Consider the following 121,896-nt stretch of genomic DNA (forward strand, 5'->3'; position numbering starts at 1 on the left):
TATTATAATATATATAACACACCCCATCCAATCAGAGCATAGTCAACCCCACCATCCAATCAGAGCACAGCCACAGCCAAGTTCCCAACCAATCAGTTCAAACCCCACTAGCAGTTAAAAGGAAGAAACAGCTGCAATTTGAAAAATTTGAAAAATAAATAAAAATAAAAATAAATCACACATTGCTCCTAGAAGCACGAAGCTGTAAACACCAGCCTGAAGATGACGAATGAGACTTCGTCGAAACGTCGCCAAGACACTTCCAATTTTACATGGGAGAAAACCTGAATAACCAAAGACCTATATACAAACACGCGGGAAAACCTCAGAAAACAAATATATATATATTTGTTTTTGTAGGTTTTCACGGGTATAGGTATGTAGGTCAGCATTTTTGGGTCTTTTCCCGTTTAAGGTTGAGAGCCAAGATACGCTCAACCTTACATGGGAAAAGACCCGAAAATGCCAAGACCTATATATATATATATATGTATATATGTATGTATGTATGTATATGTATATATATGTATATATATATATATACAAGAATATATATATATATATAATATTATAATATATATAACACACCCCCAGCCAATCAAAGCACAGCCAACCCCACCATCCAATCAGCTCACAGCCAAACCCCCAACCAATCAGAACACACCTCCACCTAATCAGAACACAGCCAAGCTCCCAACCAATAAGTTCAAACCCCCACTAGAAGTTAAATGGTAGAAACAGCTGCAATCACACATTGCTCCTAGAAGCACGAAGCTGTAAACACCAGCCTGAAGATGACGAATGAGACTTCGTAGGAAACGTCCCCAACACACTTCCAATTTTACGTGGGAGAAAACCCGAATAACCAAAGACCTATATACAAACACGCGGGAAAACCTCAGAAAACAAATATATATATATTTGTTTTTGTAGGTTTTCACGGGTATAGGTATGTAGGTCAGCATTTTTGGGTCTTTTCCCGTTTAAGGTTGAGAGCCAAGATACGCTCAACCTTACATGGGAAAAGACCCGAAAATGCCAAGACCTATATATATATATATATATACATATATATATATATATATATATATATATATATATATATATATATATATATATATATATATATATAGGTCTTTGGTTGTTCGGGTTTTCTCCGTAAAATTGGAAGTGTCTTGACGCTTCGACAAGTCTCATTCGTCATCTTCAGGCTTCAGCTTCGCTTCTGGGAGCAATGTGTGATCGCAGCTGTTTCTTCCTTTAACTGCTAGTGGGGTTTGAACTGATTGGGTGGGAGCTTGGCTGTGCTCTGATTGGATGGGGGTTTTTCTGTGCTCTGATTGGCTGGGGCTGTGTCATGTGTTGGTGGGGCTTGGTTGTGCTCAGTCTAGTCTGTGCTGCAGGGGGATTTGAGCTGGTGAGCTGCATAGCTGTTGTTTGGCTTTGTGGTCGTGCTACATCTTCATAGTGGGTGTCAGTCTGCTGCATGAATGGATTGGAGGGGTTTGAAATGGCTAATGTTGCAGCTGCGGTCTGGCTTCTGGTCCTTGGTCGTGCTTCATGATCAGTGTGGGTTTGGGTCTGCTTTCTGGGTGGATGTGCGGTGGTGACATCCTGTGTGGACCTTGTGAGTGTGGGTCTGGTGTCATTCCTCGTGTTAGGGACTCGTTTGTCAATAAGGGCGGGTTTCCAAATGGCTGGTAGGCGGGAGGTGTCATCTCGTTTGTTCATGCTGTGTGGGCATGAACAATCTTACACGGGAGAAAACCCGAACAACCAAAGACCTATATACAAACACCCGTGAAAACCTCAGAAAACATATATATATATATATATATATATATATATATATATATATATATATATATATGTATGTATGTATGTATGTATGTATGTATGTATGTATGTATGTATATATGTATGTATGTATGTATATAATCTTTTCCCCCTTTGTTGATCAGAAATATTGGTTAGTAAGAGAGTAAGCTGCTGCTCTTTTATACATTGAAAACAGTTCAATTATGCTGGCAGCAGGAAAGGGTGAGGCAAAAGAGAGAATGCCTATAGAAATCATTTTTTTTTCCTGCCACCCTTCTAGAGCAGAGAGGTTGAAAATTTCAAGAGAGTAGTGTAAGCTGTTTGTGCAACATGCCCAGGGTTCTCAGTCCTGGGCTACTGGCATGATCACATTGTTTTTGATGCATATAAAGCAATAAACACAAAGGGCAACAGAGTGGTTAGGTGGCAAAACTAAAGCTGAATCTGTGAAATTGAGCAGTCTTATCTCTTTCCAGCTAGGAAATTATTGCAGGTTCGAGCCCGGCCCAAGGTTGACTCAGCCTTCCATCCTTTATAAGGTAGGTAAAATGAGGACCCAGATTGTTGGGGGGGCAATAAGTTGACTTTGTAAAAGTATACAAATAGAATGAGACTATTGCCTTATACACTGTAAGCCGCCCTGAGTCTTCGGAGAAGGGCGGGGTATAAATGTAAACAAAAAAAAAAAAAAAAAGTACAGAGTACCATGATTTCCTACTTAGCAACCACCACTTTGCTTAGCAGAGTTGTGGGCCTTATTTAAGATTGGTAAGTGAGGGCTATTGTGCTCACGGGCCTCTGTGGCTCCGACTGGTAAGACAGTCTGTTATTAACAGCAGCTGTTTGCAATTACTGCAGGTTCAAGCCCCACTAGGCCCAAGGTCGACTCAGCCTTCCATCCTTTATAAGGTAGGTAAAATGAGGACCCAGATTGTTGGGGGCAATAAGTTGACTTTGTATATAATATACAAATGGATGAAGACTATTGCTTGACACAGTGTAAGCTGCCCTGAGTCTTCGGAGAAGGGCGGGATATAAATGCAACTAAAAATAAAAAATAAAATAAAATAAATATAGTCATAAGCATAAACAATCTGCATTTGGCAATGAATTTCAATTGGAGAGACTTCTTTGACAGTCAAAAATTCAATTACAAGGCATTGCTTAGAGTAGATTAATATTCATTAAAAGCTTCCATTGCACAATAGCAACATGATCTTTTTCAGAGCAACTTCCCACTAACTGAAGTGGAAGAACAGAAGCTAAAGAACACACCAGAGCACCTAATGCATCAACACTGCCACCTATTGGCAATTTATGACATTGGTGGCATTAATTTTCATTCATCCCTATTAGATTGGATGCTTGTGTTCTCAACAGTGTGAAAATCAGCAGATATTGAGAAATGAACTGGGATTGTAGCTGCCAACTAGGGCAACCATACATGGGTTGTACAACTCTAGACGACCACTAGGTGTGGCAAAGTGATATAGCAAACTCCCTCTCCTATATTTATCAGTGATCCGCATGTTTGAAGGCTGGATAAGGTAATCCTATTCTTTGGCAGGTGCCATTCATTCAGTTTCTGCCTATCTCAACATTTTCCTTATAGATAGAAACTGTGTATACAGAGCCAGTTCAGTCTAGTGGTTCAGATGCTGGCCTAGAAACTAGGAGAGGGTGAGTTTTAAACCTCCCTTAGATATGAAATCCAGCTAGGTAACTTTGGGCTAGTTGTTCTCTTTGCTAGTTGCTCAGCCCAACCCACCTCACAGGGTTGTTGTTATGGGGAAAATAGGAAGCAAGAATATTAGGTATGTTCACTAGCTTGAGTTGACTATTTTAAAAAGCAGAACAAAAATGTAATAATAAAAATGCCAAATTCCAATCTAAAAATCTGACTGTTATCTCTTCTTGATAAAAAGACCAAAAAAACACACCAACATCTGGAGTAATTAATGTGGCAGTCAGTACCTGGACACAGCAGAATAGAAGAGAAAAAAGTGGAGAAAAACCACAAAACACAAAGACCTGCAAATAGATATGGAATGACAGGGGCAAGAGAAAGCACAGCTAGTACCAATAGTAATAGACACCTTGGGTACAATCCCCATCTGGAGCACCAATTGAACACCATCAGTCTTGGCAAAATGACCATTAGTCAATTGCAAAAGGCAGCTTTATTTGGAACAGCTTACATCCTGTGACAATACCTTTAACACCACCGAACAACATCTGCCTATTCCAAGTCCTTGGGAAGGACTCAATGGGTGGATAAAAATGCCAAATCCAGTCCAAACATCTGGTTGACTGTGCCATGAACAATCATCATCATCATTATCATCTTCATACAGAACTTAAGCGTTTATAAATCAGGTTTACTGAAGACTGTAAGCCAGAGGCTGATAAAAGCATGGTTGAAGTGACAAGTGACTCACACATTATAGTCAGGGGTTTACAAATCAAATAGTTAGCTTAATACACTAAGCTTGTGATGGCTTATCCGTGGATTCTGCATAAATGATGATCAGGAACACTCCATCATGATCTCTCTACCTTCCCAACTCTTACTCAAAAGACAATCACTTGGAACATCTGCTTATTCTGGAGGCAACTGGACTTCTTGTTTTTCCCTTTGAAGTTTGGTGTGTCATTCAAGAAGCTTCTTCAGTTCTGACAGGACAGTGGGGAAGAAGCTTCAGTGTCCGAGCTGAAGCAGCTTCTTGGATGAGAAGCCAAACAGTTGCCTCCAGAATAAGCACACCTTTGGGACAACCATGATCTGGATCAGGGATCCCCAACCTTTCGGACCTCAGGGACCACTAAATTTTAAATCTTGTGGACCACTAATATGATCTGCCTAATGATCGGCTGGGTGGGCGTGGGTAGGTGGTCATGTGATTGGGTGGGCATGGCCAACTCGATGTCACGTCGAGGGGAGCCTCACCAGCCTGTACACACCCCTCCCCTCTCAGCTACTCCTTGCCTCCCCACCCGGCTCCTTAGGCCCCTACAGGAAGCAGTTGGAGCTAAGCAGCCACCATGAGAAAGAGTTGGCAAAACAGCTCAGTTCAAATTGGATCTGGTTGAGAAAGAGGCTCAGCAGAAGCACCTCACTGAGGACTATGAGCATAGGCTTTCCAAGCAGAGAGAAGACCTGCGGGAGTGCAAGGCCAGGTGCTGGCGCCTGGAGGCTCAGCGGGCTGAGATTCTCAGCCAATTTCAGGCCATGATGCAGTCCCACTGGAACAAGGTCCTCCGGTTCTTTGCCACTTCCTTCCAGCCTTCACCCAAAGCCCCACACCAGGAGGCTGAAGCAGACCCCAAGTCGGAATTTCTGGCCCCCTCCGACCCGCACAAAAAGACCTCGAAGGGGAGACTCTCTGCAGCAACACAAACATTCATTGTACGTATCTGTCCCAGGGGCCGGAGTTGAGGACCCCTGATTTAGTGCAATATAAAAATGCAAATAATTTTTTCTGCAGATCCCTGGTCCAGGGATCACCAGTGGGTGACCGCTGACCTGGATGACTGAGAATCTCTCCACAAAATCACTTGGGAGAGGCTGCCCCCGTGTTGGGAGCTATGCGAGGACTCCAGGAGGAATCGGGGCGACTGCGCTGAGGCATGGGACCCGTCTACAGCCGCTCTCGGCCTCCGCACAGCCCTTTCTTAAAGAGATAAAAGGAGCAGCCCGGGTCTCTTGATCGCACGCAAGCCCAATCAAGGCCTTTTGCATCCGTAACAAGCGGCCCAGCGGGGGAGCCCGGCCCTTAAAGGCGATCTAGCCAGGCCCCTCTTTGAAATCGCTCAATCTATTTTAATGATTGGTTCGCTCGGGCGACATCAAAGGCGCCTCCAATCGCCACTCCTGATAGGCTGACGGGGAGCCAAAATCAAAGTGTTGGGAAAGGGGAGGAGGGAGGGGAGTTTGAGCGCAGGAGGCGAAAGATGCAGGTTGGGGAGGCAGGGGGACTTTTCGCATAGAGAGGGGAAGCGAAGCAGGTGGCCACTTCGGGGCTTCCAGGCTCTCGGCTGAGTTTAGGAGTCCTATCCGGGGATAGAGCTGGAGGACCCCCGATCCCAATGGCAACTTTGGCGGTGCCCAACTCCGCGAACCACTTCGCCTCTTTTCTGCAGGTAGGAAGAAGCTCCCCGGGTTAGAAGTGGCGTGGGTGGACAAACCCCCCCCCCATCTAGATACGCCTGGAGGGCGAACTTTCCTTCGGGGGTCTTTAACCTGGGGTGGGGATGTGTGTGTGCAATTCAGTAAGTGAAGATTTTCCTGCTGCGGAGATTCAGCAGTTGGGGGAGAAACTTCACCTGTTGATTGTTCAGCCTGTTCGTTCGGCTGCTAAACTACCCGACCGGAGCGCCGGTTTTGCTGTGGAAGGAACGGGGGAAACGCGCGCCAACGTTTTCCTGGAAATCCTGCGACGTTTCTGTTGATATGGAAATCCCATTAACTCTCAAGGAGGCTTCCTCTTGCATTCGCATAAATGTGATAATCCCCAGAGGAACTCTGGAGTAAGGCAGCCTTGCCTTGAAGGGATGAGGGTGCAGACATATCATTATTCTTTATTAAGGTGAAATGAAACTTAAAAAAAAAAAGAAACGACAAAGTCATAATTGGCAACCAAGTAATTATAGCACTTTTGATGTGTGTCTCCCCCCTAATTTGACATTCTGTAAGAGATTGTGGAGTTACAGATGTGTAAATTCTGAGGATATGCAGCTGTTCTTGATTATAAGGCAAATTATCTTTTAGATTTACTAAAATAGAATAGAATAGAATTTTTTATTGGCCAAGTGTGATTGGACACACAAGGAATTTGTCTTGGTGCATATACTCTCAGTGTACATAAAAGAAAAGATACGTTCATCAAGGTACAACACTATCATTAAGTCATAAGGTACAAATTTAACACTTAATGATAGTTATAGAGTACAAATTTAACACTTAAATTTAAAGGACTGTTAGTCTCTGAATTTTCCATGTGTTTAACCACATCTGCTTTCCTTCTTCCTTATCTTCCACTAAGGTTTCAGTACTGAAACCTGCACTCTCATTTTAAGGAATAGCTAAGCAAGGACTCTGAGGGAGAGAAGTGGATTTCACCTGCTGTGTTCAAGCTCTGTTAAATTGCTCCTGAACTGTAAGGAACAAATGGGTGCAAAGGAATAGGAAATGTACTAGAAGGATGCTAACTTTGGACTGTAGTGAGTCGGCTGAGATGCTAAAGGAAAGGAAAGGATAATCAATCCTAACTGCAGGTGATTTTTTTTTTTAGCAGGTGAGCTCCGCTGAGATTTAGATAGCAAAAACATTTTGAAAAGTGAGGAAGGTCCTTTGTGTCTCTAAAGAAACAAAAGTTGACATCTGTGGTATTAATTTGGGGTACAGACATTTTAAGGGATTAAGTTGGGGGCAGAATTGTGTTTATTTTGAATGAAAACATTACTTTTTAATTATATATTGGTTGTACGACTCCTGGAATGTACATTTATAGTGTGCTATTTTTTTGTTTATGGGTATTATACTTATTTTAAATGTCTAATGAAAGTATTGCATTTTTTGATTTTATTCTGCGAAATGAGTATATTATATACATTGTAGAAGGTGGAAAATAGATCCTACTGTGCTTTGTTCAGTGCCAGGAAGACTATTCAGAAATAGACTACAACTTGGTAGTGTAGCTTTACTTGGAAATGGTTGCAAATTCAGTTCCCTCATGTCTCCTAATGAAAAGCTACAGTAGATACTGAATTATTGGAAAAAAATTGCCTAAGACCTGATAAGCCTTTGCAATTGAGCTAATTCTAGCTAGAAGGCAACACTTTGAGTAGGGAAATGTGACATTTTAATGCTTATTGAGGCAAATTTAAAAAGTCACAACAACCCTTTAAGCCATTCATTAGGAAAAAAATTGTCTAATTTCCTATATCCTAACCACAGGCCTAATACTGTAGATCATTACTGTCACCAATGTTTAGTTGTAGAGTGTCCCCATGTATCCAGTTGCACAATTCCCTGATTGACTCTGAATTTGCCTTTACCCATAATATTGGCTTATTTTGTGGGGGTAAGGCAACATTTCTTCTGGCTCCTCACCAATTTATTTAAAACCAGAACAAAGCCTGGGCTTCTCTCCTTCTTCTGTTGGCTTGACTCTTGCTTCACCAACCTTCCAGCTCTTAGATGTAAACAAGCTCTTATCTGCTGCAGTCTATTTATTGCAAGGAAGGGAACTTGAACAAAGAACCTTCTTAATCCTTCAGTTTCTAGTCAGTTTTACACTCTTCTGTTTACAAAACCAACCCTTCCCCCACAAACTGCTTGAGAATATTTTCCATGCTAATAGAAGTAGCAGGCACAGAATTCCTACCTCAGACTGCCTTTCGACATTCACTTTTTCTCCACATCTTTCCACGTGTATAAAGAGAGAGAGAAGGAGATTTTTATACATCCTCATTTGATCTCATTTGTGAAAAGTGGTCCGGCTGTAAGAATGCCGCTATGTTATTTTTCTGGGATCACAGCTAATAGAATAGAATAGAATAGAATTTTTTATTGGCCAAGTGTGATTGGACACACAAGGAATTTGTCTTTGGTGCAAATGCTCTCAGTGTACATAAAAGAAAAGATACCTTCATCAATAGTCATAGGGTACAAATAAGCAATCAGGAAACAATAATAAGGGCTTTTAAAGTAAGGAATGGCATGGCTCCTTCACGGCAGGGAATTCTCCCAGAAACTGCAAATGACCAGCTTAAAATATATTCTTTAAAAAGTGCTGGTCATTCTCCTAACTCTTTCTGCTATAGGATATTCATTGTTTCAAGAGCTGTGGCAATTCAGGTGATGGACACAGCTTAAGTTCCGTTCTCAAAACTCTCCTGTTGATCAGATGGATAAAACCTTTATTTATTAGTTGGAGCATTTCCTGCCTGTTTGCAACTTTTCAAGAGTGGCCTGTGGAACAGGTTCCACTGAATTCAAAATGACCTCCTTGCTAGGAGGAATGTATAGCAATGATGCTTTAATACAGGTTTGAAAAAGTTACAAAAGAGATATTTCCAACTTTTCATACACATACTCCTCCATTAAAAGGTGGCACCTAATTGAAGCATATTCAACTTTTAAATTCCTATCAGTGATTCTTGTTCTTTTTTTCTTTTTCTTTTGGTTCTCTCTCGCAATCTATGCCTTTACTATACGTTTTCATTAGGAAATAGTCCAGTGACTTTGGTTTTATTAAAGAGAATTAGCAAGCTTTTCTTTCTGGCCATGTACAGAGTTTCGCATGGGGTTTGAACTGGAAACTAAGGGAAACGTTTAAACAAAACAAGGGTTTGTGAGCAAGATGACTTTTAAAATTATTTTTCAATAAATATATTTCAAATAAATGTTATGACATGAAATCAAGTGACCAATGAAGTTCATAGTAAAGTAGCATCTTGATTTGGGGGGATGACAAAATGAAAAACGCGGTAACCAGTCCTGCGCACACACAATTGTCTTTGCAATTGCTCAAAAGTTCCAATGACTTTAAAATGTTTCACTCACTTCATAATTCCAAATATAATGCAATTAAAGCTACTCCAGGAAGGCCAATATAACAAGAATGGGACTAGAAGCCAGTAGATTCTGAATGAGATTGTATAACTGCCATCATCACTGGTCATGCTGCCTGACACTGGTGGGAGTTAGAATTCCTCATCCTGTTGTTCCTACTTGATGGTGATTAACTCTAAAGTTTCACCACTATTTTTCCAAATATTTTTGAAGGTAATACAAAATGATCCTAGGATCGACTTTGTTTTTAAACCCAGAGTGATGCAGCTACATCATCTCATGAAATGACAAATAGGTGTTCTCTTTTTTTATTCTAAAATAGCTGCAGGTGACATTCCTGTCTGGATTTCCATCTTTTTCCAGTTCAAATAGCTGTTGATTTACATCTGGTTGCTTAATGGCCATTTGAAATTACAACCTACTTGGGAAAGGGAGCTTATTACCCAGATCCAAAATGTTGACAATCACTTCTTGCTGTGGTGAAGTGACCTTATTTGAGTGCTCAGCAACATTTACAGCCATTTGTACCGTCCCAACCACATTTTACAACAGTTGTCAAAAATCAGCACTTCTAGTTTCTATTAAAACTGCACTATAGTGAACAATGGGTTCATTTTATGACTGCAGTGTTCACTGCAAAAGACACAATCATGTGTCCATTTCCGTTTTATGACTGTTACAACTTACAGCTGTAATGGGCAAGCTCCATTACAGTCCTAACTTGAGGACTATCTGTCAGGATTTACATTCAGTCAGGATTTATGAGTAGAGACTTCCTGCTTAATTGAAATGCTTCTAGGATTCTGTCTCCTCTGCTTTTTTTTTTTCTTCTTAAATATATTTCAACACTAAAAGATCAAAGCGGCATAATGGGAAGAGTTTAAAACAAAATTGGGACACAGAAACAAAAAACAGCAAAAACCATGCCAAAGAGAGACTATCAGTACCTACAATACTAGGCCTGGACAGGTCCTCACAGTAGGATAAAATGTGCCTTCTACACTTCTGAGAAGTGGCATCAGCTTAAAGCCTTTTCACCACATCAAATCAGCTGCTTTGCATTCGGATCTTTCCCCCAAGCACAACCTCAGGCAATGAAAAATGGCTTGCAGATCTTTTGACAGGCTTTTAACTTGAAGGCATAAAAGTATTGCTCTGAAGTGGATTTCCAGTGATTGGAACCAAAGCAGCTTCATAAATTGGCCCTGCCTCACCCAGCCCTCCTTATTATATTTGTCTTTTTAAAAAAAAGATACAAAGGTTTGAAAACCGATAGATAATATTCCTGTCCAAGAACATTTGTATAATGCTGTTGCTTAAGTTATAACAACAGCAAGTATTTATTGAAACATCTTTAAATATCAATATTTGTCAAAATTCTAAAATTTCCAGAGTCCATAATGACTCTGGGTAGCATATATTAATAATTTAAAAAAAAATATAACCAACAAAAAAAAGTGGTCAACATGTAGAGTTAAAATTCTAAGATGAATGGGATGACATCTATCTATACTTATTTAGTGTCATTCAAAAATATCTTTTTTTTTCCTCAATAGTTAGCCACACAGTTATATTATATTGAGGGATGGGGAACAGTTGGTTTGAATCTTATCTCAATAGGAGCCTAACAGAATTTGGCAACATACAGAAGATTGAGTCCCTTTGATCAGAAAGCAGAAATTGTGTGTAGAAAGTATCAGATACCAAATTAGGGCTTAGTGTAAACTAGACCTGGTCTTCCAACTCAAGTGGTTCTTGTTCTTCCTCTAAAGAGTGAGATGAAGTGATCTGCTGACCAACATACGTTGGTATGTTGGTCAGAACAAGCATTTTGAGAAAACTGCTTCTGTGTTTACAGACTATGAGAGATGTTTGGTCCAATTTCCATTGCAGATAATGGCAATTTAAGACTTCAATGAAACATCACTCACAGAGCCAAAGTAAAGATCTATGCATGACAGGGGAGGAGGATAAAATAGCCTCACATTTAGTAACCTTAGCATGGCAGGCAAAGTTAGTCAGAGGATGTATGCAAAGTGCAAGATTTAGCAAGGTGCTACAGAAGATGACTTGCTTGGACAGAGTTTGAGTAGGGGTTGGTTAAGGATTTGGGATGATTAACATCTACACTCTCACTCAGTCTTTTTTGCTCTGCTTCAGGACCGCTCTCCCAGCTCATCTCCAGAGGACATCACTGTCAACTATCCCACCTTGGCCTTCCGAGCAGCACCTCCACTTCCCTGTTCCTCAGCCAGCTCACCAGGGTCTTATGAATCCGTGGGGATGTTTCAACTCTGGAGCAATGAGGTGCCATCACGCTCTCACACAACCATGGCATTTGGACGACCCAAGATGCCATATCATGAGCAGATGATGGCCAACAATTGCGGTGTCTCAGCCCATGAACTGCCACTGACACCGCCAGCTGAGGCCATCTACTCCTTGGAGTGGTCACCTGTCAAGATGTTGGCACCCACAGTGCACCCGTCGTATACTTTCCCAGAAGCCCAGGACTCCTCCAGTTTTCTTCAAGGCCCATGGCCTTTGGGTCCAGCTATCCCTCCCGGCCCCTCCTCCACCGATGATGCCCCTTGGTGGACTCTGCAGCAGCCAAGCAATTTCTCTCTGGGACATCCACTAGTTCTCAGTCCCCAGCCTCCCCTTGCGCCCTTCCTGCAGAGCCCTCCCAAAGGGCTGTTGGGTACGGCTCGCCGCTGTCGTCGCTGTAAATGCCCCAATTGCCAGGGAGCCAGCAGGTCCCACGAGGAGCCAGGGAGGAAGAAGCAACATGTCTGCCATCTGCCAGGGTGTGGCAAGGTCTATGGCAAAACCTCTCACTTGAAGGCCCACCTCCGCTGGCATGCAGGAGAGCGCCCCTTCATTTGCTCCTGGCTGTACTGTGGGAAGAGCTTCACTCGCTCGGATGAGCTGCAAAGGCACCTTCGGACGCACACGGGGGAGAAGCGTTTTGGCTGCCAGCTGTGCCCCAAGAGATTTATGCGGAGTGACCACCTAGCAAAGCACGTCAAGACCCACCAGGGAAAGCGGGTGCGGAATGTGGCTGTTGTGACAGCAGCCGCAGTGGGCATCAAGCGAGAGTGATGTTAAACAAAGAGGCCTAAAAAGAGCAGAGATGAGGTCAAGGAAGCAAGGCTACAGCAGGGTTACGGTATCTGGGCTGCAAAAATCTGGACAGCCCCCGGATAGCAGCAAAGAAATGGGTTGTTTTATATACTTTTGCTACCGTCTTACTGATTTGGAGCCCTTGCTGTGGTGCAACTGAATTCATTTTACACCCAACACTAATTTTGCCGTGTCATCTTGTTTTTCCCAAGAGCCTGGCAACTATAGATCAATGGGATCCCATGAAATCTCAGTCAGAAAATCCTGCCAATGTTGCCTAGCAAGAATGAATTATTACTAGGTCCATTGAAGTCAATAGTGATGCCTGAGCCCCCTCAATTCCATTGGTATAAAAACAGGAGCAGGCAGATAATTATTTTGTGTCAAGAGGCCATATAAGTAGTACATCGTGGCCTCTATGGGACTAAATGGCTGACAGGTCACAAAACTTCTATTTCTGAAAGGCAAATTGGTGACTTGCTCCCCACCACTACTTCAAATCTCCCCTCCCTCACCTTATGTTCCTTACAGCTCTAGATTGCTTTTGGGAAGAGTGGTGATGTTCTTTTATCTAGGCTCAAGAGTACATTTCTTACAGAAAACTGGGTTGCAATGCAAAGTATTTTTATTTTCTAAATGTGGTTATTAGACCTGAAGGCAGTCTTGGGAAATAAAAAAGACTAGCGCTTTGCTTTGCGGCATGTCAATTTCCAACCAGCTATTTGAATTTTATTTTAAAACAGTGTCAAAATATTAATGACATATTGGATAAGGAGCTTAAATGGTAATCAGGGAAGTGTCCACAGAAACAATGAAATGCATGCATTGAATGGAAGTTAATAGGAAATTAATGCCCTGGGTTACCTTGAGAGTTGGAAGCAAGTACGAAACAAGAGTTGACCCACGTAGATGAATCTACATACGGGTACTATAAAAGCTCTTGTATCTGATTGTTTGTAACCTTCAACTGGATGAAACGGTGCATCACGGGGCAACCGTTTTTGAATCAATGCATCTCAAATGAGAGAATGCGGCCAAAATCTGGAATCCATGACTCCTGATTGAAATGTGGTAAAGTTGTGGCCCTTTCAGTGCTGCCGCACTGCCAAAGTTTGCTGCAGCCAACCATGATCATCATTTCCAATGCTCCTTCCAACTTTCTACAAGAAAAATCAGTGGGGAAGCTGTCAGGAAGTGGGAAATAGCTCTTACTCCCACTGCCTTTTTTTTTGCCTGCCAATAATCATCCGGTTTCTCCGTTAGGTAAGGAAGTATCTCTGAAACAATGAGCCAATGCAGCATGGGTTGTCTAGTACACTTTTAAATAAATTCTCATATAAAATAAAGTCCCCTTTGAGTCAAGTGTGATTTCTAGGGACTTGACAAACACATCGATTTGTAAGCGGGTCTCCTAACTACTTTCTGGGGTGTTTTTTGACTTTGCCGTTTCACTTACAGTCATGAGGTTCCAAGTGATCTCCCATCCAAATATTCACAGAAGACAATCCCACTTCTGAACCTAGATAAGGTCTGCTAAGAGCAGTCTCCATTCATTTACAGAAAGATATGAGAACACGGGCAAGTCCAAAGACTCCATAAGAGTATTTCCACAGTCAAAACTGGTATGGGGAAGCATAAATATACAATACTTGAGCAATTGCAAGTCCAGGGGTGAAATCCAGCAGGTTCTGGAGAACCGGTAGCAGAAATTTTGAGCAATTCAGAGAACCGGCAAATACCACCTCTGGCTGGCCCCAGAGTGGGGTGGGAATGGAGATTTTGCAATAGCCTTTTCCCAGGAGTGGGGAGGGAATGGGGATTTTGCAGTATCCTTCCCTGCCATGCCCACCAAGCCCTGCCCCACCCATAGAACCGGTAGTAAAAAAAATGGATTTCACCACTGGGCAAGTCACAAAGTAATATGTTGCTATTACCTCCATCACCACCTTGGCCCCTGCTCTCCATAGCACTGAAAGAAAACCTAGCATCTAAATCAGTTTTTTCCCCTATTCTCTATCCTACTGCTGCTCAATCTTGCCGGTTTGTGTAGACGTCAATTTCCAGAATTCCTCAGATTTAGAGAACTCTGGGACTTGTAAGTCCACAGGTCTTAAAAAGTTGCCCACCTTGAGAAATAACTGCTGTGTCCTATATCTTTGATGTTGGCATCACAGGTTTTGAATTATTTTTGCAGTTCATCAAACAACATAGTTTGAATTCCTTAAAACACGTTTTGTGCTAGAAGTTGTAAGAGGATTAAGAAATTAGAGGGTGCAGCCCTCCCTCGATATACAGACTGTTTTGCTTTTTTCTTGGGTCATTTCATAAAAAAAATAAGAATTTACAGATCAGTTTAAAATTACCCGATGAATAAATTTATGCTAACCCAGCGTTCCCCATTTTGCTGTGATTTAAGAAAGCAAACCAATATATGCAATGAAAAGGACTCCACAAGCTAGTGTGAAGCTGCGAATGCCAAAATTCATATGCTTGTGAACATGAATATACGCATCCTCATGCTAATGACTGAAAATTCAGACATGGCCTTCTCGTTGATATGCTAGTTTCATCTCTGCAGTATCTCCTTCCCCTCCTCCCCTGCCCTCAGGTAGAAGCACTCAAAACCTTTGATTCCAGTGTCTGCAATTAGTAACAAAAATGTCCAGGAACATTTTTAACCAATTCATTTGCTGCTTCTGCGATATTAAGTGATGAAAGGTTGAGGGTGTAGGAATTTAGCACACAAGGGCAAATCTATCTTTCAATGAAAACACAGAAATAAAGATGAAACACCCTAGTGGTGTATCCCCTTTTGTCATATTTCAGACTGTGGAATTTATAACTCTCTTGGGTTGGGGTTCCTCTGTGCATGAATCCACTACCACACGTACAGTCAAAAATGTCCATCTTTGACTGGTGGGAAAGCTAATGTGGCTTGGTGCCTTGTCTTCATGGGAATGTCTACAGCAAAATTGTGCTTAAGAGGAAGGAAAAAAACGCTAATCTATATGTAACCTTGGACTACACACACACTTTAATGAGGGGTCCTTGGTGCTGTCTGAGCTTGTTTTCTCACAGATGTTCCATTACCCAAACTAGGTAACATCATCAGTGCACAACCAAGCTCAGAGAGCACCAAGGACTCATTTCAACCCCAAGTTGCAAATATTCTCCTTTATTGATGCACATCTGAATTCCAGCTTAAAAAATGCACACCCAGCTCAGAACCATATGGAAACAGTGAACTGGTAGCTGATTCTTCCTTCCCCAAATGTCTTGAGACACTCACCTCTTCTTTTCGTGAGAAGAACAGTCTACTAGGGAATGAAACTGAGAAGATGCAAGTTTGTTCTCCAATGGAAAGGCAGATCCTTTCACGCTGCCTTCAGCTCTACTTGAGATAATCTTGCAAGCACACTACTGCTGTCAGTTCCTTTGTGACCGACCACTCCAAAGGGCTCTGTTCCTCCTCTTAATTGCCACGGAAACCCATCATCACCTTTGTGTCCATGGGGCTATTGCTGCTACATCACAATGGGGTCTTTAACACAATTAGCCCCACAGTGGAATCTTTGAGAGAAGAGTCAGCTGGTGTTTTAACCAAGATGGATGCGTGACTGCATACATTTATGAGTTGCTCTAGTCTTTGAGATACCTTGTGGGTAAATTATGAATATACATTGGTATTCTTTTGCCTGTAGCATGCCCCCCCCCCCAAAAAAAGGATACAGCAGTAATAACTCATCCAGATGTGGCATGTTGGGCGAAGCAAGTGTCAAGCCCCCACCTCCAGGGATTGGACTGAAGACCATAAAAGACCTGTTTTCAATACCAGCCAAGCTGTATGCCAGCAAAAGGGCATTACCCTCAGAGGTGAAACCTCCTGAAGCAAGTTTGGTAGACCCACATCATTTCTTTCTTGGACAACAATGGAATGTATCATCTAGGCATTGCTCAGATAACAAGTATTCGGGGGAGGGGGGTACAATTCTCTTATAGTTTGCCTAGTATTTTGCTTTTCTGCTTTTTTTAAAAAAATGTATTAATATTAGTATTTATTGTCCTTAAATGTTGGTGGAGCTATATATTTTTTTCTATGATTGCTTCCAGTTGTTTTTCATACTTTTTTTTAAAGGTAATTTTGGAAGGATCTACAGAAATAAAAATTTCTAGTTTTCATCTTCCTAGATAGAAATGTTGGGGTTTTTTTTAACAAGAGGCACTTTTTGAACTTAATACCTGATGAATGGGATGGCTGATACTCCTCTCACTTGCAAATTTTAGAGGAAACAAATGCAAAAACTGCTTAATTGAAAATAACCTTTTTCTTTGTTTCATAAAGAATGCTTCTGACCACTATCAGGATCAACTTGTAAGCAGAGCTGCCTCTGTCAAAATAGGCTGTGTGGCCTTTGAAGTGTAAAAGAACCAAGCTTCTTTCATTTATATCTCTGAGACTGTTGTTAAAAGGGGATTGACAGGAGAAATCCCCTTTCCCAACCCTTTGCTCTCAGGAATTAAGTTAAATCCTATTAATTCAGGATTTATAGATAGGAAGTTTTCCTTGATCCTTCCATACTGATGTTAATTGACAAATCTTGCACACTAATACAGTAGATAGCCCTTGAGCTGGGATGCAAGGATGTGCCAGTGACAGCAAAAATGGATTAATAGCTGATAAATCTGGAGAATCAAACCAAGATCTCATTTTTTTAAGAATGTAGTAGCTACATTCACACCTTCCTATTTCCTATGCAGTGATCGTTTTCTCTAATGACCAGGATGATGGATTCTGTAATCTAAATGACGAGGGACTTGGTATTGAGCTAAATAGATGCCTGAATAAAGTATAATTTAAAAGTGGGAAGAGAAGAAAATGTTCTCTTAGTACAGAGAGAATTCAAGACTGCCTTGAAGTTTCCTGCCTAACACTTTAGTGCTCAGTTATGAAGAATTGGAGAAAACAGAGAATTTGACATGTAACCCCACAAGCTCCTCATGAGGAAATGTTACGAAAATCAGCTGTGGAAATCAGCTTTTCGTGATGCCTGTGCAGATTTTGTGTGATGCAATTTACTTCCTTGTTAGTTTTAATTAAAATCTTTATTACAACGAACAAAATATTCTCATTTCACATAATCTAAACCCCTCATCCGAGAGCCCCCCCCACGTATAGTCCCTAGAGCCCCACAGCATGCATATACTGGGGTCTAGGGAAGGGCCTTCAGCAGTATGCTCTAGTCCCAATATGGGGTCCTGCACCCATACGAGGAAGGGGGTGAAGTCTGGGCATTTTGAGCAGGATCAGAGGACAGCAAAACCTCCCATCCTGCTGTTGCTGCACATTTCTCTATCCTCCACAGCAGCCACAGAGAGGGAGGAGGGATGTGGGAAACACGTTAGATATCCCCAGCTGAAGTGCCTGCCTGACAGAGGCTACCATCCTGCAGTCCAAGAGTCACAGCTCATCCTCGTCAAGTTTAGCAAGTTGGGCACTGCCTTGAGGGACATTAATTTCTGGGATCTCAGGATCGGGGAGCAGCGGTCTGGCATCATCTTCAATCAGGACCTAACGGGGACGACAAAGAGATGGTCAACTACAGAAATATATCTGATATAACTGCTATCTGCCAGGTTCATTTGTTGTATTTCAGTAGGTTTAGAAAAAATAATTCGTAAAGCAAAGCAATCCAAATTTCTCCTTAAGGAAAGCTGCACTCTAATCTGCATACATTACGCACAATTTCATTACATTAGAGCACGTGACATGTATTTTTATATCAAGAGCCATGGTGGCGCATTGCAAGCTGACTCTGCCCACTGCCAGGAGTTCGATCCTGACTGCCTCAAGATTGATCCAGCCTTCCAACCCTTCCGAGGTCAGTAAAATGAGGACCCAGATTGTTGGGGATAATAGGCTGCTATTGAAATCTGTCCAGAGAGGGCAGTAAAGCACTATGAAGCAGTATATAAATCTAATTGCCCCAGGTTCAGGACCATCCAATATTTTGTCGTCTCTAAACATATTTCTAGAACATGAAATACCATTTGTTTCCATTCTCACAAAATGGGATTTGATACTATTATTTTAAAATGAGAAATAATTTTTATAGCTATAGGCAAGCTTATTTCACTTATATAGGTGTTTAATTGGTTCACAATTTACCTTCCTTCAGCTAATTATAACATGGACAATAGTGATTCTACTTGCAATGACCTACTCTTTTCTACCAGCTGCTTTCCCAGAACAAGAAATGTATCAGCAGCAACGTCTTCAATATTTACTACACTGATTGTTCAAAAGACAAGGGGACAATTGTGGGCATCACTGCAAGTGCAACTGAAGTCTCTTGAATCTCTTAAACACACAATAAATCCTCTGCAAACTCGAAGGATGATATAGTGGTCAAGAATATCAAACTGAGAGAAGAGAACTCCACATTTAGCAATGTAATTCCTTAGTAAAAGTACTTTACTTTAACACCACTCATGGGATTGTTGTATGAATAATAATTAGATAGCAGCAATGTATGCAACCTCCAGTTCCTTAACAAAAAGGAATTGTAAATGTAAAATCAAGAAACAACTGGGTATCACTTCCCTGACAAAAAAATGTGCAAAACATATTTAAATAATAATATGTAGGGTATACATTTCATTTTACATTATACATATAATAGAGTGAAATGATGGGTATCAAAAGCCCAAGCTATAAACTACTTGCAAGCTGCTTCTTATGTTGCCTGCATCTGCATAACCAATCCATCTTCTACTCCCTTTTCTCCCTCACCTCTTCCCCCCAAACTCACTGCAATTTAATCCTACATCAGTCTGGTCACTCTATGGATCTGATGAAATGAGCTACAGCTCACAAAAACTTACTTTTTTAAATTACATTTGTTCGTCAGAATAGGTGTTAACAGATTCTGGTTCTTTTGTCCAGGAGAGATGACTATGTATGAAATGAGACAGTTGTGTCCAGGAAATTTTTACATAATTCTTAGAAAAGCCATGACATATAATGCCCTCCCATATTTATACACAGATACCCCAACTGAAGAAAATTACAGGTAAATGAGGGGAAAGAAACTGCATGAGAACCTAGTGTGGTTTTAATGGCCAGAAGTTGAGGATATGTTTTATAGAAGTTGCTTCTCTACCTGCCAATTCATAAAGTATGTGTATTGTACTAAGTGGACCTGTGTACAAATATTTCATTTGTTTGTACTCCCCATGCCTGGGCAGTAGAGAAGAAAAAGTTGGAAGAAAAGGGGACAGACTGCCAAAGTTTTTAGTCAAGTCCTTGCCATTCTACTGTGGCATGTGATACAGTAATGAAAAATATTATTTATCATAGTCTGACTTCATAGAAAAGAGAAATGGAATCAGGCAAATGAACTAAATTCTCTTGACAGAAGTGTGTAGCTGCACTTTACCTGGTGGAGACTCATGAGTAGACATATTCCTAAGAATAACATTCCTAGCAGATTGAGATGTCAGTGTTCCAGAAAACCCCAACTCCAATTAAAAACTCCGAGACAAGCATCTTCTCAAAGTTCCCATTTATTAGAGTAGGTATACTGGCACATCTGGGAAAACCCAAATCTGAGAGTTCCGAGTTTTCCCTCAGAAAATCAAAATCCCAAATCCAGCCCCTGAACCCCTTAGTCCATCACATGGCCCAATCACCATCCGTCCCAACCTGAGCCACCACTTCAACCACTCCTCTTCCAGATGCAGGAACACCATGACCTTGACCGAAAACAAGAATGCTATTATGTCTAACTACAATCCCTCTGCTAAATCCCCCCTCCTACTTTCCCAAGCGGAAGAAGGTGGCAGCGTGGAAGCTTCCGGTGTTAATATGGCTTCCAAAGCTAACATGAGATAGATTAATAGGAATAGCACTTATATACCACATAATACCTGAATGTCTTGATCTCTGAGGTAGTCTTTAGTGTCATTTTGACCAGGAAAATTATGGTTGGTTTGATATTTTAAAAATAGCAGACTAATCTCCTGGTGGTTTATACAGAAGCAATTCCTACATATTAAGTTGTCTTGAAACATTATTGTTGTTTAGAGAAGGGTTGGGAGAAGAATAGCAGAGAAAGAAATGGCCCAGGTACTGTCTATTGTTTTTGCATATCATCTAATCTTTTAATCCCCCTAGGTTAATCAGTATTCATAGAAAAATGATTCCATAAGAATAGTCATTCCCTCAATCAGATAATCAGAAATGGTGAATGCTATTTCAGTTCAGCAGGACGTGCAAGTTTCTGGGTTTATCTGCATTCTGGTGGCATAACAACAAACCAGCGAGCATCCATGTTTCATTAGAATGCAACTTTTTGTGGACAACAAAGAGCCTTTCCTGGTAATCATAAGATAATGAGCTTATTGAACTCTATTATGACTGACTATTATGCCTAGTCAGTCTAATTTAATATGTATAGTCTATTTGAATGCATGAAAGTGCAACATCACGCTCCAAGACAGAGTGGCTGTGGATGCCGGCATCCCGGTACAGTCAGCTAAATCCGCGGCTGACCATCGGTGGCGAGTCATTGGCCCCGATGGAGAGGGTGCGCAACTTAGGCGTCCTCCTGGATGAACGGCTGTCTCTAGAAGATCATTTGACGGCCGTCTCCAGGAGAGCGTTCTACCAGGTTCGCCTGGTGCGCCAGTTGCGCCCCTTTCTGGACCGGGAGGCCCTATGCACGGTCACTCACGCCCTCGTGACGTCTCGCCTGGATTACTGCAACGCTCTCTACATGGGGCTTCCCTTGAAGGGCATCCGGAGGCTACAGTTAGTCCAGAATGCGGCTGCGCGGGTGATAGATGGAGCCCCTCGTGGCTCCCGCATAACACCCATCCTGCGCAGGCTGCACTGGCTACCTGTGGCCTTCCGGGTGCGCTTCAAGGTTTTGGTGACCACCTTTAAAGCGCTCCATGGCATAGGGCCGGGTTATCTACGGGACCGCCTACTGCGACCAGATACCTCTCACCGACCCGTGCGCTCTCACAGGGAGGGACTCCTCAGGGTGCCGTCAGCTAGGCAGTGTCGTCTGGCGACGCCCAGGGGAAGGGCCTTCTCTGTGGGGGCTCCCGCCCTCTGGAACGAGCTCCCCCCAGGACTCCGTCAACTTCCGGACCTTCGAACCTTCCGTCGCGAGCTCAAGACACATTTATTCATCTGTGCAGGACTGGCTTAGATTTTAAATTTTACAGGGGTTTTAAATTGATTTTAATATTTATATTTCCATTTTTAATAATAGGGCATTGGAATAAGTTTTTTAAAGATTATTTTAATTTTGTATATTGATGTTTTATATGCCTGTGAACCGCCCTGAGTCCTTTGGGAGATAGGGCGGTATATAAATTTAAATAATAAAATAAAATAAAAATAAAAAATAAGGTGGACTATATAAAGATCAGAAGAAGGTCAAAACATAATTGATGGGTAAAAGCGCTGAGTGAGGACATGAGTTTCCATGATCGAGAACTACTCATGAACAGCTAGATAAATCTGTTTTGTTTTGTAAATGGAAGAATAGGACTACAAATAAGCTTAACATTTCTAAGGGAGACAATTGTTTTGCCCCATTTTACCTTTCTTTGCCAGCATGTTGGAGTGAATCCCTGCAGCTGTTAAGTCAGTCATATGGTTGTTAAGTGAATCTGGATTCCCCGTTGACTTTGCTTGTCAGAAGGTAGCAGAAGCTGATCACATGACCCAAGGACACTGCAACCGTCATAAATATGAGCAAGTTGCCAAGCATCTGAATTTTGATCATGTGATCATGGGGACACTACAATGGTTGTAAGTGTGAAAAACAGCATGTCACTTTTTTCCAGTAGTGTTCTAACTCCGAACAGTCACTAAATGAATGTTTGATAGTTGGTGATTACCAGTGTTCCATGACAAGATTGATAAAAACCAACTCTCCCAAGATCAATATTTTAGGTTATAAGATAGAAGACAAAGGGGGATCTGTGTGTGTAAACTGGGCAAAGTGAGCAAAGGGTGTGTATGTGTGCACACGCATGTGTGAGTGGACATAGCATGCAAGGGTTTTTCTATTCTATAGGTAAATGTAAAGGTTCCCTTTGCACATATGTGCTAGTCATTCACGACTCTAAGGGGCAGTGCTCATCTCCGTTTCAAAGCCGAAGAGCCAGCGCTGTCCGAAGACGTCTCCGTGGTCATGTGGCTGGCATGATTAAATGCCAAAGTCGCATGGAATGCTGTTACCTTCCCACCAAAGGTGGTCCCTATTTTTATTACTTGCATTTTTTACATGCTTTTGAACTACTACTAGCAAAAGCTGGGACAAGTAGCGGGAGCTCACCCTATTACACGCCCCTAGGGATTTGAACCGCTGAACTGCCGACCTTTCGATTGACAAGCTCAGCGTCTTAGCCATGGAGCCACCGCGTCCCTTTCATTTCTATTTCTTTCTATTCTATAGGCAATTATTTTATTTGTTCTTGTTTGCCTTTATCTTTTCCACATTGGGAACTCTTCCTACAGTTTTGGTAGTTATCCGATTACTTATTTATATAACCCCTCTGCTTATGTTAGTTGAGAAAATTGTACTAATCAACAACACGCTGAAACTGAGAAACATATTGAAGGGACAACTGCATTTAAGCTTTGCTTCAATTGTTTATCCTTGCTGTCTGCAGTGATTGTGCTTATCGAGATCCCAAAAGGGGAAGAGAAAGATTCTTTACAATGACCCTCTCCCAAGACAAAACCCTGGTTACATGCCAAAGGCCAGGACCAGTAGGTTCCTACACTCTCTCTCTCTCTCTCTCTCTCTCTCTGTGTGTGCATGCAATTAGAAATGTAAGCTCCAACAAAAGGAAATAATTTTAGAGGGAAAGTCAACAGAACCAGAATAATCTGATCGTTGTGATTATTCTGAACTCACCAAGAACTCACCAATTGCTGGGTTTCTTGCTGAGGGGCACTGGAGAGCTGCATATCAGGTTGCTCAGAAGGTATGTGAGAGGATTCAGGCCCTGGAGAGCTTTGGCTGTGAGATGGCTATAAGTGAAAGGTGGGATGAAGAGAGAAAATTTGGAGAAAAACATAATACCAGAAAAGCAAACCAGAAGCTGAGCATTTTGGCGATGAGCGCACCATTTAGCATTGGATGTAAGAAATGATCCTTAAAGGACATGATGGTTTTCTATGCTGAAGGCATGTTATAGCATTCATACCGTCACTGAAGCCATCATTAATTTAGCACATATTTCGATCTCTCTCAAAATGAGAAGAGTGGATTCCATTAATCTAATATAGCAAATGAATCAACTGATCTCCCAGATTAAAAAAAAAAACAAGCTCCCAAGACTCTCCTTTCTATTACGCCTATATACATATGCACATGAATTTAATATGCATACAAATTTAATAAATAAAAGAACCAAATAGATGTTGAAAAACATATTCCTCTAACAAGCAGCCTCATAATAAATGCACCTGGTTTTTCTACATTAATTAATCTCCTCTAAAATTACCTTTTCTCAGTCCCTCTTGTCTGGTGGGTAAATCAAAACTTTGCTAAATATATATCTTTGCGCGTGCACCAGTGATGAAATCCACTTACTTTCGCTACCGGTTCAGGAACGGGAGGGTACAGGAGCGGTGTGCGCTATGCGCACGCATCTCTTCTGCGCATGCGCAGAAGGTAAAAAACAGGACATAATGATGTCCTGGCAGGTGGGTGGAGCCTCCCGCAACCGGCGCTACTGGTTCGACGAGGCAGATAGAACCAGGTAGATTTCACTGCTGGCGTGCACACATACACCCATACAAACACGTGTGGGTGTGTAAAGATTTTTCCCTTGTGTGTTCAGTGAGTGATACTAAATAATAGTTGCCTAGTAGCAATAGCACTTACTATTTCCACCTGCCCTGTTCTAGTTCTTCTAATATCTCTGCCTCAAGGATGGGCCAAGCAAAAAAATTGGGTTGCTTGGGGCATGGGTTTAACTCACTCGCTCATTAACTCACTCGCTCATTCACTCAAGGATTTTTCCTATTTCTTAACTGCCCATCTTGGGAGACCATGGAAACCCATTCCTTTCATCTGAATAGCCTCTCCTTAAGAAAAGAAAGAAATCATCTCCTCTTAGATTAGCTGGAACAGAGTTAAGAAGTCCTACTCTAGGTCTTCCTCAACCCGATTTCCTTTTCATTTGATTGTGATTCTCCAACCTTCAGCATTTGGATAGAGCAGTTATGATCTATAGGCAGAATAACACATATGCTGTACATACACTTGGCATGGGCTCAGAGTCCTTTGACCAAACTAATGAGTTGTTCTAAATGAAATGATATATGGTAGCCAAATATATTGGTGTTTATTTTCAATATTTTACATAGTATCTTTCAATATGATTATTTCTAGGACAGGAAAGAGCAACGTATTAAGTAAATGGCCCCAGTTCCTCATTATTTGTTGAGCTGCTCTATTAAAAGATGGCCAATAACAACCTCTCCTACCTCTTTTTTTCCATATGATGTTTTTCCATGCATCAATAATGGAAATTTTACAAAACGGCATTGATTAGGAATGAAGCAAGAAACTGTTTTGTCTTTATGGGATATGTTCACAACATATTTCAAGCAACAGACAGGATAGAATTATCTTAATTATGAATTGCCATTTTCATATAATGGTTATTTCAGGCATTCAAATTCTAAGTAGGCTCAGAGCTACTGTTTAATTAAATCAAATGATTACATTGGATGTTAAGCTTTCTTCTCCAAAGTAGAAAATATGTGTCAGCCACACACTCCAGAGGTGGGTTTCAGCAGGTTCTGACTAGTTCTGGAGAACCAGTAGCAAAAATTCTGAGTAGTTTGGAGAACCGGTAGTAAAAATTCTGACTGGCCCCACCCCTATCTATTCTCTGCCTCCCAAGTCCCAGCTGATTGGGAGGAACTGGGGATTTTGCAGTATCCTTCCCCTGGATTGGGGAGGGAAAGGAGATTTTACAGTATCCTTCCCCTGCCACACCCACCTAGCCATGCCACTTCCATCAAGCCACACCCACAAAACTGGTGGTGAAAATTTTTGAAACCCACCACTGACACACACCAAACTGCTATTCTATCTGAGGTGGGAGCCTGACTCATGACCTTCTTGCCTTACCTCGATAGAGGGGAGGGGCTCAGGTGGGGCAGGACCAGGAAGATAAAGGGAAGGCAGAGAGGCATTGTGGGCCTGGAGGCTGGATCCTTTGTTCTGGTCCATGGAGGTTGAGGAGGAGGGCCGGCTAGAGCCCCCTGTCAGTGAGTGGTGCAGAGCCCCTGTTCGTCCAAGGCTGTGGGTTTTGCTCTCCCGACGCTGGTACTCTATGGGCGACTGCAGTGCTGGGAGGGGAGAAAAAAAACAAAACGAACAGACTTTCAACAATGAGGTCAACCAGGTAACATGAAATAATGTACATGCCAAAAAAGAAGTTGTATGGTATTCACCGAGAATAACAACAAACCCTTTCTGAACTAAGAGGTAACTGAGTAAAAGGACTACATGATGATTGGTCTGTCTGAATTAGCCATCACAGATTAGGCTTACCTGTGGCCTAACATCATCTACTGATTCCTCCTCTGGCTAACGTACTGAGGTGGCTACTGGAGAGGGTGGAGACCCTGATCTTAACATCATTTTTGAATAATCACTTTGTAAACTGCTCAGACTCACTTAGGTGAGATGGGTGATATAGAAATTTGATAAAATCTTCAAGAAAGATAGATTTCTAAGAGATTTTAAAAATAGATTTCTTGCTGCTGGCACATTAGGTGAGATCGGGTTTATGAGTGAATTTTGGGGATAAATACGGTATAGTTTAAAATGTCATTGCCCCCAACCCAAAATAACAGAATTCTTAAAAATCTACCCAGATTTATGTTGGTTTCCTCATCTCCTTTCTTCTTCTCCAGTTTCCCCTCTTCTCTGACAAGATGGAAGGTGTCTGTAGCTCTGTCAGCAGTTTGCCCAAATAGGACTGCTGAGTTCTACCATTTTCAATACCTTGGTGAACATTCTACAACAATCTACAAACCAGAGTTATTCTCAAAGCCAAGTTAGCAGCACCATTGCATTCTCCTGTGTCTCCTTCTAATCCTGTCATTCTTTCTTTTCTTTTCTACCTTAGCAGCAATTTCAGTTTTTATTTCTTATCATTGGTTGACGTCACCCAGAGAAACAATTTCCTTTGGAGCAAATGCAATGCTTGCTTTTTTTTCAACTCATGGATTTTCCAAATTCTTCCTTTTTCAAACCATTTTACCCCTTTCTGTAGAAATGGCTTTGATTTTTTTTTCAACTACAACTATAGCTGGCTGGTTTGCCTTTTCAGCATGGCGTTCTATTTTCTTAACAGCAGAAATTGTTGAGCATAATGTTTTTCTTCTCCTGCCTTAGCTAAAGCTTTTATTAATACCTCTGCTATTGAATTAGGTCTGCATGTTCTGCAGCAACCAAAATCACAAGTATTTCTTTTCCCCCCAAGTTTCCAGTTGACAGCTACTTTTTTCTTAACAACAGTTTTTTCCTCAGTTTCTGGTTTTTTGTTTTTTTTAAATGGATTCCTCTAGACAACCTACTTTTTCCTCAGCTTCTGCCCATGTTCTGAATCAGGGATACAATGATCAAGGATATAGCTATTCAACCTAATCCTGTTGTCACCTGATAAGGATTTGAATTGGGACCCAAGATATCCCTTCCTATAATAAATGGTACAAATTGATGCTGAACAGCAGGGATCTCCAACCTTGGCAACTTTAAGCCTGACAGACTTCAGCTCCCAGAATGCCCCAGCCAGCTTTGCTAGCTGTGCTTTCTGGGAGTTGAAGTCTGCCAGGCTTAAAGTTGTCAAGGTTGGAGACCCCTGCTGTACAGTATTATAGTTTTTTCAAACAACCCCCCTTTTCATCTTCATTCACTGAGACACTTGTTACTGCTGATACAAAAGGTTTTAGCTTCCTAATTTGTCTGTCAATACAGATACTTTTTCCATCCGCTGATTTGGTACATAACGCAGACAAGGAGGCAGTTATGGTTTATCATTTCCTCAAATTGGGATTCTTTTATTTGTCAATCTCATAAAATTTAAGAATTAAAATCCCATATTGGCATACTTCTTACATTTTACTATTTCTCCCCCTTTTTTGGCCAGTATGGGTTACCTAAAATAGTAGTTTTCAGATGATCCTTTTTTTTAACCACAGTTATAACCTGTCCTCTATGTAACTCTTCTGCAACTATTGTGTATTTAAAATAGTTGTTGAAAAAAATGCAAACCTCTTAGTATATAGTTGGTTTAAAGACATTAAAAGCAGCTAATTCTTCAGAAAAGTTGTTCTATATCTCTGCTAGCTCTCCTCAGATCAAACATAGTATGAATATCATGAAGTTTTTGTTTCTTAAGTTCCATTAAAAACCAAGAGAAAGATGCATAGATACATGATACAACCTAATGTTATCTTTCAGTTGAAGTTTAACCTGCAATATTTCTTTTTCATAATGGTGAGCCTCTATATCTCAACGGCATTTGAATTTTTTTCTTTTATTCTCTTTTCTTTCATCTTTTCTTTCCTCAACCTGTTCTGTTCCCTGAAAATATTTATAAATATTTCATTTCTTTAACTACTCCTTTTTAACTACTCCTTATGATTTATATTGATATATTGACCATCAATTGTGTTGTAAATGTTGTATCTTGATGAACGTATCTTTTCTTTTATGTACACTGAGAGCATATGCACCAAGACAAATTCCTTGTGTGTCCAATCACACTTGGCCAATAAAAAAATAAAAAAAATAATTCTATTTTATCAGTAATAGTCTCATATCTCTCATGGAGGTTTTATAATATAAGATCCATTTGTCCTTGCATTTTTTTAAAAATTAAGCTAGCTTTGTTTATTGTTCAGGATCTGGAATTAATTTTTGTTAAATCAAAAAGCCATGGTGGTGCAGTAGTTAGAATGTAGTATTGAAGGCTAACTCTGTCCACAGCCAAAGTTCGATTCTCAGCAGCTCAAGGTTGACTGAGCCTTCCGTCCTTCCGAGGTTGGTAAAATGAAAGCCCAGACTCTTGGGGTCATTAGGCTGACTCTGTAAACTGCTTAGAGAGGGCTGTAAAGCACTGTGAAGGGGTATATAAATCTAACTGCTATTGCTATCAGTTTTCTTCTCTTCTCTACGCACCATTTTTTTCTCAGATTGTCTTGATTCCCACCTCACTTTTTCTTAAAGCTTTTTAGTCAGATAAATTGGTTTGGCAGTATACAAGTTGAATAAATAAATAAACTCCTTTGGGAATCTCTATTATACCGCTGTCATTTCATACGCTGAGACCATGTTTATTTGATTAGAAGTGGCAAATTTAATTTGGAAATAAAAAATGTAGCTTAAATACTTGCTATCACCAATCCAAAATAATAGGGGATTTATTATACTTAAATGATCTCATCAACTATTTTCATGGTAGTGTGATATTTAGGGAAGTGCTATTCTATTCTGCCTCTCATTTATTCAGGTGGCCAATTTTTTATAAACAACTGAAATGTTTATATCACATGAGCAGAAAGGTTTATAAACAATTTATAAAAATATACATTGTTTTTGGGAAGAAGAGCAGGCTATTTCCACAGACCTTGAAACAGGCATAGTACCAAGCCTTTGTAGGATTTGTCATTTGTTATGAATTGTTTGTTTGTATGTTTATGATTTTTGCTTCTTTATCATTGTTCTTGCTGTTAAAGGTTATTAGTTGCCTAGTGTCTTCTGGACTCAGGTAACTTCTAAATTTTAAAATTAAAGTAAATATTTCAAGTGAAAAAATTTGGAAGTATTGAAAAAGCAACATAAGCAAACTTGCAGGTTTTGCCTTCAGGTTCTGTGTAATGAGTAGAACAGCCTCCACTTGGGATTCTGGAGCTCCCTTCCTTCAAATGTGTTTTGTGTTGTGTTTGATCTGCACAAATCAAAGCACCCCCTTCTGAGACATGTTTGTTGCTTCTTTGTTCACTTTCATTAAGACCTGATGTTATTAGAATGGAAATTATAGACGAATTGACAAGTGGGAATCACATCTTTGAATAACACAAACCTTCCTAGGAGTAAAAAAATCAGCATGCAGGCAGCAAGCTGAGATGGAACTGTTGCCCTGGTTCCTTACCTATTAGAAGGACTCCCTGAGAAATAAGCCCAATTTCTGCCTACAGGGATCAATCTAGGTACTACTGTGGCAAAGAAAAGGAAAAGCTGCAAAATTGAGATACGATACTGGTGTGTGTGTGTGTGTGTGTGAGAGAGAGAGAGAGAGAGAGAGAGAAGGTTACTCAAGAGTAACAAAAAACAAAACACGGTAATTAACAAGGGGAGAATTAAACAGTTCCTTCACTAATGAAAGAGTACCTGGATCAAAATTATGAGACTAGGTAAAATACAAGACCAGTCAGTCTGAATAGAGCTGGAAGGGACTTTGAAGGTCTTCTAGTCCAACCCCCTGCTCCAGCAGGAGGCCTTATACCATTTCAGACAGGTGGCTGTCCAGTCTCTTCTTAAAAACCTCCAGGGATGAAGCAACCACAACTTCTGACAGCAAGCCATTCCAATGGTTAATTGTGCTCACTGTTAGGAAGTTTCTCCTTAATTCCAGGTTGCTTCTCTCCTTGATTAGTTTCCATCCATTATATCTTGTCTTGCCTTTTGGTGCTTTGGAAAATAAGTTGACCCCTTCTTCTTTGTGCCAATCTCTCAAATACTGGAATACTGCTATCATATCCCTCCCAATCCTTCTTTTCTCTAGTCTAGACAAACCCAAATCCTGCAACCATTCTTCATATGTTTTATTCTCAAGGCCTTTAATCCAAACTACACCAAATTCTGTAAACTTAAAAAAACTTATTATTTTAAAGCCTCTAATTCAAATTACAATTTGAAAATTTTCTTTTTAACTATGGATTATTGTTTCTCATACTTCTATAATGCACTATGGAAATTTCATAGTAATTGTCTTATCCAGTCCACATGATGAGCTGAGAATGTGATGTAAGAAATACTGAAGCCCTGGAAGAAGGTTAGGCAAAGTTTAAAATTTCTGATAGGATGGTTTGAATGGCCAAAGTTGGTACCCTGTTTCCCCAAAAATACGACATCCCCCGATAATAAGCCCAATCAGGCTTTTGAGCACATATGCTAAAATAAGCCTTCCCCCCGAAAATAAGCCCTCCCTGAAAATATTTAAATGCAGAGCTGGAAATCAGGTAAAACGGCAAGAGGAGCCCCATCTTGCTCCATGTGCCCCAAAATAATAAGACCTCCCTGAAAATAAGGCCAAGCACTTATTTCGGGGTTCAAAAAATATAAGACATGGTCTTATTTTCAGGGAAATATGGTAGGTAGATATGTTTTTACTCCTACCATTAAGGAAGTCACGTTGTGTCTCCAAGATGAGGTTGATGTCAGTCACCCAGGCCTGGGCAATTTCCGGTGTTGCTGCCTGCAGTACATAACGGATGGTGCCCCGTTCTGCGCCACGAGAGATCAGTGCAAATTTGCAGGGATCATTATCCACACAAGGCTCCAGGCCCAAACAGCTTACCTGGAAAAGAAATTGATGGTGGATTAATCTAGTGTTGTGACTGCAACTGAGACAGATTTTACATTTGATTAATAAAGATAAAAAGTGAAATTGACCCAAGTATAATCCAGATCACATGAATATGGTGTCTTTTCCCAAGTAACAACGTTAAAAAGCAAGAAAATCATACAAATAAAATAGAGAGAGTAAGATACACAGCAATCAAGCAAATACAAGCCTTTCCTTATTTTCTAAGAGTAGATTCAGACTTAGCTTATTCCAATTCATAAAACAAAACACATGCCATACAATGATATATTGCAAGGGTTTAAAGTACTGTATTACAACTCTAATCTTAGCATCATTTTTCTATTTTTTCTCTGCCCATACAGAAATTGTATGGCTTTCTGGTTATAAGATTGTATCCTGATGCAAACAGAAGTTACATTCATTGATTGGCATAAGGCATGGAAATCAAACGAATATTATTATTTTTCCATGCACTGTTTACTTCATAGGTTTTATTTTTTTGTTGCCCACGTATTCTCAAATTGCAGTTATTAGTCCAGATATCTGCATATATCCAAGAGAATATCAAATTTACTATGTGGTATTACTGTATACAAATGCACAAGGCAGAGGTGAGTTTCAGCAGGTTCTGACCAGTTCTGGAGAACTGGTAGCAGAAATTTTGAGTAGTTCGGAGAACCGGTAGTAAAAATTCTGATTGGCCCCATCCCCATCTATTCTCTGCTTCCTGAATCCCAGCTGATCGGTAGGAAATGGGGATTTTGCAGTAACCTTCCCCTGGATTGGGGAGGGAATGGAGATTTTACAGTATTCTTATGCCACGCCCACCAAACCATGCCACGCCCACCAAGCCACACCCACAGAACTGGTAGTAAAAAAATTTGACACCCACCACTGGCACAAGGTCCCTGCAGAAAGATGGGGTGTCCAACTTTGGATATGGAACATTTCCATTCTAAAGACTCTTATGAGTTAGTGCCAGATGCTTAAATGTATCTCCATTCCCCACTGTTAACTCTGGAATACCTTGATGCTGCTCTTAAAGGCATATGTTGGGGCAGCATATGGACCACGCCTTCGCTCCAGGGTCTCACTTAGGATGAGAATTTGCTCAAAGAGAAAGATGCGACGCTCACGAGCCCGAGCCAGGATCCCGCCTGCCTGCTCTATCACCCAAAAAGTGTTCTGCTGCAGCAGCTTTCCTTGTGAAGTCAGCTTCCCCTACAAAAAAAAAAAGTAAGCTGCAATTTATCCAACTGTCTTAACCAGGGGCCTCCAAGCTTGGCAACTTTAAGACTTGTGGACTTCAATTCCCAGAATTCCTCAGCCAGCTTTGCTGGCTGAGGAATTCTGGGAGTTGAAGTCCATGTCTTAAAGTTGCCAAGCTTGGAGACCCTTGGTCTAAATGCCATCAAATTACACTAGTAGAAGAGTTTAATATTAGTATGGCCTAGCACATCCTTATAATGTTGCTCTATGTCAAAGGTTCTTTCCCACCAAAATGGTAGCTTTCCTTGTCAACAATTTTCTAAAATGTAGCTTGGAACAGCATTCACATGTGCCACTAAAGTTAAAGTGGTAGTTTCAACAACTGCACCATCAGGCATTTCAAAAAGTCTATCTTAAATCTTCCTTCTGGCCAAAAGTCTCTAAATCTTGCCCTCATGTCGCTCCACCCCACTTCCCCGTAATATCCTATATTTTAAGCTCACATTCCCAAGTAAATCTAGTTTGAAGTTGAGATCCTTCAGAAATAAGCAATTAAGATCCTTCCTTGAAGATTGTACAACCTTCCTATCGCTGTAAGACTGAAGTGACAATAGAGGGTCAGGGAGGGTGGAAAAAGAGAGTCGTTTCAATGCTGTCTACCATACTGAGCCAGTTAATCCGAAAAATCAGAGCTAAGAATGTCCAACCAGATACTGGTCCTCAGAATGTACCTCAAAGCCTTGAAGACGTCCCACATTCATCATGTCATTGCAACGTTTGGGAACAAAGCACATAACATCTACAGCTTTCTGAAATTCAAATGTAGAGAATGAAGCTAGAAAAGATGTACTGGATTTGCCAAGCCTGATGCCTCTGGATATATTAATTTCAGGGATTATCAGTGAGCTATAATAAAGCTGTTAACCTTTTATTCCACATCTTAAACTAAAAAAGGCAAGAGTAAACTGAGGAGGGGGGGGAATCACAAAATAAGATCTGCTAGTCATATAGAAGGCTTTACTGGCCTGAGATCTGAAGATACAGCATATCAAATGTACAATAACTGACATAGGAGGTAGGTTCCCCATCTACCAATCTTCCCACAACTGTCCATCTTGTAAATGCTGGGTGATATTCCAACCAACCCACGTGATATTCCAATCGACCCATGTGACTGTAATTCTTCATTCAAAAGCAATAGTGTAATATCAAGATCAGGGACACGGTGGCTCAGTGGCTAAGATGCTGAGCTTGTCGATTGAAAGGTCGGCAGTTCGAATCCCTAGTGACATGTAACGGGATGAGCTCCCGCTACTTGTCCCAGCTTCTGCCAACCTAGAAATTCGAAAGCAGGTAAAAAATGCAAAAATAGGGAACACCTTAGAAAAATAGGGAACACCTTTGGTGGGAAGGTAACAGCGTTCCATGCACATTTGCCAGCCACATGACCACGGAGACGTCTTCGGACAGCACTGGCTCTTCAGCTTTGAAATGGAGATGAGCACCACCCCCTAGAGTCGGGAACGACTAGCAGATATGTGCGAGGGGAACCTTTACCTTAATATCAAGATAATTACATAGGAACAGTGAGTCTATGATAGCTCCCATTGGTTTCAACTCTTACCTCCAGCTGTTCAGTGTCCTTCCCAGCTTTGCTATAATACTTCAGGAAATCCTGGAGACAGCAAGAGAAAGAAGACAGGGAAAAAATAAGTGTTTTTATAAGGGGGAGAAAATGAGCAATATAAGCTAGTTTATGATGAGTGACTAAATTCAGTGCCATCCACCCTTACCATTGTTTTATATTTATCATTGTTACCAGTACCAAGTTACCATGGTTCTATGACTTACCGGTACCTACATCAGCTTATACCTATTTGGTGTCCCTTTCAAATATGTTGGGAATGTAACTCTGTTTCGCACTCAGGATCTACTGAACCCATAATCCTCTCGCAGCATGACCACTGACGAAAGCTTACAGTCCAACACATCTGAAGGCCACCAAATGTGGCAAGAGTGACATAAACTCTAACCTTCTTGTAGAAGAGGAAAGTCATAACTTAAAACTTAATTGTATCCCATTCAAAGGCAGCTGGCAGCATCAGATCCATTACAAAATCCCACCACTGTGTATTTTGTTTGCATAAAGGCCAACATTCCCATTAGGAATCTATACCTGGATTAATTTCCTAACTTTTAAATCAGCTTTACATACATTTGTGTACGTTCAAGAACTGTGCAGAGGTAGAACCATTTGGAGCAATAATATTGAGCATATTTTTTACATCTGCGTGCCATTTTTCAAATCATAATCATACGCATCACATTGCGTATATCTTGACGTAACACATTAAACCATATTAATCTTGAGAAAATTTGAAATTAAAATTCTAAAGTTTTTTTTTTAATTCCAAGCTTGTGTACAATTAAACCCACTATGCTCAAAAACCTGAGTGATATCGATAGAGTTAGAAGATGAAAAAGGCTCCAGGAAGTAAAATCATTAGAAGAAAACTTACATGCATGAAATACTGCCTTTTTGTTTTCTCAAATACTTTATTGTCTTTATAGTACTGCTCTCATTACGACATAGAATCTAGCCCACAATTGAATTCTACATTCTAATTTGCGTAACTTCCTTTAGAGGAATTGTATCCCTACCCTTTCTAGGTTTGTTTATTGCAGTACCAGAGGCAACAGAAGCAAATCCTGCTTCAACAAATTTATGTGCTGGCTTCCAGTTTAACTGAACTATTGGGGAAATCTGTGAGTTACTTTTCTCCTAAATAGAAAAAAAGAATGTTAATGCTTCTAGGATCACTCAGTGGAGTAGGTACAGGGTTGACAGCAGCACCTAACAGAAAAATGGCCCCAAAGCAGTTTTTAGTTGGAACAACAGAGCAGGAGGGAGGGCAATAATGCTGTAATAATTCTTCTATGGGAATCTGGCTTAGATGGATATCTGCTCATCTGCCTTCTAAGTTGGGTTGCCTGTATTTTTGTAAATAACACACCATTCCAAAAACGTAAAAGCCTCCAGGGTTCTCTTCATCCAAAGGAAACTAAAATCAGAGTGCTATCCTTTAAAGGCCTTAGTATCTGGGGAATTGGAAATATAGCATATACAAAATGAGGAGAAGGCCAAAGAATACGAGGTAGACCCAGAAGAAAATGGAGAGGCAACATCAGAGACACACTACAACAGCATCAATAATGGGTGAGGCTTCCAGAAGTGCAAGAACCAGAACTATCTAGGAGGAGGATTAAAAATGGTGGAAAAGGTCAAGAAACTGTTGATGTCAAGAATGTAGACGATGACAAATTCAAATTTGTTGCCATTAGTGCCTGAACTGGGCAGGTGCATATTTTCTGTTTGGCCCATCACTAGTGAAGGCCATTCATTGCTTTCTTAATGCAGGAATGGATGAATGTCCTCTCTCCATTCTCATTCCATTCCAAATGCAGCCCACTCAGGTTTTCCATCTTCAATTCAAAGCTGCTCATTTTAAACTCAAGGCATCTTAGGTCCTTCAGAGAAGATGGTCTCCAGTTTTTCATCTTGTTCTAAGAGCAGCCTCAGTTCTGATTGGCTCCAGGGCCGGGCACACTCCCTCTCCTCCAATGGGTGGTCCTTCCTTTGCTGCTATTGGGCTATTGTGTTGTTTACTGGTCAGCAGTTGCAGATTGTTACTTTATAAAATAATCCTGCAACTGATCTAACAATCACTGAAGCATCCTCATCCCTATAAGCAGGTGCTCCATTCCATCTTTACATCTCTCAATGGAGGTAGGGATTGAGGATACTTTTAATGATTTGAGCTTTCTGTCTAGACTCTCCTTTCTTTCTGACCCATTTCCATAGTATTCCTGCATCTGGCCTTTCCCTTCCCTGCCTTTCATTTAATTTGACGATCTTTACATTGCAATGTAGGAACATTGCTATTTTATTTCTGTGAAGCTAAATGAAGAGTTTTTCCTTGCTCCCCTTTCCATGGCCCTAAGGAGAAATGTAGGCGGGAACAACCTGTTCCCTATTGCTTTGATACAATTGTTATCATTGGAACTACAAAAGTATCTTAAAGGGGGGAGGGGAGGACCCTGAAAGGATCTGCATTAGTGTCGAAGGAAATAATGTGAGAAGGGAAAAGTGAAGGCATCCACGGCATGCAAACATTTGGGGAAGCAGAGGCAAAGCATAAGGACCAATGATTAGGAATCGATCGCTAAAAGAAAAAGGCAGGCACCAACACAGTAGTATCCACAGGAGCCGATCAACAGAGCAGGAGGCTGTGAGTTTATTTATTTATTACATGTCTAAACCATTCATTTTCCTCACAGGAGTCCAACCTTAAGACATGAAAGCTGGTTAAGCGACTTTGGGCCAATCACTCTTTCTCAACCCAATCCACCTGGTTGTTGTTGTGGGGAAAATAGGAGGAGGAAGGAATATTAGGTATGTTGGCTGACTTGGGTGACTTATTAAAACAATAATAAAGATGGGATTTAAAAAATATTTTAAAAGGCTAATTGGAACTTATGATGAAGATGATTATATACTGGAATGCATTACCAGACTCTGGTTTCTTCCCCAAACCCTCAAAACTTTAACCTTAGATTGTCTACTGTTGACCTCACCCCATTCCTAAGAGGTCTGTAAGGGGCGTGCGTAAGAGCACCTGCGTGCCTACCGTCTCTGTCCCACTGTCCCCATTTATGTGTATCCATTTCATGTATTCATAATCATGTTTATACTTATATCTGTTATCTTATATATGCTTGACAAATAAACAAACTTGGAGTGGCCCTTGTCTAGAGTAGAATTTCTGAAGCTGACGTGAAGAAACAAAGGGCTTCAGGCTGCAGGGTGGAATTGCCCCTCAGCCCTGAATCATTGTTTTCACTCTGGGGGATTAGATAGAGATATAACGTCCAGTAGGGGGTGAAAGAACACCACCAGATGGAGAGGCCACTCCTTTTGTGATGTTTCACTGGCCTACTGCCCTAGAGAAAACCCAGATGTTGTTAGCAGCTCTTTTTCACCAATTGCTCCCCTCTGGATTCTACAGAGGCCACCTCCAACCTGGCATTCTCCAGATGGGCATTCATGTTATTAACAGGGAGTTAAGGCAATTGGAGTTTCAGCCATCTGGAGAGTAACAGGCATGGGAAGCTTGCTCTTTAAAGATCAGCAGGAAATATGTGTATCGATCCTTCCTGGCTGGATTTGCCTTTGGCTTTGGAGATCTTTGGAGATTAGTCTTTTTGCCCTTAGCTTTGGAGATCAACAATCCACTTTCTGCTTCAGCACCTTGAGCAGCAGTTGGTATTTCATGATCCGCTGTACGGGCTTGATAAGTAAATCATTGAGCTGCAGGCGATGCCCCAGTTCCTGCTTCAGTTCCTGGAAAAAGAGAAAACGATGTACAGCCAAGTCTGTTAAAAAAACGTGTGGGAGATTGAATGCGCATGCTGTACAGATACCACACAAAATGTGACATGCTTTAAAAGGACACCTGCAAGTGAAAGACGAGTATTAGAGATTTGGGAAAGCAAGATGGGACCAAAAAAAAATAAAAATCTAACATTTAAAAGCAGCTTCAAAGCGGCTCCATATTTAGAATGGAGCTTGGCATAGAAGAACATTTGCAGTCTATTATTCTTTATCTCGGAGCAGAAGGACCCCAGGGATAGGGAATTCATCATTCTTTCAAAAGACCTTTCTTCCCCAACCCTTAGCTCAAGGACAGGTATTTCTGAGAGAAGAGACAATTCTGAAGCCTGGGGCCAGTCGACAGCTGCTCATCTACTCCTTATGCCAATTTAAAGGCAACCTCTGATGGTACATGGCTTTTAAAATCTCCCTCAACTGGGAGTTCTCACCTCAATTACAGCTAACAGGTGCCAGGAGTTATTCCCATGGGTTTCGCAAATCATTGCCTACCCACATGAAGATGAATGTGTGGTAGTGTGCAAGAAGAGGCCAGGTGTGTTGGGTGGCAATGGCTCCATACAAATGCTTCTCCTCAAGATGGGAGCTGCTAGATGACAGGACCAAAAGAGGTTGCCAGGTACCCTGGAGTTCATCTGCGTTGGCTGAGAAAGGGGCACACAACAGCACAAAACCAAGGGTCCCTTATGCCGGCAGGAGATGAGTCAGACACAAGCAAGTTATGTGGTAGAGGCTGAGGGCAGGAAGAAAGAAAAAAGCAGCAGTCAAGGCACATAGCCCCTTACCTCAAAGTAAGTGTCAATAAACTCAGAAACAATATGCTCAGATTTGGGTTTGTTCTGACAGTAAACAACATACATGTGCAAACGGCGCTCCTAGAATACAACAGGGAAACAGTTCAGTGGAACACTTTGGATACAATTTAACAACAGAGAGCCAGGTCCAAACCTCCTGAATAATTTATACAAGTTACTAGTTCTGATGAAAATCTTATTTTATGGCACATGCTGTCTTTTGCCTTTGGGGCATTTTTTATTGTTTCATCATTAGCTATGCTTAAGCCAGCATTTGTTTCTATAATGCTTCCAATAATGCTTGGGGAAACTCAGAATTAACTTCAACTCTAGCAGATTATAAGTAAAGGCATGTATAATTTTTATAGTTTGTAGTTCACAGCTTGTAGTTGTAACCATTGAATATGGATACTTACTAAGAAATAAATGTATTTTCTTTCTGATTCTGTCTGTCTATGTGTGTGTATATATATATATATATACACACCACACATTCACATTTATTTGGGACTAGACCTTGTTTTGTTGAATGGTTACAGTCAATTTTGTTGAATTATAACAGCTTGTTTTGTTGAATGACTTCAGTTAAATAGTAGGCTAGGAAAACATCTCATTTTAGCAAAGTTTCCTTTTACAAAGGAGAACTATGGGTTAATCATAGTAATTCATTGGGGCAACAACAAAATAATTTTGTGAAAAACAAGATTCAGCCAGGGTGTGACTGATTCATGGCAACTCCTCTCTTTGGAGTTTGATATTATTTAGAATGTAGCCTTTTTTTTAAAAAAAAGTACAACGCTATCTGTTCTCAGGCAGCAATGCTCCTAGTTTTCAAAGGTGCTTTTTGAATTTATAAATAGCATTCAGACTGCTTCGTCACTGTATACTGAAATTGTTTTATTAAATGTTCTTCCACAGCATGAAATTGACTAGGGCAGATGTAGCCTTTGACATGGTAGAGTCAATTCCACCTTTATTCAGCAACAGTTAACAGAGTTGGAAGAGACCTTGGAGGTCATCTAGTCCTGGAATGTTTCTTTCCCCAGCCTTCATATAATTGATGACTCCCATAATCACCAACTGAATGGCCAAAGGTCATGGTGCTTGAGGATTATGAGATTTAAAAGTCTGTGAAGTCTGTGCCACATGTAAATAACGTTTCACTTTGCAACTCTATACCTCATTTCATTTGCACTGTTATCCCGCTACTTATCATCAGTTGTGGGACAACAATTACCAATACTCCTAGACAATGAAACATCTCTTGTATTAAATATGCCGTAGGTCAGGCTAACAAATGCTTGATAAGAAAAAGGGATCAGTATCATCATCATTAGAGCATCTAGCTTTCTTAAGATGAGTAAGGGATTTCCTCTTTTATGCTTAAACTTGCATAATCCCTGAGTTAATGAGGCTACTGGACATGCTTTCCGGAGGAATTAAATGATTCAATCAAACTAAAGCTCCATCTAGGTCAGCACTGTGCGTCTGACCATGGCCATTCTGAAAATGTTTTAATGCAAATAAAAAGGGTAATTGTTTTATCTCGGTCTTTAGAAACTAGAAATCTATGCTCCTCGATTCAGAAGTGTCATTTAACCATTCAGCTTCTATTTTGAGGGCTCCAAATGTGGGGACTCACGTGCTTTATGAACAGCTCAGCCAGAAGATCAGGGTCCTCCAGACATTTCTCCAGCTGCTTGAGTAAATAACTGCAGTTGGGGGAGGAGAGGGAGCAGATATGGTATCCATGAGATTGGTGCCCTTATCCCATCCCCCCATTTACCCACCCACCCTGCCCCCGGATTTTATATTACAGATTCAAACCAAAGTGCTCTTCAAAGGAGGCTAAGAAATATGAGTCCTTCTTAGGACTGGATTCTTTTGGGAAAGAAAGGAAAGAGGATCAGTAATCCATTCAACCATAAGATAGTGGCCCATCAAAATCCTTGTCCCTTATTTTGCTAATTTCATATTGGCCACATTCACCTAGATAGGTAATCACTGTGTCAATATTAGCCCTTGAAGCAGTTGCCAAGAAATAATCCAAAGTTACACCAGACTTCCCCCAGATATGGCCACTGGACTACAGTTTCCATTATAGCCATTTGGCCTCATTAGTGGGAAGTTCTACCTAAGCCCACTGGTTCAACAGGAAGTTCCATTGTTACCACATGCCATGCGCTATCCAGAAATGACTGTTTGTTTGTTCACTCACTCTTTATGCCAGTCATAGATCTGGTGGATGTTCCCAAAGATTATCTTATCCTTGCCCTTCATACCCTCAGGGATGCCACGGGTATTCATGGTCACCATATAGCCCTGCAAAATCAGAAGAATAGGCTAGACGAGGGACTATTTTGTTTCTTCTTTGAAACATGGAAGGAGTGAATGAATGAAGGAGGAATTAAGACAGAATTCCTGCCCTGACAGAAAGTAGGGATAATGGGCTCTGACTTGGTAACTGGGAGAAAAGGAGAACATGTGCATATACCTTATTTAGAGCAACTATATGGTTCTGAGGAACCCCTGAGAATCTCTGCTTTTCAGAAACATATCACAAATTCCTCAATGAGAGCAGAGCTAACCAATTCCCTTTAAAAAAAAAGTCTGCTCATTTTTAAATTTATTTCAATGATATATGTCACAGAAGAAGATTTTTTGGGGTGATAGTCTACATGGAAAAATGGTTAACAACATGTTGACCTACTAAACCAAAGATAAAGTTGTTTACCTTGAACATGGTACAAATACCAAGGGTGTACTAAGTTGCATTACAAACTCAGAAAATCTTACTTAGAAAGTAATATACTTTATAGTAGGATAGGCATCCTGCCTCTATATTTTGCTTGGATTTTAACTTCCATTAGTCTAGTTAACAATATCTCAAAGTAAAGAGCTTATTGGAGTTTAAAACCAAAATATGCCACGTTGAGATAGATTTATATTCTCTCTTTAGTGCTTTCATTTGTTGGAGAAAAGAAGTTGAACTGCAGAAGAGGCAGCAAACAGGTGCTCTTTTTCAAATATGTCGGAAAATATTATGACTGATAACAACTTATAGTTGCTACATTTTCTTCCATTTTCTGGTATTCACCAAAATTCAAGGATTATTTCTGTACTATCCTCTCCTTTCCATTAAACTAGGTCTCTATGACTTATAGAGCGCTTTGACTATAAACCTGAAAATTTTGAATTATTGGAAAAATGGGAGAGTTCAGCTAGAAATAACTCATTGGCAGTAATGAACTGAGGACACTTTAAAATAAAATACAAATTCATTTTAGATATTTAGTAAAGGAAGCTCAAATAAAATGGGTAACAAGTTGAAGGGGAGAAGGAATGGAGAAAGACAGATCAGCAATAAGCAGACAGAAAATTAAAGTCAGTAAAGTATAAAAGGAAGCATTATTTTATTACAAAGGGAGGTTCTGCTCAACTCAAGAAAAGATGTAAATGAACACACATTTTGCAAAATAATTGTGTCTAACAAAATATTTTTAAAATGCAGAAAATGAAAGACCAATTGTTAAATATATTAAACACATAACAACTTGTATTACTTTAATACAAGTTAAAAATATAAGAAGCAGGAAATTAGTTAGAAGCGCAATGAAACCATTATATGTCAGCAATATAGAAGGAGTTATTATAGGAGTCAGGGAAATTTGCAAATGAATCAAATAAATTTTGTACATTGGTCTTTACTTTAAAAGTTGCTGGAAGTATACCCAGTCCTGAATCAGAATTGATTGAAAATAAATACTTCCCACCCATCCCAAATGGATCAGGGCTTTGCAGCCCATGGCATTCATCCAACAGATCTTAAAGAACAGTTGAGGAACTGCTGAAGCATGGGATCAAATGTGTAACATCTCTTATATCAGACTTCTTAACAGAGAACTTGGAAGGTAGCCAATATATTAGCAATATTTTTAAGAGAAAGAGATTGGAGTTGAGGGAGAGGAAAAAAAAACACAACATCCCGTAAATTACAGGCCTGTCTGAGATGCATTGATGAAAAACTCAAGATAACTGATATTGTAAAAATGCGCATAAGACAAGACTTGTTAAGGAAGAATTTTTGTAAAGGGAGGTTCTGCCTCCTGCACACACGCGCACACATGCCCACCAGGATAGTGTGTGCTGGGCCGAAGCTATGTGAGCCGGCCCCTTACAATTTCCAGGACAGCCATGCCTTGAATTTGACACCCCTGGCCTAGATGATTCCCCAATTCTGCTGCTGAAAACTGATGGAAAATCATTGATATTCAGTACTAAAAGGCTAATATTAGCACTGTTTCTCTAATATATTTCTTCCAAAACAAGCCTCCAATAGGACGAGCCCAAATATTTTAGCTTTTAAGTAAAACCTTATCAAATTTTCAAAAGAGATATAAAAGAAGCCAACAGTTCCAGCCTGGCAGAAAAATGTGATTTTTAATATATGAAATTTTGACTATAAAAATGTTGCTCGCCCTGCAATTGCAGCAGTCAAATGCAGAGATATGCAAACATTTCTATTTCTGAATTCTAATGCCAAATCTAAATGAAGTGGGTTGTTTCACATTTGACCCCCATATAGTTAGGGTTAAAACAGGTTGTTTTGAATTAAAAAATCAGGGCTTGAGTTTGAACGCCAAACAATTTGTACACAACTTGTCAAGACATAAGAGGATCCACTGGTTGCTAGTTTGAAAGACAAGCAACAGAAGGTGGAAATAAATAAATAGGGCTCAAAACAAAGTAAACACAATGAACAAGCTGATTCAATGTTAAAATTTACAATTAAGACATTCAACAGAACAGCACATTGTAAAGTAACGTGCTCTCTACAGGATGTTACATTCCACCCTGTTTTATGTTTCCCCCAGTAGCCAATATATATTTTGTACCCAAAATTGGGCAACCAGTTCTCATTTGAATCTTTGGGATTTTACTTTTGTCAAAATTTAATATACTACCGGCCTGGTATGAACACGGCTAGCCTATCTCAAAAACGAGACACAGACTAGAGGAGGAAAAAAAATCGAAGGGGAAAGTCTTCTCTTCATAAGAAACTGAGGTTTCCAAACCACAAAGGAGCATTGTGTACCCAGGATGGCAATGCGACAATCACACAGGGTTGCCCTGGGTCAGTCCATAGTTACTTGAATGGCTCTTCAGACTGAAGATTAGAATCAAGCATGAATTTTCTTCTGCTCTCGTCAAGCAAGAAGACAGGCAGCCTCAAGCAAACTACTCTCTTTGAAAGAGGGAAAATATTTTGCTCAAGATCCCAAAAGATCTGGAGATGACCCGCTGATGGATAGGGGATTAAGTGTCTAAGATGTAGAGTATATGTGTGCACCTCCACAATCTGGCCCAGGTCTTCCACGTACATCTTCTCCGTTTCAATCAACTCCCTGAGAACAAACCTGCAGACAAGACGAAGCAGCAGTGTCTAAGGGGAAGGAAATGCATTGTGTGAGCCCTGTTCCCTCTTTTCTTATGTATGGCATCCCTCCCATCTTATTCGGCACACATGTGCCACTTACAGACATACAGTAAAGCACGGGTTTCCAACCTTGGCAACTTCAAAGCTTGTGGACTTCAACTCCCAGAATTCTGGGAGTCCACAAATCTTAAAGTTGCCAAGGTTGGAGAGCCCTGCAGTAAAGCCTTCTCTATGTTGAGGAGACTCTTGTATGACACAGAGAAAGGACCTTGTTTGCAAGCTGATTAAGATGTGACAAAGTGAGTGTGCTGCAAATATCTGAGCAGTCAGTTTTTCCTGAAGTATGGCAGGAATGTTGATGCAACTGATTCTATATAGCATGTCGTCCTGGCACGTTTGGAATGAACACTTAGGATTTGATGGGATATACCCCGAGTACAAAAGCTATGAAATAACTCTTGCTTCACCTCCATTAAATCTGTGCTTTTCAATATTCCAAGGGTCTTGGGACAATGTCTGCTACATTTGCCTTCCACCTAGCCCCGTGTTTGTCCCTTTCTCCCAACATGATTTTAAGCTATTGCACCAACGAAAATCACTTACATACTCTTTTCTAAGGCACTACGCCTCTCCTCCTCTTCCTGCTCCTCAGAGAGTGGGGGCTGCACAAGCGGTTCCAAGGGAGACCCTGGGGTTCTGGGATCCATGGGGAGCAGAGAGGGCTCAGGAGCCTGCCGAAAAAAGAAAAGATTCCATTTCATGTTAAAATTTGCAATAGACAGCAATAGGTTAAAAGGCAGGTTGGTGTCTTACTCAAGCAAGAAGAGATACTGTAGTGTCTCATTTCCTCTAACCTCATTCAGAATATGAGAAGTTTGATGGCACTCAGGAAGGAATATTAATCACAAATCCAGGTTTACTTTTCCGTTTTGGAACAGATTACTTGTTTTTGATACTGGTGGACACTATTGACATTGGCCATACATCCCTTTTGATTTCCCAGCTTCTGAAAAGCAATTTGAAACCTCTTCACTTCTGAAATTTTAGAAGTTATGAGGTAAATAAAGCAAACTGCTGACCCGCCATGAGCTGCTCCAGGTTTTGCGGTAACAAAAAGGGAAAGAAAATACGCTAATGCTCCAAGTTACTGGAGGCTTTGCAGGTAGCTGATTCTTTGCCAAAGAGAAGAAAGTTATAGAACCCATTTCTTTTTTTAAAAAGAACATAACAAAAAAGCCCTTCCAATTTAAATGCCTCGTTTTTCATATACACTATATGCAGAAAACAAAATTGATTTACTTGGATTTGGTTATCGGGTCATCTGTTTTAATAAAGTTAAAGAGGTATATAATCTGTGAGCAAATCAAGCACTGCTTCTCAATAAGATTTACATCAATTTCCAAAACTGATGTTATTGTAGACATTGACCCTTCTCTAATGCCTGCCAAATTTCACAATGATAGTATTGTTGAATTCTCTGGTTCTTGAGTGCAACCTTTTTCATTCTATAACATTTTTGTTTAGTTAAACATTTGAATGGAAACATCAAACTCTTTCCGGCTTACCTAATTATTATGGCCTTTAAAGTTTGAATCTGTATGGTATTATTATAAATCGATGAATGCCTATTACAAATACGTCTTGAAATTTGCTAATAACATTTTGGTCAACAAAGCATTAATAGCCTGCTTGTAGTCAGAAATTTGTGTACATAAACTTCTGAGTAATAGTGGGCTTCATCTGAACATAAGAACCTTTCTTATGTGGAATCAATCCAATGGTCTAAACCAGGTATATCCAACTCATGGCCTATGGCAGGGGTCTCCAACCTTGGCAACTTTAAGATTTATGGACTTCAACTCCCAGAATTCTGCAAAGCTGGCTGAGGAATTCTGGGAGTTGAAGTCCACAAGTCTTAAAGTTGCCAAGGTTGGAGACCCCGGCCTAGGGGACACATAGAACCCTGGACAGGTAGCAATGGGCCCCATAAGATCATAATAAAAATATTTTAAAATGAAGGAAGTTTGTTATGTATTTTATTTTTATTTATACACACACAAACACACACACACGCACACACGCACACACACACACACACACACACACACACACACACACACACACACACATATATATATATATATATATATATATATATATATATATATATATATATATATATATAGGTCTTTGGTTGTTCGGGTTTTCTCCCGTGTAAAATTGGAAGTGACTTGGCGACGTTTCGACGAAGTCTCATTCGTCATCTTCAGGCTTCAGCTTCGTGCTTCTGGGAGCAATGTGTGATCGCAGCTGTTTCTTACTTTTCAAAGGAAGCTGAAGCCTGAAGATGACGAATGAGACTTTGTCGAAACGTCGCCAAGACACTTCCAATTTTACACGGGAGAAAACCCGAACAACCAAAGACCTATATACAAACACCCGTGAAAACCTCAGAAAACAAATATATATATATATATATATATATATATATAAACATATATTTTATATGTGGCCCAAGACAATTCCTCTTCACTCAATGCAACCCAGGCAAGCCAAAAGATTGGATACACCTGGTCTAATTGTCATATAGTACTTAAACACAATGGCTGTAGCTCTCCACAGCTCTATCAGTTTTTCTCTTAAATCTTGTATTTAAGAAAGGCAAAGGATTAAATTGGGGGCCTTTCATATAAAGCTATCCCATCTAACTATTCAGATAAGTAACCCTACATGCACAAGGAAGGGTTATTACTAGCAGTTACCACCTTAATAAGTGAGATGGTTTTGAGATTTTGGAAGGTTTCTTTAACCTGTTTCTGCCACTTTTATTTTACTTTCTTTTTTAATTGCTTTCTTGGTATGATTACACAGAGTACTTTCTTTTCTCCTAGCTCCTTGTGAATATTGGTCTTGCCTGAACTGTAAGTAAAGTACATATTGGTTTCTACAAAGATGGCATAATTCTTTAAAAGGCTCAAGGAGGGGAAAAAAAAGAAAAGGAGAGAAAATAGGATGTAAATCAGAACTGAGACCAGTTAAAGAAGTCATCACAAGATTGTCCAGTCATTCCTATTCTTTGCCTGCCTTTGGCTGCAGCTAATCTCATTTCATGCAACACTAACTGCATGAGCTGCAAATATTTAACTTCAATGTCAAAGTATTTTTCTGAACCAAGGTAGGCAACTTAGTAGACATGAGTGCAATTTTGGGGATTTCTAGCCTATATCCTAATGTTGTGGGAACTGTATGTATCTTCCCAAAGAAAAGATAAAAAGTACACAAATTTATATTTCTATATACATTTAAACAAGCAAACAAGCAAAGTATCCTGAGTGTTGATGAAACAAACCCTCCCAAATTTGCTTCCAGGAATAAGAAGATATTTTATAGTGTCTCGATCTTAAATTTCCAAATGTGTTCACCGCTTCACAAAAGTGGTTGATTCTTCTTTAAAGTCTGCTTAAATATAACAAGCATCCACCAAGGTGTGCATTGAATAACATCTAATAAAAGACATCTTTCTTCCTGCCTCTCCCCACCTTCACAACCCACCTGGTTGGGTGTTTTTAAGCCATCTCCTTCTAGCAGGTTGGAGAGCAAGGAAAGGTCTGGGAGATGAGTATTGCCATCCTGAAATTATAAGGGAAGGGTATCAAATAACTTCACACCCAGGTTTATAAGCGAATATACAGAACTTTCCAATCCTCCTCTTTTAAATTTCCTTTAGATAACAGCACTATTGCTCACATCATTACACAGTTTTAGCACCCAAAATCTCTGGCCATGCTCTACCCAGCTGCCAGTTTGTTCTACCAGCAAAATTAACATACTTAATCAAAGCCTTTCTGTAAATCAAGTGTGAAGTTTAAAAAACAAAAGCATCAAGGTGCATCTAGGAAACTAGCTCCATATTAAAAAAAAAAAGATTACAAGACAAATCAGAATAACTCATGCTATCATACCGACAAATGAAAAAGGACAATCTTCCAATGCTATTTTTAAGGTTGACTCTTTCTAATCCACTTTGACGGGCGATAGGTGATCAGATGTTTCTGATTCATAGTATCACATGCCCAATGATGCTGGTGTTCTTCAACAGCATATGTCTTGTCTTGTTTGCTGAAGCAAACTATTTGTTCTGTGCCTCGTAATCTAGATCTACATCCCCCAATTTGGGTACCGTACGTACCTGTGGACCTTAACTTAGGGAATCCTCAGCCACGGACATCTGGATTGCAAGAAGCTAGCCTAAATTCAATGGACTAGTCTATCAGGGCTGGTGGTTGCCTAATCCTGCCTTGCAGTGAGGGACTGAACAAAATAGCTTTTGTTTGCACATGCATGCATTTCTTTGCTCTTACTGTGCTGATTGACTCCTGTGGAACAGCGAAGGGTTCCTCTGGTTGGCTGAGGAGGCCTAGGTCAATACTTTTGCGATCCTCCTGGCGTCCATGGCGCCTTGTCCGGCCTTCTGTTTTCCTGAGTGGGCGCTCTCCCCGAGGTAGCCCACCACCACTTAGCTTGCGCACGGGGTTGGTAAGCCATTTCTTGAGGGTGCTAACTGAGTGGCGGGAAGCAGGGGAACTGGGAGCCGAGCTGCTAGATGCCTGTGGCTGGATTGAGGCCACTGAGGCAGAGATGCTGCCATCGCTGCCTGCAACAGAGTACGGGTCTGCAAGAAAAAGACAGGGACAATGAGCGCACTATCACAAATGTAAAGCACCAAGGCAAAACATTCAAGTAAATGGACTCAAGACTGCCCAAATAAGTTATACTCCATAACCTGTAAGTCCTTCCACTAGTTATGAAAGTGTACTCTATGGTATTCTATACATTCTCACCAAGGACAAGATCCTCATTCAAGGCTGCAGTATATGTGTTGCATGTAGAAAGTCCAGTTGAAATACCTGAGGTAGTAAGATTTATTTATTTATTTATTTATTTATTAAATTTTTATACCGCCCTTCTCCCTAGGGACTCAGGGCGGTGTACAGCCAGAAGCTAAAAAACATAAGACATATACAATTAAAACAACAATTTAAAACCGAGTATATTAGAAAATGGCCAATTAAAAATTTAAAATTTAAAATTACAACCCTAAAATAATAAAACCCCGGTTAAAAAATTTAAAATTATTTAAAAATATTAAGCCAGTCCCACTTGAATAAATAGATGTGTTTTCAGCTCACGGCGAAAGGTCCGAAGATCAGGCAATTGACGCAATCCAGGGGGAAGTTCGTTCCAGAGCATAGGAGCTCCCACAGAGAAGGCCCTACCCCTGGGGGCCGCCAGCCGACATTGTTTGGCGGATGGCACCCTGAGAAGACCCTCTCTGTGTGAGCGTACGGGTCAGTGGGAAGCATGAGGTAGCAGCAGGCGGTCCCGTAAGTACCCGGGCCCTAAGCCATGGAGCGCTTTGAAGGTGGTAACCAAAATCTTAAAGATGGGAAATGGCCTTTCTTTTATTCTTAAATTTTATTTTTTCCTTCCCAAAGAAACCTTCTATATTGTTGGTTTATTTATTTATCCTATTTTCCTTCAATAATAGGATTCATTGCTGCATGCATGGGGTTTTTGGCTAGCCTTACCATACACACTGATCAAGCCCAATCCTGTCCAGCTTCAAAAAAAGGTGCTGCACCAGTCGCTCTCATGCTTATCAAGAGAATGGACAGCAGAAAGCGGGCCAATGATCTGTCACCATTTGAAGACCAACAAATGAAATAAGTATGAATTACATAATCTTGAAAGTCTGGAAATATCCTTTTATGCTTTGTAGTAAGGATGGTAGGGTTTTTCTTTTGTCTCTGAATCAGATTTGAACTGGCGACCACATTGAAAATTTAGAGTACTTAAAAGAGCTGTTAGGAATTGGGATCCAGTCATTTGGAAACAGACCCAATAATCAGTGGTGGGTTCCTACTGGTTCGTCCTAGTTTGGGCGAACTGGTAGTGGTGGCGCCGGGAGGCTCTGCCCACCCACCTGGACATCACGGATGCTCTGTGCATGCGCAGAAGCACCATGCACGAGCGAAGCAAGCACACACGCGCACGCACAGTTCCAAACCAGTAGCGAAGGTAAGTGGAACCCACTACTGCCCATGATACTTCTTCAGCATTTAATTTGAGGGAGATTTATTTATTTTTCAGGATTATAGAATGCTCCACTTGTATTCAACTCTAAACAGTAAATGTGCATTCTTCATAGCCAGGGTTAAAATTATACAAATCAATCACTAAAAAATCTTGTCACCTAAAAAAAACATTATTTGAATATAAACAGTCACAAAATGAGCAACAATTGAGCATATGCACCAAGACAAATTCCTTGTGTGTCCTATCACACTTGGCCAATAAAAATTCTATTCTATTCTATTCTATTCTAGATGATTAGGGGACTGGCGGCTAAAACATATGAAGAACGGTTGCAGGAACTGGGTATGTCTAGTTTAATGAAAAGAAGGAGTAGGGGAGACATGATAGCAGTGTTCCAATATCTCAGGGGCTGCCACAAAGAAGAGGGAGTCAAACTATTCTCCAAAGCACCTGAGGGTAGAAAAATAGCAATGGATGGAAACTAAAATACCTTATCTCACCAGACTTGAAATCCTAGCCTTAGAAAACTTGGAACTCCGTCGCCTTCGACAAGACCTAAGTTTAACTCATAGAATTATCTATTGTAATGTCCTTCCTGTCAAAGACTACTTCAGCTTTAACTGCAATAATACAAGAGCAACCAACAGATTTAAACTTAATGTTAACCGCTTTAATCTAGATTGCAGAAAATATGACTTCTGTAACAGAATCATCAGTGCTTGGAATACTTTACCTGACTCTGTGGTCTCTTTCCATAATCCTAAAAGCTTTAACCAAAAACTTTCCATTATTAACCTCACCCCATTCCTAAGAGGACCATAAGGGGCGTGCATAAGTGCACAAATGTGTCTACCGTTCCTGTCCTATTGTTTTTTCTTTTCTTCTTCCTATATATATATAGATGCTTATACCTCCTAATATTTACTCATAAATTTACTTACTTTTATATGATGTTGTGACAAAATAAATAAATAAAAATAAAAATAAACTAATCAAGGAGAGAAGCAACTTAGAACTAAGGAGAAATTTCCTGACAGTTAGAACAATTAATAAGTGGAACAACTTGCCTCCAGAAGTTGTGAATGCTCCAACACTGGAAATTTTTAAGAAGATGTTGGATAACCACTTGTCTGAAGTGGTGTAGGGTTTCCTGCCTGGGCAGGGGGTTGGACTACAAGACCTCCAAGGTGCCTTCCAACTCTGTTGTTTTTGTTGTTGTTTTAATTAAAATGTAATGGGATATCTGCACATCATTGAAAAACCAGGTGTTAATGATCTTAATGTCAAAGAGCTGAAGCCACTCTTAATTGCATCCCTCTGCATTCTCCAAGCTTATTTGAAATGAATACAAATTTCATGTTATGCTTTTTTTGCTTCAAAAATCAGTGCAGGTCCTCACAGCCTCCTTGTATGAACTGCAAGATGCTTTACAATATATGGGACTGCTCTTGAAGCTCACTCAAAAGCTTCAGCTGATTCAGAAAGCAGCAGTTTGGGCACTGAGGAGCATGTTGTGTTATGCCACGTGACAGCCCTGCTTCATAAGTTGCACTCGTTGCCAGCCTGCTTCTGGATGGGATTCAGTGTGGCATGGGGTCTGGTTATTTGTGAGACGCCCTATCTCTCCTGGTGTCTGATTTGATCTGACAGGGTTGGCATGCTCCAAGTTCTTTCAAGTTAAGCAGTGTCATTTATCAAGACCTCAGAAGTGTGATTTCTCTACTGCAGTACCTGCCCTCTGGAATGAAGTTCCCCCTGAAATTTGGTAGCTCCCAGCCAGATGGTATTCTGGAAACCTAAAAGACTTCCTAGATTCTGGACTAGGGTGGTTGGTAGCCCTTGCTGTATGGGTTATATGTGTTTTCCTCCCATGTTTCCCTGAAAATAAGACCAGGACTTATTTTCTTTTGATCTCCGAAAAAACAGAGTTTCTTTTCGGGTGGGTCTAATTATTGATTCACCTCGTGGTGGTGGCACCAACAGTCCTGCTGAGCAGGAGCCCACTGCCAACCCACTTCTTCTGCGGCCACTTGCCACCACTTGCACATGTTGCCCCCGGCCACCGTTTTGCTCTCAGAGCCTTCTGGAAAGCCCTTTGTAGCTGAGAAACGGGCTCCAGATTGATGAGCGCAACACCCCCTGGCTTCTGTTTCGCCTTCAGATGCCTTCCTTAAAGCTCTCTGCAGCTAATAACAGCTCTGTGGGCCGCAGAAGAAGTCGGCTACAGAAGAAGCGGCCGCAGAAAAAGGAGAAGCAAGTGCCGTGGAGTGTGAGGCCTGGTAAGTAGGGCAGTTCCACACACCCCATCCCCACCCTAGCTTAATTTTTACCTTGCCCCAACCCCTGCACCCTGGGGTGGGTGGGGTCTTAATTATGGCTAATTTTGAGGATAGGGCTTAATTTGAGCGCATGCGTAAAAATATGATAGGGCTTCTTTTCGGGGTGGGTCTTATTTTAGGAATAACACATCATCTTTGGCCAGATTCACCATCTTCTTTAATGTTCTACGGTTTAATTGTATTCAGTGCATTTGCTATTTTGTCTTTTAATACCGTGTGGCACCCAGAGTTGATCTCGAAGTGGGTGGTACCCAAATCAATCAACAAATAAACAAACAAACAAACTGCCTTATATCACATCTGCTTTATATATATTCATTGTAAACCCTGTTGGGACAACTTCAGTGCAGTTTGAAGATGATCAGAAATTGCATTAACAATAGCCCTATGTAATTAGCAAAAACTTCAGCATAGTTTGGATATTTTCTTAAATGATGGAAAACCTGCATATCCATTTCATATTTGCACATTTCATATATGACACACAAAGTTCATTCCCCCCAAATTTGGCATCCAGTCTGGTGAAAAGCCACTGCAAGTGACAGATCCCTCAATTTCACTAAAATCAAATACCACCCCTGAAATTAAGGGCATATATTGAAGTGAACTGAATGTTTTTGCACTGAAAAAGTTTCTCTCTCTCCCTTCCCAACCAATGTCATGAACAGGATGTTGTTGTTGTTGTTTTGAAGTACAGCTTATGCCTCTAATCAAGACATCAGGTTCAATAAGAGCAAGAGTACAACCACTTTCCTGGAGAGACAGTCTTTATTTAAGTGGGCCTAGAGAAACTGAAAGCTGAAGCAAAGACAGGACATTAATATTTCTCTCCTATATTCTAGTAGTGAGTTGATATAATGAAATAAGGTTTAAATTAAACCCTGGTTGATGGGCGCAGATGTTCATTTGTATGCATTAATATTTATTGAGTATGTATAAAAATGCAATCATCTGGGCGAGAATAAAGGCTAAATTTACACAATCCAAGTTCTGTGTCAGGAAGTAGACTGATTGAGCTGTGTACAGAAGCAGTTATGAGATCAGCTACACAATATATGTCATTTTTTCAAATAAACCCTAAAGTTAGTAGCTCAATAACATCTTATTCTGGATTAGACAATAAACATGGGTTGCACTGCAAGCTGACTACATAGTTAAGTGATTGCATACGTATTTATGCCAGATTCATACAAACTGATATGTACTTGAAGTCTAGGGTTTATTTATTGTCTGATGACTGGTTGAATCTATGAATAAAAGAGCACGTATGCAGTCTTATTTTACTGTGCATCAGATCACAACCATCAATTAATATACTCATAGGGAGGGAAATCAAGTAAAATCCATAGATGTGTGAACTAAGAACTGATGGCTCACAGGTGAATTAATTTTTGTTGTGTACTTATTTCACCTTCTTCATGGAACTCTGTGCAACATACACAACCCTGTCCCTTCTAGCTCATCCTCCATAATTACCATCTAAGGCACGGGTGGGGAACAATAAACTTCCTTATAGCCTTCTCTCTCATCTTAGATCAGGGTGGGGAACAATGGCCTTTTTTATGACTTGGGAACTTCAACTCCCAGAATTCCTGAGCCAGCATAGCCCAGGAAGCATAGCTCTCATCTAAGATGAGAGAGAAGGCTGTAAGGAAGTTTGATAACCTATGAGGATATAAATTGAGGTCTCCTTGGCCCTATTTCACATTATAAATACTAGACTAGAATATACATGTGAACTGATTCATAAACATTCAGGGATGTTGTGTGAAGTCTGTATCTGCTTCGTTTCCATAAAAATCCATGACTGAGATTTGATAATTAACTATTCAGGATGACTGGGTAAATTAATTACTTTATGACATGTGAGAGTGATTCCAATATGGCTGCTTGAGCAGTTTTTACAGTATACCACAATAAAATCTCAATTTGATGAAAACCGATTCAAATGTGCTTTAAATTGCAAAGGGTTTCTATTCCAGATGTTGTTGAACTGCCACTCCAGGAATCTTTCACCATTGACTATGCTGGTTAGGGATCTAGCAAGTTGGGAGTCCAGAAATATGTGGAAAAAGCAATTTGCCGACATCTGTTTCCAAACAAATCATGCTTAGCTTCAACAGAAACATTTGGTTTAGCTACTTTGGCCCATTTTCTGCTTACTCTCATGAAGGAAGTCTGAATGCGGGGAATTATATCTGAAAATAAAGGTTGGAGACACTCCAATAAACATTTCTAAGCCAGCAGTGTTGTCCCAACGCAACTAGCAAGATAAAGGAGTCTTGTTTTCAGGGGGGAAAAAACCCTACTGTATTGCAGTAATAACCCATTTAGCCAGGGGCCATAATTCAATACAGTGGCATGGCACCTGCTCCTGAAATAACACTGCCTGCGTCAGGAAGTAGAGATGTGTCAAGCCAATGCCACAGGCATCTAAACCCACCTAGGAAACTAACACGACAGTGTGAGGGGTGTTGCTATGGCAACCAATCAGCTCTGTACATGTCCATGGTCTACTTGGGATGAAGGCTTAGGGGGAAAAAAAACACAATTTGCACCCACAAAATATAGCATGCAATGTCATTCTTACCGCTGCTGCTTTATTACTCCGTGGTCCCGACGCCTATAGCTGAAGTGCTGAAATTTGTGTTGACTAAATGTTCTTTCATAGAAAATATTACTTCTAGAGAAAACTAGCAAGTCAAGGACAAGGTTGAAAGCTTATGTACAGTCCGCTAATGGAAAGGAGAATGGAAAGGACTTCTCATTTGCACTCTAAAGTGATATAAATCAGGAGCAGCTTTACTGGGCTCCAGTTTTTGTTTTTGTTTTTGTTTTATTTATTTTTATTTATAGACTCTCCAAATCAAATGACTTTAAAGAAAAGTTCAAATTGGCCATTTGGTCTAAGCTTGCAAATAGTATCTATATATGCATGTGTGAACCACTTTTAAGAGCAGTTTATGTAGATTGTATTTACCTCTAGTCTAGATAACTGTAAATTTGGCTAAGTATGTCACATCCTTCACTGGAGAAGAGCCTAATGCTGGGAAAGATTGAGGGCAAAAGAAGAAGGGGACGACAGAGAACGAGATGGCTGGATGGAGTCACTGAAGCAGTCGGCGTGACCTTAAATGGACTCCAGAGGATGGTAGAGGATAGGAAGGCCTGGAGGAACATTCTCCATGGGGTCACAATGGGTCGGACACGACTTCGTAACTAAAAACAACAACAATGCCATTTCCTCAATGAATGCATGCGCTATTTTAACTCCACAAACCAATTACCTTTTATCCCTAACACACGTTTTTTTGAGGTGGGGACATTTCTAATTTAAACAATTAGGCCAAGACTCTGATGGATGACGGAGGTATGACAGCGACTACAGGGGTATCATTGGTGAGAGAAGGGGTCAACATTTTCTGTGTGGTGTAGCTTTTTGAACATTTTAATAGAACACAGGGGCAAAAACCCATTTTGCATTGTATGAGGAATATGAAGCGCAGAGGTGGGTTTCAGCAGGTTCTGACCACTTCTGGAGAACCAGTAGTGGAAATTTTGAGTAGTTCGGAGAATCAGTAATAAAAATTCTGACTGGCCCCACCCCCATCTATTCTCTGCCTCCCATGTCCCAACTGATTGGGAGGAAATGGGGATTTTGCAGTAACCTTCCCCTGGATTGGGGAGGGAATGAAGCTTTTATAGTATCTTTCCTCTGGAGTAGGGTGGGAATGGAGATTTTACAGTATCCTTCCCCTGCCAAGCCCGCCAAGCCACGCCCACCAAGCCACACCCACAGAACCGGTAGTAAAAAATTTGAAACCCACCACTGGACTAGCATCATCTCTGGCAACAGACAAACCTCTTAGTTTTTTGCTGGCATGAAAGAACAAAGGAAAACAGGGATCTGTCAAGAATCTATTGGGTCCCAGCTAGTGATTGGTGGGGCCACCCTCAAAAAAGTGTGTCAGAAATAGCTGTTCAAGTCTGTCTTAACCATAGGCTATGCCAGTCCATTCCCGCTGGCTGCTCTCCAGAAGTAAAACAAGAGTAAAGAGTGCAAGAGCCATGTTCACCTAAGCCAGCAGTATCAAACTCGATTTCATTGAGGGCTGCATCAGGGTTGTGTTTGACCTCGGGGACCGGGGTGGGCATGGCCGGGGTGGGCGTGGCCAGCTTGACATCACTCATCTCAGGGACGTCTGTGGTGGCCCAAGCTCTCTGCCAGCGAAAACAGGCTCCAGAGCTCCATTTTCAGTCGTGATGGCCTCCTGCTGCCCTCTGCCAGTGAAAACGGAGCTCAGAGGGAGGTCATCCCAGCCAAAAACAGAGCTTGGGGGGGGGCGCATGTGGCCCTCACAAGCTCCGTTTTTGCTGGCAGAGACACTGTGGGCTGGTCCTTTGTTGTTTCTAGGGCAGCCCTGCAGGCCAGATCTAAGCACCCTGTGGGCCGGATACGGCCTCCAGACCTTGAGTTTGACACCCCTGACCTAAGCTATATGTTGCTAAATGCTGATCTCCTTCAGATGCCTCCTGCTACTTCTATGGGTGATGGGGCAACCGTTAATATCAGTGGAGGAGGAATGTGCACAGCACGTTCCTTGGCAAGGCCTGGTGTAACAGGCTGCGCCTTCCACCATCTGTTCTTCAGGAGTTCAGTATACTGGTGGGTGGAGCCATGTGCGGGAAAGAAAGGCTCAAAACACAAGGGGAGAAGATTTCTTTACACGTTTCCCTCTTATTCTTCAGCAATGTATTTTTCATGTTTTTTTAATGGCAATTCTCAACGTATATTACCAAAAGAAAAAAAGCTGATCCCTAATCTTTTCTTATAATCAACAGTAAAAAGGACTTTCTGATAAATAGTTTTGGCTAACGATAGAAAGAAAGTTTGGGAACCACTTGCATTAAAGCCTATGAAAGTGGGGAAATAAATGCTGGGCTCATGGTTGTTTAAATGAGAACACCACCAGTCTATCTATGGTGGCTGATTCAAACCATTATATTGCACATTAGTCTACCCAGCTGTGAGGTAGCAATAGCAATAGCACTTAGACTTATATACTGCTTCATAGTGCTTTTACAGCCCTCTCTAAGTGATTTACAGAGTCAGCCTATTGCCCCCAACAATCTGAGTCCTCATTTTACCCACCTCAGAAGGATGGAAGGCTGAGTCAACCATGAGCTGGTGAGATTCGATCTGCTGAACTGCAGCAAGCAGTCAGCTGAAGTAGCCTGCAGTACTGCACTCTAATCACTGCGCCACCTCGGCTTGGTACAGTGTTTATTAAGAGGTACTAGTCATTACGGAGCTTTACGGGGTATAATGGAAGGCAAGCCACAAAAACCATTCACAAAAAGGTTTTCTCTTTTTGTGGCTTCTAATGTTTCCATGTTTTATGTTATTACTTTTTCACAAATTGCAAAATTTAGAGATGAAATCTTTCTTAAAATTGCCTTACCATGGTACGTAGGAATAGTTTGAACTGCTGCAGGGATATGTCTGTGGATATAGGACCTTCTGTCCATAAAGAAAAAAATGGCAATGGAAAGGGCATTCTGTGCCAATTTCCTAAAAACCATTATCTTCCCTCATAAAGCAGCAGAAGATATCATCATTGCTTTCTATATTTTTAAGATAGAGGATTCCAATGCAGAAATAGAAATGGATTATCTGATACAAGGGCATTTGGCAGCATGAACACAGGTGTCCAGCCCAGGAACACTAATTGCAGACAATTACAAACATGATGAGTAAGGTCTTGAAAATGAAATATTGTTATCTAAAATCTCCCGACTTCAAAGACAAAATTATCAATTTCTTTTTTTTGTGGCCTTTGTTTTTAAGTAACTCTAGAATTAGTAGCATACAGAATCATATTTCAAAATGACTTTTCTCCCCCATTTTAAGCATGAAAGCTAGTAATTAAACTTAGGACTCCAATTTCTACCTAAGAAATTATCCTAAACCAAGCCTCATGGAAATAAACAGTAACTGTGCAATGTTTATTTTTAAAAAAACACACAAAACTTGCAGATGGACTGTGCCCTTCCTCTTCTAAAATAAGAACAGCTAGATTCTATCTATTTTATCCACTAATTTGAATCCCCTCCAACTTAATTTTTTATCTCTCTCCTTCCTACATGTTCTCCGGGAGTGCATACCCAAGATATTTTTTATGCGTCCTCTTAGATCTTGAAGGAAAGTGTATTTAATTCTAAATGCTGAAATAATTTTTGGATACATTCAATATGACTTCATGGACAGAGGTGAGTGTAGATAAGTTAAAAAGAAATTTTTCCAGCTGAGAGATCCTCCTACCTTTGTTTCTTTCTTTAGTTGAGCATAAAGAGACATGTGCCCCCAATCCAAAAATGGACATGAGGCACTGGGGGTGGGAGTGCTGATAAAACCTTGCTGGCTTCCTAGTTCTTCCTTTGCTATGTAAACGTTTTATTTAATAGATCCAGAGTGAAACGCTCACTCCCTAATGCTGCAACACTACATATTAATACCCCACAACCTAAATTAGCACCCCGATGAGAACTGAGGTAGACCTCAGTTCTCATTGGCTGTGCTGGCTAAGGTTTCTGAGAACTGAAGAGTATGCCCCCCTCCATTTGAAATCCAGAGGTTTACTTCTGAACAGACAAGATGTAGATGACTGCATTACAAAACAAATTATGTAGCAAAGCAGAAAAACAAATGTTAAAAGTGTTAACACTGAGAGCATTATCTTTTCACTCAATACAACAAAGTAACCCGCCTCCGGCAGAACATTTGATCTTATCAATACAGGCAAGCAGATTATTCAATATTCACTTCCCTACTATACTTTGAGATGAAAGGGTAGTTAATTTTGGCTTTTCTACCTCACATTCATTGCCTGTGATCCCCATGCACCAGCCAAAATGATTCCATTATACAGGTAGTTCATTGGTATATGTCCTCTGTTTCTGGCGCATGTTATCTGTTTCAGAAATTCCTGTTCCTAATCAACTGATCCCATGAAAATCTTGTAGCTCTATTGACTGAGGCTTTAAAAGATGGCGGCAATTTTTTGTACACAGAAAATGAACAGAGGGGTATAGCATTTGAATGCTCTATAAACAACTCTGGCATAGCAAGAGGTTTTTGAGATGACAAGACTTTTATCATCTATAGCCGTGATGATGAACCTATGGCACATGTGCCACAGCTGGCACACAGCACCCTCTCTGTGGGCACGCGAGTCATTGCCCCAGCTGAGCTCTGCCGTGCATGCGCGCAGGCCTCCCACGGGGCAGCTGGTTGTCAGGTCTCTGCCACGTATGCACAGGGGGACAGGGCACATGCAGAGCCGCATGCACACATGCGTGGGGAGGGCACATGCAGGGGGTACACACGCATGTGCGGGGATGGGGCGCATGCGTGGGACCCGCACTGCATTTTGGGTGGTTGGGTGTGCGCGCGCGCATTTACGCACATACACTTGTACTTTGGGCACTCGGTCTAGAATAGGTTAGCCATCACTGATCTATAGGCTTTTACATCAAATCTGAGGGAGAATGAATGAATATAAGTAAAAATAACGATATGTTTTTCCTCCATTCCAGCGCTAATAGATGACAGGATTTGATGGATGGCAAGATATCCAGAGTTCCTATCTGAGGGAGATGGGCAATTCAAAAAGGTGAAACATAAAGTATAAATAAATAAATAAAAATATTACTTTAGAGTCATGACACTACAGGGACAAAAAAAAAAGCTTAAACTTCATTCCAGGAAAAGGAATAAAGAAAAGATCAAAGAAGGTTCTCTTAAACAGCATGCATGATAATGCCAACATTTGCATTTTCAACAATAGGGTGAGCACAAGAAAGGTTGCTCTCTGGGGGTAAAGATTAAGATCATAGCAATAGCACTTAGACTTATATACCGCTTTACAGTGCTTTACAGCCCTCTCTAAGCGATTTTACAGAGTCAGCATATTGCCTCCAACAATTTGGGTCCTCATTTTACCGACCTCGGAAGGCTGAGTCAACCTTGAGCCTGGTGGGATTTGAACTACCAAACTGCAGGCAGCCAGCAGGCAGCAGAAGTAGCCTGCAGTACTGCATTCAGTAGTGGGATTCAGCCAGTTCGCACCTATTCAGGAGAACCGGTTGTTAACTTTCTAAGCAGTTTGGAGAACCGGTTGCTGGAAGGAATCTCCTTTTGTTTTTTCCCACTTTACAGGGCTAATCCTGTAAGGAAGGCAGGAAGGAAACATTCTGGTGTTGTTTCTAGCCTAATCCTTATTGCCCTGCTTACAGAAATTGCCTTTCTGGTTAACCCTTATTACATTGTGACAGCTAAGGCAAAGCGCCCATTGACGTGAGTGATGTTGAGTTTGCCACACCCATATGGTCACATGACTACCGAGCCACGCCTACCCAGCTGGTCATTAAGGCAGACAACCTGTTGTTAAATTATCTGAATCCCACCAATGACTGCATTCTAACCACTGCACAACCCAAGGCTCTAGATCCGTGATGGCGAACCTGTGACACACATAGCCATATCAGTGGGCACGTGAGCCAGCTGATTTTCAGGCCTTCTGGGCCCACTAGAAGTAGGGAAACAGGCTGTTTCCTCCCTCTGGAGGGCCTGGGAGTGGTGGGGAAGGCCCGTTTTTCTCTCTCAACTGGCTCCAGAGCCTCTCTATGAGGCTGGGGACAGCAAAAAAGTCACTTCCTGTCCAACCGGAAGTTGGCAAACGGGCAGTTTCTGGCCTCCAGAAGGCCTTAAGGGGGGTGGGAAATGCCGTTTTCACCCTCCCCAGACTCATAGAGAGGCTCTGGAGCCAGGTGAGAGAGAAAAAGAGGGAGGGGGGTCATGTGCACATGCACAGGGGTGGGACACATAGAATTATGGGTGTGGGCACACGTGCGTGACCCCCGCACCCCCCTGCCTCCTGGCACACGATGGCAAAAAGGTTAGCCATCACTGCTCTATATCATGTTACTTCCTTCTTTGTTTCATATATAAAAAGTGAGATAGACAGGCAGTTGAACAGAATCATGAAGTTGGAAATATCCTCAGATTTCATCTAGTCCAATCTATCGCTTAGAAAAAATGTGCTATCCATCTTCTGTTTAAAGACCTTCATTGAAGAGGAAGCCACCATTACATAAGGCAGTTTCTTCCACTGCTTGACCTCATGAAATTTCTCCTAGCCTGAACGTACTTCCCTGTAGCTTCAATTCAATGGTTCTGATTCTGCCCTCCAGAGAGAACACTCCATCCTATATATGGACATACTTTAGGTATCTGAAGGCTACTATTGAATCAGTGGTGGGTTTCAAATTTTTTTACTAATGGTTCTGTGGGTGTGGCTTGGTGGGTGTGGCATGGCTTGGTGGGCGTGGCAGGGGAAGGATACTGCAAAATCCCCATTTCCTCCCAATCAGCTGGGACTTGGGAGGCAGAGAATAGAAGGGGGTGTGGCCAGTCAGAATTTTTACTACCGGTTCTCCGAACTACTCAAAATTTCCGCTACCGGTTCTTCAGAACTAGTCAGAACCTGCTGAAACCCACCTCTGTATTGAATCTCCTCTATCTTCTTTTCCAAGGTAAAACATATCCATTTCCTTTAACTGTTTGTTACAGGACTTAATTTCCAATTCCCTCACCATTCTGATGGCCCTCCTCTAAATTCACTTCAGTTTGGACCATTACTTTTTTTTGACTGTGATATCTGGAACTGCTCACACTACTCCTATTGGGGTCTAACCTGGGCAGATTAGAATGGGATAGCTACTTTTCATAATCTGAACTCTACATTTCTATTAATACAACATCCCAAAATAGATTTGCCTTTTTGGTGGCAGCATCATGCTTTCAGCTCATGTTCAACTTGTGATCTACCAGAACATAAGCAATGATCCCACTGATCAATGATACCTATGATATCATACTTGTCCTCCTGCATTACGGTAGTACTTCAGCAATACAAATAAAGTATTCGGTAGTACAAATAAATGGAAAACATTTATTTCCTACACTCTACATATGCGTGAAGAAACATCTGAAATTGGGAGTAGCACCCCCTACTGATCCATTGGTATAGTTTTCTGCCAGTCTCTTAAGACTCATCTCTGTTCTCACCTCTGTTCAAAGAATCAATTTGATTCTATTCCTGATTCCAAGCAGTAGCTATGACAAGGAAATATTTTACCATATTAGTTTTGCTAATATGCAAATTTTACCCATTCTAATATTATATCCTTGTATATACAGCCATAACTTCTAAAATGTAATAAATATTAACTTATCCTTTGTCATCTGCACTGTTGGTCTTTGTGGGTATATTTAATTCTGGGCTTTATCAACCTCTAAAACAGGGATCTCCAACCTTGGTCCCTTTAAGACTTGTGGACTTCAACTCCCAGAGTCCCTCAGCCAGCAACTCTGGGAGTTGAAGTCCACAAGTCCACAAGTCTTAAAAGGACCAAGGTTGGAGACCCCTGCTCTAGAACATTGGCAATAAACCAGTGGTGAAATAAAAAAAATTTTACTACCTGTTTTGTGGGCGTGGCTTGGTGGGTGTGGTGTGGCTTGGTGGGCATGGCCAGGGAAGAATACTGCAAAATCTCCATTTGCATCCCACTCCAGAGGAAGGATACTGCAAAATCTCCATTCCAACCCCACTCTGGGGCCAGCCAGAGGTGGCATTTGCCAGTTCTCCAAACTATTCAAAATTTCTACTACCAGTTCTCCAGAATCTGTCAGAACCTGCTGGATTTCACCTCTGCAATAAACAGATTATTTCTCTGCATCTGAAAACACCAAGCTGCCTTAAGAGCACAAAGCAAAGGCAACCTAATATTTACCCACTCCCAAAATAAGCTATTTTGGAAGTTTGTTCTTCTATGCTTAAAGGCAGAGCTGGCCCAGCCTGAAAGAGATCCATAACGGAAGCTCCTGTAGAGAGTTAGAATATTGATCCATCTGGTCTCTGACTCAATACTGCCTAAATAGCATTGGCAGCCAAAGACCTCGAAGGAAGAATTTTTTCAGCTGTGCTGTCTGAAATTCCTGAACTTGAGACCTTTTATATATTCTTCAATGCACACATTATTTCAGAGTTATGGACCATTCCCAAAAGGATAATACAGAAAAGGAAAGGGTTAGAAATGTCTATGATCCAAGTGCAACTGTAAAAAAGAAAAATATATTTCTTAAGAATTCATTTAGAGTCAGCACTCTTGCCTCATTTAATGCCATTCTAAACTGCAATATATTGGTTGTATAATCTTAAATATCATAGTTTTTCCCAAGAGAATTCTGGAAATTGAAGTTTCATGATACTAATGAGACTTCACAGTTAGAAATGTCTAATCCTACTCATGCACTGAGTTTTCCAGAGAAGAGGGAATCTTTATTAAAGAAGTGTATTTTTCTAATTTTTTTATCAGTATTACCGCTACCAACATCCTAATCCCCAATTAAAAAAACAATAGCAATACAGACTTAAGTTGGTCCTTTGATTCACAAGACCTACATACTTAGCTCACCCTGTGAAGATCCTAATAAAGTTGATGTACAATTTGCTAAGAATAAAAATAACTTGCGGCAGAAAAGGGAGAAAGAAAAACTTTCTAAAGGACTCATAACATTTTACGTTGAAATAGACAACTTATTTTGATTGAAAGTTAACTGGATTCCTACAGGAATCAGTACTTACGGCCAACATCAGAGTGGCTTCAGTGAGCACCTGACATGTTCCATAAAAAGCTGTCGAATCTTGGAGTCCTTATTCCTTGACATTGTTTATGCTTTATTTGCATAATGACAGCACTAAAGAGATTCTTTCTTCTTTGTGGACTATGGGAGGTGGAGAAGGAAAAAGGCATAACAAATCGATATAGGGGATGGCAGAAACATGGGACGTGCTACAAAGTCAATTTGCCTAAGAAATTCCTACTCTCATGTATTTATAAGGTAAAGGTTCCCCTCGCACATACGTGCTAGTCGTTGCCGACTCTAGACTCATGTATTTAGGTGAGCACAAAATGCCTGATTTTAATATTTCTTTAAAAAAACAGAATGTTGCTTTAAATCTACATACATTTAAATAGCAATAGCGCTGAGATATATATACTGCTCTATAGTGCTTTACAGCCTTCCCTGAGCAGTTTACATATTGCCTCCAACAATCTGGGTCCTCATTTTACAGACCTCGGAAGGATGGAAGGCTGAGTCAACCTTGAGATGGTCAGAGTCGAACTTTTGCTGTTGGCAGATTTAGCCTGCAATATTGCATTCTAACCACTGCATCACCATGGCTCCTTAACATGAGGGTGATGATGATTAATGAGTAGACCTGGTTTTTTTCTCTTCCTCGGGGATGACAGTTCAGCCTAATATAAGCATCCCATAGAACATGGGTTTTTATCTAAACAGTTATACGAATCGTATTATTGGTGTCACAGCCACGAGCTAACAGAGAATCAAACAGGTAGAAAGAAAAACAAGAAGGAAAAGAATTGCCAACAAAAGGCAAATTTAAAGGAAGAAATATGGCATTAAAAGTAAATAAAAAAGAAAATAGTCACGCCATATTGAGAGTCCAATGAAAGATCTCACATCTGCAGGAGGTGAAGATTGTTGAAATTAAGTTGAGAGAAAGCACGCAGAGCACTGGATAGAGAAGAGAAGGCCTGTGCTGAAATCCTTGCTCTGTTTAACAAGTTGTTAGCAAATATATTTTCTCAATTTTCCCATGTGGGAATGATTGTGATTCACCTCACAAGTATGTTGAAAAGGCAAAATAGATGAAGACTAAATTATTTCTGCATATTAAAAACATAATGTAACTAGCCATCAAACATTAATAGCACAACAAGTCATGAATTTAACTAGCTGAAAGCTTTGTTTTAATCAAAGCAATGAATAAAGGGGCCGGCAATCTAAGCATCCTTCTCAACTCTGTTGTCTTCCAGATGCTGGCTGGGAATTCTGGACACAGTAACCCAAACACTTCTGAAGGGCACCAGTTTGGGGAAAGTTGCTCCAGTAAAACATAATTAAAAAAAAAAAGCGAAGTACATGGATTTAGCTTCAAAGGGACTAATGTGCACTTTTCTGTACATCTGCTATATTCTGAAGCTTTTTGAAGCAATCATTATAGAATGGTAATTCTCTGATCACCTTGGCAAATCTCACACATGTGTTCAGGTGATGAACACATGTTCATCACACAAATCTCACACAAAATGTGTTCCTCTTGCTTTAACAGAGTCTTTTATATGTTGCGTCTCCTCCTCCATTGTCCCCAGACAGCCACTAATTAGGCATGATAGCTAGGCATCACGGGTGATATTGTTCAGCGCATCTTGGAAGGCATTAAATTGAAGACTGGTCAATAGGCTAAGGTGACTCACAAGTGGTTCACCTTGCAGCCAGCTTTCTTTCTGAAGTTTTTCAGAATACAGTATATTACGGTCAAAGGTGATCTGTTCAACAAGAATGGAATATTTCCTCCCCCCTCCCACTATTCAATCTGTTTTGAGAAGCTGAGCAAAGTCTACTAATTGTAGCTTCAGATCATGGCCAGAAATCCCATTTGTTCTGTGCATAACTGGATTCAGGCAGGAAAAATGAAAGAAAGTTCACATGGAGAACAATTGTGTCAATCATCCCGCCCAGCCCCTTCTAGGGTAGCTGCTTGCAGGAGGTATTTCCTGCAGAAGGAGCCTATTGAGTAGGAAATAGAACAACATGCCCATGAGAATACCACAAGCAGCAGTGGAATGTGCATAAATCTCTAAGACTTGCATACAAGGGGGACACATGCTGGAAAGATGCAGCCATTCAGGGAAAAGACCACCCCCGCTTTTCTATAGGGATGATCCTTTCTGTGGCATATACGAATTTTCTTCTTTGTTTCTGCATTAACCACATTTTTGGTGCTAAGAAAGGACTACAGTCTCCTATTAAATTTGTCCCCCGCCCCCTTTTTTTTTACTATTTGTCTCAATATGTGGCAGCACTTTCTTAGTTGATCATGTCTGGGTTTGGAAACTATGCAGGGTTGGCTCTGGTTAAATAATTATAGGGAAAGCTATTAAAGAATTAAGGGCAATAACCAGATTGGAAAGTTGAAAACGTCCAAAAAGTAGACATGAAAAAAAATCCTCTTCTACACTATTGCCAGGAAAATTGCAAGGCCATACTCATGAAGTCAACTGGAGCTGAGCTCATTCAGAAGACTTTATCTTACCTTTATTATTCAAGGAAGATAATTTGCTCAACTTCTTAGTCGGGCTGGTCAAGATGTCTAGTTATCATTTCTCTATAAATTATTACTATGTCCATGTAGAAGAGAAAGCAGAAAAGAACTCTTGTAAAATGAATGAGCTTAGCCAATGAAAGAGATGGGCAGATTTCAGTTTAACAAAATTTTTAGTACAGAACATACTTGTAAAATTTATCAGATATTCAGGCAACCAAAAATGTAAATGAAATTTAAGCGCAGCTACACAAGTTTCAGGAAAGTGCAAATCCAGATTTATTCTGAAATGCAGCTTCAGACGTTGTTGCATTTTTAGGTCCCAAGTTCCCCCTGTTTTTTAGACAAATCTTTTGCCCCACCTTCCAAAATCATACTTTCACCATTCTCCATCAGTGTTTTAGACCAGAGGTCTCCAACCTTGGTAACTTTAAGCCTGGAGGACTTCAACTCCCAGAATTCTGGGAGTTGAAGTCCACCAGGCTTAAAGTTGCCAAGGTTGAGGACCCCTGTTTTAGACAACAGATGGTGTATATATGTTGTGCTTACAATAAAATTAAATATCCATGCTTATTGGCTAATTCATAATACCATGAAGGAAGTCTCAAGAATGTTTAGCAGTATAGAGTCACCCCTATATTTTATTTTATTTTTTGGGAAATTAGCAGCGGAAATTGCATACAGGTTTCTATATAGGCATACTTGTAGTAACAGGATATAATTTAAAAGAAATTACTTCTCCAAGAATGATAACCGGTCCCTGAATCAGATTAGAAACTCCTTGCGATGCACGGAGAAGAAGCAATAAACCCAATCCTGTGCTACTTCAACACTCCCAAAGAAAGCAAGTGATTGGTTCAAAATTATATACTTAATTTTCTCTTCGTGGAAGAGGCTTCTATTGCTGTTGAAATTGTGCATCCCAATAACAGGGCCAAAAGTGCCACCGGTGGGTGGAATTGGCAGCATGGATGGAGGAAACAATAGTGAATGGGAGAAGAAGGATGAGATCACTGTGAAAGCAGGTGGAGAGAGCAGACTGAACAGTGGGGAAGCAGCCAAGGGAAGGAGCTCTCTCAGCAACTTGTTGTGACACCTCTACAAAAACACAGCAGACGAAGGCATACCTACCCACCAGCAGCATTACGCAGTGTTTTACCCAATGATGTAGTGCTATGTCTATCAGACCTGCAGCAGAATCTGGCCCATCCATTGGTCTGGATACCAAGCACTACCAGGAGGCTACATTCGCTTCTAGACACAGTGTCCTTGCATGGGGGACATTAATCATTGGTTGAAGGAAGGTATAGCTACATTAGTCCTTTATTTACTCTGCTCTCCCCTTCACTCCCCACTTAGTTTTCCTTTTTGTATCATGTCTATCGGACCGTAAACCTGTGTGCTTGAACGATCTTACTTTTCAGTATACTGTTTGCCTCGTGTTTAGAAATGCTGTATTTATCAGTATTAATGAATGATATCAAAATGAATACAGTAGATGAATACTGCAGCTAACAGGATTGCCCTAAGGCCATCAATTAGCAGAAGACAAATTCAACCTAAGGACTTACAGATCTATAGCTCAATCACTGGTATCAGTGGAAAAGGTCCATCTGAGGGCTAACTACAGCTTTGACCCGGAGGGATTTAATTAGGCTTTTTGCAAGGAAGAAAGGGTTTACAAAAATTCTTCCTTGACAAGCTTCCATTAGTGCTCATCATGGCTATTACTTATGGGAAAATAAACACTGGACATATCACATGCAAGCAGGATTTTAGCATATGTTTTTTAGCTGACTCGTAGAATATGCCTATGCTGTTTTCATGCCAGGAGAGGCTTATCTGCTTATTTTTCATGAGTTGGGATGATGTTAATAGGACAGCAAAATCAACCAAACAACCTAAATTAATATTTTGTTACCACAGGAGCAATAGGAGGGAAGTGATTTGCTTTCAGACCTTATAGACCAAGTTCAAAAAATAATCCTTCTGCATCAATAGTTAAGGGACAGAACTGACTCTCCCAAACCCACATACTGTAGGCAGAACAGACCATGTAGTTTAGAGTATTTTTCTGTTTTTCCTACCTTTTGCTTGGGCATTTTCTCTTCAGATAATTAATCTTGAAATGGAGAAGCTTCAGACACTCCCTACTTAAAATGGCTTATAAGAATTTGCTTTGGTAAGGAATTTTGCTTTGTTCCTTCCCCCCTCTTCCAATGGTGTCTATAGCCAAATATTACATGTATTTTGGGAAGCAACTCACAGTAGCTGGAAAATTCACAGTTTTACCACTTATGCACATGCCTGATACATCTGGTGGGCAAACATTTAATGAGCTGGCTACTGGCCCTCTCCAACGAGGCAATTCCTATGTGTCATACACCACCAGAAGAGGAGATGGGTAGAAATACATTTCAGATTCATACTAACATTATTTACACTGGTAAATCTTACTCATCTTTGCACAATCTCTTGACATGACTTTGGAAGGAGAGTAAGGAAAATTTACTTATTTAGAACATTTTCTGTTTCTGGTTTCCATTATTAGAAACAATCCCAAAATAATGAGAGAAAATGATTTTTCAATAGTCATTTAAGTCAGGGGTAGGGAACGATGGCCCTTTTATGACTTGTGGACTTCAACTCCCAGAATTCCTGAGCCAGCATGCTTTCTCAAGAATTTTGGGAGTTGAAGTCCACAAATCATAAAAGGGGCCATAATTCCCCCACCTCTGATTTAGGTACATGACAAAGAACTCAGTGTAACCTAAAAGCTTACACAGCCATTTGACAAAATAACTTACGACATTTAAAACTCATCTATCACCTTGTTCTGTCTTTTAAGGTTGATTTGAGGAACAGCTCTACTTGCAACTGGTTGTTTCCACAACACACAACAGTTTAGGGCCAGCCAGGCCAAGACAAATAGCAATGCATGCTTGCTAAGAATTAAACAGACAAGTACATTTCTACAATAAAATGGGCCAAACCTTCAGAAGAACAGTGACTGCTGTAAAACAACAGGGTCTTGAGCAGGGGTGAAATCCAGCAGGTTCTGGAGAACCAGTAGCAGAAATTTTGAGCAGTTTGGAGAACCAGAAAATACTATCTCTGGCTGGCCCCAGAGTTGGGTGGGAATGGAGATTTTGTAATATCCTTCCCCTGGCGTGGGGTGGGACTGGAGATTTCGCAGTATTCTTCCCCAGCCATGCCCACCAAGCCACACCACGCCCACTAAGCCACGCCCACAACCAGTAGTAAAAAAATTTGGATTTCACCACTGGTCTTGAGCACTAATCCTTAGAATGCACGACTGTACTCAAACTATGGAATAAATACAATGAATTCCTATGATAATTTAAGAAGATGAAAAGATGAGATATAGGTAGCCCTTAAAAACCACAGCAGTGACTTTTGCCCCATTTGACAACCGTTCTTGCCACAATTCTTAAGGTGAATCATTGTACTGTTAAATTAGTAACGTTGTTAAGTGAATCTGGACTTCTCCATTGAGTCTGCCTGTCAGAAAGTTGCAAAAGGTGATCATACAATCCCAGGACACTACAGCCATTATAAGCACATGCCAGTTGCTAAGCGTCCAATTTTTGATCATGTGACCATGGGGATGCTACAATAGCTGTAAGTGTGAAAAATGGTCATAGGTCACTTTTTTCCAGTGCCGTTGTAACTTTGATCACTAAAGGAATGATTGCAAGTTGAAGACTACCAGTATATAGAGTTAATTCCATATTCATCTCAATTACTAATAATATCTAAGTCTGCTCTCATGTGAGATAATATATAGATTTCATTGATTTGATCCTCTAACACAGGAGTTCCTAAACATTTTGGCATCACATCTCCCTTTAGGATAACCTTAATGTATACAACCCCTCTAAAAATCCAAACACCAAAACAACTCAACAAAATTTGGGGAAAGGTGAATTTATTGTAACAATGCAGCTAAAGGATTTTTCAAATCTCCCCTGGACTCTGTCTGCATCTCCCCAAGGGATGTATATCTCAGTTTGGGAAACCCTGCTGTGACAGATCAATATGAAGAAGGCTGCCCGCTGAAGCAAAAAAAAAAAAAAGGAGACAAATTTAGTCTACAATTAGGATGAGAAGCAACTAGCTTGGCCAATTCTGAACTACCAAACCACAGGAGAAGGACAGCAATCAAACAATTTAACCTTATGGTGAGATGGGCAGCAAACAAATTCAATACATAAATAAAAATAATTATTGTACTCATGGGTTTTTTCAATCACCTAATGACCTAAGTACACAGTGTCATGTACTCAAGAATCCTTAAAGTATTTGTAACTTCCTTTTGCACCTGTGTATCATCAATGCAATTAAAGATAGCTGAACACGTTGAAAATCTCACAGCTTTTCACAGCACACTTACAGGTAAGAGAAGCATTCTTATTCACTTTTATAACTGCAATAATAGAAAAGAGGAATGGCTGAAGTTATGCTCAGAAATTATTTATATTGAGAACTGAGATATAAAGTGCTCTTGGCACTAATACTCTGCAGTTTCTGTAGAGACACTTTATGCCAATGAACATATTTTGATCCAGAAGACATTTATATACTGGTTCAAACCTTCTGCTTAGTCCCCAGGAAAGATTTTTTTTAAAGATCAAGAGAGGAATAACGTTTGAATCCCTCATCAATTTATTTTCTCTCTCCATGGTTTATTATCCACTGACAACAATGGCCCAATAAACACAATTTTATTCCACCCACCTCACTATCCAAAGCAAACCTAGGCTGTTTACAATCATTAAAACAACTTTTGGATTTACCAAATATTGATGCATTGTCGCAACTGATCATTTCAAATGGCTCCCAGGCATTTTTAAAGTTCAAAATCATTGCTCTTGTTTCCCCCATGCTCCATGCTCCATGCTCCATGCTCCAACCCTAACCCTAACCCTAACCCTAACCCTGCTCACCAATGTGAGGATTCGAACACTTCACTAATATGACTACAACTTGAATCCTATGGAATGAACAAGTCCCAAATTCGACCTGCCCTTCTGGATGTCAAATTTCACCAAGGGAAATGTTTGGACCGGTGGTGGGTTTCTACTGGTTCGCCCCGATTCAGGCGAACTAGTAGTGGCAGCAGCGGGAGGCTCCGCCCACCTGCCCAGACATCATCACAGCCACTCTGCACATGCGCAGAAGCACCGTGCACAAGCACTTCCTATTCCGAACCAATAGCAAAGGTAAGTGAAACCCACTACTGGTTTGGATTGATGATAAATTACCTATTCTAGACTCCCTGGTTTATTTCTCTATTTTTCTGTTAGGAACGGAGGCAGGATGCCTAAGTGCATACAGGCGCCCTTCTCCAGAATGGGATTTCTAAAATAAGAACTTCTCAAACCTCAAGTCTGCTGAAAAGCCACCCAGCGCCTGACCTGAGACTTCCTGCTCTCCCAGTGTAGCACTCCGTTCTTACCATGTGGAGGAAGAAAAAGCACTCTGCACCAACTTGAAGCGACGGTCTTATTATTCCTTCCTCACCGACAAGGATAAAAGCACTTCCAGTCAGAACCTGAGTGACATCTGACTTGGACTGAGCCTAACAGTAGGTCTCACCACTGTTTTCATCCCAGCCGCGAGCTGAAGACATATTTATTCTTCAGAGCAGGACTGGCATAAGAGGGGTTTTTAATTGGATTTTAAATGGGGTTTTATTTTATAATATGTATTTTAAAATTTAATTTATCGGCCTTATTGAATAAGTTTCTTAATAGTGATTTTATTGTATTGTATTGTACTGTTTTTATCTGGCTGTTAACCGCCCTGAGTCCTTCGGGAGAAGGGCGGTATAAAATTATTATTATTATTATTATTATTATTATTATTATTATTATTATTATTATTATTATTATTATTATTATTATTATTATTATTATTATTATTTGTAGCATTTGCCCTGCAAAATATGTCCATACCTGCCTATGAAGACCAGGAGGAGGAAGAAAAAAGTAGGCCTTAGTATGGCAGAGCACAAAAATTGGTTGCCATCAATCTGAGAGCAGCGCCAACCATATCTCGACTGGAGTCACTGTTGATAACTGGAACAGCCAGCTGCAGGTTTTGAGGTTCGGCCAATATTTATTTCAGGATCAGATTCTCAAGAAACACCCTACGCAGAGAAGCAGTCATGAGAGGGCATCCTAATCTTTCTTGGTTGCTTAAAAAGTTGCTTGGTCACTAGCTTTGCTCTGGAAAGCTTTGCTTCCTAATCCCTCAGTACACTGGAACCAGCTGCAATTACTTGTGTCACTCTTGACATGACTCAAAACACTCTTTTTTGCAGGGAGGGAGACTTGCATAAAGAAGAGGCCCGATGCAGATTTTCCCTCCACACCGAAGCCTTATTTGCTGCCTGTAGTTAATAAGGGTGCTTGGAGATATGCAAGCAAATGGATATTTTAACACTTCCATTTGACTGTGGGAAAGCGGCATTAACAATCCACCTTTGATCCAAGAACAAAAGAAAGGGAATTAATACCAGCTTCTCTTCCCCTAGTTCCTGCTTCACCACTCAAGTCTCAGCTGTGCTCCCAGATATGAGGACAAAAGTCATGCTTGCTCCCACAACCTCTGTTCCAATTTCACTGAACCACTGTCATTCCGACAGCTGCTTCTAGGCCCCAAGAGGCCTAGTTAAAGGCCCATCAAACCAGAGGAATAAACCAGCAAGCCTTGGAGGTCCAACCAAAATAGACCAGAGATTAGTGGATATGTTAATGGTTATATTCATGTGTCAAACCAAGTCATGTTTTGCTTAAACGTCATAGATATGACCACTACCTGGACTCACGTAACATAAAAGCTACAAACATAGCATATAAATCACAGTGATTGGGTTCAGAAAACATACTATAGCACAATTAGACAAACTGCACTATGATTTTATGTTTTGGATGAATGTTGCTCATAAGTATGAGGCCTGAAAACTGATCAGTCGGAGAAAACTAGCAGTATGTCTGCTCATGAATAGAAAATAAAGTTTCAATTTTATTACAGGTGTTGTGAACAATTTAAATGCAATACAATAAAAAAATCAAAAAACTATTCTAGAAAAAAATCATTTTTTAAAAAAAGGCCTGAAAACAAATTTCAGATCTGTTCAATTGTCACAATCCCTAATCCATCGAGATGGGATCATAATTTTATGGTGAGGACTTGTGGCAATGGGAGCTACATCTAATATATATAGGGAACTTTGGAAATGTATTCCATTAAACAAAAACCGGAGAAACACTAGAAACAAAACACTATATCTTTCTCACAGTTTTTCCAGTTAGTTTCCTTAAATCCGTGATGGTGAACCTACGGCATGTGTGCCAGAGGTGGCGCGCAGAGCCCTCTCTGTGGGCATGCGCGCCATTGCCAGCTGCTCTTCCGGGTTCTACCACGCGCATGCGTGCCAGACAGCTGCTCTCTTCCGGGTTCCATTGCTCCAGCGCGCACGTGCGCTCCAGTATCGACACTTGGTGCTGAAAAGGTTAACCGTCAGTGCCTTAAACGATATGCAGGCTTCCATATGTAGTACTGATGAGGTTACCTAGTTTGGGTAATGAAATGTCTGCAAGAAAACCAACCAAGCTCAGACAGTACCAAAAACTCCTCAGGCTTATATAGGTAGTATAACCTCAGTGGATTTCTAAATCATATAAACAAGGGCCCCCTCCTTGAACACGTTTCACCCACATTACCTGCACATAAACAGAACAGGGTTTCAATAGCTCTTTTGCATCCACCATTTTAAAGCCAGTAACTGTTGCTGGGAAAACCTATGTATATATATACGTACCTATTGTATTACAGATCCCCAAACTAGTCATTTTTAAGAGCTTAAGAGTGGTTTGAGATAGGTTATATTGTCAGAATCTAAAATCATCTGTCTCTCACCCAAATGAAAACGGAGCAGCCAGTAAAATGAACATTATCTGAATACAGGATTTGGAGCAGCACAGGTACCCCTTGGGCAACAAGATTCCAACCCTCAGCTTGTCCCTTCTAACCTATTATTAATTTAGCTACATGGCTGAGAATTGGCAGGCTTCAGCTTTCCTAAGTGGAAGGGAAGAGGAGGGTATACAGAGAGGAAACAACAATAAAGAACTGTATTACTGGGCAGAATTATTTGGGTGGACATGTAAAGCGCAAAAGAAAAGACAAGGAGTCAGGTGCGAGGGGGCCTAATTGAGAATCCATATACTGTAGAATCAAAATGAAAATCATGTGTGCATTTTTTTCACATTCATATGTGGGTAAATGCTTTGATCTACTTACTACATTATGTAAGCCCAATGGATTTCAGTGATTTCAAAAATCGCTACAAAAAAGATCCTGCTGGGATCTTTTATCATGGAATTCTCAACCAGAATTCTAACCATTTTATCATGGAATTTTACCATGGAATTCCATGGATTTTACCATGGAATTCTAACCATTTTATCATGGAATTCTCAACCAGAAAAATAGCAATACTGAAGAAGAAGGCTTCCCTAGCATTATATTCCCTAGCCCAGGGGTCTCCAACATTGCTGGCTGGGGAATTCTGGGAGTTTAAGTCCACCAGGCTTAAAGTTGCCAAGGTTGGAGACCCCTGCCCCTAGCCTGTATCTGCAAGGGAGTACTGGGTTTGTTTTGGAGTATACTAAAATGTGGATCTACTGGAACTTATTCTCCCTGGTCTGATGGCATTTCAGGCATACAGCTCTGCAGGATCCTTGGTAGAAAAGAGTTAACACACAAAAATTCCCTGAAAATGAGAAGTATAAAAAGCCAACAACACAGCCAGTTGCTACCCACACGTCGTTATTATTTTTATAAGAAATATCCAAACACATGGGTTTGTCTTGAGCTACGTGGTTTTTTTTTATAAAAAAAAAGCAGATCTCTGCACTGAGGAACTTACGCTCTAAATGTCAACAGATGGAAAAGCTAGGGGAGATGTAGAGATAACAAGGAAAAACGAATGATAGTTACATGTAACCTAGGCTTCGTTTTTAACGGTTGAGTACAGGCATCTGGCTTTTAAGCCAAAAACAGTACATGAAAAGGAGGGATTAGATAAGATTTGGGTAAGAGGAATCAAGAGTACTAGCCTCTTGTAGCAAGTTCTAAGCATAAGGGGATGCAAAACATATATGCAAACAGATGGACCGTGCCTTCTACCCCTACTCACTAAATTGGGATTAACACTTGGAGCCTAGGTCTCTTGTCCCATAACACCACCTTATACCCCAGTTCTCTGATTCTTTAAATTTTCAACATTACTATATTGCTGTCAGCCTCAATCTTAGATATTTGGGCAACGAAGACTGGCTGGAAATGGGGTGGAGGAGAGGCAGTGCTGAGTAGCAGAAAACTCACAGGAAGACAGTTCTCAAACATCCTTCCCTGGTACTTCTCATCTCTCTCTCTCACTTTTTCTTTAGCATTTTAAAACTCTGCTCATGCAGAGAGTGCTTTATATTCTCAAGTCTGTGTGCAGAACACAATCCACTGACACAAGCAACCTCACATATTCACAGACTGCAGGAGAAATGCAATAATGCGTGCAGTGATACACAGCCACGTATTCCAAGATGCATGCACAGCCTCCCCCCCATCCAGGTGTTTTTTTTTTCCTGTTCCTCTCTCCCACAGCCAGCCTTCTTGTACATATAGCCTCCCACAAGTTGTCCCTTCTGCTCACATGTACAACCTGAGTGCCGAACCAGATTTGTGCAATAAGACGTAAATAGGGATCTTACAGTGATTCGTATAGAGGTCCAACTCATAACCTGCCATTCTAAATACAAATATGCATGCAAAATCATGCTAAAATATTACAAACAACAACAAAAAAAGTGTGCACTCTTCTGGAGAGAGAACACGTTCATACGTTTTAGAAAAAAACCATCTCTTTAAACAGCCACTAAAAATTGACCACTTCACTTGTCTGAAAGCCAAGATATTGGACCACTCTAGTTGCACCTCTGATACTTGCCACAAACTTTTCTAAACCACCCCTCCCCATGCTGTGTCACTCTGCCCCGTTAGTGCCCCCCCTTGCCTGGCCACAAGAAACTGGCATCTGAGGTAACTTGACATAAACCCTGTCTAATTATTTGGTAAGCAGAAAGTACCAGAATAGTACAAGAGTGTGAGGAACCGTGTTAAAGAAAGCAGATGCCCATCCCATATGCCAACACCTGGAAAGCAAACTCATACCCATCCAGGGAAACCATGACACCTGTGAAACGCCAAAGGAGACAGACATGGCAAAATACCACCGCTCTATGTCAGGCGATTCAACAGCAAATGGTGTGCTCAAACAAAATAGTATTAATTTCTGACAAGAAGGAAGCGGCAGTGAAAGGTATCCCAGGCCAGGTGATATTATTCAGCAGGGATGACAACGCCCATGCCATCCTACTGGTTGGTGATGCCCACTTTGGATAACGATGCTGGTACTGGCCAGGTGGCATTTAAGCAGTGATGAGTGAACGAGCAGCGTCTAAGAAAAAGGGCAACATAAAGGCTGTGGTGCTTAAGCCGAGGGGGGGGGGGAAGGCGGGGGGGGGAAGCTGGGGAGAGGAGAAAAACAGTGCCTAAGCTGGGAATCCCACTCACCTCGTGCCCTAGAGGGGCAGCAGCTGCACTTGGCCAGGACTTTGCGGAACAAGTGGTGGCAAGCACAGCCTTGCTGGCTCCCACCTCTCATGGTGCCGCCCGGCTGTGCTGGGCTCCGTCACTCACTATGCCAGCCATCGAGCGAGGGGACAGTACTTCCCAGGCAGTGAAAGGGGGTTGTTGGTGGGGGGGGGGGGAAGAGTTCTTGCCACCGCAGCCGTTTGCTCAGTGACAGAACAACAGGGCTGGGCTGGTGCTGCCCGTGGGGAGGAGGAGCTTCTGCAGCTGCCCCCTTGCTTCTCTCCTCCCTCCCTCCCTTCCTCTCTTTCTCTTTCTGTCTCTCTCTCTCTCTCTCTCTCTTCATCCATCTCCAGAGCTTCCCGGAGCCAGACTCCCCCTCCCTCCCTCCCTCCTTCCTCACTCTTGCTGAGCCATTGCAGCCAGCTCTGCAGCAGCTGAGCCTGCAGCAGGCACAAGTGAGATCTCTTGGTGTTCCCACCACTGCGGAAGGCTACCGTGAGGAAGGAGAAGAGAAGAGAAAGAAAGCAAACCTCGGTGGATGCAGCCGTCTGGGATTGGGAAGGCAAGGAAACAAGGAGGAGTACACTAGAAGGCACGCATGTGTCTGTGTGAGTGTGTGTGTTTGTGAGTGGACATACAAATAAAGAGAATGAGTATATAGCGTGTCCAAAGTATATCAAGAGAGGAATGAGTTGGCAGCTTCTCTTGCGCTGATGGCTGTGAGCCTTACATAGTGCATTAGTGTTATAGCCCCTGCGCCCCCCCCCTTTCTCCATCAGACGGGACAGCAGTTCTCCAGAAACAAGGGAGTGGACGGAGGATTTGTACAGTCCTTTCCCCACCAACTTCCTATTGCGAAGGTAAAAGCCTCAGGAGCTAACTCACATCTTCAAAGAAGGCAATACAGTACTTAGTTTGGGCCAGTCAGTCTTCCTCAGCGCAACCTGCCTCTCATACTGATAGGAATTAAATTGGAGAAAGGAGTGCTAGGCACCTTAGGTTCTTAACTAAATCTTAACAAAAGAACTAGAAATACATTTTCACCTAGCAAAAATTTATACACAAAACCTGTAACGCGTTAAGAACTGATATGACGCAGTGGTTAAGTTGTTGGACTGGGACTGAGGAGACTTAGGTTGAAGTCCATAATAAGCCCATAATGATCGCTCAGTTCAACTATTTCAGGATGAAATATTGAGAGGATGAGAAGATGACACAGCCATGCCCATGCACACTTTGAGTTCCCAGAGAAGCTATTATTAATATATTTGAAAAGACAGCCAGATGATAATCACAGGAAGGATACCACTCTTTTGCTATGTGCAGTAAGAATGAACTTGCTGTGCTTCGTGTTTTCCTCACAATGAAGTTTGCTTGGGGAAATAAATGACCAAATGAAGTCTAATCATCAAAGATGCTGGACTTATCTGAGAAGGCCCAGGTTCAAATCCTCTGTCACAGGGATCTCCAACCTTGGCAACATTAAGCTGGCGGACTTCAACTCCCAGAATTCCCCAGCCAGCTTTCTCGGAGTTGAAGTCCGCCAGGCTTAACGTTGCCAAGGTTGGAGACCCCTGCTCTATCAGCCACGTAATATTTTTGAGCCAATTGCAATACTTATTTTTCCTTACAGAATTGTTATGAGGATAAAATGGAGGTGTGTAGATGAGACCTAGACAGACTGTTCGAAATTTCTTAGACATATTTTCAAAACACATTTTGAATAAAGGAAATATTGATCACATTTGGTCTAATGTAACATTTGCACACCAATGTAACATCGGAGGTTACATTTATTACCATCCTTTAATGTTTTTCTCCCATCCCTCATTACCACAGTGTCATGCTTTCGCATTCCTACTGCCCCACAAAAACAGCCAACCCTCTATTTATTTTTTATTTTTTATTTATTTTTATTTATTTATTTGTCACAACATTATATATAAGCATAAGCATGAAATAACGATATATAAGCATATATATAATCATAAGTATGTAATAACTATATGAAATTGGATACAATCAAAGGGAATATTTGGACAGGAACGGTAGGCACGCTGGTGCTCTTATGCATGCCCCTTACAGACCTCTTAGGAATGCGGTGAGGTCAATAGTAGATAGTTTTTGGTTAAAGCTTTGGGGATTTTGGGAAGAGACCACAGAGTCTGGTAGTGCATTCCAGGCATTAACAACTCTGTTTCTCTATCAGGAACAACCGCAATAATACACAAGGACACAATAGATACAAACTTAAGGTAAACTGCTCCAAACTCGATTGCAGAAAACATGACTTCAGTAGCAGAGTGGTCAATGCCTGGAATGCACTACCTGACTCTGTGGTTACTTCCCAAACCCCCAAAACTTTAACCTTAGACTGTCTACTATTGACCTCACCCCATTCCTAAGTGGTCTGTAAGGGCCATGCATAAGCACACCAACATGCCTACCATCCCTGTCCTACTGTCCCCATTTATTTGTATCCTTATCCTGTATTCATAATCATGTTTATACTTATATCTGTTATCTTATACATGTTTGGCAAATAAATAAATTAAATTAAATTAAATTAAATTAAACAAACATGTTTTATTACTATTGGAAGACTTCCATCATCTAATGCTTCCCAGGCATGTTGTGACTACAATCCCCCATCATCTCCAACCAGAATTTAAACAGTACAGTAACTAATATGCTTATCTTACAGAATTAGAAAGAAACTCAAAATTGTCATTAAGGACCACAAAGTTCCTTGAGACTGTCTAGTATGCCACAGAATGATGATTATATTTTGGTTTAATGATCAGCATTAAAAACTAGTCATAAGATCAATTCTATAGAGAAGTGCTTCCTATTTTTTTTTCTTTCATTACCCAAAACCACTTATGACCAGTCCTCAGTTTGATAAGTGGTCTCTTCCTTCAGCACCATTGTAACTTCAAATGGACACTGAATAAATGGTCATAATTCAAGGTCTACCCCTGTTATTTAAAAAAAATACCACTGAACGATTTTCAGCCATTTCAGCCAATTGCCATTGGTAATTTCAATGATGTTTGTCTTAATAGGAGGAATATTTTGGGAGATTTTTGAATCTATTTTAGTATACAGGGCAATCTTTAAGTCAATTTAAATGTTGTGAAAGGTAGTGGGTTTGTATGTTGTTAACAGAAGAAAAACTTCGATCCAATTTTGGGAAATTTATCCAGGTTTGGGAAGCATTAGAGGTAAAAGCAAAGAAATAAAAAAAGAAAGTTGAGGAAAAAAACATTTTCTCTTTGGTATCATGTTTTCCTACTTGTGGGATGTATTCGGTTATGTTGGGTAGCTTTTAAAAATAACATCATGCATTTACGTGCTCTTCAGAGATGGTATAATCTCTGCCATTTGCATTCTGCTGCAAATTGTAGATTAGACTTTGCAACCTGTTCAATTGAGGAATGTGATTTTTTTTAAATCTCAAATCAGATTTGAATCAGAGATTATTAGTTCTGGCACTTATTTTCAAAGTGCAAGTTCAAGTGTATAACATATGGAGCAATGATAATGGTGAAAGTGACCTGCACAAACTGTCATTATTTCTCAGATTCTTTTCAAAGATAAGAAGGAATGAAGAGGACATTTAGGATTCTATTCTTCTCGAGCCTGGCTTAAATTATAGCAACTTTTTTTTTTAAATATTAAAGATGCAATCATCTTAATAGCGTTATGTTTTCACCCTAAGACCATTGGTTTTATGTGCCATTTAAATTAGTCATTGCTTCTGATGAGGTGCTGAGAAGAGTTTTGTTACAGAATCTAGGTCAAGCTTGTTCATCCCTGTACTTCTCAAATACATTAAATTATCATCTATACAACCCTGTACCTAAATACCTATTGATCATAGGAGCTTTAGTGCCAAGTTATTCGGAAACTGCTACATGGAGACAACTTAATCCTGCTGCCTTTCTCTCACAAACTACAATTTCAGAAGAATGTTTAAAAAATAATTGTGTAAACTTAATAATGGTAGCTAGATTAGTGATGGCTAAATACAGGGGACGAAATTGGGATATTCAAAGAAATGGGATATTCAAAGAAAAGATTGGTATAATGAAATTTGGAGCATGGCAACAAACGAGAAATTAAATTTAAAAAAGGGATAATTAAAACAAACAACTATAATGAAATATAGGAGGATTTTATAAAATCAGTGTTGATGGAAGGCAAAGGGAATAAACCTTCTCAAGAACATTTTGGAGGGGATAAGGGCACATTCAGAATATATTGTATATTTTTTAGCTGTTACAGAAGAAGAAATATAAGGGGGAGGAAATGGTCTCCAGGGGAGGGAGTACACTGTATTATTTGTATTGTTTTCTCTTTTTTCCCTTTAGATGTGTATGTATACGTTTGTATTGTTTGCATTACTTGTATTTAAAATAAAATTTAAAATTAAATAAATAATTTAAAAAAAGAAATCACTAGCAAAGGCAATCTGACTGGCAGTATCCAGGCTGGGAAGAACAATAAAACTCTTTCAAGAACAACAACAACAACAACAACAACAAAAGTTGTGTGGATATTACTCAATTATCAGGGCAGATGGAGGAGAGGGCAAGGCCTGGTATCCTATAACCAGGATGCTGTTGGAAGAGGATGACATTTGTACATTTGTATAGTGAAACTGCCAAAGGAAACAAAGGAAGGCAAAGAAAGAGTAAAAAAAGGCACAAGAGAAGCAGAAGCTATAGCAGGATAACTGTAGACTGTAAATGGATTTGGGACAAAAAATAGCAGTATGCAGTATTTTTCCCCTCCATATTCACTGATAAAGAGTTTTTTATATGGTGGGAAGAAAAGCAAAAGCAATAGAGTTAAGTGATGCCGTGTCCTCCCTCTCGCAGTGCCTAGAGGCTGTTAGGGGTTGGATGGGCAGCAAATGGGTTGAAACTAAACCCTGGCAACACCGAGTGGCTCTGGAAGGCACTGAAGACCTGGTTCTGCAGTGGGCCCCAGGAACCCAGAGCAGGATGGAGCCCATTAAATGGCTCGCATGATTTGCTGTCGGTGGGGCAGCGGGTGGGAGGTGGGGGTGATTTTGTTATATCGTACTACATTAATTTATTTGATTCTTTTTGTTAGTTTTGATTGTTTTAAATTCTGTTAGCCACCCTGAGTTGCCATGGGCAAATAGGTGGCTAGATAAATTCAATAAATAAATAATAAATTGTCTCAGTAAGTCTGCAGAACATTGATTGTGCTGGCAAGAGCAAAGACAGGAGGTAGATGAGGAACTACAAATCAATTATCTGAATATATATTTCTTATGTTATCTACTATTTGACTGTCATACACATTTTACCTACTACTTCTATACTCATACAGTCATCACTCAAGGGAATAAAGGTGGCTGTTACACCTTTAAATTGGTAGCTCTTCCACTTCACAATTGCTCTCCTGAGAGATTGGAGATCATGAGTTCATTAGAAAGCTCACAGTCGGAGAAACCTCTCCACCTAGGTCCCTGGAAGCTTACATTAATTGGCTAGCCACTTGGAGTGACTAGCCAGCTACTCGGCTTCTAGTCAAGTCCTCAATGGAGCAGAAGCAAGCATTTCCCTTGAGACCTGGCTAAACAGAGCGGCAGATCACTAGTGCCAATTCCAGATCCAGTTTGGTAAGAATATAGCTGGCTTTGGCAGTACTAGAGTACAAGAAATGTCTCCCTACTCATTTGAAGAGCCTGTTGGACAACCAAGAGAAGCAGGGGCATTGGCAAGCAGATGGAACTGGCAAGGAGTCTTACCTCCATTCAAGAGCCCACCAATGGAGAGATGTCAGCAGGTTCTGAAAGAAACATGCCTAACTACCCTGCCTGTGGCTCATGGAAGCTTTACTGTAATCTATTAATTATTTTGGGAACTAATCAGCAGAGGCTCATCCTTTCTGCCCCTTCCTTCAATCTTCTTACCTCTGTTTTGAATTCCTCATTTATTTTGCTTATTACCATGAACAGCGTACTCTTTTCTGACCTCTATTTTGCCTCCCTCTTTTCCCTGCATTCATTTACAACAATGTCTGCTGCCAGCTGTCAGTCATTCTAATGCTCTTACTTTTCGTGTCCCTCCCCCCACCCCACACTTTAAACCCAAAGAACCCAATACTAGCTCCTATATTCTGAGGCTGCATCCTTGACTGTTAGCTGCCCATGAAAGGTCTTATTTCCTAATATTTGATTTATTTTCTTTACAATTACATGATAGACAAGAAAAACAAAAATAATGTCTATATTGTTCTTGCTTCCAGATAGCATTACAATGTAGTCCCTAGTGCTAATGGCCAAATGACATTATCTACCTATTCCATCTTTTCTTCCTTAATGGATCTTTTGGGTGTAAGGGGGGGAAAAAAAACCCTAAGGAAAAAAAAAAGAATAAATTCCTTAAATAAGGCGGGGCAATTGTATCATGAAAGGCTAATCTAGAAGCATCTGTCATTTGGTTATCATCTCCTTTCCATGTCTTCCCTTGGTCCTTCTTCTTTGGTCAAATATAAACATAGAAGCGAGGGCCTGATATGTCTCTTTTTCAACTTTGCTCTGTGTGCCTATACACCAGTGGTGGGATTCAAAAAATTTTACTACTGGTTCTGTGGGCGTGGTAGGGGATGGTTACTGTAAAATCTCCATTCCCACCCCACTCCAGGGGAAGGTTACTGCAAAATCCCCATTTCCTCCCCATCAGCTGGGACTCGGGAGACAGAGAATAGATGGGGGCGGGGCAAGTCAGAATTTTTACTACCTGTTCTGTGGGCATGGCTTGGTGGGTGTGGCATGGCTTAGTGTGTGTGGCTTGGTGGGCATGGCAGGGGAAGGATACTGTAAAATCCCCATTTCCTACCAATCAGCTGGGACTCAGGAGGCAAAGAATAGATGGGGGCAGGGCCAGTCAGAGGTGGTATTTACCGGTTCTCTAGAACTGGTCATAACCTGCTGAATACCACCTCTGCTATACACTTTCAGGAATAGATGTACAGACGGATGGATAATAGATAAACAGAGACAGATGTCTCTCCAAATCAGGGTTTGAGAACACTTGTATTTTACACAGCCTGGGGACTTTAGACTGCACATGGACCCAAAAGCCTGGGGAAATTCCTCATACCTTTTGCCATTCAGTTTTAATCTTAAAGTAATGAAGGGGAAACATTATTCAATATTTACAACTCATAGTAATGTTAACTGTATTCCATTCGTTTTAATTAAATATTCATTTATATTAAATCAAATAAAGGGTTCTCTTGCTTGATTCACCCTTGTTCTTAGTCTTGATTTTTACCTATTTGGGAGCAATTATGCCAAGTGTGACTCTGACATCCTCTTGATGAGTTAAATCAAATTAAGCATTGCCTCCCATCTGATCTCACCGGTTGTTAGTTCACAATCCCTTAATTCCCAAGCAGTTGTTGAGGATTAATAAAGCAGTTGCTGAGGATTATGGGAGTTGCAGTTAATATATTTAGCAAATACTATACAGGAGAGGGCAATTCCATAGCAGCAGTCAACAGACCTGTTACAGTATTTCAGGCATGGGCTTTCCTCAGCCTAACCTAAAGTTGTTAGGAATTGAATCTAGAATCTGATATTGACAAAAGCTTGCATTCAAAAATCATTCTAAAGTAAATGGTCTTGGGGTAAGGAACTACATTTGAAAAATTGGGAAATTAGGCATTTCATAGATGCATTTCCAGGATTTGCACTTCAGATTTCCTGCCACTGATTAGGTATGTGACAGTTTTATTTCCCAAAATGACAATCACCCAGGTCAGATTTTCTTCATTGCTTTTTACTCATATAACAGACAGATTTCTAGAAAATTTGTCAGACAAATATGACATTTTTTTAAGAATGTAAAAAACCCATTTGTAAGCCATATATAGAATTGGTTCTCTGTTAAAGCAGGGTAGGAATAGCAACATGGAACCATGGATACTAGAATATCCTCTTCTCCCATATGTTAATTTAAACCAATTCATATCACATGAGATTTGCTGATCACTACAATACTAGCAGCTGGCAGGCTCCAGCTGTTGACAGAACCATCCTTGTCTTCAGTCTTGCTATCTGTATCTTCCTTCTCTTAGGATGGCCTCTGAAATACAGTATGTCTTTAATGTAGCTAGATCTGAGCAGACTTCTAAAATAGACCAAGCAATCCAACACAAACATCTTTCCCAACCCGGTTTCTAGAACCAATAAAGAAGGATGTGTATTGCTCAGTGACCATGCTAGTTATTTAATTTGGTTTTATCATACTGTTTCCTGTAGCACAACGAGTAGACCTTTTTAAATACAAAGGAATAGACCACAACCAGGAAAAAGATGTACTGAATGGCTAAGTGTGGGCTCATACTTTATTCAGTCCCTGATTGGTTTAAGCCAGGGGTCTGCAAACTTGGCTCTTTTAAGACTTGTGGGAGTTGAAGTCCACAAATCTTAAAAGAGCCAAGTTTGCAGACCCCTGGTTTAAGCTTTGTGTTAGACTGGATTCAAATATCACATTGAGCCATGTCTGCTCCACCATGGTTTATTGTAAACCAAAAAATCACAATCAAGAGGATTCACACAACAAACTTCATTATTATGTTTCATGCTGGTTTAGCCATTGTAGTGCACTCTGGGTTTTGACTTAGCATGATGCATTAATCCAACCAATTATGGCTTATTCAAAAATATATTTAAAACAGACTATCTCTCTGTGAGCTGCAAACCCAAATTAAGATTGTGCAATACCAGTGAAGCAAATAAAAGGAAGACTTCATGGGGGTAACATCAGCATGATGACGCCTCTCATAAGTAACCCATTTGAATGGTGTATAAGTCAAAAATTGAATACACACAAAAGATTAAAAGCTAGTGGTATAGAAAGATTTCATAGAAACCCTGCCTGTCAGAAAAGACAAGATTTATTTTTTAAGGCATTACAATCATTATCCAAGTACTCCAGATCAGTGAGAAGTCTTAGTTATGTCTTTAGTTTCCAACATTGTATGCTACTTATTTGTTAGGGCTTCGGATTACACAGTATATGAATAATGTACTTAGGGAACTTAAATGCCTGGGAAATATGGCAGTAGAGAAAATATAGTCAGTCAATCAATCAATCAATTACTCAAGTATGTTGGAGCATAACAAGATCAAAAATAATGGTAAAGCGCTGTTTTCCTTATTGCACTAGATCTGGAGAGGCACCCTAACAATAAAATAAATCAGGCAGCTCACCTTCTTCCATGATCTGGACTACAGGGATCTCTGGGGATGCTACTGCTTCTTGCTGGGATCCCATATCAGGCTGCCCCCTGTTGTTTTTGTTGCTAGCCTGCGGTTGCATCTCAGCTCCCTGCTCTGGGGAGCACAGGTCTGGCAGCTGTAATGAAGCAGGAAAATATGTTCAGGTTTTAGGTTAGGATTCAAACAGCCTGTTTGGTGTGAGGAGCCTCAGTTTCAGAAATAGATCACAAGCTGGCACATAACAGTTAATAGATATATTTTTGACACACGCAATTAGTGTAGTTTGCAGGATCATTTTTGTGAGCATCAAGGATGCATGAACTACATCTCCCAGACATATTGCAGTTTTCATACCATTTTTCTTATCGAAGTAGTTGTTTCCCTCAAATAAAAAAAGAATCTGAGAATGGATGAACTGTGTATCTGTATACAGTATACAGTGTATACAGTATACAGTGTATACAGAATATACAGTATATATTCTAGCATGAAGTGTTCATATGCAGTCACAGAAGGCAAGTTATACTTCAACGCAGGGTTGAAATCCAGCAGGTTCTGGAGAACCGGTAGCAGAAATTTTGAGTAGTTGGGAGAACCGGCAAATACCACCTCTGGCTGGGCCCAGGATGAGGAGGGAATGGAGATTTTGAAATATCCTTCTCTAGGAGCGGGGAGGGAATGGGGATTTTGCAGTATCCTTCCCCTGGAGTGTGGTAGGAATGGAGATTTTGCAGTATCCTTCCCCTGCCATGCCCACCAAGGCACGCCCACAGAATCAGTAGCGAAAACTTTTGAATTTCACCCCTGCTTCAATGTAACAACTAAAAGGCAGAATGAAACCTCATTTCTTTTCTACCTGTTGTGGCAAACTTCAAAACTGTGCCAATTCATCTTGAATGCCTACCTAGAAAACAGAAACTTACTTTTAAAAGAATGAAAAATAAAGAAACAAGAATTTCCAAATCTTCAGGATAATTTTCAAGTTTTCCAAGTACGGAATTTCCAAGTTTCCAAGTATAGGAGAATTTCCATTTTAATGTCTGGATCAGAGACAGGCAACATTTGTGATCCCAAGGGCCGCGTTAGTTCCCAAGTCAGAACTTCATGCCTCACTATCACCTCTCTTTCCTCTCACCCCACCCCATCAGTTTACGTATCATTAGTTTCCCACTGTGGAAATCCAATTATTTCACACATGTGAAAGTTGGAAATGTTCGTCCACTTTCATGGTTCAGAAGAGGATTGCTAAGGGACAAAAAGAACAAGGATACTTCCCTGTTTCCCAGTATCTGCTTTCAAACTTCAGATCTCCACTATTATGTGAAATGTAAAAAGGATGTAAAAAGGATGTTGAAACTCTGGAAAAAGTGCAGAGAAGAGCAACGAAGATGATTAGGGGACTGGAGGCTAGAACATATGAAGAACGGTTGCAGGAACTGGGTATGTCTAGTTTAATGAAAAGAAGGACTAGGGGAGACATGATAGCAGTGTTCCAATATCTCAGGGGTTGCCACAAAGAAGAGGGAGTCAAACTATCCTCCAAAGCACCTGAAGGTAGAACAAGAAGCAATGGGTGGAAACTAATCAAGGAGAGAAGCAACTTAGAACTAAGGAGAAATTTCCTGACAATTAGAACAATTAATCAGTGGAACAACTTGCCTGCAGAAGTTGTAAATGCTTCAACACTGGAAATTTTTAAGAAAATGTTGGATAGCCATTTGTCTGAAATGGTGTAGGGTTTCCTGCCTGGGCAGGGGGTTGGACTAGAAGACCTCCAAGGTCCCTTCCAACTCTGATATGATGATGATGATGATGATGATGATGATGATGATACAAGAGAAGGCAAAGCCATGAACATTTTCTCCCTTTGCTCCCCAAGGAAGGAAACCAAGTTACTGGATTTCCAAAGTTATTGGCTGCTTCTTTACAGGGCTTTTTTAGGGTAGTGGGGGACGGGGAGGGAGGGAAATAAAAGAGAATGCACCTACTTCCTCTCTCCCCTCTTTTAAGCTGGTCTCCTATAGCAGCGGTCACCAACTGATGGTCCGCAAGAAAATTTTGGTGGTCCGCAGAAAAAGTATTTGCATTTTTTATATTGCACTAAATCAGGGGTCCTCAAACTACGGCCCCTGGGTCGGATATGTGTAATGAACGTTTGTGTTGCTGCAGAGATTCTCCCCCTTCGGGGTCTTTTTTTGTGGGGCAGAGGGGGGTAGAAATTCTGACTGGGGCCAGGGTTTGGGCAAAGGCTGGAGGGAAGTGCCGCTGGTGGCAAAGAGCCAGAGGACCTTGTTCCAGTGGGACTGCCTCAGGGCCTGGAATTGGCTGACTGTCTCAGTCCACTGAGCCTCCAGGCACCGGTACCTAGCCTTGCACTCCCACAGGTCTTCCCTCTGCTTGGTAAACCTATGCTCGTAGTCCTCAATGAGGTGCTTTTGCTGAGCCTCCTTCTCGGTCAGATCCAATTTGAACTGAGCCAGCTGTTTTGCCAACTCTTTCTCATGGTGGCTGCTTAGCTCCAGCAACTGCTTCCTGTTGGGGCCCTAAGGAGCCTGGGCAGGCAGGCGAGGAGTGGCTGGGAGGGGAGTGGTGAGTAGAGGCCAGCGAGGCACCCCTCAATGTGAGTGACATTGAGCTGGCCACGCCCACCCAGTCACATGACTACCTAGCCACATCCATGCAGCCAGTCAATAGGCAGATCATATTAGTGGTCCGCAGGATTTAAAATTATGAATTTAGTCATCCCTGAGGTCTAAAAGATTGGTGACCCCTGTCCTATAGTATAGAGATTGATCATCCAAGAAGGTCACAAAACTTACAAAAGTGGTGCTGAGAGTTGTTCTGGATTACACAGTGGCTGGCCACAAACATGGGTGACCCAGTTTCTATGACTAATATAAAAAGGGCCCAATAGAATTTTCACATAAAGGGGAACGGAATCTTCTCTCCCGCTGAGTTGGATACTTCAAAAAAGAGACTATTAACTCCACAACAAAATGGAATCTCTTTGTTCTGAAGAAGTGTATCTCTTCAGAAAAAATACTGAAATGAAATCCGTATGGAAAGATGACCTCTTCAAGCCCAAGTTTTTGCACTTTTGGGAGGTATCTGTTTGATCACTGGGAAATTCTGTAAGAAACAAAACGCAGAATTAAATGGACTTGACATGGTTGACTAATTTGTAAATAGTGGTCTGAAACCTTTTTTGCTGTATAATGGTCTTTTTGCTGTATAATGGAGGTGGTGGAATGGGGACAGAGCAAAGAACTGAGTAGGCAGGAAGTGTGAGGATTTTGGGGACATAGAAAGAAAAACAGTAATTTTTACAAGTAGATTTAAAAAAGAGCAGGAACAAAGACAAGCATGCTAATTCTGACAGAAAATCGAACGAATAGGAAAAGAGAAAATTCTGGTTCCTGGGCGTATTCTTCCCATTTTACTAACTAAACTTAAAATCCTGTTTTCTTCATTGATCTGCCAGAGATCACCAGGAAGCCTGTAAATGTTTCTGTTTTGCTCTACAGACACAAAAAGAAATAAGCAGTGGCTGACATGCTGCTCCATATAAATAGGTCCTATTTAACTACTATCATCAATAGTAGTTAATTAAAGGTTGAAGCAGTGGTGAAATCCAAAAATTTTTACTACCTGTTCTGTGGGCATGGCTTGGTGGGGTGCGGCAAGGGAAGGATACTGCAAAATCTCCATTCCCACCCCACTCCTGGGGGAAGGATATTGCAAAATCTCCATTCCCACCACACTCCTGGGGGAAGGATATTGCAAAATCTCCATTCCCACTCCACTCTGGGGCCAGCCAGAGGTGGCATCTGCTGGTTCTCCGAACTACTCAAAATTTCCACTACCGGTTCTCCAGAACCTGTCAGAACCTGCTGGATTTCACCCCTGGGTTGAAGCCAGTCGCCACCATGTCATATGGCTTTGGATTCTGGAGTTGCATAGAAAGAATAAACACTTTATCTGAATCTACTGCTAAGACTTCATTAAAAAAAACACAGCTTATTTCTCAAGATCCAACACTCTTTCTTCCTTGAAATTGGGATGACCAGATGCTAATAAGTACAGAACCTCCGTGATACTCCAATTCGACAAGTCCACAAGTGAAGTTGAGATAATGGCTGCATTATCTGATATAAAAATAGTACTATATGTCAGCTAGCCTGATCTGACAAATTATGTTCCAATTTTGTGAGTTTTGCCAGTGTGTTACTCTTGTTCAACACTGTTAGAAGTATATATTGCAGCAGCAATACATCAAGCTGCATCTGCTTGGTTCCCTCCAAACCTCCTAAAATTAGCTAAGCTCCAGCCTTTCTTTGTATAGTCATCCTTCTTCTTATAACATGGGATCCAAGCCCAGATCTAAAATGATTAAGCAGAGAAGTTGGGCACTGTAAGAATGATGCCCTGCTATAGAACCAGCTATTCAGCAACTACGGTAGTCTCTCTTGGGTTGCCATGCATAAACAAATCTTGATAGAGGAAAATATTTGTAGCTCAAGGTTGAAATGAAGGATTCTTGGTGATCTCTGAGCTCGGTTCTTTTCACCCCACTCCACGCCCGCACTGATGACGTTACCTAGTTTGAGTAATAAAATGTCTGCAAAAAAACAAACAAGCTCAGAGAGCATCAAGGACCCCTCACAAACAAATTGGTGCAAAACCTGTCAAGCCATTACAGAACCATACACACCGCTCAATATGACATGTGGGTCATACAAACAAAATGGGCCAATCTGGGTGATAGACTACTGTTATGTCCTCGGAGTTACGACCCGAGGAAAAGTATGCCTGTTGCTAGCCGACTGTGATTGGTTTAGACGCGGCTAGCCAAAGAGCGGGAAACCTGCTCCCTTTCTGATTGGCCCATCAGGCTCGGCAGCTAGTTTTTAAGGAGCTGTCAAGCTAGGGGCAGAGTTGTTGTTCTGACTAGACTCGTTCTGGTTGTTCCTGTTCCTGATCTGTGTTAATAAAGAGTTGTTAATGACCAAGCCTCGAACCCTCCTTAATTGTTCTGAGTATTGAACAACTACAGTACACAACCAAAGAGGCAAACACCAACCTGCCTACATCAGGCTTGCAAACAGCTATAGACACAGTTACTTGCAGCAAAGTAAAAAAAAAACAAAACCACCAGGTGACCATGTAATGAAAAACTAGCTCTTTTTTTCCTTTTTTGGACAGCAAAATGCTACAGGTTTATTAGTGTGAGTTTATTCCATAAAAATCCATTCAGACTTCAGAGAAGAAATCATGTTATTTTGTTTCTTGCTAAGGGGAGGAGGGGGGGAGTTTAAACAACAATAAAACTTGAACTTTCCTGAGATCACAAGTCTACTTTTCCTGATACTACACCAGGGAGAACAGATTAGTACGGATTTCTGTGAGATTGTAATCTTTATAAACTTTTAAAGGGCAAAATTAGCTTAAGAAGATCCTTGAATTGTGTTGTTGTTTTTTTAACATGCTGAGAATACAATTGACAGGTTGCACAAACATCTGATTTGGCAACTCCTGTAGGTCACTCATTGATGGTAAATGGACCTCCTGCCCCTCCTCCTCCCACTCCCTAATTTTCTGGTCTGGGCAAAGGTTATGAATGAGAGGGGGAAATCTTCTTTAGTTAGCCCTGAGGTTGGGAAAGGGCAGTACTAAAACACCATGGAACGGAAAGACCAGTTGGCCTAGTTATCCTTGGCATTCAACTGACCAAACCTGTAGAGCAGGGGTCTCCAACCTTGGTCCCTTTAAGACTTGTGGACTTCAACTCCCAAAGTTCCTCAGCCAGCTTTGCTGGCTGAGGGACTTTGGGAGTTGAAGTCCACAAGTCTTAAAGGGACCAAGATTGGAGACTCCCTGCTGTAGAGAGCTGCCTGTCTTCTCTGCCGTTTGTTAATGTTACTAATGCCTTTCAGAAAGGGGCAGCCCTTTTTAAACTGAGCAGACATTTTGTTTAAATTACAAGCATGTAGAAATCAAGATGCTTGTTTTTGTTTACCAAATTATGAGGAAAAAAAGTTTGTAAAAAAAATACAAACCCTATCCCCTAAGAAACAGGAATGCAGCAATATCCTCATGCAGTTTATGAACAGCTGTGGCTGCATAGCTTCGGCAACACTTCAAACAACTATTATTTAAAAAAAAAAAACCTTAAAAGAACCATTCCACCAAATAACCCGAGATACCATATAATGCTATCTTACCAGCTTTGTCCAAGGCAGCACATTTCCTGTAGTTCTCCTAAGACAGGAGCATTCCAAAGATGATAAAAACCCAATCTTTACTTTTCCATTAAAGCTGTGCTCACCCTGCCCTTTGCTCAGCAACCCTCCCACAAACTCATTTTTCTGTCCTGGACTAGGGATATCAGCCTTGTGGGTGGGGAGAAGCACAGACTCACCCTGATTAAAAGATTGGAAGAGAAATTCCTCCTGGGTCTATTGCCACATTTGAGTTTTCGGAACAATAAAAATAACTTAGAAGCTGAGTTTGGGGATGATGGAAACCCCCCCCCCCAAATTTAAAAATCTCAGCTTAGGTTTAATGAAGAAAATTGCACCATTGGAGAGAAGAGATTCTTATTCATCTTACCTTCTCACCTTCAGGGCTAAGGATAAGGATGACCCTAATCTGGCATGATTTACTTCTTCTGATGTCGGTGGAGACCTCCCACATTAATTTAATGAAACTAAAACTCTGTCTATAGTGGCTAGGACTCTGTCAAATACCCACAGCGGTTGTAGTCACAGACAATAACATGGAAATGTACCGACTGGCAGTTCAAAGTCCATCAGAAGTCTAGAATCTTACAGATAGAGATACTGAGTTCGTCTTGACCTCCCCGGGACCACCGTAGATAGCAAGAGTTCAGAAAATGCTTACCTTCTTTACTGGGGAATTATCAGTCCTTCATCTCAGTACTACAATCAATACCTCACTTATATCCTTTCCCCGCATCCCCAGGGAAAATAAACCCCCCACTTCCTTGGGCAACGCATTCTCTCCAAGCAGGCAATAACCTGCAACGTAACTGGCCCAGGGGTGTTCCTCATAAACCTTCCGTCACCCCCAGTTATCTCCACTGTGCTTAAATGTTACATGCAAGAGACTGCCTCTTTTCTTGCAGAAGTGTTCCTCCTCCCATTGCCTAGTTCCCTCAAATCTTACCCAGGGTTGGCTGGGTAGGGCTAGCGATGTTAGGATATCCCCCATGGCTCCTAGCATCTGGTCAGTGCGTCCCCCTGTCTGCTGTGGAGCCTTCATGATGCCACGGATCCTTTTCACCTTCTCCCACCACACTCGGCTTCAAAGCTGGAGGCATCTGGAGGACTGGGAGGAGACTGGGCACCCTGCCTCTGTGGATGTGTGTGCGTGTCTATGTCCGTGTCTGTGTTGGGTGCTGGAACAGTCAAGTAAAAACCATTTCCAAGTCAGCCAGCTCCAGCTACCATAACTTCCCTGCTACAAGCTGCTGCCTCTTTTAGCCGCACCCCTGTGTGTCTGGATTCTAATCCCTTTATCTCTTAAACATCATCTCCATTTACAGGCATTCAGAGATAGTCATGGATTAGGGACAAAGGGGACACTGCAAACAAAGTTGAGCATGTTGCCATGCCTGGAAGTTGAATTCTGTATAAAAGGAAAATGGCAGATAGCATGATTTAAAGGAGACATCAGCAAATTGGCTAGCCTTGACAAATAGCAGGGTTCAGAAGTGTTAAATCTGAAATTAGTTTAAACAGACTATGACCGTGCAGGAGTAAACGAAAGAACTAGTGGAAAAATCAAGCATTTAATTATGATAATATGACACAGAGATAAACATCTTACAGTCTTCATTCTGTGAACAGTATGGTGACTTGTGCAGCTGAACAGTCCTGCCATTGAGCAGAAGGGATAATGTGTTCAAGATAGTCAGCCACTAGAGGGCACCATATAGTCTGCCTCAGCTGACTTGAAAAAATGCTCGAGTTCTTCCATGACTTTCCATTCACAAGTCAAGAATACAACTCAGATGGTCTTTTAATTCTTTCCAAACCTAAGAAAACCTAGCCATTTCCTAATCAAAACTTGCTACTCTCTGCCAAGGGAAGACATTCTGCTTGGGTTGATTTGGAATTTTCACTGACAAAATGGCTTTTGCGGTGGGGACTGCCAACTCACAAAATGGCTGCCACAGTAGACACTGCCAATCATTTGCCAGATAGTAAACTCATGAGGTGCACTCATTCCCCAGCTGTGCTCTTTACCACTTCAACTTAATTTTGTTTTCCCCTACCACACACACCCTACCTTAAAAGTATACTGACACTTCCAAGATACGTTGCAACCATATAGCATTTTTATTTTCTAGGAATACATAGTAGGGTTTACATGGAAGCCTGAGAGATTCTCATGAATAAAAATGATACCAGTGTTTTGCTTAATAACAGGAACACTTCCCATTAGTTTTTATTCTTTTTATGTTTCAAAAAAAATATTAGGCAAGGTAGGAAGTCTGGCAGGAGCCAAAATATATGTTGCCAGACAAGTCGGTAGCCAGAGGCAGCACTCTGCTGACCCCTATTTTTCACAAACATGGCTAGTTGATGGGATCTACTTGATAGCTGCCTAGTAACCAGCAAATGCTTCTAGAACAGGCCAATGGAAAACGTTCAGAGTGACCTCCCAAATTCAGGGCACAGAAAGACCACCTATGTGGAACAAACTCGGAGGAATGGCGAAGATCAGTACCCTCCCTCCCACTGCTGTTTTATCCCATGAGTGTTCATTTCCATCTGCTGCGTTATCTGAAAAGAAAAAGCTAAGATTAGGTGAACTTGATCAACTCACTTCTTTGAATCTACCAACTGATCGTTTGCATGTCTTCTTGTAAATAAATTTTCTGATACCACCAAGGTTTATTTCTAAGAAAGTAGGCCCACATTTCAACTATAAAAATCAATAGTTATAACAATTATCAAGCCACTATTTCAGTTATCATGAGACATCACATATATTATCTACTATCAGCAGTGGCCTTTTCCTCATGGTAGTGGCTACCTTTTGTGGTCTGTTTGCATTTACTTGAAAGCTTGTTGAATGCAGGTTTGTTTCCATTTCAATGGGCAATCTCATTTATACAAATTATCAAGTCTTGCTATCCACAACCCAACAACAAAAGAAATCTCTCCAAGTGCCTTCCAAGGCTGGGTTGGTCATATTTCCAGGAAGAAATTCTAAGAATTACAGGAGTTCATCTAACACATCTAGAAGGCATTTAATTGGAAGCAGTTGATTTAAAAGAATATGTAACCCCAACAAACTCGTTTCTCCCATGTGTCTCTTGCAATTACGGTACAATAATCTCTCCAGCTCGTTTCCTCTTCTGCCTTCTATATATAGTCTTGTAAATACGGGAACACAGTCACCCCCACCCTCATGTTCATTTCCTGCAGTTTTTCATTCCCACTTTCCAGAGAGACACACACACAAAAAAAACATTTTTGGAGCCAAAGTCTTGCGCTCAAGCCATGAGGGAAGGAAAAAGGGGTGGAGAGATCAGACCTCCGGCCTCTCCACCACGGCAACTACAGCCTCCTTCCCCAGCCTTCACGTCAAGCAAGGCTTCTGCACAGTTTCTCCTCCCATTGAGAGCTTCTGGTCCCCAAAGTTAACACTTGTGCTAAATGCACAAAGTCTCTTCCTCCATCTTCTAGCATGACTATTGCAGCCCCATCTCTAGCCCTCCAAGAATTTGCGGCTGGAAAATAATTATAATTATTTTAAAAATAATTATAATTATTTTAAAAATAATTATGCTAACAAACAGTAACTTCCTGGATTAATTCTTCTGCAAAATTGATTCACATTGACTTGAGACTGCTAACCTCCTGGTCTGGATTTGCACTCTATAGTAAATTTTGGATCCCCACTTTTGCATGGCTACATACCTCTATGGTGATCCAATTAGTCAAGAGAAAAACTGTTTGGCTTCTAATTAAAAAGCAAGGCACAAGGCATAAGCAAACTTAATTCCACTGATTTTGGTGGAGTTTTCTTTCAACCACTAAATCAAACTCAGGGAAAAGACATAAAATAAGGGTATAGGGATAGGTAGCTGAGCCACAAAGACAAGTTTTTCTCTGACATGCCCCATGATGTTGCCTTCATCTTGTTTCCAACAAAAAAGGAAGATGTTGGCCACAGCAACCCACTCTCCTTCTCCATCTCTTCTAAGTGCAGCATATCACTTGTTCCAAGAAGTGGAGTTTCAATCACGAGCATTTTGGCCATCCTCACCTTCCACTGGATGGCCCTGACTAGGCCATAAGTGAAGTAGTATTTTCTGTAATTTAAGGGCAGCTTTAAGGCATATGAAATTCCTTAACTCCATTACCTTAAGGAAAGCCCAGTGATTGCCAGCAACTGGAAGAGAAGTGATAAACGGAGATCAAGGATTGGCAATGGGGATAGCCAATTTCACACTGGTATTATTTTATGTCGTTTCAAGCACTAAGGGAGAACAGTAGTGAGGAAAGGCCCTTTGGTCAACACACATGAGGTAATGAATCAACCTAAATGCCAGGGTTTGCATAATTCTGAATCATACATTATATATATATCTCATATTATATATATAAATATCCAGCACATAGTGTAATCACACTAGCAGGGTCAATGAACTCAGTGAACCAGAACCATATTTTAGACCTATCAAGTACAAGGCAAGGGAGTGAGGTAAGACAAGCCTAATTAGAGTGGAGACACGGGAACACTTGAGTCAGAGATTCAGTATTTTATGGAGGATGTGGCGGAAAGAAACAGCTGGAAGGTCTACTCTATGGACTTGGAGAGCCTGCTCCAAATGGCCATTCTCCAAGTGCCTTGAACCCCAATTCCCACTCTCCCTGGCAAGGGTCGAAAGTTGTAAATTGGCAGAACTGGTCCAGATCCTGATGGGGTGGTTTTTCAGTGCCTGGATAAGGACTTTGCCTCTACTTGCTGAGACACTGGGAACTGAAAATCAAAAAAGATGGGACAGAAAGATGGGGTTTTACATTGCCAAAAGAAAGGGAAGAGACTCTGTGCACTCAGCACAAGGAACCCACTTTGGGGCCCAGCGTGAGACTGAAACCCAGAACTGACTCTTTTTTGGTTACTATTTCTGGCTTAACTTGAGCCTACCACTGTGTGGTGGATCTAAAACTGCTTCCAGTTTCAAGATGAACCCCATATGAAAGTATGAAGGCGAAAATACTTCTGAACTTATGGCACGACTTCCTCTTTCATCATGGAGTAAACAAAACCACCTCCACCCCCATAACTTCTCATTTTTGGAAATCAATTACCATCCTCTGGGATAGAAGTACAGTGATAGTTTCATATTCTGTAGTAAACGATCCCTCTGTTTAGATGTATATTGCTTTGCCTACTTTAAAACAACTTTAAATTTAAAGGTATAAAGACACTTTCGCCTGTCATTCACTCTATTAAGTAGGACCACCTCCAAGTTTAATGGAACCAGTGAAAGAAAACAAAATAGCCCTTAAGTGCCAATGCAAAAATCCCTGGCCCTCCAAATTTTGCATGGGCCTGCATTAATCATTTCGCTCAGTATGCTAGAGCACCTTTTACAACGGCAGCTTGTGTGAACATCGACAAGGATCCTGCTTCCTAAGGAAGGAATCGTTTGAAATTTTCCAGAGCTGAGACACTGACAGAAACTCAAGTAATGGCAGCGTTCCAGCTGTAGGTGCATTAAAAAACAGTGAGGAGGTTGCCTTGCAGTAGGAACAAAGTGCCTCTCTATCCAGTATCAGATTTCAGGTAGGGATTGGTGAGACAAGATTTCTGTCTCTCTGCAAGAGCTAGGCAAATGTATACATGGGATACTCATCAGAGAAATTTGCTGAGTAGGCTGGGATACGTAGAATATTCTAAAGCTGCTTTCCTGCTCCCAAAGAGAGTTTCTCTCCAAGAAACTTATAAACCATATATTCAGCATCTTTTACAACAATTAATCATCAATGGGCTCTCTACCGGAATTTCAACATCAAGAGTTTGCCAGGATAAAACAACAACCTATATTATGGAACTCACCTCTTTGAAAGAAACCAACAGTCCAGACTTCAATCAACACCCATTCACAAAAACGGAAGGGCTCCACTGACCCTCTACAATATTGTGAATCCATCCAGCCACACACTCAACTAAACTGAAGAGTCTGCTCTGGCTTGAGGATTATCCTTTTGCTCCACTAAACCCACACAAAATATACAACTCTGTGGGGACCTTGATTTTTTTTTTTTTTTTTGGCTGCTTGAGGCTTCAGAAGTAGTTTCAAATTTAAAAAAAACCATAGAACTCAGCCATTGTTAACCCAATACGTCCTGGAGCAATATACAGCTACAGATCACATCAAATCTTCAATACATTAAAAAAAAATTCAAAGCCTGCGTGTATATACCCCCAGATGGATGCAACACTAAATTAGTTTTTTACATTGAATGCTTTGGCCAGCAAGTTAAAGCCACAATTATCAGTAGGTTTAGGAATCTCCCAGGATCAAGAGTTCAGCACAAAAGTTGGAAACTAAATCTGGAATCTTCTGCAAGTTAGGGAGGGGACATAGTTTTGAGCTTACAAGGAAGGGAAAGAAAAGATGTTACCAACACTTAGCTAAATTTAGATGTTTCCTGGAAAAAAAAGTTGTTATCCACCCTGGCAGATAAGAATCCATGATTGTGCAATGCTAGTCCTTATGTTTTGTTGTTAGATTTTAATGTTTTCATATTAATTGTATTTTTAATTCTGTACATTGCACTGCATAACAGGCATTATATATTTAATTAATTAATTAACCCTAATTTTCACTTAAGCACAATCTATCTATTTCTGAATCCCCAAATCTTCTAAACTGAAAATTATTAATAGCCTTCTCATCACATTTTTACCTAATTTTTAATAGGAATCCATCATTCTTGGCTTCTTTTAAATACCATTTTTAAAATTTTTTAATTATGATATATATTTTTTAATTTTAACATTTTATTATGCACCACCCAGAGTTCCTCTCAGAGGAAGATGGATGGTTCAAAAATATGATAAACAAACAAATAAATTTGCTACAATTACTGTCATAAACACATTTTTTACCTTTATCCTAGTGTCTGGAAGCTCTGGGGATCTGGATGGGGAAGAACAGGCTTCAGAACAAAGTTTCCAGAACCTGAGTTATTTTGCCTTTGAAACTGGGTGAAGTTGCACTGCCTTGCTAGTATACTTTTATGTACACCGAGTGGATATGCACCAAGACAAATTCCTTGTGTGTCCAATCACACTTGGCCAATAAAAAATTCTATTCTATTCTAATTCTATTCTATTCTACTCTACCCTACTCTACTCTATTCTTGGTTTCTGTGCACAATCTGGCAGTTCTTCAAGACTCATAGCTCCTACTTAATAATGATAATAACAACAGAGTTGGAAGGGACCTTGGAGGCCTTCTAGTCCAACCCCCTGCCAGGCAGGAAACTCTATACCATCTCAGACAGATTTTCTTAAAAATTTCCAGTGTTGGAGCAATCACAACTTCTGCAGGCAAGTTGTTCCACTTATTAATTGTTCTAACTGTCAGGAAATTTCTCCTTAGTTCTAAGTTGCTTCTTTCCTTGATCAGTTTCCACCCATTGCTTCTTGTTCTACCCTCAGATGCTTTGGAGAACAGCCCGATTCCCTCTTCTTTGTGGCAACCCCTGAGATATTCGAACACTGCTATCATGTCTCCCCTAGTCCTTCTTTTTATTAAACTAGACATACCCAGTTCCTGCAACCGTTCTTCATATGTTCTAGCCTCCAGCCCCCTAATCATCTTTGTTGCTCTTCTCTGCACTCTTTCTAGAGTCTCAGCATCTTTTTTACATCGTGGTGACCAAAACTGAATGCAGTATTCCAAGTGTGGCCTTACCAAGGCATTATAAAGTGGCACTAGCACTTCACGTGATCTTGATTCTATCCCTCTGTTTATGCAGCCCAGAACTGTGTTGGCTTTTTTAGCAGCTGCTGCACGCTGCTGGCTCATATCTAAATGGTTTTTGTTTTTTTTAATTTACATTTATATCCCGCCCTTCTCCGAAGACTCAGGGCGGCTTACAGTGTATAAGGCAATAGTCTCATTCTATTTGTATATTTACAAAGTCAACTTATTGCCCCCCCAACAATCTGGGTCCTCATTTTACCTACCTTATAAAGGATGGAAGGCTGAGTCAACCTCGGGCCGGGCTTGAACCTGCAGTAATTGCAGGCTGCTGTGTTCTAATAACAGGCTTCTAACAGCCTGAGCTATTACAGTTGTTCACTAGGATTCCAAGATCCCTCTCACAGGTACTATTATTGAGCAAGGTACCACATATACGGTACCTGTGCATTTTGGTTTTTTTGCCTAAATGTAGAACCTTACTTTTTTCACTGTTGAATTTCATTTTGTTAGATAGCGCCCAATGTTCAAGTCTGTCAAGATCCTTCTGTAACTTGAGCCTATCTTCTGGAATGTTGGCTATTCCTGCCAGCTTGGTGTCATCTGCAAATTTGATGAGTTCCCCATCTATCCCCTTGTCCAAGTCATTGATGAAGATGTTGAAGAGTACTGGGCCTAAAACAGAGCCTTGGGGTACTCCACTGCATACTTCCCTCCATGTGGATGTAGTTCCGTTGAGGACTACACATTGAGTGCGGTTGGTCAGCCAGTTACGAATCCATCTGGTGGTGGTGCTGTCTAACCCACATTTTTCTACTTTATCTAGTAGTAGGTTATGGTCTACTTTATCAAATGCTTTACTGAAGTCCAAGTAAATTATATCGACAGCATTCCTCTGGTCTACTAATTTTGTCATTTTGTCAAAGAATGCAATAAGATTAGTCTGGCATGATCTGTTTTTGACAAACCCATGTTGGCTTTTGGTTATTACTTTGTTTGCTTCTAGGTGTTCGGTGATTCGTTGCTTGATTATCTTTTCCAGAATCTTCCCCGGTATTGAGGTCAGGCTGATAGGTCTGTAGTTTCCTGGGTCTGTTTTTTTTCCCTTTTTTGAAGATGGGAACTACATCAGCTCTTTTTCAGTCCTCTGGCAGCTCCCCTGTGCTCCAGGATCTTTGAAAGATATAGTTCAGTGGTTCTGAGATCTTGCCTGCCAGTTCCTTCAGAACCCTGGGGTGTAATCCATCCGGTCCTGGTGATTTGAACTCGTCTAGGGTAGACAGGTGTTCACTTACCATTTTCTTCCCTATTTTAACTTGTGTTCCTAATCTGGTTTTTTTATGATGCTGTTTTTGATAGGTTGGATTGTTTTTTCCTTTTGTGTAAAGACAGATGCAAAATATGAGTTAAGTAGATCTGCTTTCTCCCTGTTGCTTGTCATCTTCTTGCCACTTCCTCCCAGCAATGGGTCAATTGTTTCCTTGACTTTTTTTCTTGTTTTTAACATGTTGGAAGAAGCTTTTTTTGTTATTTTTTACTTTCGTCGCTAGCCTTTGTTCGTTTGAGCCTTAGCTTTCCTCACTTCATCTTTACAGGCTCCGGCTATTTGCTGATATTCTGCCTTAGTTATTTGCCCCTTTCCACTTTTTTTACTTGTCCTTTTTGTCTTTCAATTTGTCACTTCACTTGAAGTGGCTATGGTTAGCTTTGGCTCAGAGAAACTTTCCAAAGCTCTATCTTATGTGCTAGTTGTACCTATTTGATTGGGAATCCATAGCTACCTTCTGATTGGATTATTGCAACATGGTCTATATAGGACTATCCTGAAGACCATTCAGAAGCTTCAGCTGGTACAGAATGAAGTGACATGGGTAATGATAGCTATCCCTTATGATGCTCACAAGTTCAACCTCTATGTGACATAAGACCAGGTTATCTGTGGAACCACCTGCTTCCGAAAATATCTGCCTAATAGGAGCTTCTTTGTGGTGGCCCCCACATTTTAGAATGCTTTCCCCCAAATATAGTTATCCTCAGTTCTGCAGGCCTTTATTTGGTCTTTGGGATCAAGCTAATCTGTAAAAGGTTTTAACTGCCATTTTATTGTTTAATTTTATATTATATTTTTTAATCCTTTTATATGTTGCCAATATCAGTCTGAGTTTCAGCAACCATATAAATGCATAAATGAATAGTTTAGCACACTTGTAAAAAGGGTCATTATCCTTATTATTTACTTGTGAGGTTTATATTCTGCCTTTGTTCAGGAGCTCAGGATGCTGTTTGTAGTGCTCCCTGCTCATTTTTCACCACAACATCTATTCAATAGGTTGGGATAAGGCAGGGATTGGCCTGAAGTCACCAGGGAGCTTCTTTGGTTCAGGCAGCACTAAAACCAAGATCTTATCTTGACCTATCCAACATCTTCATCGTTGCACTTGTCTCTCAATTTCAAAATACTTTTTCAATGCCTGTCTACTGAAACTGTTGTATTATCCTGAGTTTCAGCTGAAAGAACAAAGCTAAAATCGGTGAATTGCCCCAAACACAACAGAAGAGAACACTATCTAGTAATGCCACAATTTTTACTTGCTAGCCCAACAGAATTGGCAAAACTCTCCGCAATACACACTACACAAAGTTCAGCTGTGCAGCATTTTCTTCTCCTTTCTAAAGGTGTTGTTGATAATCCCTAAAGAGGCCAAACACTCTCCCGTTGGAACCAGTTTAATTGCACGAGATTTGGAAAGAGTGACAACAAGGGCACTTTGCATCCCCATTTTTTTTTAATGTTCATACTGCATAGCTCAGCTGTGGAGCGAAGAGGGCAGTTCAAAACACGTTCCAACGAGAGAGAGGAAAAAAAAATAAATGTTCCCCTCTCCACTTGAATTCAATCCTGGCGGCTCAAAACAGACAAAATCTATGGGCTTTGTTCGTTCCCCCAACTCCGCTTCCAAATGTACTCAAGATGGTTGGCGGGCAGGAGCCAAGCCAGATATATATATATATTTCTATTCCAGCACTTGAAAGGTTGGACTTGGGACTAGGTTTCGAAATATATTCCAAGAAGGAAGAAAGAAGAAAACGACTCTCATCTGAAATTAAAACCAGGCCGCCCACTCTCGCCTTCTCCCCGCTTCTCTTACAAAATGTTCCCGAGCTTGGGGAGGGTGGGGGAGGATCGCCGCGTCTTGTCCAATCGCAGCGCGAGTTTGGGTCAGGCCGGGATTTGGCGCGAGCCGCTTCTTGCAGCTGTCCTTGCGATTGGGCTTCGAGGAGACTTCTAATAAGATATTTATTATTTTCTCTCTGCTTCTTCTTCTTCTTCGCCGCCGCCGCCGCCACAGCTTTATTCTGTCAGCTGTGGAGAAAGGAGAGGCCACCGCCATCCCTTGGCGGTTCGCCTCTCGCTGCTATAATCATCAAGTCACGCGTTGCCCCACCCCATCCGCGGCAACTTGATCCAAGGCACCAGGCGCCGCAATAACGGCGATCCCGCTTGCAAGGAGGGAAGGATGGAGGAGGGACAGTCTGGAAAGAGAAATACGATCGCTGCGGCCGGGAACTTATCCAGGCCAGCTCCACCGCCGGAGTTTTTAAGAAGCGTCTGCAAACAGGACCGGGCCGCTGCGTTTGCTGAGTTCAGGGCGTCTCACATTCCCACCGCAAACCGGGCCGAGGAAGCTTAGTCGGTCTTTAAAAAAGTTTGCGCTTGTGGGCCGAGGCAACGAAAACTGCCTTCCGCAATGACGGACCGAGCGGAGAACTAGAAGGATCAGGGAGACGGGTGAAGGGCGGGATCTGTCATCTTTACAGTCTGTAAAACTGGGTGGTTGAAACTAAGGCAGAGACAGATCGTGGCCTCGTTCAGGGAAAGTGGCCTTGTGAGTTACTTTATGGCAAAGAGCGGAAGCTTTGAAGGAGTTGATTTTCTGGAGAGCTTGAAGAACAATTACAAGTGGAAAATGTGGGGCTAGATGAATAAGTAGGTGGCTCCTTATAATGCAAGTTTCTGTGAGTAGCGGAGGAGGAACAGGAGCATTGGATGGTGCTTCATACAAAGTCATATTGAGCAAAGACATACCGACGAAGTCAGCTCAAGTAGCAACATCAGCCCTCTTGATGTTAGTATTAGGGCACTTTTGCAGGTGAACACAGATTGCACCAAGGCTGAACTATAGCTCTTTTAATCAATTCACCTGCTCATAATGAGACCGGTTTAAGCAGCCATTAGCCTAAAATACCGATTTCCTTCCTATTTTAACAGAATAACAGAGTTGGAAGGGACTTTGGAGGCCCAAAGCCTGTTAGGCAGGAGACCCAATACCACTTCAGACAAATGGTTGTCCAATCTCTTCTTAAAAACCACCCGTGTTGGAGCACCCACAACTTCTAGTGGCAAGCTTTTCCACTGATTAATTGTTCTGTCAGAAATTTGTCCTTAGTTCTAGGTTGCTTCTCTTCTTGGTTAGTTTTCATCCATTGCTCCTTGTCTTGCCTTCAGGTGCTCTGGACAATAGGTTGGTCCCCTTTTCTTTGTGGCAGCCCCTTAAATTATAGGAATACAACTATCATGTCACCCCCCCCCCAGTGACTAAGTCCTTCTTTTCATTAAACTAGCAACCATTCTTTATATATTTTAGTCTCCAGTTCCCTAATCAACTTTGTTGCTCTTTCTCTGTAGTCTTTCTAAATACTCAACATCTTTTTTTACATTGTAGTGACCAATACTACTGGATGCAGTATTCCAAGTGTGGTCTTACTAAGGCATTATAAAGTGGTATTAATACTTCATATGATCTTGATTCTATCTCTCCGTTAAAGTAGCCTAGGACTGTGTTGGCTTTTTTGGCAGCTGCAGCACACTGCTGGCTCATATTTAAATGATTGTCCACTAGGACTCGCAAGAATCCTCTCATGATTACTACTATTGAACCAGGTACCACCTATATCAATTGTGTTGTACCTTGATGAACGTATCTTTTCTTTTATGTACACTGAGAGCATATGCACCAAGACAAATTCCTTGTGTGTCCAATCACACTTGGCCAATAAAGTTCTATTCTATTCTATTCTTCTATTCTATACCAAGGGCCTGCAAACTTGGCTCTTTTAAGACTTGTGGACTTCAACTCCCAGAGTCCCTCAGCCAGCAAAGCTGGCTGAGGAACTCTGGGAGTTGAAGTCCACAAGTTTTAAAAGAGCCAAGTTTGCAGACCCCTGACCTATACTATACCTGTGCATTTGGATATGACAATTGCTGGTATATAACATCAGTTCCACTGCACCATTCTTGTTACTGGAGGCACAAATGGCCAGTATCAGGTGGAGTGAAGCACTGTGAAGGGAGGTGTATTGGGCATTTTCGAGTCATGTGGGCATGCTTTTTCTCTCCAATGACAGATTAACTCTGTTTGCTGGTGGTGTTTTTTCCTTTTAAGAGTTAGATATTAACCATGGCATCAGTGGTCTGTCAAAATCGTGTAATAGCTCTAGCCCAGTGATGGCTAACTGTTTTGCCATCGGGTGCCAGGAAAGGGGGGGAGGTGTGGGAGTCATGTGCGCGTGTGCCCATATCCATAATTCTATGTACCCCACCCTGTGCATATGTGTGCGACACCCCTCCTGCTCCCGGCATTGGGCCCGTTTTCCTCTCTCACCTGGCTCCAGAGCCTTTCTAGGAGTCTGAGGAGGGTGAAAATGGTCTTCCCCACTCCATAGAATGTCTGCGCTTAGAAAGAAGTTGGCAAATGGGCTGTTTTCTCCCTCCGGAGGACCTCTGGGGGGGGGGAGGCCATTTTCGGCCTCCCCAGATTCCTAGAGAGGCTCTGGAGCCAGGTGAGAGAGAAAAATGGGCCTTCCCCACTATCCCCAGAGGCACTCCAGAAGCAGGAAACAGCCTTTTTCCCTACTTCTGGTGGGCGCAGAAGGCCCGAAAATTAGCTGGCCGGCATGCGCATGTGTGCCGGGGCTGAGCTTGAGTGCCCACTGATATGGCTATGCGTGCCACCTGTGGCACGCGTGCCATAGTTTCGCCATCACAGCTCTAGCCTGACCCATCAGCAGTAATAAAAGTGCTTTAACTCAAAGGCCTTGACCGTCTAAAACAGTGAACGGATTGGACCAGCCTTATTCCAATTGCCTTTGAAAGCAACATAGAGGAACCTAGAAGTCAGCATCTGTGGTCTAAATAAAGAATGAAAAGGGGAGAGAAATTCTACATAAGTACAGCTATGCTGTGCTCTGCTAAAAAAACGCCAAATGATGACAAAATGAGGAAGTACAAGTAGGGCTACCCTGTTCCTGCTGCACCTCCATGACTGGTGGAAATTTTTCTTACAGGCTGGTGACATGCAGAAGAGGGTGGATAGTCAAAATCATCCACAGGGTGAGTTATAAGAGAACATATTTTTTGTTTTAAGTCCCTTACATGGCCAATCGTCTCACAGAATTTAAAATATCAGCACCAAGCAAGAACAAACAAATTTACAAAGTATAAAATAACAACCAAGAAAACCAAGCAACATTTCATGGGCTCAGCTACCCTCCTGACACCCATGTTCAGGCAAACCACCGGGTGGGTCTTAAGGGCAGAGTTAAAACCAACCTGTTCCAGAGGGTTCATGAGGTGACAGGAAAGGCTGTGGCAAATGCTGGAATTACTAGTAACTCCATTGTGATACAAGCTTATATATGTGCTGTGATGTCACCTAGGAATAGGAGTGATGCTTATGTTGTGATTTCACAATGCTCACATTTTGATGTTGATGGACACTGGAATCCTGCAGGTGTCTCTCACGAACAGCATGCTGCTATTTATCATCGGTATTCAGCAGCAGTCAGAACAGAAGCAGTAGAGAAAGGTTAAGGATCAGCAAAAGGAGAAGCAGTTTTCATGCCAGGAAAGCTTTGTGCAGGCTCATGCAATGGGTATTGTAACTCAGCAGTGAAGAAAGGTTATCTGATGCTAATCGTTCTGCATTCAGACATAAGCCTTGTGCTTGTGGTGTGTTCTTAACATTTATTTAGAATAGAATTTATTGGCCAAGTGTGATTGGACACACAAGGAATTTGTCTTGGTGCATATGCTCTCAGTGTACATAAAAGAAAAGATACGTTCATCAAGGTACAACATTCTGCCCCCGTCTTAACAAATGTCCTCAGATCTGGAGAAAATACTTCCCTATTTTGTCATCATTAAAGAAATAACAAACCCCTCTCTCCCTATAGCTCCGAAAAGGCTGGTGCAAAAGGGGTGGCAGAGATTTTGTTTTAATAAAGCTGTTGGCTCTTATTATTTTTCATGGCATCAGATTTTTGTCTTAAGGGAAAATAATGAATTCGTCTTCAAACACCCACATATTATCAGGAACACACGCATATGTGAAAGAGGCCTGTTTCTATTTGTAGAGTCCTTCCACTTTCTTAAGTTCATGAAACCTAGTTGGAGTACATTACCAGCATGCAATCTCCAAGTCCCCCTTTTGTAGCCTTTGGGACTGGTTGGCTAGTACCGTAATTGATGGCATCATTTCCTCCCATTGAAAAATGTTATATATGCCCTAAAAAATACCCAAAATCCTTACAAAGAAGCTCTATCCATTTGTGTGTGATGGCCATCTATCTGTTCTGTTTTACAATTACACTTATACTCTGGTATGCTTGCTGTTTTATACAAGCTGCAGTTCCTTGCTCCTGACTGAAACTCGCCTAATGCCAGTTTATGCACAGTTCACTGTTTTCTGCTTTGCCCTGTCCTAATGAACGCTATCTCGTCTTTCCCTCAGTGTTGTACCCTAGTTGACTTCTAGTCAATTCCCACCCCAAACACCTCTGGCTGGCGTACTGAAAATATAGTCCAGCATCTCTAAAAATGCCAGACTAGGGAAAGTTACAGGGATGTGGTGGCTCAGTGGCTAAGACTGTACATTTCCACCCCGAACCACCCCAATGAAGCCGTTGAGGTGATGGGCCGGTGTCTTGAGGCCGTGCGGGTCTGGATGGGGAGGAACAGGCTCCAACTCAACCCTTCCAAGACAGAGTGGCTGTGGGTACCGGCGTCCCGGTACAGTCAGCTTACACCATCGCTGACTGTGGGGGAGGAAGTACTGACCCCCAGGGAGGGAGTGCGCAACTCCCTGGACGATCGGCGTCCCGGTACAGTCAGCTTACACCATCGCTGACTGTGGGGGAGGAAGTACTGACCCCCAGGGAGGGAGTGCGCAACTCCCTGGACGATCGGCGTCCGGTACAGTCAGCTTACACCATCGCTGACTGTGGGGGAGGAAGTACTGACCCCCAGGGAGGGAGTGCGCAACTCCCTGGACGATCGGCGTCCCGGTACAGTCAGCTTACACCATCGCTGACTGTGGGGGAGGAAGTACTGACCCCCAGGGAGGGAGTGCGCAACTCCCTGGACGATCGGCTGTCCTTAGAGAATCATTTGACGGCCGTCGCCAGGGGAGCATTTTATCAGGTCCACCTGATTCGCCAGTTGCGCCCCTTCCTTGACCGGGACGCCTTACGCACAGTCACTCACGCCTTCGTCACTTCCCGCCTGGACTATTGCAATGCTCTCTACATGGGGCTCCCCTTGAAAAGCACCCGGAGGCTCCAGTTAGTCCAGAATGCGGCCGCGTGGGTGATAGAGGGAGCACCGCGTTGCTCCCATATAACACCTATCCTGCGCGGTCTACACTGGCTACCGGTAGTCTTTCGGGTGCAATTCAAGGTCTTGGTTACCACCTTTAAAGCGCTCCATGGCTTAGGACTGGGATACCTTCGAGACCGCCTTCTGCCGCCGATTGCCTCCCAATGACCTGTGCGCTCCCACAGAGTGGGCCTCCTCAGGGTGCCGTCGACCAAACAATGTAGGTTGGCGGCCCCCAGGGGGAGGGCCTTCTCTGTGGCGGCACCAGCCCTGTGGAACGAGCTTCCTCCAAGATTACGACAACTACCTGACCTCCGGACCTTCAGACGTGAACTGAAGACTATTATTTCAGCGCGCGGGACTAGCCTAAGATAAAATGTTTTAGCATATTTTAATGGGGTTTTTATTGGTTTTTACTGTTTTAGTGACCAGGCCATGATAATATTTAGTTTTAACTGGGTCTTAATGTTTATTTATTATATTGTTTTAATATGCCTGTGAACTGCCCTGAGTCCTACGGGAGATGGTGAGGTATATAAGTTTGATTAATAATAATAAATAAATAAATAAATAAGACGCTGAGCTTGTTGATTGAAAGGTCAGCAGTTCGAATCCCTAGTGCCGCGTAACGGGGTGAGCTCCCGTTATTTGTCCCAGCTTCTGTCAGCCTAGCAGTTTGAAAGCACATAAAAAATGCAAGTAGAAAAATAGGGACCACTTTTGGTGGGAAAGTAACAGCGTTCCATGCGCCTTTGGCGTTTAATCATGCTGGCCAATTGACCACGGAGACGTCTTCGGACAGCGCTGGCTCTTCGGATTTGAAACGGAGATGAGCACCACCCCCTAGAGTCGGGAACGACTAGCAAATACGTGCGAAGGGAACCTTTACCCTTTAGATAAAGTTAATTAACTCCTGAACAAAACAATGGTAACACTAGAATTATTTTGCCAGTTCCAATTTTTTTTAACTGTAAATGCAGGGTGGGATTTGTGGGTTTTTGTGGCCAAGGACTCTATTTAACATACTTGGGGAGACCAAGGGCCATATGATTTCCTTACAGAAGAATCCAGATCTAATTCAATCCTTGAAAGGAAGGAAAAAGAGAGCAGATGGTTGGGAAGAGCACTCTGTGCAAGATCCTTTAAAGCTGCTGCCTGAGTATAATATTAGATTCGATGAATAAATGCTGACCTCTTAACGTTCCAGCTTGGATCATTCATGATGAGTGAACATTCAGTGACTTTTTATTTTAACAAAACCTTGATGAAAATCCAAGCTATGTTTCAATTCAATTTTTTTTAATTGGCTGGGTGGGGTGGGGGATTGGTATGCGAGGTGCTTCTCTTTTTAAAAGTAGTGGGTTGTTTTTACAAGTAGTGGGTTGTTTAAATTTTTTTACTACTGGTTCTGTGGGCGTGGCTTGGTGGGCGTGGTGTGGTGTGGCTTGGTGGGCGTGGCTTGGTGGGTGTGGCAGGGGAAAGATTCTGCAAAATTTATTTATTATTTAAATTTGTATACCGCCCTTCTCCCGAAGGACTCAGGGCGGTTCACAGCCAAGTAAAAAATACACAATACACTATAAATACAATTAAAATACAATTAAAAAACTTATTAAATTGGCCACAATTAAAATTTAGGACTAAAACCCATTAAAAAACCCATAAACTTAAAAACTAACCCAGTCCAGCGCAGATGAATAAGTGGGTTTTAAGCTCGCGGCGAAAGGTTCGGAGGTCCGGAAGTTGACGAAGTCCTGGGGGGAGTTCGTTCCAGAGGGCGGGAGCCCCCACAGAGAAGGCCCTTCCCCTGGGTGTCGCCAGACGACACTGTCGCGCTGACGGCACCCTGAGGAGTCCCTCTCTGTGAGAGCGCACGGGTCGGTGAGAGGTATTCGGTAGCAGCAGGCGGTCCCGTAAGTAACCCGGCCCTATGCCATGGAGCGCTTTAAAGACGTTCACCAACACCTTGAAGCGCACCCGGAAGGCCACAGGTAGCCAGTGCAGCCTGCGCAGGATAGGTGTCACTCGGGAGCCACGAGGGGCTCCCTCTATCACCCGCGCATTTCCACCCCACTCCAGTGGAAAGATACTGCAAAATCCCCATTCCCACCCCATTCCAGGAGAAGTGGGGTGGGAATGCAAAATCTCCATTTCCACCCCACTCTGGGGCCAGCCAGAGGTGGTATTTGCCGGTTTTTTGAACTACTCAAAATTTCCGCTACCGGTTCTCCAGAACCTATGAGAACCTGCTGGATTTCACCCCTGGTTGTGTCCCTCTCCAACCTGCTTAAAAATGTAGAATTGTGCATTTCTGCTCAATCCTGAATAGCTGAATAGAAGTTACTCTAGCTCTACATTTCTCAGACTTAAAAGTGAAGGAGATGCTTTCCAGTTCCAGCCTCATAATCATCTATCCTCTTTGGGGGGGAGGGAGTCTGTTTTTGGTCCGGCACATTTGACTGTCCCTAGGTAGCCTACTAAATGGGCTAGTGAACGGTGGCAATCCAATGGACTTTGGGATCTGTTCATTCTTTCCCTTTGGTGATTCTGCTCTTGATGGAGCTCAGTAGGTAATGGAGCACGTTCAAGCAACACTGGGAAAGTAGCTCTAGCGCTGCTTCTAAAGGACGAGGCAGACTCTGGCCGATGGGAGATGAAGTTTATTTAAGAGGCAAATAGTTCATTGGTATCAAGAGCTTGATGCAAAATCAGACAGATCTAACCATCCTTGCCATCTCCAGTGCTGACGGGCCTGAAATTCTTAACTCTAATCCCAAATGCAGATTAAAACTCTCACTGCAAGCTAAAGCATGGGAGCAAGGGAGAGAGAAGTCTCTTCTTTCTCACGTTTGGATGATGACTGGTACGTTGGACCTGGCTGGGGAGACTCAGATTCAAATCCCTGTCACAAAGTTTACACTGTCTCTTTAAACCAGGGGTGTCAAACTCGAGGCCCACGGGCCGGATCCGGATTTGGCCCGCGGTGTGCTTAAATCTGGCTCACAGAGCCAGCCTGGAAATATCAAAGGACTGGCCAGCAGTGCCTCAGCCGACCAAAATGGGCTGTGAGGGGTGCACGTAGCCCTCCCATGGCCCGTTTTTGGCTTCCACGGCCACCGGCACTCTGCCAGCCAAAAACAGGCCATGGAGGCCCCATGCGGCCCATTTTTAGCCTTCCTGGCCTCCTGCAGCACTCAAAAATGGGCCATGTGGAGGCTTAGTGGGCCCGAAAATGGGGCCGTGCATTTTGGCCGGCAGGGTGCTGCACAAGGCAGCTGTCCTGTCTCCCCCCACCCCCCCCCCACCCCCTGCCCTTGTCCGACAGCCTGCAGAGGAGAACTACAATGCTGATCTGGCCCTCGAAGAAATCCAGTTTGACTTGTAAATTAGAGAAATCATCTGCTTTGTCTAATTTACATACTGCGGATTTTCCACCAGGGTTACTACTTTGACCCTCCATTTTGTTACCTTAAAAAAATTGTTTTATTTTCCCTGCCGAGAAGGCCTCAATATGACATAAATATCACACCAGGATCATCTTTTTTTTATGCTGTCTCTTTACACTTTAGGCATGAACTGTCCATTAACACCTCTGTACCACAGGAGGATGCAAGGTCAGAATACTGAAAATGCACACACAATCAATCAGCCTGAAGTGCGAAATCCCAAATAGGAAAAATTCATCGGTTAGCCATTTTGTGCCCCTGTTTATATCAGACCCCAGCCATTCTCTTACACTCTTGAGAGCACAGCACATGGGTTGCATAATCTGAGAAGGAATTGGGGGGGTGGGGGGGAGATGCTTCACTACCTTCATTGCACTGGCTGCCCTCAAAAGCAGTTCAGCCAAAACGTTTCCAAGCAGTAACACTGACTGATCCCTTCCCAGTTCCCTTCCACAAGGATTCTCTACCGGTTCCAAACCTGTGTGGTCTCAGCAGCCTATCTGTTTTGACAGCTGCATCTGTTTGTCTTTTCACTCTAGTGCATTTGAAAACGGAGCAAAATAGAGGTAGTCCTTGACTTACAACAGTTCATTTAGCGACCGTTCAAAGTTACGGAGGCACTGAAAAAAAGTGACTATCTGTATCGCCCGCACATAAGTTTAGTTCACATTTTTATAGATGGCACTTAGATCCCAAAAAATTATCATGTATGTATCCTAATATCCAAGCGAAATGTTGGAGGTGTGATTGTGATGATGCTACATATTTTCATATTTGGTGGACTTGCAAGAAAATTAAGGTCTTTTGGATAAGAATTTGGTGGATTATTCAAAATGTACTGAAGAAGAAGATAAAGTTCCTGCCACAATTTTTCCTTTTGGGAATTATAACGGATTGTACAGGGATTGAGACTAAATTGATTCTGAATTTAATAACAGCAGCAAGACTGTTGATTGGACAATACTGGAAGAAAGAAGAGATACCTACAATAGAAGAATGGATACTGAAAGTTATTAATTTGGCTGAGATGGCTAAAATCTCAGCTTTTTTAAAAGACAATACGCAGGAAAGATATTTAATTGAATGGAAAAATGGATTGATTATCTACAAAACAGATATCAGATTAAGAAATATCAGATTGCCTTTGAATAATTAGAAAGTTATTTTATGTAATGGGGAGGGGGTTGGGAGATGAAAAGCTTTGGATGTGGTTATTTGGATTGGAAGGGAAAATTTTATTCTATGTTTGGTTTATGTATAACAATACCTTGTGATTGACCCGGGAAGCCGGGGGGGGGGGGAAGGGTTTTTTTTTTGGGGAGGGAGGGGGAAAAAAGGGGGGAAAATGTTTTTGTTTTTTAAAACTCTTTCAATAAAAAAAAAAAAAAAAGTGACATGACTGTTTTTCACACTTACAACCGTTCCAGCATCCCCGTGATCACATGCTCAAAATTCGGATGCTTGGCAACTGACTCATATTTATGACGGTTGCAGTGTCCTGGGGTCATGTGACCACCTTTTGCAACCTTCTAAGAAGTAAAGTCAATTGGGAAGCCAGATTCACTTAACAACTGGGTTTTCTAACTTAACAACTGCAGTGATTCACTTAACAACTATGGCAAGAAAGGTCTAACAACTGTTTCGCTCACCAATGGTAATTTTGGGCTCAACTGTGGTTGTAAGTCAAGAACTACCTGTAGATGTTTTCGCTGCAATGCTGTAGCTATTAACCTTGTGGCTTGCCTCCCTCCCACCACGGCTGGTCAAGCAAGGGGAAAGTTGGTTTGATGGTTTTACAGTTTCTCTTTTAACAAACTGCAGGGATATTATTTTTTTGCACACAACCAGTCAAGTGTTTGTGACATGAGGTAAAGGAAGGGTAGCAACCGTGTTTCCTTTTTTACATAGAGGGAAGCTGTGGAAATTTCCATTTCTCCAGAATCAGTTTCTGGTTAAGGGCAATTGTTGCAACAAAATGTCTGACCGACCTGTCGGAAGCTGGACATTTTTCAGTATTTGGGATCCCACCTCCAAGGCAATGGCAACATCAATGGTGAGGTGCGAGCAAGGGTGAATGCAGCCTGGATGCGTTGGCGAGAACTCACGGGTGTGTTATGTGATAGACGAATGCCAACCCATCTTAAATCTAAGATTTACAAGACACTCATTCACCCTGTTGCGCTGTACGGCACTGAGTGCTGGGCAGCAACAACAGGGACCGAAAGCTATCTCCATGCCATGGTAATGCAAATGCTCCGTTGGATATTGGGCATCTCCCTTCTTGGCTACATCACAAATGACACCATTCAACAACGTTGTGGTGTGGCACCAATTATAGAGAAGATGAGAGAAGGCCGGCTCCGCTGGTATGGACATGTCCTGAGAGCAGCAGCTTCCACTGTTTGCCAAGACTGCCTACCAACTAGAAGACAATGGCTGGAGACCTCACGGGCGCTCAAAACAGCGATGGCAAGACACCATCAACAAAGATGCACCTGTGCCCTGCAGCTGACCATGCAAAGTGGCATTCGGAGATCTGCAAAGTGGTCCCTGCACTTGTGGAAATATGCTAGGAGGAGGAGGAGGAGGAGGAGGAGGAAGAAGAAGAAGAAGAGGAAGGAGGAGGAGGAGAAGAAGAAGAAGAAGAAGTAGTAGTAGTAGTAGTAGTAGTAGTAGTAGTAGTAGTAGTAGTTGTTGTTGTTGTTGTTGTTGTTGTTTCTGGTTAAAGCCCTAATTCTTTGTTCCTTGTTCTTGGAGATACAAAGTCAGTGGCAGTGGAGATAATCATCATTATTGTGTTGTGTCTCGTTCGCTTTCCCCGCAGCCGGGCCCTTCTTATCTCCTTCCGAACGCTGAGGAATGTCCTGGCATGCCTCCAGGCCCCAGCCCTGGCACCATGCCCAGACAGGCCGAGGAAGAAGAAGTGCTTCCAGCCCCCAGCCCTGGCTCCATGCCCAGGCAAATGGAGCAACTAGACCCCTCCCCCTCCCCCACAGCATGTGAGCCTGAGGAAGGTCAATTACCAACAGCTGCAGACTGGAGTGACCCTCGCTTCAGGAGAATTGATAGGCGGCGTCAACAGAAGGAAGGGAGGGGCAGGCCTGGATAAGTGCTGAGTCATGGAGCCACACCCCATGGCCTATATAAAGGATCTGCTTTCTGGCATTCTCTGAGTCAGGCAAAGTCTACCTTATATTGCTGAAGTCACTTCCTGGTCTCCTGCCTGCCTTGAGAACTTTGCTAGGACTTTGGCACAGCTGCAGAGGCACGCCTGATACGGACTTCCCCGACCCGGCCGTCAGCGGAGGAGTGGGACACGACATATTGTCTCCAAACTGCTTTTGAAGGATTGAGGAAACAGACACCATTGGAAACAATCTAGATTCTAGGCAACAGGGATAACCACTAGAAGAAAAGGAATGATACATTCCTAGGATAACAGCAACATTACAAGTGTATTGTAAGGGAGAACTTTTATTACGCTTTTCTGAGGAAGCACTGGAGGAATAGGGAAAGCCTTGAAATGCTCCCCACCTATATGGTATGCCTGTCTAGGAAATGAAGAAATGTGATGCAGGACTCAGATATGATTATCCTTTATGTAGCTGCCTTAGAGTCAAGTTTTCAGCCAACCTAAAAATACTATATTCTGATTGAAAAGCGCTCTGAGCATGAAGACTTTCTCAGCACCTTGGGAGATATATGGATATGATTATCCTTTCTCCACAATCTGCCTATGGCTGGCTGCCTAACTGCACACAAAGCAAAATAAACTTTCAGGTGACTCAGGAAAGAATATTTGCCATCAAGGCCGATCCCTCCTGCAGAGTACCATTCTCTCTCCACTAGTTAGCATTCCAACTTCCATTTGGGAAGTACAGGGCACCTTAGCTGCAACTTTCCCATTTGTCCTCAGGGGAGATGCTTACTACTGCTTCTGAACATGGAGGCTTTAAATATGGTCCTTTTAAGTCTCTTCCGGCACCCTGGATTAGAACCCATTTCCCTTCGGCAGAGATTGCCATGTTGCTGTACTTGGCCTGGCTCAGTTCCCCTGAAGAGAGTCGTCACTCTGTAGACAGGGTCGGCTTAACAATTATTTTATGTCTTCTGTTAAGCAGGATCCAGCTAACGAACAAGAAATTCCCACTTGAGAAGTGGGTTCTTCAGTTTAAACTGAAGAAACATAGGAGCAGAGCGGGCTGAAGTGATTGAATAGCATGCCGTCTATATTTACATTTCTCTGAATTATATGCAAGAATGTTTATGTATTAAAGATCCCTTCCTGCTCCCCTCCAACGTTCATCGTGATCTATTCCCCCTCCCCCCCTCCCACCCACCCCCCCGTAATCCTCAATTTATCCCTGGAAGAATCTTGACTGGCACACTATGATTCAATGAAACATAGCAGAACTGCGCCTGTCTTGAGATCTAACTGCCTTAAGGCTCCAGAAGAGAAATTGCCAAATAAGGGGAAAGCCCCAGGAACTGCATCCTCTCCACAAAGCAAAGGAATTCAAGGAAGGCTGCAAAGAGTGAGAGGGATAAAGGGCACGTAGATAGAAAAATGGGGATGAAATTAACGTTGCTTTTTTCCCCGGTACACCCCGTTTAAAAGACCCCCATGTCCACAGCCAGGTGGACTGGATGCCCGTGTGGTCTACCAACCCAGAGCATTGCCATGTCCAGCTTTGGATCAGCAATGCCCAGTTGAGCCTCCCTGGCACAAAGGGAGCGTGGATAAAAATAGACACATCTGAATGTTAAAAATAGTTTCCGCTAAGCACGCAATTGGCAATGCAATGGCAAAACACTAGAGATCGGGGTGGGGAGGAGGGTGGAATAAGGGGGTGTTCGGGCGTCAAGGGCTGCAGACTTCAGAGGGGTGGTCTCTGCCTTCAGCAACAGCTGCTGGGTTTGGGGGATCAGGTTTCACAGAGCTACAAAAACAAAAACTGGATGGCAGTGCGGTTGGACCCTCATCCTCATTCCGAGAACCAAACAGACTCGCTGTAATGTTTACCACATGTCAGGCTTGCTGGTTCTTTGGACTTCAGCAAGCTGACATGTATACAGCAAACACATTCCACATTATTACAACCATATTTAATTAAGAGGGGGAGAAAAGATGTGCTTGGAGAGGGAGGACAGAGTGAGTAGGAAGGCAATGTCCCTGTTTTGCTCTGGGGCCCGATCTCCCTGTGCAATTTTCCCTATATGCTTGCATTGTGTAGGGAAATTGTATAACGTAATGGGGCCATCTGCCGGACAACAGGTGCAAAAACAGGTTCCTTTAATCCAGTGCAAAACTTCCATGGGGCAGGCAACGGGACCCATGCGTTTGCCTGCAAAAACTTCCTCCCTCGGTACCCATCAAGCTCCCCGTGCTGATTTTATATTTTAATTTAAAAACAAAAAAACAAAATCTGAAATGGAAACCTACAAACTCCCTAGGAACCCTGAGGGCCTCTGTAGCCACTTCTAGAAAATAAACATGATGTGCAGTGCAGACCCCTTCTTCGTTTGCAAATAGAGCCATCTGTCTAGAGATAAAGGCAAATGGAAGGCTAGGGTGTTGGGAGAGCATCCTGGGGGATTAAGTAGTTTGGGAAGATTCCCTCCGTGCTTCCCTTTCTAGGAAATAAATGTGTGGGTCCCGGCTGGGCCTAGAGTCTAGATCTACCATCTTTTTTAAGTAGTTAAATGAGGGCAAAGAATATGGCAAGCTCAGAGACCACCAAGGACCCCTCATGTCAATCCTGTGCTACAAATATTCTCCTTTATTAATATTTATTTATTTATTAAATTTATATTGCCGCCTATTCGTCCATGGTGACTCAAGGCGGCTTACAGAATATAAAAACCACATTTAAAAACAATAAAACTAAATTTAAAAAAAATCAAATAAATACGGTTTTAGCTGTTTCAGATTTCTCCCTCTTTACCTGCACAAGCCTGCTGCCATGCATGGGCCTGAGGGAAGCAAGCTGTGACACGGGGCTAAACCGACATTCCCCTCTGTGTGTCTGCGCAGTCCTATTTTCCTGGACTTTTTCATAAACCAATCAGGACAATGGCTGAGATGTATAGTAAGCTTATTCCCATCTGTTCTGGCCACTTGTGTCCAAGCCGTGTATAAAAGCTCGCCAAGTGCCATCTCTAGGCCCAGGCCTTAGAGAAGGGTCTACTATGACCAGGCTGCCAATTGAAAAAAGAAAACTTATTGATCCTTACCCTGATAGGGAACTCTACCCTAGTCTCAAGCCATTTCACTCAAGAAACTTGGCCAAATCCTTATCTTCCATTCTCCATGCCTACAAACAGAGATTGGGGAAATGGCTTTGAGAGATGCTTTGGCTCTCCTTGTTCTCAGGGACAGAGGAGAAGGCAGTTCTACACCAAACTACTAAGGACATGTACACCAGAATACTAAGTAATACTGGCCACATCTGGCCCTTAGGCTATCCCTATCTGGTCTACGTGGATTGCTTTTATTTTGAAGGCAACTGGGTTTTTCTTCAATTTATGCATGCATCCAAGCCCTCACACCTTCACAGCCTTATTGGTTCGGCCCTCCACAATAATCCCAGTTTCTCATGCGGTCCTTCGGGAAAATTAATTTCCCACTCTTGGCTTAACAGCTTGTCTAATAGGTTCTTATTTTCATGGGAAGTGCGGACTGAGGCACAAATTAGTTTCTGCCCTTTGCCTGGAGCAGCCAAATATCTTTGATCGATTCTAATCTTGCCGGTGAAAACTTAAGACAAACATGCACACGTTTACAGCAGTTGATCAATACCAGACAAAAACAGTTTGTTACTTACATTCGCATTACTTCCGGCAAAACCTTGCCAGAACCTTTTTGCTCTACGCGACATGAAATTTTCACTCTTTTACTTACGTTAAACGGGGGAAATCAGCCTGCCGCTTTTCCTCTGCTGCTGCACATGATTCTCGGCGTGTTGTGAAGCAACCAGATTTCAGGATTTCTGATTTGCTACAAAACTGTAGAGGGAAGTTGTATATGTTTTGAGATTCCCACCCCTTCTGGGTTTTTTTTTTTAATTCTCAGGAACAGCCTGGCAAAGAGCCACAGCAGCTGGTTTTGGCCAGAATTCCTCATACCTCAAGAGCCCTTATTCACTTATACTCCAGAAAAAGAAAATAGCAGCCCAGTGTGGAAGACTTTGGAAGCATCGGAAGAAATATCAGGCACCATTTTCTTCTCCATACGAAAACCCCTCAGGAATTAGCAGTGTTGTTTTTTAAGTTACTTTGCTCTGCATGCCAATCTTACCTCTAATATAATAACATATGGCCTTTTATTGGTTTACAGCTCATCCTTGACTTACAACAGTTCATTTAGTGACTGTTCAAAGTTACAACAGCACTGAAAAAAGTGACTTATGACCTTTTTCACACTTTATGATATTTGCAGGGTCCCCATGGTCACGTGATCAGAATTCAGATGCTTGGCAACCAGTTCGTACTTATGACCGTTGTTGTGTCCCAAGGTCATGTGATTGCCTTTTGCAACCTTCTGACAAGCAAAGCCAATGGGGAAGCCAGATTCGCTTAACAATCGGATTACTAACTTATCACCGAAAGTGATCCATTTAACCACTGTGCCAAGAAAGGTCATAAAATGGGGCAACACTCACTTAACAAATGTCTCACTTAGCAACAGAAATTTTGGGCTCGATTGTGGTCGTAAATTGAGGACTACCTGTATTTGATTTTTATCCTGCCTTTGTTTTGGTCACTTAAGGTGGCAAACATACCTTAAAGCTCCCTCCTCTTATATTCCCCAAAACAAATACCCTGTGAGATGGGTTAGTCTAAGAGAGAGTGACTGGCCCAAAGTCTCCCAGAAATGCCTTTCACGCCTAGTGGAGGATTTGATCTCAGGATGTCCTAATTTGTAGTCTAGCATTTTAGCCTGCTTTTTTTATTTGTTTGTTTTAATCCCATCCTTGCAAAAATCTTGAAGGCTGAGGTTGTTCAGCAGATGGCAGCTTTGAAACTTTTACTTTTTCTCCATTTTAAATTTGGGGAAGACAAAAATATTTACATTCAGGACCAGAAATAGTCACATCACTTTTGCAGCTCACAAGTCTTTGAGGCATATGTTCCAATCTTCTGCAGCTTCACCCTAAAACAAACGGCATTCTATTCAAGGCGACCTATGCCTAAGGAAACGTGGAAGAGATGGCAGATTAAATTGAAGTTAATGCTAAAGCCACACAGGTGGCTCGCAAGGTGCTCCTTTAGCTGCATTTCCCCAGCATATTTTTGGTAGAGGTCCAGCTAGACTAAAACCTAATTGTTCACTCCGAGGCATGACAAATTAGAAAATAGGGTTTTCTCACACAGGTCATCGGTTTTTTAAGAGAGATTAATTACCCCAAGATGCGAAGACCACAAATTCATGGACCTTGGGTTTCTCCTAAAATATCGATGGAAAAGTTTTATGCAATACAATGTTGTTTAGAGCAATTGCCTGTTGGAGATTGCCTGGATTATTGATAGGCCTCGCAAGCAGCTATGGTGTTCAAATAATGCTACTGTTTGAAATGTATGCATTTTGCATGAACTCATTTAGACACAGAAATATTTTAAAGAAATAAAGTAATCAAGCGGCTGGGAGAGTGACATCTTCTGTATACCAGGTAAAATGGAGATTCTGATTAATATGAGTCTAAAAATGTGAACGATATGAGAGGGATGTGAATTGTTTTTTAAGACTGTGTTACATGTGGGCATCTAAACACAGATAAAAGAGAGATGGTTTGGAGAGGATAATTCTAGATGAGAATACACTGTAATTGTGAGGTCACAAAAATGGGGTTCTGCTTTAAACCTTAAATCCTTCTTCTTTGATTTACTTTCTTGGGAAAATGACTGGGCCTACCAAAATTTGAAATCAGTGTTTTGGGATCACCATGGCCATTTTGTGAATAGGCACACACAGCACAGATTGCAAACATGTTCACTGCTCCAAAAATATCAGGTGGGGGTTTTGTAATTAAAATGAAAACACACAGAAACAAAATTAAAGCCTCCACAATCAGAAGCCATAGATCTCCAATTACCAGGTCTATAATAGAACAAGCCTAGATTCTTCTCGATGTAG

General features: G+C 41.5%; 2 protein-coding genes across 12 annotated transcripts; one reads left to right on the forward strand and one right to left on the reverse strand.

The window, feature by feature from the left end:
- Positions 1–5,851: 5,851 nt before the first annotated feature.
- On the forward strand, positions 5,852–12,944 carry LOC131190895 (transcription factor Sp5-like). The gene is made up of 2 exons (XM_058168420.1): positions 5,852–5,958; positions 11,555–12,944. Exons 1-2 carry the CDS (start codon positions 5,905–5,907, stop codon positions 12,494–12,496), a joined length of 996 nt encoding a protein of 331 aa, XP_058024403.1. The 5' UTR covers positions 5,852–5,904; the 3' UTR covers positions 12,497–12,944.
- A 2,717-nt stretch (positions 12,945–15,661) lies between these two features.
- ARHGEF25 (Rho guanine nucleotide exchange factor 25) lies at positions 15,662–119,747 on the reverse strand. 11 transcript variants are annotated; one of them, XM_058168410.1, is made up of 17 exons: positions 93,875–94,027; positions 86,681–86,825; positions 48,410–48,720; positions 47,601–47,678; positions 44,652–44,779; positions 43,962–44,028; positions 40,830–40,933; positions 40,254–40,323; positions 38,603–38,692; positions 37,677–37,769; positions 33,993–34,043; positions 33,100–33,177; positions 32,186–32,380; positions 30,970–31,150; positions 25,687–25,907; positions 23,455–23,570; positions 15,663–18,086 (listed from the first exon to the last, which is right to left on the reverse strand). In XM_058168410.1, the coding sequence occupies exons 1-17, from the start codon at positions 93,968–93,970 to the stop codon at positions 18,080–18,082; spliced, it is 2,031 nt and encodes a 676-aa protein (XP_058024393.1). In that variant the 5' UTR covers positions 93,971–94,027; the 3' UTR covers positions 15,663–18,079. The 11 variants fall into 11 exon arrangements, with proteins under 11 accessions (XP_058024401.1, XP_058024393.1, XP_058024390.1 ...); XM_058168407.1 differs by having other exon boundaries at positions 15,664–18,086; positions 23,466–23,570; XM_058168413.1 differs by lacking the exon at positions 93,875–94,027 and adding an exon at positions 92,911–93,034 and having other exon boundaries at positions 15,664–18,086; positions 23,466–23,570.
- Positions 119,748–121,896: the final 2,149 nt, after the last annotated feature.

Source organism: Ahaetulla prasina, chromosome 2, assembly GCF_028640845.1.
Source record: "Ahaetulla prasina isolate Xishuangbanna chromosome 2, ASM2864084v1, whole genome shotgun sequence".
Taxonomy (NCBI): Eukaryota; Metazoa; Chordata; class Lepidosauria; order Squamata; family Colubridae; genus Ahaetulla; species Ahaetulla prasina.

Excerpts from the sequence above, each read along its gene's own strand:
- LOC131190895 (XM_058168420.1), top strand. The coding sequence starts at position 5,905 with ATGGCAACTTTGGCGGTGCCCAACTCCGCGAACCACTTCGCCTCTTTT. Across the intron at positions 5,959-11,554 it reads ACTTCGCCTCTTTTCTGCAG|GACCGCTCTCCCAGCTCATC; the intron begins GTAGGAAGAAGC and ends GCTCTGCTTCAG.
- ARHGEF25 (XM_058168407.1), bottom strand. The coding sequence starts at position 93,970 with ATGAAGGCTCCACAGCAGACAGGGGGACGCACTGACCAGATGCTAGGA. Across the intron at positions 40,324-40,829 it reads ATCTATGACTGGCATAAAGA|TTATTTACTCAAGCAGCTGG; the intron begins GTGAGTGAACAA and ends CCCCAACTGCAG. Across the intron at positions 32,381-33,099 it reads GACGTCTTCAAGGCTTTGAG|GGGAAGCTGACTTCACAAGG; the intron begins GTACATTCTGAG and ends TTTTTTTTGTAG.